The 144,179-nt window shown below is 41.9% G+C and overlaps 2 protein-coding genes and 1 long non-coding RNA gene across 6 annotated transcripts; 1 reads left to right on the top strand and 2 right to left on the bottom strand.

The window, feature by feature from the left end:
• Positions 1-27,533: 27,533 nt before the first annotated feature.
• On the bottom strand, positions 27,534-49,662 carry LOC131503108 (uncharacterized). Its single transcript, XR_009257321.1, has 2 exons — positions 49,538-49,662; positions 27,534-27,702 (listed from the first exon to the last, which is right to left on the bottom strand). It is a non-coding gene; the product is annotated as an uncharacterized LOC131503108 (long non-coding RNA).
• On the top strand, positions 31,010-83,426 carry FRMD7 (FERM domain containing 7). Of its 4 annotated transcripts, XM_058714519.1 has the most exons (13): positions 57,370-57,468; positions 57,865-57,969; positions 58,779-58,821; positions 60,294-60,338; positions 61,646-61,724; positions 64,675-64,772; positions 73,075-73,189; positions 73,626-73,773; positions 76,694-76,789; positions 78,184-78,347; positions 80,281-80,349; positions 80,460-80,535; positions 81,626-83,426. In XM_058714519.1, the coding sequence occupies exons 5-13, from the start codon at positions 61,672-61,674 to the stop codon at positions 82,688-82,690; spliced, it is 1,884 nt and encodes a 627-aa protein (XP_058570502.1). In that variant the 5' UTR covers positions 57,370-57,468; positions 57,865-57,969; positions 58,779-58,821; positions 60,294-60,338; positions 61,646-61,671; the 3' UTR covers positions 82,691-83,426. The 4 variants fall into 4 exon arrangements, with proteins under 4 accessions (XP_058570500.1, XP_058570502.1, XP_058570501.1 ...); XM_058714517.1 differs by lacking the exons at positions 57,370-57,468; positions 60,294-60,338 and adding an exon at positions 31,010-31,108; XM_058714518.1 differs by lacking the exon at positions 60,294-60,338.
• Positions 83,427-84,014: 588 nt separating this feature from the next.
• On the bottom strand, positions 84,015-141,015 carry STK26 (serine/threonine kinase 26). Its single transcript, XM_058714521.1, has 12 exons — positions 140,863-141,015; positions 140,603-140,754; positions 108,207-108,437; positions 99,603-99,659; positions 94,075-94,183; positions 93,833-93,990; positions 91,783-91,968; positions 90,493-90,641; positions 89,151-89,244; positions 88,642-88,704; positions 88,426-88,562; positions 84,015-86,736 (listed from the first exon to the last, which is right to left on the bottom strand). The coding sequence occupies exons 2-12, from the start codon at positions 140,642-140,644 to the stop codon at positions 86,712-86,714; spliced, it is 1,251 nt and encodes a 416-aa protein (XP_058570504.1). The 5' UTR covers positions 140,645-140,754; positions 140,863-141,015; the 3' UTR covers positions 84,015-86,711.
• Between the last annotated feature and the right edge of the window lie 3,164 nt (positions 141,016-144,179).

The following is a 144,179-nucleotide window of genomic DNA, read 5'->3' as shown; positions in this document are numbered from 1 at the left end:
AGCCAAGATATGGAAGCAATCCAAGTGCCCATTGTTAGATGAATGCATAAAAAGGTGTGGTATACGTGCATGCATACACACACACACACACACACACACACGCACGCACGAATATTACTCAGCTGTGAAAAAGAATGAGCTCTTGCTTTTTGCGACAGCATAGATGGACCTAGAGGGTATTGTGCTAAGTGAAATAAGTCAGACAGAGAAAGACAAATGCTGTATGATTTCACTTATATGTGGAATCTAAAAAACCAAATAAGTGAACAAATACACAAAAAACCAAAGAGATTATTAAATACAGAGAGCAAACTGGTAGTTGCCAGAAGGGAGGTGGTTGGCAGGATGGGTGAAACAGGTGAAGGGGATCAAGACGCACAAACTTCCAGTTATAAAATAAGTAAGTCAAGGAGACGAAAAGCACAACATAGGGAAGATAGTCAATGATACTGCAACACTTAGGGTGGTGACTACACCTCTGGAGAGCACTGAGTAATGTATAGAATTGTTGAATCACTATGCTGTACTAATATACTAATATAACTAATATTACATTATATGTAATGTAATGACTAATGTAACATTGTATGCCAATTATACTTCAATAATAATTTTTTAAATAAATCCCATACCCATTAGCTATCACCCTGCTATCCCCCCCCATTCCCCGCCCCCAGCCCTACGCAACCACTAATCTACCTGCTGTCTTTATAGATTTTCCTCTTCCTGTCTTTCATATGAAAGGAATCATATAATATTTGGACTTCTGTGACTGGCTCCTTGCACTGAGCAGCACGTTTTCACAGTTCAGCCGAATTGTAGCGTGTGTCTGTCCTTCATTCCGTTTTTTATTGCCGAATAATATTTCGCTGTATGAATATAGCAGTTTGTTTACCTCTTCATCCATCGATAGACATCTGGCTGGTTTCCACCTTTTGGCTATTATGAATAATACAGCTATAAACCGTTCATGTACAAGTGTTTGTGTGGATATATGTTTTCACTTCTCTTGCCTATGTGTCTAAGAGGGGAGTTGCTGTGTCATACGGTAACTCTGTGTTTGATCATTTAAGGACCTGCTAGACTATTTTACCTGGGGAGTTTTTAGAATACATTAATGCCCTGCCCACTCCACCCATCCCTCACCTTCTGACCAAATGAATCATACTCTCTGGGGTTGGGTCCTGGTTGGTTCCAATAATCCCCTCCCTCAGGAGGTTCCAGTGTGCACCCTGCATTGAGCCCCACTGTGCTACGCCACAATCTCAATGATATTTCATATATGGACTATTTAGGATTATCTGTTTTTGAAGAATTATCAACCACAAGGATTCAACAAGAAGCCAATGCTTCAACATTTATTCATTAGCCAAGCCAACCACCCTAGTGACTCACGATTCTGAGAAATGGTTCGACTAGAACTTTCAAAACTTGTAGCTCTGTTTTCTGTCACCAAGGCTGATCATCAGAGCAGGAAGACCGGCAAGCAAATATCGGGCTGGATTTTCAATGTGCGGAGAAAGTATTGCTTCCAATGCTTGTCGCAGTGCCTAGAACGACACCATGAAAAATTCCTTCACTGGGGTCTGAAAAAATTAGGGGTCTTCAAGAGTTCTTAAGAAACTGTAAACCTCCCTGGTAGAAGGGAAGTTGACAGGGAGGGAGAGAGCCAGGGGGAGACAGGACTTCTTTGGGGCAAGAGGCAAAGGGAGGGGAAATTAGCAGGAATGGTTAGTTGTCTTCTCTCGGCCCCTTTCTGCCCTCAGGCTGTTCCATGTTCCCACATTTCTGCAGAGCGAGATACTTTCTGACTGCCGGCAGGGGACCCTGGGGCAGGGATGGTGTGTGGGGGTGGAAATGGGTGATGGGGGCCAAGAAAGACATCCTGGATTTCATCATCCACCCAAGGAGAACCCCTCCCTATTTGGCTTAGCTCAGTGCCTAGAGATTTAGAGCTGCAGATTTTCAAAATATCTCCAGGAGCGTGTTCACAGCAAAACACACTGAATCAATTGCTAATTATGAATTCTCTGTCCACTTCATATTGCTTCCAGGCATTTGCCCTGGTGACCCTTCCTCTCAATTTGTTTCAAAGGAGGAAATGCCACACTTTTGAAAATTTAGCTATTTCTCATTTTCAACACGAGGTTTGTAGTTTAGATATGTGCAAAATGCATTTAAATATGTTGGTTACCATTTTGACCCTTAAAAAACTTTGAGAGGTATTATTATCTCTATTTACAGATGAGTAAACTGAGGCTTAGAGATGGTTAGGTGGTTTACCCAAATACACACTACTAGTTTTAGGCAGAGATGGAACTAGACCTTGGGCCTCCTGATTTCATGCTCTTTCTGTTCTACCCTGCCTAGATGAATATCTAATATGCCTTGAGGAGCATCTATAAATGAAAGAATCAACCCCAAATATCATTTTGTGAGTATTTTTTGCCCTCAAACTTCTCCTACCCCTGAACTTTTAATGGGAGTGAAGTGTGAAAAGCATCACTTAAGTGACATTAAGGAACCAGCTGAGCTCTCATAACATGAATTATTATTATCAGATTCATTATTGCTATTTGTTTTTCATATTTGTGAGTATCATTTAGTGCCATCATTCCCAAAGTCCTTTTTTTTTTAATTTTTAATGTTTCTTTATTTTTGAAAGAGAGAGAGAGACAGAGCATGAGCAGGGGAGGGGCAGAGAGAGAGGGAGACACAGATCTGAAGTAGGCTCCAGGCTCTGAGCTGTCAGCACAGAGCCCAATGTGGGGCTTGAACTCACGAACCACAAGATCATGACCTGAGCGGAAGTTGGATGCTTAACCGACTGAGCCACCTAGGCGCACCTCCTAAAGTTCTTTTTAAGTTTGTTTATTTATTTTGAGAGAGAGCCAGAGAGAGAGAGAGAGAGAGACAGAGAGAGAGTGCACACACGAGCAGGGGAAGGGCAGAAGGAGAGACAGAGAGAGAGAGACAGAGAGAGAGATTCCCATGCAGGCTCCGTGCTGTCAGCATGGAGCTTGACTCAGGCCTCAATCCCATGAACCGTGAGATCATGATGGGAGCCAAAACCAAGAGTCAGACATGTTTAACCAACTGAGCCACCCAGGTGCTACCCTAAACTTTTTTTTTTAAGGTGTCGAATTCTTTTGGAAGTGTAAACGCAATGGACTCTCTATCTAGATAAATGCACAGACATACATATATACATATATGGAAAATTTTGATACAGGCCAGAGGATTCTTGAAGCCCATCTTTGGAATGCAGGTTATGAACGCATGTAGGAAAGAGGAACAGAGAAAGAAAAACCACCTTCTGTATTCCCTCCAGAGCAGAAAGCAACCATCACTTCTCACCTCGATTACTGCAATAGACTCCCAACCAGTCTCCTTGCCTCCATCCACACACCCCCCGCCCCCACGTCCATGGTCTATTCTCGACACAGCTGCTCTTCCTGTTCTTGCAAAATAGAAGCCAGAGCTCGCCACTCTTCTCCAAACTCTCCAATGACTATTCAGAATGAACTAAAATCCAGAGACTTGTTGACCTACAAAGGCTTAAGGGTCCTGGCTTCCTATGAGTTGCTGCCCTATTCCCCCCTGCCTCTCCTTGCTCTGTTCCAACATGGTAGCCTTGTTCTTTCTCACTTCTGCCTCATGGCTTTTATGCTTGCTCTTCCCTCTGGTGGAAATGCCTGCCTCCCATATAAGCATGGCTTAGCCCTGCACTTACTTCAATAAAGGAAGCAAAATACCTTCTTATCAGTGAGGCCTATCCTGCTCGCCCTACTTAAGTTGTAACCACCTGCCACCTGCTCATTTCCCCGGCTCCACACTCACTGTCTATCTCCTTCCCTGCTTTATTTTTCTCCCTAGTGCTTAAAACCAAGTGATATCCTATACAATTCACTCGTTTCGTTTTGTTTCAGATAACTGGGTTCCCAGTGCCCAGAACCATGGCCGCACTTAAGAAATCCCAGGTCAGTGTATGTTGGATGAGTAGCTGAAAAGGCCCTATGTGATCGGACCTTGCCTACCTCTTCAGTCTTCACTTCTCTGCTCCCCCTTCATGCACCACAGACTGCATTTCTGTCATCAGAGTGCTTAGCATTTATTTCCCTTTCGCTTGCCTGGGTTCTTAACTACACCGTAAACTCCATGGCGTGGGGCTCTCACTAGCCAAAGTATCTTCCACGTCCAGCACAGTGCCTGGCACCAGAGTTGGGGCCCCATAAATGCTTTTTTGAATGAATGAAAGTGTTTGTGGGAGTTCAGAAGGTTCTAAGAGGAAGATCACATGTAGTTGGATGAATTGATAAGAAATGCCTCATGAAGAGGTGCCATCTAAGTGAACCCTTTAAAAAGGTGGAGGGTGAGAGGTGACAGTGCCTTTAGGCTCTGAGGATAACAGAGTGGGAAGAGTTAAGTGGGGAGAACTCTACTTCTCTTTCCTTCCTTTTGCCTCCCTTCCTGAGCAATTCAGTCCCCATGCCATTAAAACGGATGGAGCGAGGTGTGTCGAGGCGGCTTAGAGTGAGGAGGCAGAGCCAGAGAACGGCAATAAGACTGTTCCTGCGGAGCCCCAGCATCTGTGCAGTCAGACGCCAAGCAGAGGTAGAGTGTCAGTCTGTCTGAGCAGGGTGGGCGGGGTCCAGGCAGGGGAAGGATGCGGCGTGAGGCCCAGACGGAGGGCGTCCATCCGTGAGCTGGGCACCTGCCATGGGATGCTGGACGCAAATGGGTGCCAAGGAAATCTATGAAGGGGGAAAACCCAGTGTCAGGGCCAAAGCAGGGTAAGAACGGGCATCCACATGAGGGAAGGCTTGGCGTGGGGTGTCGGAGCCCAAACGGTGAGGACGTCATCCATTCCTGGTGTGGGGTGTTGGCATCCATGCAGGGTGAGGAAGGGGTCCACAAGATAGCAAGACAAAGGGGTAAGGAGTGACTTCATGGTGGAAAAGCCTTGGCAGAAACACCTTCACCAAGTGATCAAGGTGAACATGACCAATAAGAGAAGACATTGAAATCATGTGTCCCCTTGTGTGATAACTGTGACCCAAATGCATAAATGGAAGCTAATTATGAGGAAACATTAGACAAACTCAGATGGGGGGACATCCACACAACTGGCCTGTAATATTCAAGTGTATCAGGTTTTCAGATTTACTGAACTTGGAAAATGATTGTGACAAATATGATAGACAAGAGGTTCATAGCTTTAATGTATTCAGATCTCATACAAATAGAGAACACAAACTTAAAACTTAATTGCCTTAAAAGGCAATTGCTTTGTATCATTTGAGGAACTTCGTTTCTCCAACCTATCGGGCTGGCAAAGGTTCCTTCATGGAACCTGTGCTCTCCCTTCAGTGTACTCTTTCCTTCACTACTGGTAGTAAGGAAATCTTTGTATGTCTTTCTTTGTATTTAATATCTGTCTCCCACACTGACTGTAAGCTCAAAGGCAGTGATTGTGTGTGTGTGTGTGTGTGTGTGTGTGTTGTACATTCCTGTGTTCTTGGTATTTAGTAGAGTGCTTTGTGTATAGTTCTCAGACAGTAAATATTGGTTGCTGGAATCAATGCTGAGACAGAGAAAGAGAGAGAGAGAGAGAGAGAGGGAGGAAGGGAGAGGAAGAGGGACAAGAGAGAGGGGAGCCATCTTATAAGTTAGAGAAAGAAGCCCCTTGCAGATTAAATACCATGCGCCAGCCACAAGGCAGCCCAAAAGCCAAGGGGGATAACAGTCCCATTGGCCCATCTGCTTTTGAGTCGGGCCCTGAGACAAAGGTAGGTCTAGCTGTTGTGTGGAACTGGGGAAAACTGGAAGCCCGTGGCAGAAACCTTCACAGTGCTGGCACCCAGGGCGTGGAGAAACTGTCAGTCTGCCAACAGGAGATCCAGCCTGAGAAGTTGGCAGCCTCAAAGCCTCGCCCGGAACTGACACACATCCGGAAGGGTCCACCACAGACGTTGTCTTTGCCCTGCAGCCTCTGGCAGGGATCCAGGGTCACTGTGCTGTAGTGCTCCAGGGCCCAGATGCGAAGGGAGCGATTGCCCAACAGAGTGTCCGCTGGAACTTCCCGCAGGGCTCAGTTCTCACATAGGTCACCTTTCTGATCTCATCTTCAGACAGCGGATCTGGCCCTGAGCTTTTTCTAAGTAGTCAGGGATGGAGAAGGGGAAGACTTCCAGGCAGAGAGAGAGAGAAGTTTAGGTAAAGGCATAAAAAATAACACACGTTGGGGATTCTATAAGTAGTTTGAGATGACTGAAGCTTTGGGGAGGAGGTATAGAAATCAAAAGATGAGGTTCAGAGTGCAAAAGGCCACCTCTTGAATGCCTCGCTAAGGAAACAACAGCAGAGTTTCGTGCTGTGGCATTTTCACTCTGAATGTCAGGGGGAGAATGGTTCAGAGTGAGAGACAAACCACGCAAGAGGCTATTATAATAGTCCAGACAAAGCATAATAAAGGTATTATGAGTGAAGGTATTGAGTCCAAAGAGAGAAAGGGTCAAGTAAGAGAAGCAGAACTTGTAGATTTGCTGTAAGGAGTGTCAGAGGGGGCCAAATTGAGGCTGGTGGTACCTTCACTGAGGTGGGCAATACAAGCTGTGAGTGAGGTTTGGTCGGACATGTCAATCTGAGGGTGCCTGTAAATTATCCTAGTAGAGGTGTCCAGTCAGTGATTGGAAACACAGGTCTGAAGCTCAGAAAACAAGCTGGGGCAGGAGATATAGATTTGGTAATCATTAATGTAAAACTGGAACAGTGATAATAAATGGGATTAGCCACAGAGGGTGTAGCACAAGGACAAAGTCAAGGAGAGAGCCTGGTCTGAGGAAGAGGAGAGAGTCAAGGCGACTGTGAGGAGTGATCACTGAAGTTGGAGAAAACAGCAGCGATTACATCTCTTAAGTCAAGAGAGCAGATTTTTCAGAACTGGGAGTGGTCAATAGTGTCAAAAGGCACTGTGAATTCAAGAGGGGTGAAGGCTAAAAAAAATCAATTGAATGCAGTAATTAGGAGGCTATTGGCAATCTTTCTTGGGTTGTTCCAGGGCAGGTATGAGGGCAGAAGACTGCTTGTGAAGGACATGTCTATGTCTTAAGATATTCCTTCATAACTATGTAAAACCTTCAGAGTTCCGTGGGCTAATAAATCTTTATTTCAAAAATATACTTTCAGTTTTATTTTTTTAAGTTTATTTATTTTTGAGAGAGAGAGAGAGAGAGAGAGAGCGTATCAGCCAGGGATGGACAAAGAGAGAGGGAGACACAGAATCTGAAGCAGGCTCGAGGCTCTGAGCTGTCAGTTCAGAGCCCAACACAGGGCTCAAACTCACAAACCATGAGATCATGACCTGTGCCCAAGTCAGACACTTAACCGACTGAGCCACCCAGGTGCCCCATACATTCAGTTTTAAAAATAAGTGTACAAATGTGTTCCCAGTGGGAAAAAGGATGGTCCTGTCTGGGTCACAGAAGGTCAACTTTCTCATGGCAGCATGAGGGGTGGCCTAGAACCTTAGAGGTCATGGCTTGATGTTTGGCTCTGATTCATGAAGGTGTTATGGTCCATTGGGAGCACTGTCTGTGGATGACTGTGTCAGCGTATGGATGGACATTGTAGAGAATTGGCCCACCATGCGTGATGACAATATGGTCTTTGGTAAGTTCAAATTGGGACACCGGGGGAAAAATATTGGTCAAAGCCAGAGTAATGGTGACAAGTATCACCATAATCAGTGAGAGCCACCATGAGATCAGAAGCTGAAAGAACCAGAAACAAGTAGAGAAGAACGTCTAGGGTAGGAAGTTCAGAACAAAGGCTGTAAATAATTTAGAGAGTTAGAGGCCTATTTCGGATGGTGCTACCTATGTGGTGTGACCTGTCAGTCTCTATGGCCTGAAGGAGCTGTATAGTCCTGCCCAGTGAAGCTGAGAAGAAGAGCCTCTTCAGAGCTCCTGGCCTAGGCAGAATCTCTGAATGAATGTTCAGCCTCATGTCTGAGGAAACATGACTGGACATGATAGTGACAGTTGAGTTTTTGGTCTATCTAGAGTCTAGGGCTATTCTAAGTAAAAGGTGTCATTTCCGAAGGAGGCTTTGCTTCAGGCCAAAGGCCAAAACCTGTTCACAACTTGACCTCATGATTCTGTTAGTGTTATGAGTTAAACTGTGTTTCCCATAAAGATATATTGAAGTCCTACCCCCGGTATCTCAGAATGTGGCCCTATTTGGAAATAGGGTTGTTGCTCATGTAATCAACTTAAGATGAGGTCATAAGAGTAGGGTAGGCCCTTAGTCCAATATGACTAGTGTCCTTTTAACAGGAGAAGAGCCTGCCATGAGATGACAGAGGCAGAGTTCAGATGATGCAGCTTTATTTCAAGGACACCAAGGATTGGTGGCCACCACCAGAAGCTAGGAAGAGTCAAAGAAGGATTCTACCCAGAGACTCAGGGGAGGATAAGCCACGCTGACACATTGATTTCAGATTGCTGGCCTCCAGAACGAAGAGAGAATCAATTTCCGTTGTTTTATGCCACACAGTTTGTGGTAATTTGTCAGGGCAGCCCTCAGAAACAAATACAGTTAGCAAGTGTGAAAGAATCCCATTGCTCCAGGGACAAGCTTCCAGTCAAGACAATAAACCCTCATAAGAGGGGTTGCTATAAAGATCCCATTCAGACCCACACCTCTGACTACTTGATAGAAGAATTGACAAGCTGTGAAACAAGATGAAAGTCTGGGTGCCATTCCAAGAATTTTAGATGGTCTTTGCCCTTAGAGAGACTGAAGCTACCTCATAATTCCTAAAGGTTGAACTGAAAATCAAAATTTGTGTCCTTGTGGTAGGTAGTTTTTCACAAATCAAATCCAGACTTTTGGTCGAGGTAGTATCCTTGGAGAGATAATAAAGAGCAACAACCACAAAATATGTAAAGGGGAAGTAAATTTTTGGGAGGGGTGAATGGCCTTTTCATTTGCCTTTCTTTTTACATTAATAGACTTAGATTAATGTAAGTTAATTAATTAATGTAAATTAATTAATTTACATTAATAGATTGATACTTTTAGGTTTATAGAAAAATTGAACAGAAAGTACAGAGTTCCCATGTACTCACTCTCTCCAATACCCCCCCCCCACCCGCTTTCCCTATTATTAACGGCTTATGTTAGTATGTTGCATTTGTTACCAATGATGAACCAAGAGCACTATATTATTCACCGAAGTCTACAGTTTATATTAGGGCTCACTATGTGTTGCGCAATCTTCTAGGTTTTAAGAAATGGGTAATGTCATATGTCCACCATTACGGTATCATAAGAAATAATTTCACTGCCCTAAAAATCCCCTGTGCTCCACCTATTTATGCCTCTCTCCCCCAGAACCCTGGCAACAAATGCCATTTTTATTGTTTCTGTAGTCTTTCCTTTTCCAGAATATCATATGGCTGGAATCATACAGTATGTAGCCTTTCCAAATTGGCTTCTTTCATGTAGCAATGTGTTTAAGTTTCCTCCACACCTTTTTGTAGCTCAATCGCTCATTTCTAATTTGTGCTGAATAATACTCTATTGTTTGAATGTGCCACAGTGTGTTTATCCATTCACCTATCAAAGGATATCTTGGTTACTTCCCAGCTTGGATAGTTGTAAATAAAGCTGCTGTAAACATTTGTGTGTAGGCTTTTGTGTGGATGGAGCTTTTCGAGTCGCCGAGGTAAATACCATGGCGTGTAATTGCTGGACAGTATGGTAAAAGTATGTTTTGTTTGAGAAGAAAAATACAGACTATCTTCCAAAGTGGCTTGTACAATTCTGCATTCCTGTCAGCAGTGAACGAGGGTTCCTGTTGCTCCACATCCTCACCAGCATTTGGTGCTGTCAGTGTTTTGAATATTAGCCACTGTAATAGGTGCGTAGGGGTATCTCATTATTGTTTCAGGAAATCAACTTTTCAGGAAAACATAATTTAAGATCAAAGCTAGAGGGGCGCCTGAGTGGCTCAGTTGGTTAAGCATCCAACTCTCGATTTTGGTTCAGGTCATGATCTCAGGGTTGTGAGATCGAGCCCCAAGTTGGGCTCTGTGCTGGGCATGGGGAGCCGGCTTGTGATAATCTGTCTCTCTCCGCCCCTCTCCCTCACTCTCTGTCTCTCTCTCTCTCTCGAGACTAAATCTAGAAATTGACACCTCTAAGATTCTAGAACTTTTTAAATTATTTCTTGATCTATTTTCAAGAAAGAGAGAGAAATAGAGAGCCAGTGGGGTAGGGGCAGAGAGAGAGGGTGACAGACTCCCAAGCACGCTCCACACAGAGCCCAACGTGGGGCTCAAACCCACAAACCGGGAGATCATGACGTGAGCCGAAATCAAGAGTCAGTCGCTCAACTTACCGAACCTCCCAGGCGCCCGAACACCTCTAAGATTCTAAAGGAGATTTCTACGGTCTGAGTCATTCTTACATAAATGTGTGAAACTTTCGGCATTCCATGGGTAAATGCAGCTTTATTTCAAATATAAACCTTCAGTTTGAGACTAAGTACAGTAATATGCTCCCAGTGGGAACAGGATGGTTCCTGAAATGTTGTGGAGCCTGTGGGTATTTCAGAGGTCAGGTGATTACTCTGACACATCTTTGCCAACTCTGGGACTAGCACTTACCTTGAGCCACCCACTCCGCAGATCCTCCCACAACTCCAAGATGGAATTCTCTCCAGTCTCCTCCTTGCCTGTCTTTGTTTAGTAAAATCTGTCTCCATCTCTCTCTTTTTATCAAAGGACACAAAGGTCTTGTGTGTCCTTTCTCTCACTCCGTGACCCCCTACTCCCATACCACATTTCACTTACTTCCCCTCATCTGAACCTTGAAAACATGATGGTGGATGAAATAACCTAGACACAAAAGGCCCCATAATATGTGATGCCATTTATATGAAATATCTAGCATGGGCGAATTTACAGAGATGGAAAGTAGATTAGAGGTTAACAGGGCTGACGTGAGGGGCCAACAGGATGTTATTGTTTAATGGGCACAGAGGTTCTGTTTGGGGTCACTTAAGGTATGCTTTTTGTTGTTTTTTAACTTATTGGATAGAAGTTTTATGTTTACCCTTCTAAATTATAAAAGAAAATCAGGTGAGTGGAAATCTTCTGAATTAAAAAGAGAATTGCATTGCTCTTTGTGTGTGGCCCTTATTTCACCCTGTAAGAGCACACATGGCCTTTTATCAGGGTCTGCTGGGCCTTGAGGTCTGATTCTTTCTTTGCAATTTCTCTTTTATATGTACACATAATTTATTGTCAAGTTAGCTAACACACAGCATGTACAGTATGTTCTTGGTTTTGGGGGTAGATTCCCATGGTTCATCGCTTACATACGACACCCAGTGCTCATCCCAACAAGTGCTCTCCTCAATGCCCATCACCCATTTCACCCCTCCCCCACTCCCCCATCAACCCTCAGTCTGCTCTCTACAAGAAACATAAGTAAAGAACAAAGCTCTTGCCTGTTGTCTAGGTCCTTCACCATGAACTAGATGGAAGTGTTTTCTGGAAACCCACAGACGTTTCCATCCTTGACTGCCTCACTGATACCTGAGGATGGATCTGAGTAAGCCTTGTGGTAAGTTGTAGTGAGTGAGCTGGGCCCACTTTCTAGTTTTCAAGGATGCTAGGGCTCCAAAAATTCTGTCTGACTATAATGTTTTCTGGGCCCAAATTAGTAATTGGAACATGTTTCTCTATAGGTGTCCCCACAGGGGATATTGTATCACCACGGAGAAGACTGACAATTCGTTCCCTGATATGAGACTTTGAATCTTTGGAAATATTTCCTACATTGTTAAATGAGATTGAGGATAGTTTTTCAAGTCTTGTTCACATGGGTTCCTAGGGAGTCAAGGAAAGGCTATCCCCTTGGTTAGTAAAAGCCCAGGGCAGAAGCAGTTAGGTTTTCCTCTGTGGACGTAGATTTTGTTCTTTTTGTTTTTAAAGTTTATTTATTAATTTTTTTTAAGACAGAGAGTGAGGGGCGCCTGGGTGGCGCAGTCGGTTAAGCGTCCGACTTCAGCCAGGTCACGATCTTGCGGTCCGTGAGTTCGAGCCCCGCGTCAGGCTCTGGGCTGATGGCTCGGAGCCTGGAGCCTGTTTCCGATTCTGTGTCTCCCTCTCTCTCTGCCCCTCCCCCGTTCATGCTCTGTCTCTCTCTGTCCCAAAAATAATTAAAAAAAAAAAAAAACGTTGAAAAAAAAAAGAGAGTGAGAGAGCATGCAATTGTGAGTGGGGGGTGGCGGAGTGAGAGAGGGATGGAGAGAATCCCAAGCAGTCTCCACACTCAGTGTGCAGCCCAATGCAGGGCTCAATCTCACGAACTGTGAGATCACGGCCTGAGCCAAAATCAAGAGTTGGACGCTTATCCGACTGAACCGCCCAGGTGCCCCCAGATTTTGTTCTTAATACCACTCAGTTGGGGATTAGATGAAGTTTCTAAGGGTGCTTCCGGTTCTGACAGCCCATGCTTTTCTTAAAAGTGAGCCTATCTGCTGCCCACCTTCACTCACACATCAAAGACTTAATGCATGGTCTACAGCCTGCACATTATCTACAGCCCCTGACATTATCCATCTTCCTTCTCCTTCTCCAAACTCGCTCTTATTTTGGCAACCTCATGGCATTGGCCTAGTTTCTTCTCTCTTCATACTTTCAAATTCTGAAATCTTATCCTTCCAAGGGCTTCTGTTAATTGCTTCCATGACGAAGACTTTCGAATCTGTAGCTGAAGTCCAGCCCTCTCTCCCGGGCTGTAGGTGCTTGTCACTTACTTCCTGATACACATGTTCATATAGGTATCCCAAAGGTGCCTCAAACTCAACATGCTTCAAACGGACCTCACCATCTTCCTTTTGTGCCCCACCCCCCAACCTCTTCTTTTTGTGTGTGCTCTACTCGATGAATGGTTCTATTTTCTTCCACCCAATTTTATTTGAAATCTCAGCATTATCTTTCACTCACATCTTCCATTCCACAATCAATAGTAAATTTCAGGAGATTCCCTCTCTCCATTGCCCGTGTACGTGTTTCCTTCTCTGCACCCCCACGATTCCTGCTTGATTCAGGCTCATGTTACCATTTGCTTTGACTATTACAATAGCCTCACTGTATTTCTGCTTCCTCTATTCCAAATTCCATATTTTTGCTGCTCTAGTCTTCAGATCCCATCCCTCCTCTGCTCAAAAGTTGCAACACTATTGCTGTAGTGGCATTCAGAATACATTACTGCTCTGCACAAAAGCCTTTAGTTATTCCCCTTTGGCCAGCAAATTAAACACAGACTCTTTGCTCCAACTGGTCTAAAGCCTTCCCCAAAGTATCCCATCTTTCCATGACAGCCTCACCTTCCACTGCTCCCCAACTTGGACCTTAAGCGACAAACAAAACAACTGATTCTGCTCGTTTCAGTCTCCATGCCTTTGCCCTTACTCTTCTCTCTATCCAAAATTCCTTTCCTACAACACATCTACCCCAACAAAATTCGTCCCATGTTTTAAACCCATTTCAATCATCTACTTGTCCATCGAGTTTTTCCTGATCCCTTCACCATATGTGTCCTTTGCTCCTTTAGACTCCTTGGGTCTCTCTTTGTATAGAAAGTATTGTATTTGTGGTTGAGACCATGACTTATTGCATGATATCAGGCATCCTCTCATTCCTTAACAGTAAAACTGCAGTTTTAAGCTGGGCACATGGCCATCTGAAATAAAGGCTACATTTCCTAGCATCCCTTGCAGATAGATTTGGCCCATTTGGTCAATGAGATACAAGCAAAAGTGACCACGAAACTTCTGGGAGGTGTGGTTAAAGGTAAAAAGATTAAAGGGCATGCCATTCTTCTTTTCTTCTCTTTCTTACTGCTCAGAGCAGGAAATGGTGGCTGGAGCTCTGTCATCTTGGACCATAAGATAACTCTGAGAAGTTGAGGATAGTTTGTCTTTGTGACAAGAAGGAACTTGGACTCCGGCTTCTAGGATTTTGGTTACCATCTCTATGATGATGACTTTCCATTCGGTATAACTAGCCCAGACATCTGCCTTGCATGCCAGTCTTTTTGTTCTTGCTTCCTGATTTACATTTCCATCCACAGCCCCTGTCTCCATGAAACACCATGCCCCAGTCCTGGACTGATGACCTTGGGATTTATTGAACAAGAAAGAGAAATAAGTTTCTGTTACTTGAGGATTTTTCTCTTGCTCACAACTAAATTTAATCCCAATAAATACAGTTATTCAGCCTTTCTCTGTCTCGTCTTAAAGATAAGGCCTTCCTACATCTCTGTTGGATTTTCAGAAATGTAGTTTTCAATGTGTGGTATAAAGTGCACTGAGCCCAAAGGGTTCTCTTGCAAGCCTGGCAGAGGACAATTCTACTTGGATGGACTCCTCTAAACAGAGATTGGAACAAACGTGTGCTTACTTCCATATGGCTTCCAGTTTCAAATGCAAAAGGCCATTTCTGAGGTCTGCGAAGAGCAGTGCTTTTTGATCATAACTTGGGAGTATGTTAAGGTGGAGCATTTCATTTCACTCATTTCCATTCATGTATTAGTCTCAGGGACAGACACTAGAGTGTAACAGTAAAGAATGTGGACTCTGCAGCCTTATTATTTGAGTTTAAATGCCAGCTCTATAACATCCCAGCCACCGGGCCTTAGGCAAGCTATTTAACTTCTGAATGCTGCAATTTCCTCACCTCTCAAATAGTGGTAATAACAGGGAGCACCTTATAAGGTTGTTGCGAGGAATAATTGAATCAATATACGCACAGCACACACATGAGCACATAGAACGGTGTCTGCAGCATGTAAGTGCTTGTTATCAGCAAATGTTATGATTATAAACTTTAGTACCTAGTAGGGGTATAACGGTGAACAAAACACACACTTCCCCTGTCCTCAAGGATCATACGGTCCAGTATGGAAGACAGACATTACACCGTATTTAAATAATTTTTAATTGAGAGTTGTGGTTATTGCTACAGAGGGTCTTATGAGCATTTAGGAGGGAAATCTACTGTGGTCCAGCTAATCAGGCAAGACATCCCTGCCGCAGCAGTGACATTTAAGCAGTGGCATGGAGAATGGGTGAACTGGCCTGGGAAGAGAACTAAGAGAAAGAGGAGGAGTGTGGGAGGACCCAGGATGCTGCGGTGGTCTCTGGTAGATCTAGAGTGCTCAGCCTGGACAACATTCCTAGCGGGAATCGAGGCGGCCTACAGGGAAAGTGTAGGAAAGAACACTGCATGTGTTCCACAACTGAGAGAGAACGGTCTGGAGGGCCAGGGGAAACAGTACTGGTCGCTTGCGATTTGGAAACGAATTCTCTAATCCTTGAGGGAAACTGCAAGGCAGAGGGGCACAGGCCGAGGGCCAGGGGAGAGGTGACTGTGGGGTGCTACGTTCTGTCAAGGTAGATTAAAGCATCCGAGATGAGGTTCTGCAAGGAAAAGTCAAGGCAGGGAATAGTACAAAAGTGGCCAAAAGGCCTTTGCAGCCGAAGTTTAAAAGAAGGTCCTCGAACACTTGAGAAATCATATTTACTGTACATATGTGAAGGGTTGAGTCAAGAGACCTCAAATGCTCGAATGTATTCCTGGCATGCACAACCTTAAATTAGAGGGGCTAAATAAAGCTGTGGCCTGCCCTTTCTGAAAGTTTGCCAACCACTGATATAGATCGTGTGGGACATGGGGCCTCGTCTGGGCTGATCTTAGGACAGTATGTTGGAACTTGCTTTCTTGCCGAAATGTCTGACATCAGCCTTGATTTTTAGTCATGTATCTCTTTCTCCAAGACATAAAGTCCTGGGGGCCTTGGAGTGGGGGCGGGGGCAAGCTTATTCCCCGGTAAGCTAAAGAGTTCCTTGTCTGTCTAGAGGAGGAATGATTGATTTCTGGCCCCAAGCAGCCTGCCCTAAGTTGTTTTTTCCCTCTGCATAGACCCATCATCTTCATAGTTTTTAGAGATGCCCTTTGACTTTGGAGCAACATGTGAAGCGTTCTTTTAGTTTGGCCTTGGTAAACACTTCAGACCTCCCAGGCTGCTCCAAGTCACGCTCCACATCACCTTGTTTGGAAACATCACCATCTGGTGGATTTCACTGTATCTGCTCTCAAAGACCTGGCTGTGTTCTGCCAGTTGAGGGCATCCATTTCGTGCTGAATATTTCAGCTGTACACTGACTCTGGGATTGGTGTTTGAGGAAGCCAGAGTTGAGGGGCAAATAAGGAAGAATGTAGTATGCTTCATGCTTCTAAGCTGAAACCTTGGCACACAGTCAGTGGGATACATACTGCTTGCTTGGCTTTTCTCAGCAACACAATATGCCCCCATGTCCCTTCTCTTGAAGAGTTTCATTGCGCTTCCATGAACCTGGATTGCCTTTGCAGGGATCACAGGAAATTTTCAAGGCGTGGAAGGGAACTAATTAATGGCTGTCCTTTCCTCCATAGCTGATTGAAATTCAATCCCTGGAACCTGACAGGAGGCAAGATGACCTTCCTTCAAACACAGGCATGGTCAATCCTAGGGACCTCGGGCCAAATGACCCCCAGCGACGTGCAGCTGAGACACATGCTGTGGCATCAACACCGCTCTTCCTGTTTCTTAGCCAAAGCTTTAGTGAAGTCTCTTCAACACCGTCTTTCATTAGCGTCAGTGTTGGGAGCAGAAACACAGGAGCATTCGGTCTTAAAGGAGAGTGTCTACTCAAGTGAAACATGTCTGGGATTTGCAGTTAAACACTGAGAATCAAATCCCAGCTCTTCCACATCTGGGCTGTGTAGATGAAACACAGACACATCTCTAAGCACACGCTGTTACCGCTGCTTCCTGGCAGCAAGTAACTCAATCTCTCCGAGCTTTAGTTTCCTTATCTGCTAAATGCGGTAATCATAGCAGCTACTTTACTCAGTTGCAATGAAAATGAAATGACAGAGCAATGTTGCTGTAATTACCCCTCACTTGGTAATTTTAAAATACAACATGATAATTTATTTGAGGTTTTGTTGCAGTTCTGACAATAAAAGTGTTCAAATCTTTTACTTGCTGAGACAAAAGCCTTTACTCAGAACTGATTCAGACTTGGAATGACGTTCTCTGAAAAACAAGCACCCATTTTGCTTCCAAAAAAAGGAGTTTCTAAAGATCTAAAGGACTGTGTTTAAATGATAGATCTACTTTAGCTTCAATTATCTGACTTGTTTAGAGTGGTCTTTCTCAAACTTCACTTTTGTCTAGGCAGCAAGGTCCTTTTTTCAATTGAACTCTCACTCGGAACCCCTATGTATTAAATAAATAAAAGCAAAGATGCAGGGGTTCGAGCTGGGGCTGGAGGCAGGGGATAGGAAAGCAAGATTCTGTTTGGTTCCCACTGGAATATACGCTCTACAATCGCAGATGTTTTGCCTAGCTTGTTCAATGATGCATCTCCAATATCTACAACAATCCCTTACATTAACAAGGCTCAACAGGTATTCTTGAATGAATGATGGGTGGATAGCATATGAAGAAGGCTGGCACATAATAGACACCTGACAAAAATCTTAGTGCCTCTTACCTAACTAACACCTGCAAGAAATTGAGTGACATGTTGGTGTGAGAATAAGAACTTCCAGCTGGGGTAAGAAACATGTCCTCCTTTGTCACCCACCTACCTTGTCATCCCTCTTGCTATTTTTCTCCAGGACGGTTAGGTGTATAATGGGAGCAAAAAGACACAAGATGGCATGACTTTGGCCTCCTCACTCCCTTCCTCCCTTCTCGAAACCCTATAGGCAAATGACAGCCTGAAAAAATCAGACGGAGCACCTGGTGAAACACAAGTATGTACCCCAAGTGTGTGCCACCCTCCTCAATGATAGCACATCAGTAAGAGGTGAGGTCACATGCTCAGCTCTGGAGCCAACAAGTTAAATTTGAGATTAGGACAAATAAAGTTAACAGGCAACCTGATGGAAAAAAAACAAATTCAAACTTTTTCATTTGCAAAACAATCTTTATTCCTTATCTGATAAAAATAGTACCCACATGATAGGTTTGTGTGGAAATTAAATGAGCTGATTAGCTGATTAGCAAAGTACCTAACTCATAATGAACACTCGAGAAAAGCTCATTTTCCCAGAAGTCTCAAAACAATCATTCAAAGATAGACTGTTTTAGGTGTGCCTGGGTGGCTCGGTCTGTTAAGCATCCAACTTCGGCTCAGGTCGTGATCCATAGTTCGTCAGTTCGAGCCCTACATCGGGCTCTCTGCTGTCAGCTCAAAGCCTGCTTCGGACACTCTGTGTCCCTCTGTCTCTGTCCCTCCCCCGCTTGTTCTCTCTCTCTCTCTCTCTCTCTCAAAAGAAAAAAAAAACAGATAAACTATTTTATACAGAAATCTCAAAGCAAAGATCAAGGATGGACATTACAGAAATTCAGAGACTTGATCAGGGGAGAATGTCAGGATCTAATGGAAGCATATTTTAAGTGATGAGATTCTGATGGGCACATGGGGAGAAAAACCAGGAGTCCTGAGTTCCCTGAGAGAAAGGTAGGTGAAAAACGAGAGACTGTATGTGTAGCGATCAAGAGTTGGGCACTGAAGTCATGAATGTATGACCTGAGTTAACATCCCAGTATTGGTATTTGCTGACATTTCTTTTTTCTGAACCTCCATTTTCTCATCTATAAAATGGAAATAAAAAGAATTCCTATTTCAGAGGCTGCTGTGAGGATAAAATGTGATAACATATTCAAACCTTCTGAATACGGTAAGAGCTCAGTATGTGGTAGCTCTAACCATTAGTATTCTTGGGATTAAAATGCCTGGAAAGAAAGAATGGGCTGGAAACAGTGGCAGTTTCTTCAATTCTAAGCAGGGGCAGAGACTCACTTCTAGAGAGGTGGTTCTGCATGGGTACTGAGAGTCGTATGTAGAATTCATCCATGAAGAGGAAAGCAGAAAGGATAGCCATGGGTGCATCTATGACCTAGCAAGGGTGGTCACTTTCACTTTCTTGAGTTCTGTTGACAACAACCTCTGAGATAAGCAACTGGAGGGTTTGAGGCTGATTTTGCCACAAGCAGACACTGAGATGAAGTTTCACATGCACGTAGTTTATTAAGCAATTGCTCCTATAAGAACCAGAAAGGATGGAGGAAATGGGATACAGAAGAAGCCAAAAATGGTGCAAGTTTGCATTAACCCCAGCCTTAGTTTTGTCCTTCAGGGGACCTCTGGCATGTAAATTACACATCAGAGCTGGACTTTGATATTTCTGCATTAGTCTTTGGATAAGGGCTGCCCCGGGGGGATGTAACCTCCCAGGCTTTTCTCATTTTCTGCACTTTTAGGGAAAGTGGTTCTAGTCACTGAAGGGTCATCCTCTTAAAAAGAGTTGGAAGTGCTGGCCTTTAAAGGCAAAGTACATAGAAGCTAGGAAGATGGGTACACAAAAGTAGTAAAAGCTATCTGAGGGGATCTGTGCAAAGGACTGACACACTGACAACGTTTGCTACCAAATGTGTGTTATTCCTGTTTTATAGGTGAGGGAACAGGTTCAGAGAATATCAAAAGTTACCCACTTGGCAAATCATAGTACCAGTACCATAATTTTTTTAAAGATGGTTACTAATATGTCAATGGTGATTATCTGAGGTTTGTTTAATTAAATTCAGGTGACTCAAATTCCTTCCTTGTTTATGTTGCTTAACTTTGAAACAAATTAACATTTATTTTTTTATATGTTCATAAAAAACTATTTCCATGGGAGATATAGGAAATGAATAAATCAATACACTTAAGAAAGTTCCTTTCAGCTCTGAAATTCTATTAAATCCATTGTAATAACGTGGATTAACATCAAAGACTACTGGCATTTTTATAAGGGACTCCTGAACAGGGAAATACAAAACAGCTGTAAAACAACTAACAAGATGGCATTAGTAAGTCCTTACCTATAAATCATTACCCTAAATGTAAATGGATTAAGTTCTCCATTAAAAAGCTATAGAGTGACTGAATGGATTAAAAAAAAAAAAAAAAAAAAAGACCCAACAATATGCTGCCTACAAGAAACTCACTTCAGCTATAAGGACACACATTGGCTCAAAGTGAAGGGATGGAAAAAGATATTCCATGCAAATGGAAATCAAAAGAGAACAGGGATGGCTATATTTATTTACACCAGATAAAATAGACTTCTAGCAAAAATCTATAACGAGACAAAGAAGGTCACTATATAACAGTGATATCACTATATAATTGATAAAAGGGTCAATTCATGAAGAGGATATAACAATTATAAATACATATGCACTCAACCTCAGAGCACCTAAATATATTAAGCAAATACTAACCAATCTGAAGGGAGAAATAGACAGAAATGCAACAATGATGGAGGATTTCAGTACTCCACTTTCAACAATAGATTACCCAGATAGAAAACCAGTAAGGAAATGTTGGACTTAAACTGTACTCTAGACCAAATGGACCTAAAAGACATACAGAACATTCCATCCAACAGCACCAGTACATTCTTCTCCAGTTCATGTGGAATAATCTCCAGAATAGATCATATGATAGGGCACAAAATAAGTCTTAGCAAATTTACAAAGATTGAAATCATACCAACTATATTTCCCAACCATGTGGAAATTAAACAACGCACTCCTGACCCAATCAATGGGTCAAAGAAGAAATCAAAAGAAATTTTAAAATATTTTGAAACAAACAAAAATGCAATCATTACATACCAAAATTTATCAGATGCCACAAAAACGCTTCTAAGAGAGAGTTTATAGCAATAAATACCTACATTAAAAAAAAGAAAGATCTCAAACAACCTAACTTTACACCTCAAAAAATTAGGAAAAGAACAAACTAAGCCCAGATTTAGTACCATGAAGGAAATTAAAGACCATAGCAGAAAAAAATGAAAGAGACCAGAAAAAGAATAGAAAAGATGAAACTTAAAAGCTCTTTTAAAAAATATAAACAAAATTGACAAACCTTAGCTAGACTAAATAAGAAAAGAGAGAAGACTCAAAAAATAAAATCAGAAGTAAAAGTGGAGACATTGCACAGAAATACAAAGGATCACAGAAGACTACTGAATAATTATACAACAACGAATAGGATAACCTTGAAGGAATGGTTAATTCTTAGAAACATCCAACCTCCTGAGACGAAATCATGAAGAAATAGAAAATATGAACAGACCGATAACAAGATTCAATCAGTAATCAAAAATCTCCCAACAAAAACCCAGGAGCAGTGGGTTTCCCAGGAAATTTACCAAATGTAAAAAATATATAATAAAACTTCATCCTCCTAAACATTTATCCAAAATTGAAGAGGAGAGAACACTCCCAAACTCATTTTACAAAGCTAGCATTACTCTGATACCAAACTACAGGCTAATATCCCTGATGAATATAGCTGCAAAAAGTCTCAGTAAAGTGTTAGCAAAATGAATTCAACAGCACAATATAAGGATCATACACCATGAACAAGCGGAATTTATCTCTGGAATGCAAGGATGATTCAACATATACAAATCAATAAATGTGATACACACTGATTAATAGAAGGAAAGGTAATTATCTGATCATCTCAATCGATGCAGAAAAAGCATTTGACAAAATAGATCATCCTTTCATGGTAAGAACTCTCAACAAATTATGTATAGAAGGACCATAAGAACATATTAAAGGCCATATATGACAAGCCCACAGCTAGCATCATACTCAATGGTGAACGTTTGAAAGCTTTTCCTTTAAAATCAGGAACAGGACAAGGGGCCCACTCTCATCAGTCCTAGTCAGCACAGTACTAGAAGTCCCAACCAGAGCAATCAGGTAAGAAAAAGGAATAAAACATCCAAATCACAATGGATAAAGTAAAATTGTCACTGTTTGCAGATGATAGAATCTTATATAAAGAAATCCTAAAGACTCCACCAAAAATCTATTAGAACTAATCAACAAATTCAGTGAAGTTGCAGAATACAAAATCAACATACAGAAACCAGTTACATTTTGATACACTGACAATAAAATACCTAAAAAAGAAGTAAAGAAAACAGTCACATTCACAATAGCATCAAAACCAATACAATACATATGAATAAATTTAACAGAGGTGAATGCTCTGTAAACTTAAAACCATAAGACATTGAATAAAAAAATTGAAGAGGACACAAACAAATAGAAACTTATCCCACGTCCATGGATTAGAAGAATTAATATTGTTAAAGTGTCCATATTACCCAAAGCCATCTATAGATTCTATGCAATCCCTATTAAAATTCCAATGATATTTTTTCCCAGGAAGAGAAAAAAATATCCAAAAATTTATATGGAACTACAAAAGACCCTGAGTAACCAAAGTAATCCTGAGAAAGCCCAAAGCAGGAAACATCCCAATTCTTGACTTTAAACTATACTACAAAGCTATAGTAATCAAAACAGGATGATACTGCCCTAAAAACAGATACATAAACCACTAAAACAGAATCAAAAGCCCAGAAATAATTCCTTGTCTACACAGTCAACTGATATTTGACAAGGGAGTTAAGAATACTAAATAGGGGGATGCCTGGGTGGCTCAATCAGTTGAGCATCTGACTTTGGCTCAGGTCATGATCTCACAGTGCATGAGTTTAAACCCATATCAGGCTCTGTGCTGACAGCTCAGAGCCTGTAGCCTGCTTTGGATTCTGTGTCTCCTTCTCTCTCTGACTCTCCCTCACACTCTGTCTCTCTCAGTCTCTCAAAAAATAAACATTAAAAAAAGTTAAAAAAAAAAAAAAGAATACTCAATAGGACAGGATACCCTCTCCAATGGTGTTGAGAAAATAGCATAATCACATGCACAAGAATGAAATAGATCTTTATCTCACACCACTTATGAAAATTAACTTTAAATGGATTCAGGAATTAAAGATAAAACTGAAACCATAAAACTCCTAGAAGAAAGCGTAGGGAAAAAGCTATTTGACAATAGTCTTAAGAATATATTTTTGCATATGACACCAAAAGCACAAACAACGAACGCAAAAATAAATAAGTGAGACTACATCAAGCTAAAAAGTTTTCACACAGCAAAAGAAATAATTAACAAAACAAACAAGCAACCTATGGAATGGAAGAAAATATTTACAAATCATGTATCTGATAAGGGGTTAATATACAAAGTATGTAAGGAATTCATACAACTCAATAGCAAAACCTCTCCTACACACACACACACACACACACACACACACACACCAACAAAACAATTTAATTAAAAAGTGGGCAGAGAGGGCCGCCTGGGTGGCTCAGTCGGTTGAGCGTCCGACTTCAGCTCGGGTCATGATCTCACAGTCTGTGAGTTCGAGCCCCGCGTCGGGCTCTGTGCTGACAGCTCAGAGCCTGGAGCCTGCTTCAGATTCTGTGTCTCCCTCTCTCTCTGACCCTCCCCCGTTCATGCTCTGTCTCTCTCTGTCTCAAAAATAAATAAACGTTAAAAAAAATTTTTTTTAAATGGGCAGAGTAATTGAATAGACATATTTCCAAATCAGATATACAAAGGGTCAACAGGTACATGAAAATATGCTTAATATCATTCATCATCAGGGAAATGTACATCAAAACCACAATGAGATATTATCTCACACTTTTAGAATGGCTATTATCAAAAAGACAAGAGATAACGAGTGTTGGCAAAAATGTGGAGAAAAGAGAATCGTGGTGCACTGCTGGTGGCAATGTAAATTGGTGCAACCACTATGGAAAACAGTATGGTATGTCCTCAAGAACTTAAAAGTATAACTACTGTATTGTCCAGCAACTCTACCTCTGGGTATGTATCAAAGGAAATGAAAGTAAGATCTCAAAGAGACACTGTATCCCCACATTCGTTGCAGCATTACTCACAATGGCCACGATATGGCTGTGCCAGTCTACAGATGGATGGGTAAAGAAGATGTGGCATATATACACAATGGAATATTATTTAGCTGTGAGAAAGAAGGAAATCTTGCCATTTGCAACAACTGGGATAGACCTTGAGGGCATTATGCTCAGTGAGATAAGCCAGAAAGACAAGTACTGTATGATATTGCTTATATGTAGAATCTAAAAGAGCCAAATCACAGAAACAGAATAGAATGGTAGTTGCAAGGGGCTGGGAGGTGGGTGAAATGGAGAAATGTTGGTCAAAGCATACAAACTTTCAATTAGAAAATGAGTTAAGTTCTAGGGGCACCTGGGTGGCTCAGTTGATTAAGTGTTGAGCTGACATTGTGGAATCTGCTTGGGATTCTCTCTCTCCCTGTCTCTCTCTGTTCCTCCCCCCTCAAAATAAATAAATAAATTTAAACATAAAATAAAATAAAATCCTTAAGAAAAAAGAAAATGAATAAGTTCTAGAAGGCCAATGTACAGCATGATGATTATAGTTAACAATACTATGTTGTATACTTGAAAGTTACTAGTAGAGTAGATCTTAAATGTTCTCGTTACAAAAATTAAATGGTTATTAGATGAGGTAATGAATGTGTTAATAACCCTACTGAGGTCATCATTTCACAATATATAAGTATATCAAATCAACACGTTGTACACCTTAAACTTACACAATATTATATGTCAATTGTATTTCGATAAAGCTGGTAAAAAATAAGGGACTCCTGGAAGAGAATAACTTTAACCCCTCCAAAATAAGGCATGAATGATGAAATGACAGGAACTGGGGTCATAATTTTGGTCAGAATTCTTTACTTCTATCCCTTAAGTCATGCCACAGATCACTGTTTGGATCTCAGGAAAAAACAATGTGCTTGTTATTTTTGGTTTAGGTTGATTCTATTTATTTCTAAATGATAATGGTAAAAGCTACATTCTATAGTCCTCTATTTCCATCGTAGCTCACAAACTCTGGAATTCACTCCCCATTCGCTCCTACTCTGGCCTCCTGCCCAGCTCTCCCTCTCCGCCTCCCTGTGTGTGGAGGAACTAAGTGAAGACAGACCAGCCAGCCTAAGTTTTCCAAGGGTGAGCTCAACTTTGGATTTTTACTTTAAAGTAGAATATGAAAATTTCCTTTAGGACAGTTTCCTGTTTTGGATCACAGTCTATTAGTAACACATTGCCAGTAATAACTGAAGGAATAAAGTCTAGGTGGAAAAAGAGAGGAAAAGAGAGAACTCCTTCTTCTTTTACTCTAAACTTCAGCAAAGAGCGACTTATTCATATTTATTTCCTTAATATTCACCCATCCAGCAAACATTTGTTGAGTGCCAACTGTGTGCACTTGCACAAGACCTTATGGATTAGAACTGTCACCTTGCTTTGTAGGTTAGGAAACTGAGGCACGGGAGTTTGATGTGACCTGCCTCAGGTCACATTGCTGGTAAGATTTAAAATAGATTCTTTGGTCACCAGAGCTACTGCTTTTTCCACCAGCCTTGCAGCTGCCTCCCCACTTGGAGTTGTTGTGGAGACTGTACCGCGAACTGTCAAAATATTAGCAAAGGTATGCACGCTTGTCCATCAGATGCCGGCATTTGATTGGTCTAATTTTACCAGCCTATTTACTTAGTGACATAGAATAAGTTAATTCAATATAGACAAAGGGTGGTGTTTTGGGCTTCTTGCCCAATCAGGCTTACATGTACTTTTGTTTCAGTTTAAAAGAGAGAGAGAGAGAAACGCCCCCATGTGTGAATGAAGGAGGGGCAGAAAGAGAGAGGGAGAGAGAATCCCAACAGGCTCCTCTCTGTCAGTGCAGACCCCGTCTCCGGGCTCAATCTCACAAACCAAGAGATCATGACCTGAGCGGAGATCAAGAGTCAGACGCTTAACTGACTCAGCCACCAAGGAACCCCATAAATGTGTTTTTTTAAATGTCTCTTTCAAAAACCAATGTTTTACTGAATGGAGAGACACCGGGATCATTCTCACTAAACTCAGGAGAAAGAAAAGGATGTCCACAATTGCCACTAGGATTTCACCTTTCATTGGAGCTATTAGCCAATCCAATTAGACAAAGGAAAGAAATTACCATTGTACGAGAAGAGATAAACCATTTCTATTCACATGTAATGTAATGGTCTTATACCCGAAAACTCAAGAATCAAATGAAAAACTACCACAAACATTTAAGAAAGTTCAGTATGGGGGCGCCTGGGTGGCTCAGTCGGTTAAGCGGCCGACTTCGGCTCAGGTCACGATCTCGCGGTCCGTGAGTTCGAGCCCCGCGTCGGGCTCTGTGCTGACAGCTCAGAGCCTGGAGCCTGCTTCAGATTCTGTGTCTCCCTCTCTCTCTGCCCCTCCTCTGTTCATGCTCTGTCTCTCTCTGTCTCAAAAATAAATAAACGTTAAAAAAATTAAAAAAAAAAAGAAAGTTCAGTATGTTAGCAAGATAGAACACTAATATATATGAATATCCTTCATATATGCAAACAGTTTCTACTTAGAAGATTTAATGGAAGAGAAGAACCCCGTCCCATTGAAAAAAGCAGCCACACAGTGTAAATACCTAGGAGTGCATGTGTAAGAAACGCACAAAGCCCATATGAGGAATACTTTCAAATACTTTGATGTGCATAACCTAAACCCATTAATCAATCCTCGTCTCACTAGACACGACCAGACATAAGCCTCTTGATGTGATGGAATATGAAGCACAAAGCATCAACTATGAAGTCTCCTTACCAAAAAAGTTGAATGTGAATCTCATCAAGCATTTATAGCTATCTTCCATTTACGAGAAATATGAGGAGCAGGATAACAAATACAATGACAACGCAATGAGGCAGGCAGACAAATCCAGAATGTGGAACGCTCTGTAGGACAATTGGCCAAGTTGCTTTAATCAAAGGCATTACATCAAAGGCATGGGAGGAAGGGTACTGCTATAGGTTAAAAGAAAATTAATAGATGTAACAAGTAAATGCAACATATGGAACTTGTTTGGATCCTGATTCAAACAACCAACTGTTAAAAAAAAAACAATCAGGGAAATTTGAATATGGACTGTGTATAATACGATAACAAGAATTTTTTTAGTTGTGATTATGGTCTTGGGGTTATACAAAAAAAATGCCCATGTATTTTTTGAACGTGTATTTATTTTTGAGAAAGGGCATGAGTGGAGAAGGTGCAGAGAGAGAGGGGCACAGAGGATCCAGAGCGGGCTCTGCACTGACAGCACAGAGCCTGAAGCAGGGCTCGAACTCACCAACCGTGAGATCATGCCCTGAGCCGAAGTTGGACTCTCAACCGACTGAGCCACCCAGGCGCCCCAAAATGCCCATATCTTTAAGAGATGAATAGTAAGTGTATGAAGGGAGTGAAATGACATGATGTCTGGGATTTGCTTTAGAATAATTCCTGGGAGGTAGAGAGAAAAAGAAAGAGAGAAAGAGAGAAAAAATGGCAAAATCTTAATACTATTTGTAGTAGTTTTCTAGGACTGCCACAACAAAATACCGCAAACTATGTGCATAAACAACAGAAATTTATTTCTTATAGTTCTTGAGGCTAGAAATCCAAGATCAAGATTTCGGGAAGTTTGATTTCTTCTGAGGCCTGTCTCTTTGGCTTGCAGATGGCTGCCCTCTCCATATGTCCTCAAGTGCTCTTTCTTCAGTGCATGGACATCTCTGGTATCTGTATGGACAAATTTCCTTTACTTATAAGGACACCAGTCTGATCGGATTAGGGCCCACCCATAGACCCCACTTAACTTCACTATCTCTTTAAAGGCCCTATCTCCAAATATAGACACATTCTGAGGGCCCAGGGGTTGGGGCTTTAAAATATAAATTATGAGAGAATATAATTCAGCTCATAACACTATTTAATCTGTACGATGAGTGTATGGGAGTTTATTGTACTAAACTCTTTGGTTTTGTGTATGGTTGAAAATGTTTTTAAGTACAACTTTCCAGAAGAGGACATAAAAGTATATCTGAGCAAACTGACATACATGCCTCATGAAAAAGAAGAATCACCATCGGAGACATAGCAACTTTCCACAAGTAAATTTATCATTTTAACATATTTTTCACAAGCTTGTCTAGAAAAATAAGTAAACAAGAAAAGCCAGGAAAACTCTAAATGAAAAGCAATGTGGTATGGAGCAGCCATACCCTAGGGGGGTGCCTGGCTGGTTCAGTCAGTAGTGTGCTTGAGTCTTGATCTTGGGGTCATGAGTTTGAGCCCCACATTGGGTGTAGAGATTACTTTAAAAAATAAATGAATTTAGGGGAAAAAAAAAACATACTCTAGAGCCTCAAAAATTAAAACAGTGTGAAAAAAATTAAAACAGTGTGGAATTGGAACATGAATAGAAGAGCATAAAAATCACCAAACAGACGATGGCAATTTTATATATATGATAAAGGCAGCTTCTCAAATCGATGGGAGTAGAAAGGAACTTTCTTTTTTTTTTTTTTTTTTTTAAATTTTTTTTTTCAACGTTTTTTTTAAATTTATTTTTGGGACAGAGAGAGACAGAGCATGAACGGGGGAGGGGCAGAGAGAGAGGGAGACACAGAACCGGAAGCAGGCTCCAGGCTCCGAGCCATCAGCCCAGAGCCTGACGCTGGGCTCGAACTCACGGATCGTGAGATCGTGACCTGGCTGAAGTCGGACGCTTAACCGACTGCGCCACCCAGGCGCCCCAGAAAGGAACTTTCTAATCAATGACATAGGGACCATTAGGTATCCATTTGGAAACAGATGAAATTTGATCCACACTTCACATCATAGATGAAGATAAAATCCAAATAGATAAAGATTTAAATTTAAAAAAACAATACCATAAAAGTACTAAAAGAAAACTTTGAAGTGAAGAAGACGTTTCTAACTATGACTCAAATTTCACAACGCCAGAATCAAAAACTTCCCATGGTAAACAACAACACACAGACACCATAAGCAAAGTCGAAAGGCAAAGGACAAATGGGAGGAAATATTTGTACCTCATATCACAGACAAAGCTAACGTTGAACTAGTTCCTCCAGATTGAAGAGAAAAGGGCAATAGCCGATACTTTAAAGAGGGGCTGTGGAACTACATGAACAGATAGTTCACAGAAAAACAACTCTAAATGGCCCTTAAGCATCTGAAAAGATGCTCAACTTCCCTCATAAAATGAACAATAAAATTCAGATTTACAACTGCACGGACGGGGTGCCTGGGTGGCCCAGTCGGCTGAGCCACCAACTCTCGATTTGGGCTCAGGTCGTGATCCTAGGGTCGTGAGATGGAGCCCCACGTTGGGCTCTGCCCTGAGGATCGTCTCTCTCTCTCTCTTCCTCTGCCCTTCTCCCCTGCGCACGCATGGTCTCTCTCTCTGTCTCTCTCTAAATAAAAATAAATAAAACAATAAAAAAAAAACTGCACTGAGATTCTTTTTCTCACGTGTCAATTTGGCAGGAACCCCAAAGTTTGACAACATGCTCTGTCAGTGAGCCTGGAGAAAACGGGCACTCTCACACTTTGTCAGTGGGACTGCACACTGGGACAACCCTTGTACTAGTTTGGCAGGTCTCCCGTAACAAAGTGCCGGAGACAGGGTGGCTTGTAAGAACAGAAATTGATTTTTTCACAATTTCCGGGAGGCCTCAAGTCTGAGATCAAGGCACTGGCAGGGTCGTTTCCTTCTGAGGCCTCTTTCCTTGGCTCGTAGGTGGCCGTCTTCTCTTCCCTGTGCCTTTACATGGTCTTTCCCTTGAGCGTGTCTGTGCCTTCATCTTCTTTACTTATAGGGACATCCATCATACTGAACTAGGGCCCACACCAATGGCCTCATTTCAATTTAATTCTCTCTTTATAGACCCTGTCTCCAAATACAGCCACATTCCAGGAAACTGGGGGCTGTGACTTAAACACACGAATGTTGGGGGGACACAATTCAACCCGTGACAAACTTCATGGAGGAAAATTTTGAAATAGCTATCAAAATTACCAATCTGTAATCCTTGACCGGCAATCCTACTTCTGGAAACCTATCCTGCAGCTATACCTGCACACATATAAAATGACATACATATGAAGATATTCAGCTCAGCCTTGTTTACGATAGCCAAAGGTTGGAAACAACCCATGTCCACCAATAGGGAACCGTTTGAGTAAGCTGTTTTACCTACGGCATGCAAAATCATATGGCTGTCAAAAGAAGCGAGGAAGCGCTCCAGGCACAGCTAAAGGGAGAACACAATGATATGCGAAGTAAGAAAAGGAAGGCAGGGACCAGTGCAACAGCACGCTACCTACATATAAGAAATACTTTCGTACTTGCTTGTACGGTATTTGCTTAAAGACACACTGCAAGCTAAATAACAACAGCAAAACCCTAATACAGTTGGTTACTGCTAGACGTGTACTATCAGCAACCCGTGACACTATTCGCCGGGCACTATTCTGCCCAGAAGAGAGGGGGCAGGAGTGGGAGTGCAAGCCTTTCTGTATATTCCTTTTAACACAGTTTTCATTTTTCAGTCATGGAAATTCAAGCAATTAAAATCGTTATGTATAAAGCCTCCTAGTTCGGCCATGAAATTTCTAGTACAACCTGAGACCAACTCTAATCCCTTTACTTTGGAGACAGGGCTGTTCTCCGGTTTATCGAAGCTTCACCTAGGGTTTTCACATTGTGCTTTTGTGAAATAAAGAAAATCCCCAGGGCTTGCGAGTGCTTTCCCTCTTTCTCTTTTCCCTTGAAGAAAGGAACTAGTTTAAGAGGGCTAGAGAGAGTCCACTTGGATTTGACGTTGACCAAATTGATCGCCAGCGCCGTGCAGCACAAACGCCCTTGGGTGTGCATCACTTGGAGCAAACCGAAGTATGCCCTGCTGAGCGGGGGGGGGGGGGGGGGGGGGGCGCCTGGGTGGGGGTGCACTCCCCCCACCCCACTCCCAGCGCACCGCATGCAGCTGGAGAAAACCCCTCTTCCTGTCTACAGCTCCCACAGCACTCGGAGCCTGCTCGCAGCCCAACGGCCTCTCCAAGAATGCTACATTTAAAAGTGCAGTTTTTGGATGATTCCCAGAAGATTTTTGTGGTTGATGTAAGTGGAAATCACATTGCTATTATTCCTTTATTATTCATTCAATAGTGGTCATTTGTGGGCAGCCCATTAGCCGGCGATGTTAGGTCTTCTGTAGGACCGAATGAAGGAGGACTGTGGTTTTTAGCTTTGGAAAAAGAAGTCTGTATTGAACATCACAGTGTAGCTCGTGTTTTCCCATTAACCTTTCTTCTAGAACAGGTTCTCTTTTCTCAAGGGACAACAAAAGCGAGTTTGGAAGAGACGCTAAATATTTGTAAAAAGACAAAGCAGCAAGAACTGATTCATCGAACCCAGAAAGGTATTAGTGTGCATTGAAATAATCTGTGAGTCTCACCTCAGGAACATTTGTGCGGAGAAAACCGTGGTTCTGAGGGAAAGGAGAAGGGGGAAGGTTACCCTCCTTTTCTGAAGGAAACCTACGGAAGGGGGTAGAATTTATGCAGCGGTAATGAGAACTTCAGGAAGTAATGACAAGTATGAAGAGAAAAATAGGATAAGAGACTATTTAGTTTGATTTAGTACTTATAGTTCAGGGTTCTTAATATAATTCCTAGCTACGAGATGATTGCGTACAATTATACCTCATCTCTTGAAGGAAGAACAAATGTATTAAGCACATCATTTGGGGCTCATCTTCCAGAATCTTAAGATATGTACATTTTGATGTAAGGATTTATGTAGGAGCATTTTGAAATGTTCTATGATTTTATTTGAACAAAAGATGCTATTTGCTCTGATATTTATATTAGCCACTAACAAGGAACAAGTTGTTCATTTTCTTTGAGATCCGTACAAAATGCTGGTTGTTTTCTTTTACACATAAACTAACAACTGCTGTTGGGTGTGTGGGTAACCCGCTTTTCAAATGAGTATTTCATTTTTATTTGAATCATGTGCTTTGTGGGTGATGACTTCATGGCTTCAGTGGCTGTTTTGCTCTCTCTTCCTTTCGCTTTTATTTGCAAAAGGCATTTCTAGGTCCACAGACCCGAATGACTTGTTTTTGCAGCAAATAGCCTCCATTAGAGGCATGAGGCATTTCCTATTCTTTCTTGGAACGCTATTTGAATGGCGGAAAATGTCTTTTTGGTAGTTTATCCATTCGCAGGCCGGTGGTGTTTGCTCACAGTGTTCCAGGACCCGAATTAGCGAGCTGGGTATTCAAAAGACACTGCTTTAGGCTACATTTTTTATAGATATTCCAAGCAACTCAAAGAGAATTCTTTGACAAAAAGTGACAGAAGAGCTTTCTCAATGTGTAGCTTAAATTCAGATCCAATTAAATGGGGCGGGGGTGGGGTGGGGAGGGCAGAGTACCGTAGCTTTGTAACATTCACCTTCTGAGGAGCTGACTCCAGCAACTTGGAGGCAGCATGATTTCGCTTCAGATCGGTTTGTCTCTTTCCAGCTGCAACACATTGTGTTCCTTTGGAAGACAATGGGAGAGATTTGATACCCAGCAATTCGGGTGTCACAGCATCTGATCCCTTTTGCCCTGGGAAGGCTGCTCTGTAAGTAGCAATCGTGGTGTCACCAAGAGTGGCAAGCGCACTGACTGCAGTCCCATGAGCAGCTGTGTCCCGAGGGGAGTGGAACCTTAGGCTAGCATCCATTCATCCAACAGGATCTTTTCTCCTGAACAACAGTAGGCTGATGAGGAGGAGGAGGGGTGATGATGATGATGATGGTGATAGTAGTGAGTCACCAATGGACCGCACCTTAAAATTTACAAAGCAATCTTACGTCCATTCATTCGTTTGATCCTGCATTCCGCCCTGTGAGTGAAGGTAGGGGAAAGGCTCATCTTTCCCCGTTTTGCCAATTAAGAGGTAGGGGTTCAGGGTGCTTAAGTGATTCGTGCAAGATTATGCAGCAGGTAAATGCAGAGTTGGGACTTCCAATGCAGAAGTCTCTCCACTACTCCATGTACAATCGAATCCAGAAGACTCATCTGTCAGTAGCCTTCCAGTCCTGTCATATGGCTCATGCACATTATTTATTTTCTGTTGCCATCAAAGGCCATAGAATTTGGTATACAGTGAGCCTTCGACGACTATTGTAAGCCAATTAGTAGATCCTTCCTTCCTTACCTGTAGATGAGGAGCTACGTGAGAAAGTGGTTTCTAGAGGTCAAGGACACCATGGTCTGAATTTTTTCATTAATTCGAAAGCTTTAAAAGGTCCCTCAGGGGGCACCTGGCTGGCTCAGTCGGTGGAGCATGTGACTTGGGGTTGTGAGTTTGAGCCCCATGCTGGGTGTAGAGATTACTTAAAAATAAATATTTAAAAAAGGTCCCTCAGCCCTGTTAATAATTCCTTAAAATGCACCCCAGCACCATACCCTCAGGGACTTTGGTTGGGGATAGGAAAAAAAGCAACCTAAACATATTCTCTTCCATTAGTGCTAATTTCTTAAACAGGATGAAGAAATACTTGGAACCATAGTGGAAAGAACCATTAGCAGCTAAAGAGAGTCGCACAGAGGGGCTTTGGATACCAAAATTGACTGAAGTCTCAAGAGGCATGGATCAGTCCCAGGGAGAATTGTTCTTTAAGATAAAATTTAAGAAAATAATTGGCTGCATGGGGAAAAATAATGGAGTCTTGGGCATTGGTGTTGATTTTACAGAAAGTGAAGTAGTAGAAATACAAAAAGGACCCATGATCAGATAGAATAATGTCTCCTGGGTAAGACTAATTGACATCCAGAACCCTTTGTGTTTACTCCACCCCCGGTAACATTATCTTGATGAATTTGCTGGTGTCCGAGATCTGGCTTAGGGCTCCAGACTCAGAAGCGTGATTTGTCAGCACTGCACAAGAACAGAAGTCAGAGATGATATCTACAATGGGGATGCCAGTGGCACCATTTACGGTGGGACTTGGGACACTAGGGTCCTCTCAATCAGTTACATTGGATACCATGTGTCAGAAGAGTCAGATTTAAAGGAATCAGACCCACGATGCTAATATTCGATGGGCTGCTAATGCAGACATTTCCACAAATGCCCTGTCACTGAGACCTTTAAGGCACCCACTCATTCATTTGAGTAATTTCATTAACAAATTATTCCTGAGGTCTTAATGTCTTACAGTCTCTGTTCTGGATACAGTAGACCGTACCATATGGGTAGGTAAAGTTCTTGAACAAGGTCACACTCTCCCCTGGACAGTGCTACCAGTTTTGGCTTCAGAGATTCCTTTCACTCCCCTTGCAAGATTGACAAACTTCCTGGGTTATTGACCTGTCTTTGACTTGTTAATGCCGTCAGTTAGCTTGCTGGGAAAAGTGGTTGGCCCCGGAGACATCTTGGATCTTTGAGGTTTCTTTGCATATCTCTACTCAGAGGCCCTATGCCTTGATTTTATAGATGGACTTTCTGAGGCTGTTAGCCAGCCTTTTCCTTTACGCATTCCCAAGAGTATTTGGGGGATGCAGGATAGATATGGGACTGCAGACTTGCTGGAATGTGCCTACTGAAATGTAATCCAATGAGGAAAATGTGTTTTAGTGAAAACCTCATCGTACTTTTCAAGCTGTCATATTTATTTAATAAAATTGATCATGGTCAAATATCAACACCACTCTTAGTGTTGCACTGATCATGGGCTGCGTCCTTCAGCAATAAAGAAGGACTCTACAGAATGATGATGAGACTGGACAGGCAGGAGGAGAAAGGAAATGAGGCAATTACTTTTTTAAATAACGGCAGATTTTAGAATAAATTCAGTTGTGCCTCTTCAACCTGAGGATGAGGACATTTAAAAAAAATTTAAGTTTATTTATTTATTTTGAGAGAGGGAGAGAGAGCATGTGGGGGAGGGAGAGAGAGAGAGAGAGAGGGGGAGAGAGAATCCCAAGCAGGCTCTGAGCTGACACAGCACAGAGTCCCATGCTGGGCTCGAACTCACCAACCATGAGATCATGAGCTGAGCCGAAACAAGGAGTGGACGTTTAACCGACTGAGCCACCCAGGTGCCCCAGGACCAGGACTTTTCTTAACAGAAAAAGGTAGGATGAGACCAAAGCTGGAGGCTTCTGAGCTCTCAAAAAGAGTAGGGGACGTCAGGCGTCCAGCTTGAGGATGAATCCTCCCAACACCTACAGGTACCAGGAGCAGTAGTGTCATTGTAGGGTGACCTTCTTTTAAGCCTGAACTGTTTATCTCCTGGTTAGATGGAGAATTTCAAGGCTAATAATAATCTCAGCACCATATCTGACACAGTCCTGTCTGATATCCTCCCCGCCTGATGCAATTCTGTCTTTATAGAAGCATATGATGGAAGGGAAGAAAATCTGCTGTTTGTGAATTTCCAAAAGCACACTTCTTTTCGATGGTTTCTAGAGCCTAAAGTCAAATGAAGAGGTTTAAATCATTTATTTTTTTTTTAATTTTTTAATGTTTATTTATTTGAGAGAGAGAAAGAGAGAGAGAGAAAGAGAGAGAGACAAAGTGCAAGCACGGGAGGGGCAGAGACAGAGAAGGAGACAAAGAATCTGAAGCAGGCTCCAGGCTCTGAGCTGTCAGCACAGAGCCCACGCAGGGCTTGAACCCATGAACTGTGAGATCATGACCTGAGCCGAAGTTGGATGCTTAACTGACTGAGCCACCCAGGCACCCCTAGAGGTTTGAGTCGTTTCAAGTCTTACACTTACCTAATTGCTAAGTGAAGGTATTGGCCACTGCAGTGGGTACCCAGTGGCTTACCCAGTGAGAGAATGTAGTGAGTCAGCTTACTTCATTCCCTTGGGAACCCATCATAAAGGCCGCCGTGCCTCATTTTCTGACAGACGCAGAGAGGGGACAGTGCCAAGATGGAGCACTATTCAAGCTAAACAAGAAAGCAAAGAACTGTCCAGGGATTTTTCTATTGGTAGCGGTATGTACCCTTGGGATGACAAACCTAGGGGCTGGTTTGTCAATTTATAATGATGAGGGATCTTTTGTACCTCTGTCAGTAGTGAAATCGATACACTACCCCTTCATAACGCAAAGTTTTTTCAACTCCAATGAGATGGAATTGATCTGGTATACCAGAATGCAGCTGGATTTAGGGCTACAAAATTGCATCTCTTTAGGTGTGTAATCTTGGGCCAGTCACTTAACCCCTTAGCCCCCTGAGTTGCTGAGGAGTAATGCAAATGATATAACGTGCATTTGGAATCTCATAAAGCAGGGAAAATTGGACCCTGACGCTTACAAGCTGTGTGGCCTTGGGCAAGTCACTTGGCCAATCTGAGACTGAGTTGTGGCAACTCCAAAAACTTGGATTTGGGGTGTCGGGAAAAACTTTCCAAAGAATAAACCATTTATGTTGCTGAGCATGAGCTAAGGAGGTGAAGAGTGGGAGCTAGTGTGGGGAGGATGTGCGGTGGTCCACACAAATGAAAGATTGAAGGCCAAAATGCAAAAGAGAATGTGGCTCTTTTATGGGAAAGAAAAAAAAATTAATCTGAGAATTAAGCTGAAGCAGAGGGAGTCGGCAGCTAGATCGTTGAAGCCAACTAGTCTATATGTAAATTTGGGGCTCTATCCTGAAGGTGGTGGACAATCACTGAGAAGTTTAAGAAGCTCAAAGTGGGGGGCATATGGGTGGCTCATTCGGTTAAGTGGCTGACTCTTGATTTTGGCTCAGGTCAGTATCTCACGGTTCATGAGTTTGAGCCCTGTGTTCAAACCCCGCGAGTTGGGCTCTGTGCTGACAGCAATGAGCCTGCTTGGGATTCTCTCTCTCCCTCTCTCTCTGCGCCTCCCCCACTCGTGCCTTTTCTTTCTCTCTCTCAAATTACGTGAACTTTACAACAATTATTAAAACAAAGAATCTCAAAGTTGGAATATTAGCATCTGCTTACTCATTAATTTATGCATCCATCCACTCAGTCAGCCAATATTTCATGAAATATGTGTTTTAAGTGCTGGAGATGCCAGGCAGAATCTGGATGATATCTTCAAGTTCAGTGGTTCCAGTGTTAGATAGGCAGCCTATGTCCTAACATACCTTCCCCAGTATCAATATTCCAGCCCAATAGGGAATGGTGGAGGCAGACAGGAAGGGTGGATACAAGAGATGTTAATGAGGTAGAGTTTCTAGAAGCAATTGATGCTGGTCTGGATATGGGAATGAGCTTCAAATTTCTGTCTTGGGTGACTGCTTGGATGGTGGCCCCCATTCACCAAGACAGAGAATAGAATAAAAGGAGCATGTTTAGGGAGGGCAATAATGAGTTCTGTTTGGATTTATAAAATGGGGTTGTGGAAAGAGTTCTAGTCCCAGCTCTAGCAGTCTTGAGCCATGGGATGTCAGGTGGGTCACTTCACTTCTCTGAGTCTGTGCCCTTATCACTAAAATCGGGGTAATCATAGTACCTAGCTCATGAAGTCGCTATGAAGATAAATGAATTACCCGATTCCTGACCCAAAGAAGGTAGTCAAGGTATGTTAATTCCCCTCTCCCTTGCTTGCAGACCTCTTTACTTCTACACTTTGCAAACCGACACAGAATGTCTTTCACCCTCGACTTGGAGTTTCTTTGGATAAGTCTTGATTTTGCCGCCAACCGCCAGGCAACAGAGCTGTTTGCCTTGGTCTGTGCTTCCTCCTTCAGGGCTTCTCAGGGTTAATTCATCGTGGCTTTCTAGCGGTTTGCCCTTTGCTTAGTCAGTAGCCCCAGGGGATTTGCTCTTTCCCCCTGGAGCCATTAATCCTGGGAGGGTCCATTATAACTGTCTAGAGTTACCTAAAATAATGTTGGGCTTCCTTTAAGGAAGCAGATGGGAATAGCCAAACCCTTTGTGTTTACCTACATTTTAATTTAGTCCACGGTAACCACTCATAGTTATGCTAACATAGTTAATAGTAATGATAACAGTACTACTGACTAATAATCACAGATCGTATTTATGGACGGCCTATGTTACAGGTGTCACATTCACACAAATCGAAGAAGTATCACTGCCTAGGGGAGTTACAGAAGCTCTCTGTGCGGTGGGTTTTCTCATCTGTTAAATGGGGATAACATTAGCACCCACTCCATAGGATTGCTACAAAGGTTAAATGAATAGGTAAATGAACATGTAATAAGCAAATATGAACATGTAAATGAATATGTAAAACACTTAGAACGGGAGCCAGTGTTTGCCACACCAATGCCTTATGGAACCTGGCTTCAAATGTAGTTGGTGAACACACGTACTGATACTTGTGTCCAAGCGGCAATAAGGCCTGGAATAAGGATGAGGCCCGGTATATTATTTTTCTATTTCACCAGCATGGAAACTGAGGTGCAGAGAGGTCCACGTACCCCAGGTCAGGTTGCTATTTAAATTAATGAGTTGGCCGGGGTTCGAGCCCTAGTCTGTGTAGCTTTAAAACCTTGGCTGGTAACTGGTTACTTGGTAGGTTTATGGCTCAAGTGGGGTCTCTGTGCGGGTGGCGAAGCTTCCTGGTTTTCGGAGACCTCGTGATGTACCCTCCCTCTAGTTCCAAGCAGCCTGCCCCACACTAGATGCTCCGTTAGCGTTGGCTGACACACTGCCCCTATCACCTCATCACCACCCCTTGCCTGTACAAAGAAGTCCAAGAGAAGGAGCTTCGAAACCACGTCAGAAAAATCATCCTGGAATCCTAGGGTCCCAGCCCAGCAGAGGTTGGCTGGTTCTTGGCCGGGGTGGGGGTGGGGGGGGGGGGGTGGGAATTGATCTGTCATTGCAGGGGGCCCCAGCTGCCTGATGAATGCCTTTGTTTAAACTACTGAGTTTGCTTTGCCCTTCATAGCCTAAGGTTTGTTGATTCAGAGAATAAATTGAACTGAAAAAGAAAGGAAGTGCTTGTGCTTTGTCTGGCCCGGGGCCAGGCTGAGCTGCAGGCCAAGTGTGCTAGTCCCGCCCCTTTAGGGGCCCCGCACCTTCTGCTGTCACCCGGCTGCCAGGCCGCCCTCCGGATACTCCATCTCAGAGGAGAGGCCCAGACTCAAGCCTTCCCACCCTCTCCCCTACCCCCGCCCCTGCTCCTCCTCTGCCTCTTCTCTCCCCACCCCTGCAGCTGCGAGGAGGAGGGAACCTGCACTCCAGAGCATTGGGGATGCTGGGGGCGGGGACTGGGAACCGTCTTCGGAGCGGGGTGGGTGGTGGTTGGGTGTTTGTTCAAGTCTGCACTCGTGGGAATCTCTGCAAAGGGTTTCAGTGGGTTGGGGCTTTGCCACCCCTTCACCTTTCATCATGGTGCGCGGCCCGCCATCAGCCCAGGCCTGGGGAGGACTAGCTGAGGCTTTGCAGTGGAGCTACAGCCCTCTGTAGGGCTTCTCCCCATGAAACCGGCCAAAGGGCAAGATTCCTCTGAATTCTATAGGATTTTCTCTCTTTCTTTCAAATGCCCTTTACCCCGTATTTGCATCATTGTCCCGTCACAAGTACAAACATATTACACAAATAAGAGCTTGGTTTTCGCTTGTGCTTTAAGACAATGCCGTTGTCAACCGCAACTTGGAGACTGAGAAATTCATCAAACTGACTGAGCTGAATGTCGTCTGGGGACCAAAAGGGGGTGGCCTGAGGGGCAGAACCACCTGGGAGGCGGCGACTGAGCCAGCAATTTCCTAAAAGGACCTGGAGTTTGCCATCCCAGCAGTTGAGGGCAAGACCAGCCTTTGTGATACGAGGTGCCACTAAGCAGTTTCGTGCCAGACTGTCAGAACTGCAAGACCAGTTCTTCTGCTGAGAGATCCACCCTCAGTACTCAATAGATCATTTGCACCTCAGGAGGTAACGGGGAGTTGGCCAATGGAATGCCTCCGCAAGGCACCACAGGGAAGATCTGCAGAAGAAGGCTGCAAAGCTGAGGAAGAATGGAAGGTGACAGGCATTTCGGGGGGTGGGGGGCACTTCTCTGGGGGCCGTGGAACTCCCTGAGGTATAACTTGTCTTTTCGAAACACAGCTGCTCTGCAAAAGCTGCAATTACTGACCCCCACAGGGTCTTATTCCAGCCCCCTTTTCTTCATTCCCTCTCTTCTTTACCCACTTCCTCCTTCTCTGCTGTGTCCGAGGTGTGGGGCCAGAGAGGGGAGGTCTGTCTGGGTGAGTTGACCCCAGGCCCTGGAAGCATTTAGGCATGGCGCCTCACCACTAATCGCTGGGCTTAGCTGTCTTAAACAAAAGGTCCTTTGTCTATGATGACGAAATTCACCTTTCAACAGACTCAAACAAAGACAGAGGTTCTCCAGAATTTCACATTCAGAACATTTTAAGTGATTGCAAGAGATCTGTCACAAAGTTACTGTCCATTGCCTTTAGTGCCCCGAGATGCCATTTCCGGGGATTTCCACTGACATTATTTCATTCATTCGTTAGCTAACACAGTTTGGTAAACAGGGGTGGTTATACTACTTCATTCATTCATCAGTCAGTTGACAAGTTCTGAGGAGTCTTCACTGCTTGCATGCACCGGGTTAGCTCCTGAGGATACGTAGATAAATAAGAACTATTGCCTGACCTCAAAGACCTCTCTGTGTCGTGGAAGAACCAGAAGTGCAAACAGGTCCGCACCTAACAGTGTGATGTGTACAAATGACGGTGGCAAGGATAGTTTTTTAATGGCACAAAAGAAGAGGGCAACTCACCCAGACCGAAGCGTACATGTTGAGGGGATGGTCACAAAGGTTTCTTTGAGGGAGGTGATGAATAACTGAAGCCCTAACGATCAGTACTAATTCCCGAGATACAAGGAGGGAGTTGGACTAGAGGAAAAGGGAGAAACAGGGAGAGGCCTGGGGAGTAGCTCAGTCGGACCGGATCTTACCGTTGTGGGCAGAGGGTTCTATGGGAGCCTTGAGAGACAGAGGTGAGATAGGAGAGACAAGCATGGGCCAAGTCATAAAAAGGGATGTTTCATATGAAGAAATTAAGGTTCGGCAAGGTTAAAAATGAGCCCAAGGTCATACAATTGCAAGTTAGTACTTGAGCCGGGAATTGAAGGAGTGTGTAGACTCCAGAACTGCCGCCCCCCATTTCTTCCCACAGCCTGCGGCCTCCAGACTCCCGGTACCCAGCAGGAAGTAAAGTGCTCTCCCAGCTTTACCGAGCAATGGCAATGATGGTCATGAAGCTTTCCCACAACTTATATTTATATTTCAGTGTCTAATTAAGATTTTATAAAAAAAATTAAGCTTTTCAGTGTTTCATTAAAATTCTCAGACAAAAAGCAGGCAAACAACCAACAATGCAACCTAAATAAGCTAAGGATTTCACCTTCTGGAGAAAAGTATCCTAAGGTAACGATTAAGGTTGTGTGCCAAGATGGATATACATCTAAGAAGATGTCTATCTTAGTGTTGTTTGCAATAACTAAAAGGAGAAAACAATTTACAGCAACTAATGATGATATTTATTTTTTTAAGATTTTATTTATTTTTTCTTTTTTTTCAACTTTTTTTTTTTTTATTTTATTTTTGGGACAGAGAGAGACAGAGCATGAACAGGGGAGGGGCAGAGAGAGAGGGAGACACAGAATCGGAAACAGGCTCCAGGCTCCGAGCTATCAGCCCAGAGCCTGACGCGGGGCTCGAACTCACGGGCCACGAGATCGTGACCTGGCTGAAGTCGGACGCTTAACCGACTGCGCCACCCAGGCGCCCCTAAGATTTTATTTTTAAATAATCTCTACACCCAATGAGGGGCCCTGAACTTAAAACCCCGAGAGTCACATACTCCATGGAGTGAGCCAACCAGGTGCCCCTACGAATGATGATATATACGTTTTTAAAATTTTTTAAATGTTTATTTTATTTTTTAGAGAGAGAAAGAGAGAGAGCACCTCAGTGGGGGAGGAGCAGAGAGAGGGGGACAGAGAATCTGAAGCAGGCTCCGTGCTGATAGCAGAGGGCCTGAGCCAGGGCCTGAACTCATGATCTGAGCCAAAATCAAGAGTTGACGTTTAACCAACTGAGCCACCCAGGCGCCCCTAATGATGATATTTAGAATATAATGCTAAGTTTCTTAAAAGATGGTCACCAAAAAGTCTTACCGTATCACATGCCTTGAGAATGATCTGGAAAGTTTTACGCTAAGGTCCTAATACTGTCTGTCTTTTGAGGGATATGCTCATAAGCACTTTATATCTTCCTCTTGTTTTTCTGTTTATTTTTTACCCTGATGTTTTAGTGAGCATATTTTGCTTTCTGAATGAGAGGGGGAAAAAACTCAAAAACAACGAAAGAAACTTCATTTGGAAAAATGGTTGCTATATAAGTTCCATGTCCCACATACTTAATCAAATTAGGGGACTCCTCTCAAAATGGCGGGGCCTCATGTTCCCAGCTGCGTGCAGCCACATCATCTGATATGTGGAGGTTCCAGGTACCTGCCTCAAAAATATCAACTCCATTGCCACTAGCCCACAATTACTACTCAGTTTCTTTCCAATCTAAAGAGTAATGATAATAGCTAAGATATATCACAAGAATGTTTATTTATTATGTACTAGGCACTAGTATAGGTATTTTACATGTACTAGCTCATCAAAATCCTCGGTGAAATAGGTGCTATTAATATCTCCATTTGACAGATGAGTAATCTGGGCAGAGAAGTATAGTAAGTGGTAGAAAGAGGATTTAAATGGGGCCCTCTGGGTTAAGAACTCATGCAGTTGACCACTGTATCCAGTCTTTACGGCTTGTCTTTCAAGAGTCACCGTGTTGGAGTTATCTTGGTATTTACATCTTAAGCAGTTAGTTCTTGTGTGTGATTGAAGTAATGATGCAGAAAACCAGGTCAACAGTTTCAGGGGAAAACTGACTTGGGGTAAGCAGGACCTGAAATAGCCGTCAGCGGGCTTTCGTGGGGGCAGATGGACAATGGAAATGGTTCAGATAAATGGACAGAGTTAGAAAGATAAGGTATAGGGTGGCTGAGAATTACATGAAGCCAAAAAGGATAGGTCATTCTTTGGGACTCAGTGGTGTGTGTGTGGGAGGGGACAGTTATACATCCAAAAGGACACAGGGAGCTCTCCTAATTTGGTGAAGTCACAGATTGCCTGTAGTATAGTCAGCACTTACCTGGAACATAGTAGGTGCTCAATAGCCATCTGTTGAAGCAATGAAAGAATGAATTATCTTCTTGTCCTCAGCTGCCAGGCAGCTAATCCCTGCTCCAACGAGCTCGCTGATAAAATGTCACTTAGCTAATAAAACATTCTAGGAAGTCAAGTCTTAGGGGGGATGTGGCACAAATATTTCATGTATTACAGTAACAAAATATCTCTGGGCCAAACCTGCACCCATGTCAAACTGTGTGACCACAAGTAAACCCTCACTGACTGTTTGTCAGAGATGAGAGATGTTGTGACTCAGGCTCCCCCAAAGTTCAACGAAGGAGAGGTCATCTCTTCTCCTAGTAGCCTACATAGGCTCCCCAAGTCAAGTCGGTTTGGAGATGCCACCATGAACATGTTTGTTCGTTTCTGCATTTGTAGGAATGTGGACTAGAACCTCGTAAGCTGGGACAAGCAAATATCAAATTCAACATTCATAAGGGAGGAATATGTTTGGTTTTGATTTATAAATGACGATGAGTCCGTTTAACCAGATCCTTCTGCACAAATAATTCCACGTAAGAAATTAAGGGAGTAAGATATTGGAAAAGCTTGCTTTGGGAGAATGCAACTAATTTTAAAACCCAAAGGTTAGTATATCTTGGGACCCCAATTTCCCACCAAAGACTGAGGATAAGTAATCGTTCCTGCCACCGCTCCCTTCTCGGATTCCCCCAACTGAACACTGTGCAGGTTAAAGCATACTTTGTCTTTCTTTCTTGTATGCTAGAGTTTTAGAGGTACAGTACTTTAAAAAATATATGACTACAAAGTTTTCTGAGCTTGGCTGTACTTGTCTCTGAGTACACTAAGAGAATCCCAGACAACTGTTTTGAGTTATGTTACACATCCTAACAATAGATCTGCCATATTGAAATAACCTGGAGGAGGAAGGATGGCAGAGGTCTGCGAACCTGGCATCAGCCCCAGACTAAGCCAGACTAAGAAAAATGGGCAACCGCTAGGGTTTGGGTGATACAGCCCAGGTCACCCCACGGCCCACACGCGTGAGTCAGCACTCAGGGCTTGGATGGCTATATGCATGGCAGACTAGGAGGAAAGGGGTAGATTGCCACAATCAGGCCTAAGAGTTCAGTTTTGGTGCTAAGCCATGGGTTCAGCAAATCACTGTGTGCAGGACACGGGTGAAAATCAGTCCAGAGGAGAGCAGAGCTTATGGAATCTAGCCGGCTGCCATTGTGGGAAGCAGCACCAAACAGCAGAAGCCGAAATAAAAGACGAGGTGAATAAGGGTCAGGAACACAGACAGATGTCTACGTGGGGGAAGAGGAATGAAATACCAGGTCCTAAGTGACTTCTTCAAGGGTGGAGCTTGGCAAGAGGCCAAGTTAGGACTGAGTCAAGCACCCCTTATAGGCTTCTAGCTTCAGGGCAGATCTGGTCCCTCAGTGTAGTCCACAGGTGTCGACAAGCAAGCACACCTGGCTAATGTGGGGGTGTTGACAGGGTGCGCGAATGAGACGTCTTGTGACGGGGCAATTAGCCTGAGTGATAGCTCACATGACCTTGCGTCTTGCTAACCAGTTAGAAGCCTTTAGAAGTTCGTGATTCTTTTTCATTTTTGAATCCGGCTTTAACTAACACATGATGGGACAAATTCATTACAGAAAGATTAGAAAATTCTGGCAACAACCAAAAAATGCAAATAAAATCCCATCACTTAGGTTTCAACATTTGGGTGAATATTTTATACATTGATATACTACTTTCTTATGGATCCCCAAACTTGACACATGCCTCCCCCAATCCATTTAATTTGGAATAGTTTCCTGAATATAATTTTAAAAGATTTTCTGTTCGGTCAACACAGTTTCTCCACAGTAACCCTAATACGTTGCATTTCATGGCCTCTTATTAAGTAGATGTTTTAAAAGGCATTATTCTTAAAGGCTTCTTTATAGAGTTTCCGTGAAATTCACAACCTGTCAGAACAGGGTGGCTTCCAACCGGCTCAGAGCCCTGCTGGGCGACATACTGAGCTCTCCTTCTAAATGCAGTCAAACTGATTCTAGGAAGGAAGAGACAGGAATGGAGAGACCTTGGAGTTGTAAGCAGGAGGGAAGTGTGAGTCAACAGTATAGTCAAAAGGTGAGAAAAAGTAAAGTTAGGAAAAAACAGCGTGACCATGAAAGGAAAGAGTGAATCAAAGGAATGAGTTTTAGGTGTTTATCTTTCTTGTCCTTCATACACCTAGACATCAGTTTTTTCTTTACATTTAAGGACAGCCTGGTGTAATGAAATGAGCTCAGTTCCAGCTCTGCTTTTCAGAAAGCCCTTGGGCAAGTCTCTTCCTTGCTCTGGATCCAAATCTCCTCACTTATAAAATGAAGGGGCCAGACTATATGACATCTCATGGTCTCTCTTGTGTCCTGAGTGTCTCCTATTGCTAGATATATAATTGCTAGATATATACAGAAGGTCTGTTTCATTGACTTCAAGTTTAAAAGAAAACTCCAGTTACCACTTAGAATCTGGTTGTGCATCATGTACACCACAGGGATTTAGTGCTAAAGCATTACATGGAAACAAACAATTATAATTGTTTTAATTACCCAGACTACCTAGCAATTTCGACAAGACTTGGGAGCACTGTCTTGAGAATGCTATTATTACACTGTCACTTTTCAACAGCCTTTCCAACATAGGCATGGTAATTTCAGTGTCCTAGGAGTGGGGGCAAGATTGCTATTAGGGAGGTACCCTAGGATTTTTTTTTCTTTTTTTTCCTTTAGTGTGAAGGGTAATTCTGAGCAATGAGACACCATCCAGCAAAGAGTATGAATCAGATGCAACCTGTCTAGATCATCGCCAGGCCTGCATAAGGCCTCAGGCAATGACATCATCATTCCCTTGTAGCTTCAAAAAGGTGTCTGCCAGAAAGTATCAGGTACCAAACTAGCTCTCTGATTCCAGAGTTCTCTTCCAGACATTAGTTTGGTCAGTATCAATATGGCTGTGGGTAAGGAGGGTGGAAGTTGGGCAGCTGCTCCGTTTGATTCTCCCGGACCCCTCCCCACCCCAGGACAGCCACGTGGGCTGGAAATCTTTCTGAGCAGTTTAATCCTAAGCAACTTCAAGCCTTCCATCTATCACACACGCAGTACTTTGAACTGCTTTGTGTTTTCAGAAATAAAATAAAAACCACTTGTAACTTGGTGTGAATTTCACACATGCACAGGCAAATACAAGGATTAGGTTCTCTCTGCTTACCCCCACCAGGAAATCTTAAATACCCAGTTAAAACTGGGCTTCCCTCCAGGGTTTATTGCTGAGCCTATGGGCTCCTTGGAAAGGGCCTTGGTTGACTTCCTACTTATTCTTTGTTCTCTGATGTGTCTAACTACACCTTGCTCTACACCAGATGCTAAAAGACCGGACTGCCTGCAGAGAGGGCTCCATTTTAGAATGAACTGCTCCTACCTGGTAATTAGCCTCTTACCACTTTTAGTGGTTCTTTTTACTGGGAGTTCAACACCCAAGAAGGGTCACAGCTTGGCCAATAATTTCTTCTGCTCTGTCCTGAAGGAGCTCCATTTCCTAGTTTCCTGGGTGGTCCCCAGTGCAAACTTTGAAATCGTGCTCAACTTCTTTCTTAGAAAACTGGTTGCATCTGACTCTGTTGGTAAACGTGTGAGACATGGGCCTTATTTATTTATTTTATTGCAATGTCATGATATTTGCATTTTTTAATGTTTATTTTTGAGGTAGAAAGAGAGAGAGAGAGAGAGAGCGAGCGCGCGCGCACACACACACACACACACACACACACACACACACGAGTGGGGGAGGGGCAGAGAGACAGAGACACAGAATCTGAAGCAGGCTCCAGGCTCTGAGCTATCAGCACAGAGCCCGACACAGGGCTCAAACTCACAAACCACGAGACCATGACCTGAGCTGAAGTCAGATGCTCAACCAACTGAGCCACCCAGGAGCCCCAAGATATTTGCATTTTTAAGGAAAAGTAAAACAGCATTTTGGAAGGAGCAGTCTCAAGGTTTAGTCCCTAAGGTGTTCTGAGATTTTTGGATGTAGTCTGTGGAAGACAGGGAAGGAAAAAGACTTACTTTTGGAGGGGTCCAAACTCTCTGTAAATGAGGTGTATGCCTGTTGCTGTTTATAAACAGTTAGACTGAGGTGAAGGAGTGTAGACCAAGATGCAGAACAAGATTTTCCCACATGGCTGAAATTAAATCAGCATCACTGAAAACATTCTAATCCTGGAACTGTATCAAATGGTACCAAAATACAGAAATATCTCTGGACTCTATTCTACTCAGTACAAATCAGATACTCTCACTAGAAGCGCTCTGCATGGTTCTGTGTTCCAAAATGGCATTCAGAGTTCAGTATGTAACGAGGAAAAGGAGAGATGGAAATCAGCCATATGGTTGGCCAGAAGGGTCTAGTTCACAATTGTCTACATAAAGATGCTGAGTGGCGATGTGCTTATGCTATCCTTGACACAACTGATCCTCAGCCAGTTCGAGAGTGGGTGATTGGGGGAAGTTGCAAATGGGATAATACACAGGAAAGCTCTCAAGATGCACCATAAAAACCCAAAAGAACATTCCAACTGGGTGACTTTAGGAGGAATCAGAGAACACATCAGAGACGAGTGTCAAAAACGTATTTTGTTACTGTACGTCAGCAGAAAGCTTTTGATAATGACAAGCTGTGATTTTCCTTCCAGACTGGTGCAAAGGGTAGGGAGTGTCAAAGGAGGGGCTCAAGTATGTGCAGACATTGGTGAGGAATGTTCCAAGCATCCCCACTCTCAGATAGGTGGGTATGGGAAGAATTCAGTAGCAAGGAGTGGTGGGAGGTGAGGGCAGCAAGCTGGCAGGAGAGCCCCTTCTTGTACACGTGGTCGGTGGGCCAACTGGCAAAGGAACAAATGTCGGGGACGAGAAGGGTGATGCAGAAGGTGTATAAAAGGCAGCAAAATGTAGCCTAAGCTCAGCCGTGGTGTAAGCAAACCTGACCCTGGCAGAAGGCAAATGGGGGGCCAGGCAAAGAGAACATTGGGACCTCCAGGCCCATCATGCTCCCTCACGTCCCCAAGCCCTATGGCACCGGCCATGGAGATACGTCTCACACCCCACCTCCTTGTCCGCCAAAGTCCACGCTGCCATCCATCGTTTCTCACTCAAACTGCTGCAGCAGCCCCACCTGCTCCACCTGTTCCTTCCTCCCTTGTCCCTCAAAGTGTATCAACAGACCGACAGCCAGACCGGTCTCCCCTGGGAGCTTGTGAGAAATAAATACAGATTCTTAGGCCCCACCTCACACCTGTTGAATCTGAATCTGTATTTTTTTTTAAGTTTATTTATTTATCTTGGGAGAGAGAGAGAAAGTATAAGTGGGGAAGGGGCAGACAGAAGGAGAGACAGAATCTGAAGCAGGCTCCATGCTGTTAGCCGGACGTGGGGCTCGAGCCTACTGCAAGATCATGACCTGAGCTGAGATCAAGAGCGGATGCTCAAAAAAGGGGGGTGGGGCTCCTGGGTGGCTCAGTCTGTTAAGCACCTGACTCGGTTTCAGCTGAGATCATGGTCTCATGGTTCGTGGGTTCGAATCCCGCATTGGGCTCCACACTGTCAGTGGGATCCTCTCTCCCTGTCTCTCAATGCCCCTCCCCTGCTCACTCTCCCTGTCAAAATAAATAAACTTTAAAAAAATTAAAGCAAAAAAAGTCGGCTGCTCCACCAACTGAGCCACCCACGTGCCCCCCCCCTTTTCTTTAAAGTTTATTTATTTTGAGGGAGAGAGGGAAAGTGTACCTGGGGAAGGGGCAGAGAGAAGGACAGACAGCCGAATCTGTATTTTAGCAAGATCCCCAGTTGATTCATATGCACTTGACAGTTTGGGAGCCTCTGCCCTAACCTCTGCCAGGATGGCATTCCTGAAACCCAGGTCTGACCATGTCAACTTCCACTTAACACCAGCGGTCCCCACCTCAAACCCTGCCTGCAGGAGTATTGCCTCTCCTGGCAGCCCATCTTGGTAAGGCTCCCGCCCACTTTTCCAGTCACTGCATCTCACTTGCTCCGTTAGGAACACCTCACTGCTGGCAGTTTCGTTCACACCAGGCTTTCTAATCTCCTCTGCCTCTGACGTCCTTCTTCTATCCTTGTCTTCACCTGGCTAACCCCAACTCTTGTTTCCTCCCTTGGAATAGGCGTCTCCTCCAGTAGGAATCCATTGCGCTATGCCCTTTCCATCTTTCTGAGTCAGGTGCCCAGTGGATGTGATTTCTTATTACCCCCTGCTTACATGCTTCCACAAGGGCACTTAGCCCTAACTACTGCAGTTACCTGTTGATGTGCCTGCCTTGACTGCCAGCCTGTTATGTATTCCTTCGTGGTAACACCTGCACCCATTTCGCCGCAGTATCCCTGGAGCCGAGGAAAGTCACTGGCACAGAATAGGTGCTCAATAATGTGTGTTGCATCAAAGAGAGAAGGGAAAGGTCACAAAAGAGTAAAGGCAACATAGAAGGACAAAGGCAAGGGCATCAAAAGTAAGCCTGGAGTGTGGGTGGGGGTGGGGGTGGGGGGATTACAATAGAAAAACAAAAAGAGTTGGGTACAGAGAACACAAAATGGAGAAAAAACATGCTAAAGGGGAGGTGAGGGAAAGCTTTTAATAGCTTATTAAGGAGAAAGCTAAAATTGATGAAATTCTCTTCCTGTTTTTTTTCATGTGGCTGTTACGGTTGGGTCTTACCTATGGAAATGTGGAATCAGACTGTTAACATGCCTGGAAGGCAATTCCATTCACTTGCCAATGAAGGAATGATCAACAGGCACTGGTTTCTCTGAGGGGATACTTATAGTTACGTGTGCAATCGTTAATACTCCCTGATCTTGAATATTCAAATAAATGTTGCCCTTATCAAAACAGACCCCTTGGGTGACCCATATGCCGATAGCTAGATGTCCATACATTAGGGTTCGTCCAAGACAGTCCTGGTTTTATAGTCACCTGTTGTGACAATATAATAATTACTAGTACCACTGGGGTGCCTGGGTGGCTCAGTCAGTTGAGCGATTGAGTGTCAGACTCTTGATTTTGGCTTAGGTCGTGATCTCACGGTTTGTGAGATCGAGCCCCACATCAGGCTCTGCACTGACAGCATGGAGCCTGCTTGAGTTTCTCTCTCTCTCCTCTCTGCCACCCCCCCCCCCCACACTCATGTGCATGCTCTCTCTCTCTCTCTCTCTCTCTCTCAAAATAAATAAATAAATATTAAAAAAAAATAATTACTACTACCCCTGTCAACCTTCAAAAGTGTGCCAGTTTGGATGATAAAATAATCCTCATCCTACAGGCAACACTTCTTGAGCTCTTCCTACAGACCAGGTGTTATGTAAAGTACTCAACCTCAATATCCTCATTTGATGCTCTCTATGAATTTTTAAAAATTGAGATGCAATTTACATACCACAAGATTCATCCTTTTAAACTGTACAGTCCAATGGTTTTTAGTATACTCACTGTGTTGTGCAAACATCACAATTATCGAATTCCAGAATATTTCCATCCTTCCAAAAAGAAGCCCCATACTAATTGGCAGTCATTCCCCATTCCACCCAGTCCCCAATCCCTATGGATTTGTCTGTTCTGGACATTCATATAAATGGAATCATAGAATATATGGCCTTTGGTGTTTGGCTTCTGACAGTCCTGTTTTAGAATTAAGGAAACTGAAACTCAGAGAGATTAAATAGCCTGCCCAAGATCACCCCTCTAGCAGACAGAGGGCAGAACTAGACCCAGGTGTGTCTGGTTCCAGGACCCACATTCTTAGCCACCATGATGTGGTGCCTCCTAATATTTATTGTAGGTACTCAGCACATTCTTGGAACTCTTTTTTGGCCTTCTGTAACTGGGCACATTCTTTCCAAAATGCCTCACAAATCTTCATTATTTCAGAGTGGATTTAATGTTTGGAAAGAGCCAAAGTCATAAAGACCAGATATGGTAACTAAAGTGGGCCATCAAGCTGGGTCACTGCTATGGACTGAATCGTGTCCCACCCAAGTTTATATGTTGAGCCTCTAACCCCCAGTGTGACTAACGTGATTGTATTTGGAGATAGGGCTTTTAGGAAGTAATTAAGGTTAAATCAGATCATAAGAGTGGAGTCCTGATCCAATAGGTTTGGTGCCCTTATAAGAAGAAGAGACGGGGCGCCTGGCTGGCTCAGTTAGTTGTGCTTTCTTGAGCTCAGGGTCATGAGTTCAAGCTCCAGGTTGGGTGTGGAGGTTACTTAAAAGTAAAATCGAAGAAGAAGAAGAAGAAGAAGAAGAAGAAGAAGAAGAAGAAGAAGACGACGACGGAGGAGGAGGAGGAAGAGGAGGAGAAGGAGAAGAAGGAGGAGGAGGAGGAGGAGGAGGAGGAGGAAGAGGAGGAGGAGGAGGAAGAGGAGAAGGAGAAGGAGAAGAAGAAGAAGAAGAAGAAGAGAGTTATCTTTCTGATATGTGAGGACACAGTGAGAAGGCAGCCATCTGCAAGCCAAGAAGATAGGTCTCACAGAACCTGACCTTGCTGGTGGTACCCGGATTTCAAACTCCCAGCCTTTAAAACTAAATGAGAAATAAATTTTTGTTGTTTAAGTCACCCAGTCTATGGCATTTTGTCATGGCAGCCAAAGCTAATACAGTCATATTTGGGGATAAAAAGAGAGACAGAACCATAACGTCAAAAGAATGAGTGATTATCATCTGTGACTTCAAGAACAATTTCCTCGGGGGAACATGAGAAATAGTTTGAATGTGGAAGTCAGCACTGGAAACAGGAAAAATATAACAACTATAAGAAAAAATTAAAAATACTGATTATGCTACTGTTAATAATATGCTGTATTTTGTTTCAGTTTATCCTTTTCTGAAACCTTAGTTGTACAGTCTATATTTTTTAAAGTCCACACAAAATATATAAATACATTAGAATCTCCTTATCTATGTGGTCAAAGGTGGTTGTTAATTGATAAAGTTTGTCAAAGCAGAAAATCAAAGTACACACACAGACACCTCAAGCTTCTAATTTTTTAAAAAAAATTTAATGTTTATTTTTGAGAGAGAGAGAGAGAGCACTCGAGCAAGAGACAGCCAGATAGGGGGAAACAGAGAATCCCAAGCAGGGTTCTTGCTGTCAGCACAGAGCCTGACACAGGGCTCAAACCCAAGAACTGTGAGACCATGACCTGAGCTGAATTCAAGAGTCAGACGCTTAACCGACTGAGCCACCCATTCGCCCCAAGCTTCTAATTTTGTTTAAGATTTTGTTTTTTTAAGTAAACTCTATACCCAACGTGGGGCTCAAACTCACAACCCCGAGATCAGAGTTGCATGCTCCACCCACTGAGCTAGCCAGATTCCCCTGAAACTTCTAATTTTGACATAAAACATATACATTGTTATTCATATGCCAGTCTTTTGCTGTAGGGTGAGAGCTTTTTTGAGTATGGACTTCTGGTTCTCTTTGTCTTTCTTCCATAAACCACACCAATAACTCATCATCTATGATTTTCAGCATTCACTTATTTAATGTGGAAAAACAACATAGATGCTTGCAAAGCAATTTGAGTACAGAATCCTTCCGGATTTTTCTCCTGCAATATTTTACTGCTGTCATGTGCAAAACTAATATGACAGCACATTTTTGGGGATTCCCCCTTTACTGAGTTTTTGCAAAGTGATGAACTTAGTTTTCACAGAAACAATTCTTGCTTTCAGTGTTCATAATTCCTTGGTGTACATACCATTTAATTTGTGTAATTATAACGAGTAGAATGATCAAAAATATGCTCAAGAAAATAATTATTACGCATGGAACTCAATTGATGGGTGTAGAAGTACACAACCATTAGAGCAGTCTACTAGTCATGAACGTTCATCATGACACAGGCATCTGCCAATGTGTTAAAGAGGGAATGTAAAGCATTCTCTGTGCATCAAGTGGAATTTCATTAAGAGAGTTTCTACTGTCCTTGCTCATTTAAAAAAAAAAATCCAGGGGTGCCTGGTTAAACGTCTGACTTTGGCTCAGGTTATGATCTCATGGTTCGTGACTCCAAGCCTCGAATGGGGATCTCTTCAGTTGGCGGCAGAGACAGAATTAATTAATTAATTAATTAATTAAATCCACTGCTTAATCATTAATCGCTTAAATCATATGACATACCAGGCACCGTACTAAGCCTTTGGCGTGAATTATCTTGTTTAATTCTCACAACTCCATGAGATAAATCTATATTTTAAGCTTATTTATTTATTTTGAGAAAGAGAGAGCGAGCATGCACACGCATGTGCGCACATGAGCAGAAAAGGGCCAGAGAGAAAGGGAGAGAGAGAATCCCAAGCAGGCTCGTGCTGTCAGCGCAGAGCCAGAAGCGGGGCTTACTCCCACGAACCATGAGATCATGACCTGAGCCGAAATCAAGTCTGACGTTCAACCGGCTGAACCACCCACGCCCCCCGAGATAAGAGTACCATTATCTCCATTTCACAGCTGAGTCAACTGAGGCTCTGGAAGATTCAGTAACTTGCCCTAGGCCACACAGTGACTAATTTGTTCTTCCTCCTGAAAGAACTGTCTTACTAATGTATAGGAATCAAGTTAATTGTTCGGATCCATTCATCTACTTATTCAGCAAACATATATACATACTTCCAGGTAGTCAAACACGTGGTTTCTGTTTTCAGGTACCTGGAAAAGGCAGGTAAATCTGCGAGGTAAAAGATTTTCCCCAATTCATTCAGCTAATAAGTGAGTAGAGCACGATTACAATTCAGGTTTGTTGTAGCAAATTGTCACCTGACAGCTCTGGGGGCCTAGAAGCTTTGGCAGGTTGTTGGGTACAGATAACTACCTTGAACATTTGTTGTTCCCATGAGAAGAGGAGTTTGGAGCTCCCCAGAAATCAATGCCCAATGATTAAAACACAGTTTGTAAATTGGAGACTGTAAACAGAAGTTCTAAAACAAGTTTTCAATTGTGTATGTATCTATCTAATCCTTGAACAACACAAGAGTTAGGGATACTGACCCTTTTACACAGTCAAAAATCCATCTCTATCTTTTCACTCCTCCAAAACTTAACTACTAACAGTCTGCTTACTGTTGACTGGAAGCCTTACCAATAACACAATCAATTAATACATGTTTTGTATGTTCTCTGTATTCTATACTGTATTCTTACAATAAAGTAAGCTAGAAAAAAGAAAATGTTATTAAGAAAATCGTAAGAAAGATAAAATACATTTGTAGTGCTACACTGCGGTATTGTACTGTATTTAACAAAACAAATCCATATACAAGTGTACCCATGCACTTCAAACCTGTGTTGCCCGAGGGTCAACTGTATACACATATATATGCTTTCAAGTATTTATTTTTGAGAGAGAGAGAGAGAGAGAGTTTGCACACATGCATGCATGTCAGGGAGGGGCACAGATAGAGGGGGGAGAGAGAGAATCCCAAGCAGGCTCCACGCTCGGCATGGAGCCCAATGTGGGATTTGATCTCACAACCGTGAGATCGTAACCTGGGCCAAAATCAAGAGTCAGACGCTTAACCTACTAAGCCACCCACGAGCCCCTATAGAAAAAGTTTTCTTTTTAAGATAAACGCTGTTCTACTGTAATCCAAGGGGGAGGGTAAAACAGGATTCAGGATTGTAGTTCCAATTCCTTGAGGGGGGACCGGTAGTAAAGAATTTAGATCCACTCAAGAGCTTGATCAGAACGTTGAAGTGTCAGTTTAAACACAAACATGGAATGCAAAAGAGAATCAAAAGTCCAGAAAAGAAACAGAGAAGTCCAGAAAAGAGAAAATAGAAAAGTTGCATAGAAAGAGATATTATGAGAAAAATAATCGTAACCTAAAAATTGAGGAATTGGATTATCATGGTTGAAAAACATTAAAGCCTGCATGTTGAGACAGAACCAAGCCCTTACCTCTTATGCAACACGTTCCACAAGGCTGGCCAATTTCGAGGTACATTATGGAGGGCTGAAGGGGAAATGCCTCTCCGGAAATGGGGGTGGAGAGCCCGAGCCACGTGAGCGCCTGACCTCCAAAGGCATAAATGCCAAAGGCTTTTAGAGCCAATTGGCAACATGTGTGGGGATGGAAGACTCAGTCGATTACTCTTATAAACATGGTATGGGATCTTACGGAAGAAAGCAAAAAGGAAGCCTTGATCGGAATCCTTACAAGAATGGCTATATATTTATTCTTTGTGACTGCAGAAACATTTAAATACACAAACACGTGGGATGTGGCAGCCTTGATGGGGAGGGTTAAATACTCTGGTGGAAAAAAAGAATCAAAAATGAGGAGGAGAAAGGAAAATCTTGAGTTTCCTAAGTTGTTTGCGAAGAAACCAGAGCCTATGACAGAATTTGGTCCTCATGACTGAAATGTTTCTTTGGTGTCGGAAAAAGTATTGCTGTCATATCTCTCTTTAGAAATTCTTCTTTTTTCTTTCTCATAATAAAAATCCCGTGGCAGCTCCTTGTCTGGAGGGCTTTAAAAATAGGAGCGATCTCATCTGTCTGGAATGGTCTGTGTCAGCACTTGCCCTAGGCAAGGTTGCCACATAGGCAAAAACTCCCCCTTCCCTCCTCCCTTCCAGACGTCCCCCTCCTCCACTGCGCCCCAATGCCCTTCATGCCCTTGCACCCCCCACTGTGTGTGGGCTGACCCCCTCTTCCCAGACCGCAGCTCCAATGTGACCTCCCACATAAAATCAAACCCCCTCTCCCTCAAGCTTTCTCCAGGTGCTGGGGATGCAGTAGGTTTTACCCCTGGCGGCCTATTTGCATTTTAAAATAGGACCCTGGCTGACCCACATGAATCTCGAGCTGGTGGTGGAGCTTTGGACAGTGTAACTAAGTAGAGAGAAGTCCAGGGGAGAGGGGAGCATTTGGGGTCGCTGGGGGGAGGGGGTGGGGTAGGTCGCCTTCCTGGAAGCTATTAAATCCCAGATGTGGGCCCCTGCTCCGCGTGGCACTGCCTTGAGGGAGAGGGAAGGGGGTGGGAGGAGGGTGGCTGGGCTCTCTGACCTCTCAAGGTTGCCGTAAATTCTACGGGTCGGTGATTTCCAACTACATTTCCCCTCACCCGGCTTCCTTTGCAGCGGCATAGGCACCACGTGACTTGGCTTTAACTAGAGGTTTTCAGCAGCATTTCTTTGCACCTATCATCCAGGGCCCAATTTTCCCATCACGGCCCTCCCTGCAACGGCTCCGGGACATTTTCAGAGAGATCTTCAAAGCTCCTGTTCTCAGAGAAGCCCAGGAAAGGGGCTGTTTTGTGTTCACCGTGGACGTGGGCTTTATGAAGAAAAACAAAAACAAAAACGTGTGGCCCTATGTGAACGAGTTATGCTGGACCCTGATTTGGTGGGAAAAGCAACAAAGTGAAGTCTACTCAAGGAGCTCCTATGAGTAATTTGGCCAATTTCATGTCAGAGCGACAAACATTCAAGAGCCCCTACTAGGTGCCAGGCTTTGAGTTAGACGTGGTGGGTAACAAGAAAAATGAAGCAAGGTCCCTGCTATGAAGGTATTCGGTCTAATGGGAAAGACAGACATCCGGGTTCAAAGTGCACGCTGGAGGTAAGAGAGGGTGTTTGGGAGCACCGAGGTTGCCCTTGGCTCACCCTGTGGCTGATAGGTATCCGGGAAAGCTCTCCAGGGAAGATGGCATCTGAGCTGAGTAGGAGTGAGCCAAACCAAAGAAGGGTGGGAAGGGCGGTCTGTGGAGAAGGAATGACAGGGGAGCAGAAGCCGGAGCCATGAAACTACTTGATGTGAGCGGGGAACTGCGAGCAGGCTGCGATTATTAGAAAGGAAAGGGGCGCCTGGGTGGCGCAGTCGGTTAAGCGTCCGACTTCACCCAGGTCACGATCTCGCGGTCCGTGAGTTCGAGCCCCGCATCAGGCTCTGGGCTGATGGCTCGGAGCCTGGACCCTGTTTCCGATTCTGTGTCTCCCTCTCTCTCTGCCCCTCCCCCGTTCATGCTCTGTCTCTCTCTGTCCCAAAAATAAATAAAAAACGTTGAAAAAAAAATTAAAAAAAAAAAAAAGAAAGGAAAATGCCAGCGAGGGGGAGGGGCAAGAGAAGAGGCCGGAGGGGCAGGCGGGGCCACGTGAGCTTGAGCCAAAGTGGGCCCGGCCTCCTGAGCGAAGACTAGAGACTTTATCCTGAGGGGAGCCACAGAAGGATTTTAAGCAGGTCAGATTTGCATCTTGATTAAACTATCTGTCAATTTGGGGGGGGAAATCATTCAAATTGCCTGTGGGATGAATTGATTAAAGAATTCCATTGAAGGGGTAGATTTGCAGATCTCGCCATAGTTAAGTGCAAGGCTCTCTTTTTCTAAGAGGATTTGTCATTAGTCTGAGGCTTTTTAAGAAGGGGGGGGGGAGGAGGCCCTAAAACAATCTACAGGTAGAGGCATGTATTTATCTGTGAAACATCGTCTTTTGAGAGGATGCAAGCAAGATCTCTAAACCGTACTTACCCGAAAGTGCTTTAAGAGTTGGGCTGCCCCCACCCTTTCTCCCACACTGCAGTAACACTATCAGGTCAGGAATGCAAACTGTGCTATGATCTCTCTGTTTTGTTTAGCAAAAGTCATCCGGGAAGGCGCTGTTTAACCTGAGTTGCAGCCACCTAAATCTTGCTGAAAAGGAATATTTTGGATTAGAATTCTGTAGCCATTCTGGAAATAATGTAAGTTGCTTTCATTATAGGGTTCTTTGTGTCTAGGATTGCTTCTAAAATGCAGTTTGCAGCCAGGTATGGAGCGCTCAAACCTGACTGAAAAATGAAAAAGCATTTTAAACCCTTGCAAAATGACCAGATTTAACAACCACTGTCCCTCCTCCCTCTTTGTCTATTTAAAGTCGCCTCAGTTTACCAAACAGACTTTTCTACCCTATGCTCCTCTTTTGTCATCCTGGGAACAGCAATCTGTGCTTTATCTGTTCTGATTTTCCCTGAGGCTGGACATCGGCCTCCAGAATGAAGGCTCCTAACCTTACCAATGACTAGGGGACTCTTCTTTCCCCTCTCTCAGGCCCCAACATTCTGGATGTTCTTCCTGACGTGTCCTGCCTTGGCTATTCCGTTATCCAGCACCAGCACCTTCCCAGAAAGGCTCATTATATCTACTAAGCTGGCATTTGGAGGCTTTAGGATTCAAATGCAGAGCCAAATGCCTTCATTAGTCTTTGTAGCCACTAACGAGCCTTGTATGTGACACCTTTGTCATCCTACTTAGGCAGGGGAGCAGTGATTCAAATGTCAACAACGAAGAGTTTATAGATCAACAGTGTTCACTGTCATTGGGTAAATACGAGGTGGCTGATTGAATATGGTCGAGGTATGTCATCTCTGACACCACTGTTTCTAACTGTCGTTAGAAGGGATCTCAGTAGTCTTGGTATTTGTTTATTTCGTGTTGACTTTTGTCCATTACCAAAAAAAAAAGCTGCACTCAATGCCATGTTCTACCAACTTTTTCATTAATGTTATCACAGGTCTGGTTGGAGATACTGAAGCCCATTACAAAGCAAGTAAAAAGTAAGTATGGAAAATCACTTAAGGGATGTAATTCCCAGTGACAGCTTGAAAATATTTCAGCAACACCACACTATTCCTCACCAAATATAAGGGAGAAAAGGGCTTCGATGTATTATTTTAATCCTTTGTATATCCAGTGAATTTAGCAATTAAAAAAATCGTTTTAATTTTGCCCAAGAGGAAAAAACTCATGCTCCTGGATCTATGCTGGTAATTACAGCACTCTGTGGACTGGCTCGGACTCCAGCACTGCAAATCTTTGAGCATCCTTCATGTTCTCGGGGAAGGAAAAATTTCCTCTGCCCTTCAAGGTCCTTCTAGCCAGAATAAGAATCAAATGGACAGGAGACAGATGAAAAAGAGAAATTCAAATTTAATCTCATAGGTATGGGGAATCCACACAGGCATGGAAATTCCAAAGACAGGTAAAATGAGGTAAATGTGTCATCCAGAACTAAGGAGAAGGGGGCAGGGTGTGGGACCTCAGAGGGAAGGAATGCACTTCACAGGAGGAAGAAAAAGTAAATGTTTGGTAAACAAATGTTTGCTGGGCCACTCAGACACAATGGGACATAGAGGACTTTGATCAAAAGGCCTAGCGAAGTTCCTCCCTGTCTGCCACACCTAGTTCATGTTATAACGGAGTTATCTCAGGTAATAGCTCTCTTCCTGGTACAGGCTCTTCCTTTCCAGTGTAAATTTAGCCAGTTGAGGGGGAGGTAAAAAGCATTTCCTGAATTGACTGGGTTTTGATTGCTTTTAAGTCAAAATAATCCTAATGCCTAAGTGCCCATTTTAGGGCAGGCTGACCTTGGTCGTTATGTCAGTCTGCACTGCCATTTACCTTCTACCCGAAGATGTTTTAGTTTTATCCAATGTCACAGACACTGTCCATTTGTTTCATTTCGTATTTGAGTGCCTAGTATGTATGGAATTTTCCCTCCACCCGGATGTCACCACCTAGTGTGGTGCTTAAATTTCAGTGTGTGTCAGGATCACTTGTTCAAATGCAGATTCCTGGGCCTCATTCCCGGGTTGCGGGGGGGGGGGGTGGGGGGGGTGGGCAGCAGCCTGCATTTTAAACAAATTCCACAGGTGGTTCTGATGCAGGCAGATTTCAGTCGACACTCTGAGAAATGCTTTTATTTTTAAGTGTGTTAAATAAAACAGAGAGAGAGAGCTCGCGCACAAGAGCCGGGGGAGGGGCAGAGACAGAGGGAGAGAGAGAGAATCCCAAACAGGCTCCACACTGTCAGTCAGCACAGAGCCCGATGCAGGGCTCACTCCCACCAACCATGAGATCATGACCTGAGCCGAAATCAAGAATTGGATACTTAACCGACTGAGCCACCCAGGCACCCAAGACACGCTCTTTTACAGCGTCTCTTCCCTCGCATGCTCTCTGGGTTGGGGCTTCCGCAGTTCCATCTGTTCCCACCACATTATAATCCCGTGTCACCTTATTCCAACAGCTTCCTAACTGATTCCCCTGATCCATCATGTACACTACTCCAAAGGTAACTATTGAAAATACAAAGCTGACCACATCACGCCCCGGCTGAAAATGCTTCCACGGCTCCTCATTGCCCTTAGAATAAAGCCCAAACTCGTTAGCAGGATCCGCAAAGCACAGACTCTGCCTGCCTTTCTAGCTTTACCTCTGCCATCGACCCCCTTCATACTCCTACCTTTCCTGCCTGTGACAAAATTCACTTCAGGCGTAGGGTTCTCAGATAAAAGATGTCCACCTAAATTGGAACTTCAGGTAAACAAAGAATAATTTCTTTGTATAAGTATTTCCCGTGTGATCATGGTTTATCTAAAATTCAAATTGAACTGGGAGCCCTCTTTTCTCCCTCTTCTGCTTCCCCAGTACTCAACACTGACATTAGTCTGTGCTGCTGCCCATCCTCCCAGACTATGAGTACTTCATTGTCTTTTCATTCCCGGCACCTGCCTGGTGCAACGCTTGGCCTATAATAGGCACTCCATAAATATTTGCTTTTGATGCAAAGAGTTTCTTTTTTTTTTCAAATGCAAGTAGGGGTGAAGACAAGTAATGTGTTTTCTCTTTTTTAAGTTTATTTATTTTGAGAGAGAGAAAGAGAGAGGGCACATGCACATGAGTTGGGGAGGGGCAGAGAGAAAGGGAGAGAGCGAATCCTCAGCACAGAGCCCGATGCCGGGCTCGAACCCATGAATCATGAGACCATGACCTGAGCCGAAGTTGGACACTTAACTGACTGAGTCACTCAGGCACCCCTAGATGTGTTTTCTTAATGTCGATTTTAAGCAACAAAGAGGCACCACTCCACACATACTCTCACCTCTAGTTCCTTTTATGAGAACCTTGAGTCAGATGATAAATACCTGCTTCTAAAGCTGGGCCTTTCTCTCAGCCAGGAGCGCAGAATCCCCAAGAGGCAAGTGGTATATATATTTTCTAACTGCGACACATCATAGAGGGCACAGTAGGGCCCAGAAAGAGACACATGTTTACAAAAAGAAACTCAAAGGGAGAGAGGGTAGAAAGAGGGACAGGGAAACTTTCCCGATTGCTATCCACATAAAGACACGATCCAGAAATAGCACCATCCTAGAAATGTGGAAAATTGAAATTTAAAAGAAAAGTCTGAGGGAAGCAGTGATGGGGAGAAGAGGGGAGAGGAGAGAGGGAAGTGTGTATGTGTGTGTGTGTGTGTGTGTGTGCGTGTGCGCACACTGTGTGTGTATGTGTGTGTGTGTGTGTGTGTGTGTGTGTAAATACCTGTAACTGTTGTGATGGACATTTAAATAAAACTTATGGAGATAATTGTGTTTTAAGATCCTAAGGAGGTTGTTTTCAAATTTATGGTGAAATTTTTCCCAGTGGACCCCGGACATCTTCGAGAAGAGCTTACAAGGTAGAGTACTTTCCTGTGGGTCGGCTGCATGATGTTACCTAAGACTCATTATTCTCCATTTATCAGGGGATGGGCTTCTAGCCTTCTTTGGCAAGCTTGGCTCTCAGTCACTCTCTGGGAGATGGTGAGGAGCTGAGGAGGAGGGCCTGGCTGGTCCCCAAAGTGTTAGTCTTCCAAAGGGTGGGGATTTCAGGGAGGAGGGGTGCCCTTCTAGCACGGCAGCCAGCCTGGGTGCCCATGTGGGGGTTCTGCCTTTAGCTGCTACAACAACAGGACTGCTTGCCTTCATCGCATCTGTGTTCCAGCTGGAAGGCAGCTTGACGGCCCGAATATACCAGCTATGAAAACCTGCGGGTGTGTGTATGCATCCTATGGGTAGAAAGTGATGACGACACATACTTATAAAACATTGAAAGCGTAAAAAAATAAAAAGTCTAAAAAATGACTTTAATAAATTATAATATATAATGGAAATCATTGATAATTATTATAATTCTTTAATAATTATAAATTATTCATAATTTTATGTAATTTTAACAGTCATTTATAATTACACATTATTCATAATTTGAGACAAAATCTTTTATGTGTATAAAAATAAAATTTACAAGTATAAAACGTTTAAAAAATCTATTTAAAAAAATTTTTTATTTAAGTTATTTTTTAAGTTTATATCCAAGTTAGTTAGCATCTAGTGCAACAATGATTTCAGGAGTAGATTCCTTAGTGCCCCTTATCCATTTAGCCCAACCCCCTCCCACAACCCCTCCAGTAACCCTCTGTTTGTTCTCCATATTTAACTCTCTTATGTTTTTGTCCCCCTCCCTGTTTTTATATTATTTTTGCTTCCCTTCCCTTAAGTTCATCTGTTTCATATCTTAAAGTCCTCATCTGAGTGAAGTCATATATTTGTCTTTCTCTGACTGACTGATTTCGCTTAAAAAGTCTATTTATACTTAGATACAATACCCTTCAAAATGACAATGTAAACCTACTTCAAAAATGCATTGTCAACATCGCTCCCCCAAACCCTACTGTGCTTGCCAGGCTCTAGAATCTTACCCTAGCATGGATATTTGAGATAATCTGCCCCAGCTCTCCTAGTTTACAGAGGAGAAAACAGGTCCTGGGAGCTTTGAGTGATTTGGCCGAGTTTTCCCCCACCTCCCACACCTCCCAACACAGCTCAAGGCCAGTTCTTCTTCACCCCTTTTGTACAGGAGGACTTGTATGCTGCGGGGTCTCTGCAGACGTCACTTTTCACAAGTCTGTCACTCCCTCACACCTTTTCTCTTCCATATTTGTGAGTTGTAGCCCACTTTCCCAGATAACCTGATATCTTGGTATCTATATCAGTTTGCATTTGCTAACCCATTTCACTTGAGTCTCACACTGTGACCAATTTTAATGGAGATAAACTCCTCCACCCTCCAAAAGGGAAAGAATGAGAAAATCAATGTGATGATAAATGATTCATCAGCTGTTCAGAGCGAGGATTTGGTATTTGTAGCAGGCAGCTGCCCTCTTAGTAGCAAGGAACGTGTCAAATGACAAGAAGTTTCCTTTTCCTTCTTGCTAGGAGCAAAAAGAAATTCACTTTCCCTTCAGCGATTGAGGCTTATTAATTCTCATTTACATCTATATTTGAGAGCAGGCAATGGCAAATGTTAGACTTCCTTTATTTTTTCTGGTGGGCCATTTAAGATACTTAACTATAGTTAAATTCACAAGGATGCCTCGTTTGGGGCCAATCCATGAGTTTCTGAGAGTGGTATGCAAATATAAATTTTCTAATTGAATCATTTCTAGCCCATTAGGGAAGCTCATAATTTGAAGTATTACAATGATGAATGCGTTTATAAATTGAATAATCACCTACTAATTTTACCTGCTTGTTCTAATCTAGATTTTTATCTATCCCCTGCAATTAATTTTGATTTACCACATTGCCTTCAAGGCTTAATTGATTTAAATAAAGAAGTCCAGATAAAACTTTATTTAGAAAGTTACATCTTACATTGGGAAATGCCCACAGTACATACTCAATATGTTTTTCAGTGTGTAAAATCAAATACTGGAACCAAATTTGGACCATGGAAGAAAGCAGTCAATGATAGAATCTTCTTTTTACACATCTTTTCAAAACTTGATTCTCCTTTGGTAACAGCTTAAAAGCGTGGGACCAAATGCTATCTCTTTGGCAGAACTCTGGACACCAATCTGTACTTTATGGGTCCCTGATGAGCATGTCGGTGGGAAAAAAAGAGCACACTGGGTTCATTCCTTTCAGAACATAGGAATTTCCTACGTGCTCTGTGCAAAGTGCTGGGCTGGTCTCTGATGATACAGAGAAGGTAGTCCGAGTAAAGCATGACCTCAAGTCCTTGATTTCTGAAACACAATATTTTGGATAGGAGGAGGCATAAATTCTGTGGGTGACCTGACTTCTGGCCAGTTTCACTATCTTTGGGCAAAATGACCTTGCCCAAATCACCTAACCTCTGCCTTTCTGTAATTGTAAAATGGGGTGATCATTCCTGCTCTCCCAATCTAAGTTGTTTTGATAGTGAGTGCTCTGATAGCATTTAGTAAACAGAGCCTCCCCAGTGGGCTTGTTCTTGCTGAATCTCCCTTTGTCTCTGGCTGGCTATGTGGCTTTGCTACGTGGCAGAAACCACTGGAGGATGATTGGCCAACTCCCTCAAGTTGGCGGGAGGATTTAGCTGGGGTGATTCCTAATGGCTGTGAGGCCTGCCAAAATGCTGGATCAGCCGAGTTGTGGTCTGGTACTGGTTTGGGGCTGAAGCAAAGCCTATGCATTACTCACCATCCCCAAAAGGCATCTTGCTGACTGGGGGCGCCGTCTCTTTCTTGAAACATCTGAGATCTGGGAGAAGGGAAATGCTTGTTTCTTAAGAGATTTTCTACCCCCCCCCCCAACTTCTTCCAGGTATCTTTTTACTCTTCAAATAAAGAAGGATTTGGCTCTAGGAAGGCTTCCATGCAGTGACAACTCTACAGCATTGATGGTATCTCACATCCTACAATGTAAGTAGCAAATGTCGGTTTCGGCGCCTATCGACCGGATAGGGAACCGAGCAAAGGAGCCGAGCACGCCCAGCGTGTCCATCCTGTGTTAGGACTTACAGAGGAGAGGAAGGCTGGATAAGATATATGTAGAATCAGCATGGTCCAGGAGAAAGAGGCTAGTCATTGTAGTCATTCAGCTTTGGATTCCAATCCAGTCTCTACTACGACCTAGCTGTTGTCGTCCCCTCACTTGTCTGTGCCTGAGTTTCCGAGTCTTTATAATAGTGACAAGAATACATTCTCACAAGATGGCTATATAGATTAAGGGTAAATGCTGATTTTTTTTCTATCATGGCGTAACCTCCAGCCCCCCTACCCTCCCCACCCCCCTACCCCCGCCTGGGGCTTGCTGTCCAGGAGCGGGTTTGGACTAATCTGTCCAGACATGGGTTTTGCCAGGCAGGCTCCACTCTCTGTGCTTGCCCCAGGATACATTTCTGGTACGTGCTTTCTGCAGCACATTGTCATGTTTGATGGGATTTTTGTGTTGCTCTTTATCATGAATCTGGAGAACAAAGCACAGAGTACAGCAGGTGGAAAGAGGCTAAAAGGGAAAAAGGCCCCAGGCATCTATTAGAGCTCCCATTTGCTAGCAGCCAAGTAGTTGGACTAGGCTGAATAATGAAGGCAGGGAAAAGGAGACCAGGGGAACAGCGGGAGCCAGCTTGGGAGGGGGGAAAGCTGGGCAGGCCAGGCTTCTCCTGCAGCCCTGAGGGTGGGTGGGGTCGAGGCAACTGGAGACTGTATTTCTTCTTATATGGCCAGTGGACTTTCTTTCCCTTCTAGAGAGGCCTTCCAAGAATAGGCTGTTCTTTACCACTTTTGCAGAATCATAACATTGTATTCTGTCTTGTTTCTCGACTTCATTTTTGACCTGTATCCCTTGACCTTCCTGACAGTCCCGAGCTGGTAGATTTCTGATTTCACTGGGAACTCCAGAATGAAGTGTTTCGATACGGGCAGTGTCTAAATCAGTGTTTACCAAGGGACTGCTGACTGGGGCAGGTGACCACAGCCCCAGGATATCAGGAAAGCACTGGGCAGTGAGAGCAGTAGTAATCAGGAAGGGCTTCTGGAGGAGGTGGCTTTTGTGCTGGTCTTTAAATTTTTTTTTTTTTCAACGTTTATTTATTTTTGGGACAGAGAGAGACAGAGCATGAACGGGGGAGGGACAGAGAGAGAGGGAGACACAGAATCAGAAACAGGCTCCAGGCTCTGAGCCATCAGCCCAGAGCCTGACGCGGGGCTCGAACTCACGGACCGTGAGATCGTGACCTGGCTGAAGTCGGACGCTTAACCGACTGCACCACCCAGGCGCCCCTGTGCTGGTCTTTAAAAGGACACATAGGAATCGGATAGGCAGTGATAGGCAGAGAAGACAGCATAAAAAAGAAAATTGTGCTGGGCCAAGAAGTCATATATACAGAGATGTAGCTCAAGTACAGCTCACACATAGGGTGTGTCGAGGAGGGGTGGCTGAAAACTACATGTCATATTGATGGGCTTTGAATGTTTGGCTTGGTGGGCACCAGGTAAGGCGGATAGATGAACCAATGTTGGAAGACTTCTCCTTTTTCGTTATCAGCCTGTGAATGACTGGGGCCCCCACATGACTGTTGGGGAGCCCAATTGCATCCTGGATACTTTAGCATTATGGATTTGGGCATTCCCTAGTGGCCATTTCAGGCATAGCACAGAGGACTTCAGCTTTTCCAGAGGATTATTTTGTCAATACAAGTTCTTTCCATAGAGAAAAAGCTAAAGTTTCGATGAGTCAGCTCCGCACAATCCATAGGTTGGACCATTTCACTGGATGCTAAGGCAGCGTGTAGAACATCACAAGACTGCTCGTTCATTTGCTCATTTATCCATTTATTCATTCGTTCCATATTTATGTTCTAGGCATTCAACAATCTGCACATTCTGACGTCTCATCTGCTTAAGTCTCTCCTACACATCCCTTTTGTGAACGCTTTTAGTAACTCTTCTTTGTCATTCATTCCAGAAACACTTACTGAGTACCTGCCACATGCCAGGTACTATTATAGGCATGGGGAACACAGCAGTGAACTAAACAGACACAAACCCTTGCTCTTGTGGAGCTCACATTTTGTCAGTGGAGGGCAATCGGACAATAACCAAAATAAGGAAATATATAATGTATTCGAAGGAGATAAGTGCATTGGAGAAAATAAAGTATGGAAGGCAGCTGGGAAATTCTGGGGGTGGGTACTGAATTTTTCAGTAAGGTAGTCAAGTTAGGCTTCACTGTGAACATGACAGTTGAACAAAGACATGGAGGAGGTAAGAGAGCAAGCCTTGCAGAAATCTGGTGGAAGGGTGTTCCAGGCAGAGAGAACATCCTGTGCAAAGGGCCTGAGGGGGGAGTGTGCCAGGGGTGTTGAAGAAATGTTAAGCAGGCTTTGTGGCTGGATGGAACTGAGGGAGAAGGGGAGAGAGTAATCGTGGAGGGCCTTAAAAGCATATTAAAGACATAGAAGATTACTCTAAATGAGACGGCAAGCCATTGAAGCGTTTTAAGCAGAGGAGTGAAATGATCTGAATTAGGATTTAACAGGACCATGTTGGCTTCCGGGGTGAAAAGAGACCCTGTGAGGGAATGGCAGAAGTGGGGAGACCAGAGAAGAGGCTATTGCAGTAGAGAGAGATGGTGGTACTTTGGGCCAGGCTGGTAACAGGGGGGTTCTCATAACATTTGCTACCTTCTTTTACTGATGATATTTACTCATTTGTATGTTGTAGGTCTCTTCCTAGATTTTCATAGTCTTGTGTGGAATGAAAAACCAGCACAGTCTTTGTGTTCTTGTGTTTGCCTAGGGTCAACATAGGCTCTTGTGCTTAATAGACGGAAAGATTGGTATGTGTGTGTGTGTGTGTGTGTGTGTGTTTAAAAACAGCTCTATTGAGGTATAATTTCCTTATCATAAAATGCATCCTTTTTCAGACTACAACTCAACAATATTTAGTAAATTTTACAAAGTTATGCAACCATTACCTCAATCCAGTTTTAGAACATTCCCATCATGCAAGAGACCTCTCGTGCCCATTTGCAGTCACTCCCTGTCCCCATGCTCAGCCCCAGCAACTACTAACTTACTTTCTGTTTCTATAGATTTGCCCTTTCTAGACATTTCAGTCAGAATGATAAAATATGTGGTCATTTACATCTGGCTTTGTTTCACTCGACATAATATTTTTGAAATTTGTGCAAGTTCTAGCATGAATCACAGCAGTTTGTTCTTTTCTTTTGCTGAGTAGTATTCCATTTTGTGGACATACCACATTTTGTTTAATTTCTGAGAGAGCAGGGAGGAAGAGAATCCCAAGCAGGCTCCACACTCAGCACAGAGCCCAACGCAGGGTTCCGTCTCACAACCCTGGGATCATGACCTGAGCCAAAATCAAGAGTCAGGGGCGCCTGGGTGGCTCAGTCGGTTAAGTGGCCAACTTCGGCTCAGGTCATGATCTCGCAGTTCGTGAGTTCGAGCCCCGCGTCGGGCTCTGTGCTGACAGCTCAGAGCCTGGAGCCTGTATCAGATTCTGTGTCTCCCTCTCTCTGACCCTCCCCTGTTTATGCTCTGTCTCTCCCTGTCTCAAAAATAAATAAAACGTTAAAAAAAAATTAAAAAAACAAAACAAAAAGCAAAATCAAGAGTCAGATGCTTAACTGACTGAGCCACCCAGGCACCCCAACATTTTGTTTATCTATGTACTTGATTGTGGACATTTGGATTGTTTCCAGTTTAGCTCATATAAATAATGTTATGAACATTCATGTACAATTTTTGTTTGGACATATTCTCATATCTCTTGAATAGATTTCTAGAAGGGTAATTACCTCATCTTAAGGTAAATACATGTTTAAAATTTTATGAAGCTGCTGAACTGTTTTCCATTTTATTTATTCTTATTATTCTTGTGGCCATTCTAGTGGGTATGAAGAGCTATCTTGTTGCAATTATAATTAGCATGTTCCTAGTGACTAATGATGTGGAACACCTTCTCCTTTGCTTATTAACAATTCCTATGTTTTTGTTGGTAAAATGCCTTTCAAATCTTTGGCCCATTTTAAAATGGATTGTTGTCTTCCTACTGAATGAATATATGTATATATTTATATATATATAAATATATATAAATATATATATATATATATATATATATATATATATAAAAAATATATATATATTGGTTTTTTTTAGTAATGTCTAAATGGGGCTCAAACTCAGACCCCAAGATCAAGAGTCACACACTGATCTGACTCAGCCAGCCAGGTGCCCCAGATTTCTATATATTCTGATTAAAAATCATTTATGAGATATGTAACTGAAAAATTTCCCCCCAACTTGGTGCATTGACTCTTTTTTTCTTCTGGTTTTTGTAGTGGAACAGTTTTTAATTTTGGCAGAATTCCCTTTCTCAGTATGTTTTAGCGAATCATGCTTTTGATGTTGTATCTAAAAACTCTTTGTGTAACCTAAGGTCACAGACATTTTCTCCTACGTTTTCTTCTAGAACTTTTAGAGGTTTGCCTCTTAGATTTAGTTATATGACCCATTTTGAGTTGTTGTTTTGTATGCTTGTATGGTGTATGTTGTGAAGTAGGGATCTGACTTCATTTTTTTTTTTTCGTGTAGATGTCCATTTTCCCTATTTGTTGAAAAAAACTATCATTTCCCTATTGAATTGTCTTATCTTTTAAAAATCCTATTGACCATTAATGTAAGGGTTTACTTCTAGATTCTTAACTATGTTCCATTGATCTATATGTCCTTATGCCATTATTACACTATCTTATTTATTGTAGCTTTGTATTAAGTTTTGAAATAGAGAAATGTATATCCTCCAACTTTGTTCTTTTTCAAAATAGTTTTGCTTATTTTACATCCTGTGCATTTCCATGTAAATTTGAAGATCATCTATCAATTTCTACAAAAAATTGTGGTGGGAATTTAATTGAATTTATAAATCAATTTTGGCAGAATTACCATCTTAACAAATTGAGTTTTATAATGCATGAACACGAAATGTCTCTCCATTTATATAGATCTGTTAAAAATTTCTCTTAGCAATGTTTTATAATCTTCAGTATACAAGCCTTCTACATCTTTGGGTAAAATTTATTCCTAAGCATTTTGGGTTTTTAGATGCTATAAATGGAATTTTCTTGGTTTCATTTTTGGATTGTTCATCACTAGTATATGCGAATACAAGTGTATTTTGTATATTGATCCATTTTTCTACGTTGATGAACTCCTATATTACTTCTAGAGTTTTTTGTGGATTCCCTAGGATTTTCTACACACCTGACCACATTGACTACAAGTAAAGACAAATTTTTTAATGTTTATTTATTTAAGAGAGAGAGCGCGCACATGAGTGGAGGAGGGGCAGAGAGAGAGGGAGAGAGAGAATCGCAAGAAGGCTCTGCACTGTCAGCACAGAGTCCAATGCAGGGCTTGAACTCATGACCCAGAGGTCATGACCCGAGCCGAAATCAAGAGTCAGACACCTAACTGACTGAGCCACCAGGCGCCCTAGTAAAGACAATTTTATCTCTTATTTTTCAGTGCAAATTGTTTATATTTTTTCTTGTTGCTTCATTGCACTGACTAGAACCACCAGTACAATGTTGGATATATAACTGGCAAGAACAGATGTCCTTGTCTTGTTTCTGGTCATAGGGAAAAACATTCAGTTTCTCATCATTTAGTATGATTATGATGCTAGCTATTGGGTTTTCATAGATAACTTTTATCAGGTCGAAGAAGCTGCCTTCTATTCCTTGTTTGTTGAACTTTTTAAAATCATGAAATGGTGTTGGGTTTTGCCCAGAGCTTTTCTGGATCTTCTGAAATGATAAATGTTTTTTTGTCCTTTATTCTATTGACATAGTATATTATATTAATTAATCTTCATATGTTGAACTGATCTTGCAATCCTGGGATACATCCCACTGGGTCATGATGAGTAATCATTTTTATATGTTGCCAGATTCAGTTTACTAGTATTTGGTTGAGGATTTTTGCCTCTGTATTCATGAGGTATATTGGTCTGTAGTTTTCTTATGATGGCTTTGTCCATCACAGTTTTGGTATCAGAGTAATACTGGCCTCATAGAATGGGTTGGTAAGTATTATATCTTCTATTTTCTGGAAAAGTTTGTGAAGAATTGGTCTTTATATCTTCTTTGAATATTTGATAGAATTAATCAGTGAAATCATATGGGCCTGATTCTGTTTTAAAGAGATTTGTACAGTTATCAATTTTGGCAAAAAATAAATAAAAGAGCCATTTATTTGGTCTTTTTTTTTTCTTAAGAAAGCTTGTTATATGAGGATTTTCACTATAATGTGACTTTTAAAAAACATACACCTATATCTCAATGAGCATGTCACCTGTCTAAAATGTAATAGAAAGTCAAGAGACACCTGGGTGGCTCAATTGGTTAAACATAAAACTCTTAATTTCGGCTCACGTCATGATCTCATGGTTGGTGGGTTCGAGCCCCGTGTCTGGCTCCTTGACAATGCGGAGCCTGCTTGGGATTCTCCCTCTCCCTCTGCCTCTGACCCTCCCCCTCAAAATAAATAAATAAACTTTAAAAATTAAGAAACAAAAGAAAATCAAGAGAAAAGGCAAAATAAGTTTCCAGCACTCAAAATCAGTGTCCCGTGTCCATGTATTTTAGTCAATAGGCAAGCACCACAGGATTCCATGGAGAATCCATTTACTCTTCCAATTCATAAAACGCTAACAGGTTTGGATATCTAGGTTCCCACTTAGAAGTCATAATTACAACCAAGTGGAGACCTCTTCAAGGGAAGTCAGTGACCAGGAAGTGATTCATATCAATCTGACAGAGAGGGAAAGGTGTAAAAATGATAAAGAAGACACGGTAATTCAAAAATCAAAACATTTCCAATCCATTAACTGTAGGGGCAGATAATCCTGTACACCTCAACGACCTTTGTAGGCATTGTGCTGACAGATGTTTAAAACAATAAACTGGAGACATCTAGAAAAGAGTAGATTATGATCAGGGGTAAACTGCCAGTAATTTGGAAAAGCCAGAATAATTTCCAGAATGATTCATTTCCTAGGGATTCCAGATAGCTAGGGTTTTACTCACTTCCCAGTGTACAGAGTGATGAATAGCTGTGACTGGCTGGCATTGTACTTGGCATTTATATGCTACTTTTTGGATAATGTACGATCAAGGTGGAGCGAGGTTAGGGGCCTGTATTACTTTGCTAGGGTTGCCAAAGCAAAATACCAGAGTCTAGGTGGTTTAAATGACAGAAATGTATTTTCTCACACTTCTGGAGACTAGGAATCCAAGGCTGAAGTGTGGACAGCTTTGGTTTCTTCTGAGCCTTCTCTGCTTGGATTGCAGATTGTTGTCCTCTGGATGTATCCTCACCTGGTCTTTCTTCCGTGCACTTGCATTCCTGGTATCTGTGTGTTCGAATTTCCTCTTCTTATAAGGACACTAGTCAGATTGGATGAGTGCCCACCCTGCTGACTCATTTTATTTTTTTATTTTATTTTATTTTTAAATGTTTTTATTTATTTTTGAGACAGAGAGGGACAGAGCATGAGCAGGGGAGGGGCAGAGAGAGAGGGAGACACAGAATCCGAAGCAGGCTCCAGGCTCTGAGCCGTCAGCACAGAGCCTGACGCGGGGCTTGAACTCACGGACTGTGAGATCATGACCTGAGCTGAAGTCAGACGCTCAACCAACTGAGCCACCCAGGTGCCCCCTTGCTGACTCATTTTAATTTAATCCCCTCTTTTTAGGTCCTATCTCTAAATACAGTCACAGTGTGAGGTACTGGTGTTTAGAACTTCCACATATGAATTTGAGAGTGTTTCTGGGGCACACACAACTCAAACCGTAACAGGAACTGATGAGAAGAAGAAGAGATCACAAACAGAATGTGGAAGAAGAAACTAATGAAATACTCACCTGTGATCCTGGAGCCTTTAAGACCTACACCGTGTCTGTGATTTACTATACTGAGACCTCATAGCAAGCCACTGCTTCTGATTTGAGAAAGACCCAGTTCATTCCACCGTGAACTAAAATATAAAGATACATAAATCATGGGGTGGGGGGCCTAGGGCTATACTGGCTGCAAAGAAGGGGCTGTTTGGGGCAGGTCAGAGAATCTGCCAGGTGCTCCACTGCTTAACTCCTCAATGCTAATGTGAAAAATGTCACTTTTCTGTCGTGCAGCAGAACTGGGAGACTTTCATGAAGAAACAGATAAGAAACATCTGGCACAAACCCGATACTTACCAAACCAAGACTGTTTAGAGAGCAAGATCATGCATTTTCATCAGAAGCACGTGTAAGTACTTCATCTGGCACCTGTTTCTGCTAGTGGGCATGCTAATGCTGGGGACAGGCTCTTAAAAGCAAGTCCTAGGGCGCCTGTGGGGCTCAGTCGGTTAAGCATCCAACTTTGGCTCAGGTCCTGATCTCACGGTTTGTGGGTTTGAGCCCCGCGTCAAGCTCTGTGCTGACAGCTCGGAGCCTGAAGCCTGTTTCGGGTTCTGTGTCTCCCCGTCTCCCTGCCCCTCCCCTGCTTGTGCTCTCTCTCTCTCTCTCTCTCTCTCTCTCTCTCTCTCTCAAAAGTAAATAAACATGAAAAAAAAAAAAAAAGCAAGTCCTTAAGTCAGAGAAGCTTCGAGCTCGAGAAAACACTGAGCTCCTCTTGGAGCCCTTAGGGTGGAGGTGTCATTCTTGCCGCATTTATTAGGCTCGTAAATTCTTTCCCTTTGCAGCGGCAGGAGCCCGGCTGAATCGGACATTCTGCTACTGGATATAGCAAGGAAGCTGGATATGTACGGCATCAGGCCTCACCCCGCCAGTGATGGCGAAGGGATGCAGATCCACCTGGCTGTTGCTCACATGGGAGTAGTGGTGTTACGGGTACCAACTCTTTCCTTTAAAGTCCTGAGGCTTTGGGGGTTACGTTGGCACAAGCGTGGGTGTCCATTCCTGAGGTGACCTCACCTCTCAGTATTACCACCCGTCAGAAAGGGAGGGGACACTTGCCAGTGTCTTGGGTAAGTCTTCTCCCCTTGATGTGCTTTGCCTCCATTTATGGTCTGTAACTGACTGTTTTGACTCACAGGAACTCACACATTATGGATTGGGCATCTTAAAAGCTTAGGCTGTGATGCGGAGTGCACTCACCTTATCCGGATGCACCAGAAACAACCCAAAGGGTCCAGAATGTGGTGTTCTCATTCAGTTATTGGTTTCACTGGAGATGCCCGCCGTCGGCTGCTAGGGAGTTAGAGCCCAGTGTGCCAGCAGTTGCTTCTGTTTACTGGTTCATTATTTTCCCAGGACGTTGTTTTTCAGGTTAGAAACCAACTCAGGCCTCTCTGGTCCTCTATCATCATGAATCCTCACTCCAAGGAACCTGACCAGTCCATTAAGTCTCCTCACATGTGTGAACATTCAATGAATTTAGATACAGGTTAAGGTTCAAGAGCACTTGCCTCACCTTCCAAAATGATAGGCAGAAGGGTGGCTGGGTAGCTCAGTCAATTAAGCATCTGACTATTGATTTCATCTCGTGGTTTATGAGTTTGAGCCCCGCGTCCGGCTCTGCGCTGACAGCACAGAGCCTGCTTGGGATTTTCTCTCTCCTTCTCTCTCTGCTTCTTCCTTGCTCATGCTCTCTCTCTGTGTCTTCTTTCAAAAATAAATAGACATTAAAAAGATGATAGGCAGATAGCTGGGCAGGTTTGGGAATAAATCACTTGTGAGAGAGGAAGGGATGAGCTCAGGCCCAGTGATCTCCAGGACCAAATTAGAGTACTGAAGTAAGTCACAAAGAGTCAGGTACAGACTCAGCTAAAAGAATCTTGGCCTTCTCATGTTTCTGGTTGTAAACTTTGTGGCACGAGAATCACACTCGTGGGCAAAAGACCCAATGGGTCACAGGCATGCCTGTTTACCCACTCCACTCTAAGCCCCGATCCTCGCCATTTCCTCCTGCATGGGAAAAAATGGGGGAGGGCAGAGGAGCAAAGCCATCGTGTTAGTTGTGACCTCCTCCAGTGTGAATACTTCTGTGGACAGTGTGAAACGATGTGGCTGGTCTATTTTGTCCTACCCCAAATCCAGTCAAAGAATACTTATGTACTGAGTACTTCCTATGTGTTCTTCATTCATTATATTATTATTTTCTTTTTTAAACAAAACCGGCTTTACTGAGATATAATTTGCATGCCATAAAATTCATCTGTTTTAATTGTTCAATTCAATGGGTTTGAGTATTTTTACCGAGTTGGGCAGCAATCTATTCATTCAGTCTTCTGTCAGTATAGTTATCGTACATCCACCCTATGCCAGACACTAGAGGTACAGAGGTGAGCAGGAATTATCCTGACTTCATGGACCTTGCATTCTAATAGGGGGAAGACCGACAATGAAACAAGTAATTTTATTTGTTATTATTTTTTAAGTTTATTTGTTTTTGACATGAGCATGAGCATGAGCAGGGGAGGAGCAGAGAGAGAGGGAGAGAGAGAGAATCCTAAGTGAGGGGATTGATTCATGAATCGTCAGATCATGACCCAAGCCAAAACCAAGAGTCAGCTGCTTAACTGGCTGAGCCACCCAAACACCCCTACACAAATAATTTTAAACAGATACAGTGTACTTGTGCTTGAAGAAGTGTGGGATGCTATGGTAACACATGTGAAAGGACTTGAACATTTAAGCTAAGACCTGAGGAAGTTGTCCAGATGGAAGTGAGGGCTGGCAGGTGAGGGATGGGGGTTCCAGACAAAGGGCACACAGACAAAGGCCCCGAGAAGGGTAAAGGATGACATAATCAAGAAACTAACATTAAGCGTGACCTGTGGCTCCTATAATTAAGATACTCACAATTTATTTTGAGAGACCAGAGCAATAGTGATCAATAGCAGCCAGTAAGTAATCAAAACCTAATTTATCATATTTATTTGAAGTTGTACAAGTATACACAACAAACTAATAAATGTGGTTATCTATAGAGAATGGATAGATAGGTACAGAGGGACAGAGATAGGAGTGATGGTGATAGGAGCAAGGTTTCTCAATGTCTATATTTCTGTATACCTTTGATTTTTGGAGCATGTGGACAAACAAACATCAGCTAACCAACAGATCAGCCAACCAACCAACCAACCAACTAACCAACTAAAAGACCTAAATGGTTTGGGAAGTCCACTATAGCCAAGGGAGTTAAGAGGAGTTAGAAATGGATGTAGGCTGTCATAGTTATACAGAACGCTTTAGCGGGGCAAGAAAGCTTGGCTATGGGGAAAGCAATTCTAGGTAAGGAGAATGAGGAGCCCTCTCTCTGGGAGGGAAGGTACAGAGTTGGATGGAAGACTGTTTTCTAGGATCAGTGGGATAGAAGGCTGAATATTCAATATAGTGGAGGCAGGAAAACCCAGCCAAAAGTGTTTCGACTTGATGATGCATGTAGTGAGGAGCTATCGAAGGTGTTTGAGTAAATGGAGTGGCAGTTGAATGTGAAAACGTAGGAAGGGGTGAGATTAGAGAAGCTATTGCAGTAATCCTTTTCTACTGTGATCTCCCCATCCTGGCTGGAAAACCTTTCCCAGGTGTACCCCTTCTTGCTGGCATTTCGGAACGGCCCTGTGTCCCACCTGGAACGCCTTCTGCGGCCCATAGCCTCTGCCTAGTACAGGAGGATCAGTACGTGCAAGAGATAGATCAAGGGTGGTCCCATGCACAGAAGCACATTTTCTAGCAGGTTCTCATTGTCTTCCCAACCAGCTTTTGCTGACATTCACCTTGAAGTCTGCCATGTGTTTCATTATAGGGAAATACAAAGATCAATACTTTCAACTGGGCTAAAATCCGCAAGCTGAGTTTTAAGAGAAAGCATTTTCTCATCAAACTTCATTCCAACATTTTGGTAAGTAGCTTTATAATAAATTCTTCTACTTTTGGTTCACGTGGGATTTCTTGGTTGTTTCAGCAAATTGTTTGAATGTGGGTGGTGAAAGCTGGCTGGCCCTGAGGGGTGATGTACTCCCTCTTTTGCCTCTACATAAATAAACCAGAGCGTTAGTCATATTTCTACTCAAGGCAGAACACCAAGAAATCCTATTGACAGTTCAGAACGAATAAAGTAGTAGGAAAATGGGGTGGCTGTAATGAAAGACAAGTCTCCTTAAAAAAACATTTTTTTCCCAGGGATTTGAGAAGTCAAATGGAAGTGAACAGATCTAGGACTATGGACATGTTTATTTGATGTTATCTGCCCCATTTTACAAAGTATTTTCATGCCTCTTCATTAAACAAAAAATAACTGAACACCTACTACATGCCAAATAATTGAACACCTATTTGCCAAAGCAAGACGTAGGGAGCTTTGGGTGTAGATTAAGCAAAAGAAGGAATTGCCGGTCAAGGCCGCATTGTTCAGGGTGAGACAACGATGCTACAAAGGATGTCCTTTTGTGACCATAAAGGAAATGAAAAATGTGTATCAACTCGTGTTTTGACCTACAGAAGATTCAGTAGCTTGGGCTGCATCCTCTGGACCTTAGCCTTACGTGAAAGCGTTTGTTTGAGCACTTCAGGAGACTATCCAGTGTGAGGCTTGTGGAGTGTCCCAGGGCTGCATGCAGGAACCTGAGAATGAACAAAAGGAGGTGGGGGGGGTCAGCAGAAAATAGGGCTGCATGCATGCTTGGGCAAAGGTGGGTATACAGTGGGTCGGGGGATGGAGGAAACTTGAACTTTAGGTCTGGAAGGCTAAGCTCCCCTAAAGCAGATTAGAATATGCTAAGTGAGCAATACAGAGAATTGTCGAACAAGGCAGCATAGAGAGGACAAAGTGTTTCTAGCTGATATGTTAAAAAAGACTCCCACACGTGTAATCATCCTATAAAGCCTACCATCCGTAAGGAAATCCCCTCCCCCCCACCCCGTTTCCTGTTGGTCATTTATAACTTCTTGTCACCTTGAAAGGATGTCCTTTGATGTTCATTTTAACCTAATTTACAACTTCATAAAAAGGTTCCTGGCAGAGAAGTGGGGTGGGCGGGTAAACAAGCGTTTGAGGTGAGGGGGCTGCAAAGCGAGATGGGCTTCTTAGAGAAGTCTGTTTTTGAGCAGTGGCCCTGTCCGTTCCTCGGAAGGTGGCCAATCATTTGCTTTTAGTAGGTGTGAAGCCTGTAGGGAGCCGAGTGGAAAATCGGAAGCTGCACGGGCCCTCGGGCCAATGGTTTGGATAGCATTGGGATTTGAAGTTCTTTGATAGTCATGAAGGGTGTTTCGCTTAATGGAAATTGGTTTATACAGGTGTTGTGCAAGGACACCTTGGAGTTCACCATGGCCAGCCGAGATGCCTGCAAGGCTTTCTGGAAGACTTGTGTGGAGTACCATGCTTTTTTCAGACTTTCTGAAGAGCCCAAATCAAAGCCCAGAACCCTACTCTGCAGCAAGGGCTCCAGTTTCCGCTACAGGTAATGAAATATTATTGCACGCGGGCATACTGTACCGGCAACTTTTTTTCAGTGACAGGGAAGGCAGTAGGAGGAGTTGAATTCTAGAAGCAATACAGAATCCGTTTAAGTCACTTAAAGGGTGACACCCTTTACGGCTCATTCTCTGTGTGACACATTAGGTCAATATTTCCTAACCGGGAAGGAGGAGGAGGGAAGCATCCTAGCAAGGGGTTAGATCAGAATATTGGCAAGCATGAGGAGCAGGGAGCAGACACTGTTTGAGAAGACGTATTTAATGAACCTATTGTTTTCTTTATATGAACATGTATGCAAGCCATGGAAAGGGCAGCTCAACAACATCCGTTTGGTGGTGGTTAGGCAAGAGATAGCGTGAGAAAACACTGGAAGAATGGAAGCCAGGTCAAAATAAGATCTTGTTTTTACTTGAACGCACCAGCCTAGTCACTCTTTGGAAGAGGCTTTCAGAACTCTTAGCTAAGGTAAAAAAAAAAAAAAAAAAATCCGAATTGAATATTTCCCATAGGGGATTTTCAAATAGTGGAGGCCTGCCTCAGTAAGAACTGAGGAGATTTTAAAAACATACATATTTTTGATGGAATCTTTCCAAAATGTATTTTACAAATCCCTGCCTCCTTAAACAGATGATACTGAGCATATTTTGCCCTTGTCTTAATGACCTGAGTTATTATAAACATCACTTATTGACCTGCACAGGCAGCTGTAGTGCAGTGATGGCCTCAGGGCGGGAGAGGAATGTCAGTCCCTGCACCCCAGTGATAAATGGCTCAGAGTTTTGGGGCTTTATTATTTTTGTGATTTCCTTTTTGGCTTTTGTGTTTCTCCCAGCTGGCTTTCTTTGTTGGTGTGTGTCTGGCTGGAGCAAACCTCTTCTACTGTTTTAGTTAGCTGTTTTTCCTCTGTCATGAATTGGGAAACCAGATAAATAGCCTTATTAGAAATTGTGTATGGGGGCGCCTGGTGGCTCAGTGGGTTAAGCGGCCGACTCTTGGTTTTGGCTCAGGTCATGATCTCGTGGTTTCCTGAGTTTGAGCCCTGCATCGAGCTCTGCACTGATAGTGTGGAACGTGCTTGGGGTTCTCTGCCCTTCCCTGCCATTCTCTCTCTCTCTCTCTCTGTCAGTAAATAAATAAACTTTAAAAAATATTAAGAAAAAAAGAAATTGTATCTAAATTTGTAGGTAGGGAAAAGGCCTTCATAGGGAAGTATATTAGTTTCCAAGGCCAGATTTTTTAACTGTTATATAGTCCTGTTCAGAAGCTTTTAAAAATTTCCTGGGCTCTGCATAGATGAGGTTGATATATGCCTGATATTTGGATAAGTGGGTATTATTCTTAATTACTGTGACGGTCAACGATTCATGGCATATGTCATTCATGTGGACTGGACTTCAGCAGTAAACGAAGCTTTCAAGTTTTAGTAGCCTACTGGCTTATGGCTAGTGTTAATAAAATGTCTATCTCGGGGCACCTGGGTGGCTTAGTCAGTTAAGTGTGCAACTTCCGCTTGGGTCATGATCTCACAGTTCGTGACTTCAAGCCCCTCATTGGACTCTGTGCTGTCAGCAGAGAGCCCACTTCAGATCCTCTGTCCCCCTCTCTCCCTGCCCCTCCCCCACTCACACTCTCTCAAAAATAAACATTAAAAAAATTTTTTAAGGGTTTATTTTTGAGAGAGAGAGAGAGAGAGAGAGAGAGAGAGCAAGCAGGGGAGGAGCAGAGAGAGGAAGACACAGAATCTAAAGCAGGCTCCAGGCTCCAAGCTGCCAACATGGAGCCCGACGTGGGGCTCGAACCCACGAACCGCGAGAACATGACCCAAGCCGAAGTTGGACGCTTAACCGACTGAGCCACCCAGGCTCCCCCCATCAAATCTTTTTTAAAATAAAATGTCTGTCTCATTCTTAAAATAGCGGAAGAACCCAACGGCAGCTTTTGGAATATGGAAAGAAAGGGAGGTTGAGGAGCTTACCATTCGAGAGGTACATGGTTTTCTCTCTCTCGTGTTGATTTTAAGTTGAATTAGAGAATTATATATGTTCTGTAGGTGCATGAAGACCATTTCAATTCCTTCTCTGTTTGGGGATTTCAGGAAACATTACCCATCTCAGTACCATGAACGGCAGTGCAGGTCATCACCAGACCTCCTCTCTGATGTATCAAAACAAGTAAGGTTTCTGAAAATTCTTTCTGCTTTAGATAAATGTAATGCATCTACATTTCAAATGCTTTTAAGATTTGATTCTGCCAGAATCTCCCAGTGTGTAAAAAGGTGACTGTTTGAATAGGCTGGCCTCCTAGGGAGATCTGTCAGCTCAGTCTTTCCAGCCAATAGAAGACCATTTAATAAATGACCACTGGTGTGTACCTCATAGACTGGAAGGATATGGCACATTTTTAAATTGCACCTTGTATTGCTAACATCTTGCAAAATGCAGATCCAAATGAATTTCTGTGGCTTTGCATGTTTAAAAGTAAAAGCTCTTCCTTTTTACCTAATGAAAATCTTAAGGCTTAGAGGAAGCTGTAAGGTCTTGGGTTAACGTTTTAAAGTACTCTTGCTGTGTAATTTTGTCACTTAATTTAACAACAGTGCTGTTCTCCTGGAACAGTGAGATGATGGCTTCGTTTGGGTTTTACAGCATTAGCCACGTTAATTATTTTTCTTTGGCTCTCCCTAAAAAAAAAATAATAATAATAATTATAGGTCTCACAAACGCTCATGTCTTCATTCAGGTCATAGGCAGCTTTTATCTCAAAAGCTTCACAAAGGTATAATGCTGGAAGGTACCATCTAATCTATGACCCTCTCATGCCATTCATAGCCCTCCTTCCCACCATTTTACAGAAAATAGGGAGGAGGCTGGAGCAGGGAGGTTAGGGGACTTGCCCAAGGTCACACGGCAAGTCGAAGGCAGAACCAGAACCAGAAAGCAGAACCCCTGGCTCATTTGTAGAGCTTCTAAACCGCACTGCTTAAAGTCCCGCGCTGGCTGGAGCACATGAAGAACTCAGAGGCTGGGCTTGGGGTGGCAGTGAGAAAGGAGAGCGTCCTGTGTACTTTTTAGCGCAGGGATTGGGCCATGGCACAAGTTATGGTCCTGCCTGTATAGATTTATCAACCTGGGACTAGAACATGGGTTGAAACGACCGTGTGAGAAATACCTTTGTGAAATTGGAGGCTACTTTGGATCCCTGCCCCCACCCCCACCCCCACCAAACGACTCTTCTCTTCTTCACCATGTCCTCCCTCTCAAGGTGGAAGATTTGAGACTAGCGTATGGCGGCGGATGCTACCGAACCGCGAATGGGGTGCGAGCCTCGGAGCCCGTGCTGGACGGTAGGAGGAGGAGCTCCGCGGCCGAGGTGACGTTTGCCGCCGCGCCAGAGCGGTCCAAACCAGAGGCGGACCCCGCATTGTTACATCAGTCCCAGAGCAGTTCCTCTTTCCCTTTTCTTTACACAGACCCCGATCCCAGAGACTACTTTGAGGGAAGGAGTCCTCTGAGCTCCTTTCAGCCAAGCTGTAAGCTTGCTGACAATCACATGAGCACACCTGCCGGCCTCACAAGTGAAGTGAGCCCAGCGAGGCGGCTGACTTACACAGATGTGCCCTATATACCTTGTACTGGCCAGCAGGTCAGTATTATGCCTCCCCAAGTCTTTTTTTACGTGGACAGACCACCCCAGGTGCCCAGACGGTCTCCCACCTTGGCAGGGGAAAGGGAAAGGCCAGACAGCTCTCCAGGGCCCACTGCAACGAAGCCAGCCAAAAGGAGCCCAAGGAATGTCAGAATGAAGAGCTTTCAGCAAGACTTTGAAGAACTCCAAGAAGCTATGGCCAGGACCAGTGGTAGGAGCAACATCAACATAGATCTGGAAGCGGAAGACCCAAATTTAGAAGATGCGTTTGCATGTAACATTCAAGAGCAAGCTCCCAAACGATCCCAGAGCCAATCAGATATGAAAACAATCCGTTTTCCTTTTGGGTCTGAATTTAGACCTTTGGGGCCTTGTCCTACTCTGAGTCGTAAAGCTGACTTTTTCCCATATATGTTTGCAGAGCAGGAGCTTCCAACAGTTTTAATGGATCAGGGAGCATCAGAAAGATACATAGCTAGTGAATCCAGTGATTCAGAATCAGAAATTCTTAAATCGGACTACTACTCTTTGTATGGCAAAGGGATAAGGTCACCCATGGCCAGAATCCGCTTATCTTCTGGTAGTCTACAGCTAGATGAAGAGGATGAAGACGTTTCTTTCAGTACACCGACTGCTGAAGACAGGACTTTGCTAAAACCGTGTAATTACTTTTTAGCTTAGAAGTGTGAACGCCAGGAACATTCCTGGGCCAGTTCCATGTTGCCAATGTAGATTAAAAAAAAAAAAAAAGGAACCTTCTGCACAAACCGTTTTCTTAGTTACTACTCATTGGCATTAAGGGAATCTCCTGAGTTTGGGCACCTAGCTTATGAAAGATCCAGCTGCTGCCTCGTTCCTCAATCTCCTCTCTTCAAGTTTCCTTTGAAGTGACTCTGGAACATACCTTCTCGTCACCAGCACTGTTGTAGGGTGAGGTGGCCATTTATCATCTCCATGATACATTTCTCCAGAGACGTTATCAGTGAAGTTCGCGCTCTTCCACATTGAAGAATGGGGACAGTATGGGTTGGCATATAGACTTGTGTCCTTTAGTGATTTAGTAGATTGTGACTATGTTGGTCATTTTGTTCTTAAACCATACTGCGACTAAAGGTTCCAGTGAAAATGTTTCTGTGACGTGTTAAAGATTTTGATTTTTATAACATATATTAGGGGGAGCATGGCCCTCTGATGTCTCAGGAACAAGATGGTGGCATACATCCTCTCGGCAGAATACAAGTTTGTGATGCATCTGGGACTGGGAAAAATTCTCAACCTCGGAAATTCATGAATTAATTTCTAAAGCCAGATATATGCCTGATGAAGATATGATGTTTGACTTATTTCTCTATTCTTAACTATTACATGTAGTGAAAGATAAAAGTCAACATGTTGGTTTATCTACTTTCTCCTGCAAGACTTAGTTCTTTTTTTTTTTTTGCATGTATGTAGGCAAAGAAATGAGATGAACAGAATTTTAATAAAGAGTGATGAACATCCATTTATTAAAAAAAATAAGTTGCAAGTATGATCTTCATTTTGCTTGTTATTATTCTTTTTAAAAGTTTATTTGTCTAGAGAGAGTGAGAGAGAGCAGGCAGGGGAGGAACAGAGAGGGGAGAGAGAGAATCCCAAGCAGGCTCTGTGCTGTCGGTCCAGAGCCTGAATGTGAGGCTCCATCTCACAAACTGTGAGATCATGACTTGAACTGAAATCAAGAGTTGGATGCGTAACCAGCTGAGCCACCCAGGCACCCCTGGGTCTTCATTTTGTTTTAATCAATTTCAGAAATGATTGGTTCTGGTGTATTACTAAAGGAAGGGACAGTTAGAAAATAAGAAAAAGGAAGGAGGGAGGTGAAAATGTATATTCAGGGATGAAGTGGTTGAACTGCGATTGCTGAAAAGAAAAAGGATCGTGCTAAAACCAGACTGAGTTCATGAACCAAGATTCTATTCCTGACCCATTCAGAATTTCCCTACTATTCCTCCTGGAAGGTACAGCATTCCATCTGAGAACTTCATTTATTGATTTTAATGTTAAGTACAACATATTTACAGGACAATGTTGGGTACTAACTTCAAACAAATGATGCAATTACATAAGCAAGCTATTTTTATACATGACTTAATGGAGAAAAGATGCATGGAATCGTTTTCTTACTTTCCTCATCCTTATATCAGAAAATATCCTTTTAACATACCTTTCTCTAGTCCTTTCCCTCATTTTAGCACTTTTTTCCCTGCTCCTTGAATCCTACCCAGTAACTCACAAATCTATCTATATTTGAGAGAGAGAGAGAGCACGAGCATGGGAGGGGCAGAGACAGAGAGGGAGAGAGAGAATCCTAAGCAGCCTTCGTGCTGTCAGCGTGGACCCTGATGTGGTGCTTTATCTCATGAACCATGAGATCATGACCTGAGCCAAAATCAAGATTCGGACGCTTAACTGACTCCCAGGCTCCCCAAGATAAAGCTATTTAATAGTAAGAATATATTGAAGTCCAGTTATGTATGTGTTAATCCTATAGATCCTCAAAGCTATATTAAGCTCATCTTCGACTTTTTCTCTAGGAAAAACTCAAATTCCTTTAGGCTTATATGCTATTTCTCATCTCAGCTCTGGAAGTCTTTGTGAAATCTGTTTTCCCCAAAGAGCTATATGGTTCAAGTCTGTATATGATTTCCTAATAAAACTATTGTTAGGGTGACCAGACAACTTATTGTCCAACCTAGGACATTTCTGACTGAAAGAGGACTCTCGATAATTTCGTCATGACAGGGGGGCATATCTTCACTGTAGCTATAATCAATGTTTGAATATGAAGAATACCTTCTAGTTTCCAATGGAGACGTTGGTGTTAAATTTCCAACAGCAAATTAAAGGGCAAAAGAGAAAAAATTTGAAATAATTAAAATATGACACCATAACCCCCCTGGAGAAAACATACACTGAGGACCATGAAATTTAAATATTTATTTTTAACCCCCCCCCACAACACTGGAGTATGCTTCACCTAGAAACAGTTTATAGGACTAGTAACTATAATGAATAAGCAATATAATTCCTACTCATGATGTGGCTGTGTTGTCAAGTTTCAAATAATCAATTTATAAATTTATTACCTTTGCTTTTACAAAAATATTCATTTAACCCATGACATGAGTTGCAAAATTATTCCTAGACCTCTATAGATTATAAACTGTAATTGACTTTCAGTTCCATAGCAGGTGAACATTTCAACTGAACCATTACTTCAAAATACAATGTGTTAAAAGTAATTGTTACAGTATAGGCACCAATGAAAAGATTTTTCTTGGCATATGACATGACCACAACTTATTCAAGTGTCTGTATTATTACAGAAAAAGAGGAGGTAATGGCCACTTTGACTAAAACCTGTATTCTTGAAGAACGTCTTTCTTCTAATATTTGGCAATTATTCAGATTTTTAGAAATGATTTCTGTGCAAAAACCAAATTGTGCAGATCTAAACCAGACGTTAACTATCAAAACTAATTAATACCAATAATTCTACAACTACTGAAAATATAGCCCCAGTTCAAAACTTAGGCAGGCATAATATATATATTGGGCTTAAAAGAAAAAAGGTATTACCCCATGTAACAGTACCATAAATATAACAGCTAATTAACTGTACAGTCTAACTTAACATTGTACGGACACAGATCATTCTGTACTATGGTTATTTTCATATGAACTAAAAAATGCTTATTTAAATACCCTTTCAAAAATGAACAAACGATGCTTATGTACTAGATAATTATGAAGAACAAAAAAAGTATAAATAGTTTATAGGACATTTTACTACCATGACAAAAATATGCTGGTGTAAATTATATTCCTACCTGTTGATCAGGTATTTAATCACATGATTATCAGCTTTTTTTTAAGCTCCCCAAATCCAAGCATAAAATATGCAATATGAATTGAAGATTTTAAAAACGAAGCCTAATTCCTCCAGTATTGCCAAAAACCCATCCTTGGCTAATTAGTATTGCTTTAAATTTTCAACCATGTTAAATGAGGGTTAATAGCCTCTTCTAAAAGAAAAGGTAAATACTGTTGCTACATGTTGCCTATAAATGCTTCAAACACAGGGCTCTCAAATGTGATCGTCATTGAGCTGCCTGGGATATCATACCAATTTTGTATAAGAGTCAATACTTTTCCAGGTTTCATTGCCAAGAGCTTATTAAAAACTTCTGTCTTAAGAAGATATGACCTGTTTCCATCTCCCCACCAGTAGTCATTTTTAGAAAATGCTTGGTTTAAAAGATAAAGTGTTTTGAGTCTTGATGATTTACAAAAGTTGAATATTTAGGATGACTTTGAAAGACCTGTATGTTTCTTGGGTGCACAGTTAACTAAAGATCAAAACATGAAAGGTATTCATCCCAGTAACTTAATAATGATACCTAAAAGCAAAACTGTATCACAACATTTAGTAGAATGCAGGTGAAACTATAGTATTAAAAGTTATTCCTTACAAAATAATCTCTTTAAGATATAAAATGATAAACACCATCACAAAATAGTTGAAGAGCTTCTTCCAAATCTTCAATGTTGCAAAGATCCAAAAGGCACATGGAGCTCATGAGTTAAGCATTGTTAAGCTTTAAGTAGCTTTGGTGGGTTTCTCTGAGTCCGTATGAAACAGAAGCCAATAATAAGAAGTTCCTTAGGGGGATTCATCTGCTGAACACCTATAAAATGAAGAAAAATGTAAACGGATATGTAACTATGTATGTTTATATTTCTCAGCTGTGTGAACTCTGCAATGGAGGAACTGATTCAGCAAACCAAATTCTCTTACTGAATCTCATGTAGAGGTTAAAATATAAAGCAGTTCAAAAATCCCTTCTGTATCTGGTTTTACAACCTCCAACTGATTTGTCTGCAAATTGGAAAAGAGTGGGAAGTTGTCCGTGAAAATCTATTGGATTTTTAAAAATATTTATTTATTTGAGAGAGAGAGAAAGAGAGAGAGAGAGAGAGAATCTCAAGCAGGCTTCACACTGTCAGCGCAGAGCCTGATGCGGGGCTCGAACTCACAAACTGTGAGATCACAACTTGAACTGAAACCAAGAGTCAGACGCTCACCCACCTGAGCCACCCAGGTGCCCCAAATCTATGGGATTTTTAAGAGGAGCTTCAGTTTATCTGTACAAGTAGGCTTCATCCGAGAGAAGATCCATCAGAGTATATGGTTTATAGGCCGTATAGTTTGTTCCAGCTTGATCCCAGTGGCATCACAAATACAAAAACAAGTAGAAAGATGTACTGAGGGGCACCTGGGTGGTTCAGTTGGTTACACATCCGACTTCAGCTCAGGTCATAATCTCACGGTTCGTGAGTTCAAGCCCCTCATTGGGCTCTCTGCTGTCAGCACAGAGCCCACTTCAGATCCTCTGCACCCCGCCCTCTCTTTCTGCCCCCTCCCCGCTCATTCTCTCAAAAACTATAACTAAAAAAAAATTTTAAAAAGAAAAGAAAAATGCACTGAGAAGTGATATAATGGGATTGAGGCTAGAGTTAGTATTGCTTTATAACTTGTCTGAGCTAAGAAGCTGTGTGTTTGTGCATGCATATAAAGTCTTGTTTAAAAAGAGAATCTGTTGGGGTGCCTGGGTGGCTCCGTTGGTTAAGCACCAACTTCAGCTCAGGTCATGATCTCGTGGTTTGTGAGTTTAAGCCCCACGTCAGGCTCTTTGCTGACAGCTCAGAGCCTGGAGCCTGCTTCGGATGCTGTGTCTCCCTCTCTCTGCTCCTTCCCCACTTATGCTGTCTCTCTCTATCTCTGAAAAATAAACATTAAAAAATTTAAAAAAGTAAAAAGAGAATTTGCAAATGAAATGTGCGAACTGTATTGAATGGGAACGAAGTTAAACCAACAGCTCAAGAGACAGTGTGGAAACTGAAGTCAATCATAAGGACGTTTTATACTCTTCAGTGACCTCCTCTACCTAAAATCCTTCCTTTAACTTTTCTTACAGGGGTTAAACTTTAGCACTGGAAACTATGCGAATAGTGTGATGAGGGTAGCGGCAAGAATGAAAGCATTCCTAAATGGTATTTACAAGGGCCCAAATGAAAATATGCTCCATATCGACCTTTTGTTTATATTCCTGCTAGCAGGCAGAGGAGAAAAACAACAAAACAGGCCATTTCATTCAGTGGAAAACGACCTTGTAATGCCCAAAGATAATAATTCCAAAAGCTAATGTTTAAGATGGGCAACAAACAAAACAGTTTTAAGCATACCACTATTTAAGAAGTGACTTAATAATGAGGAATGATTGCAATGACTGAATCAAGGTAATTCTATTGCATCACGAACTAACACCCAACAGAAAACGTTAAAATAAACATTTTAAATGACATTTCAAGCTTACTTTTGGAATTTCTCAATTAATTTCTTCACCATTTTATCTGTGATGCCAGGACAGGCAGCTTCAGCCACAGCAATACTTTTCTCGAGTTCTTCAATTGCCTGATTCCTGCTAGCGTTGTTCTCATCCTGCTGTTTAAGCTGAGAATCAATAGCAATAACATTTAAAATTACTATACTTCTTGGCGTAGATATCCAAACCTGATGAATCCATACTTACTTCAGCAAATGCAGGTGTGATTATCATAGACAAACAGCTCAGGGTCTGCACAAGATCTTGCTCCTTTGAACAAATAATTTAGATTATACACATGAAATTAAAATAATCATTCATGTTTTTCTTATTCCATAACAAGGGAGCACTAATTTGAATTCTCCCTCCCAAAAGACCCAATATAAGGCACGTCTCCATGCTTCCTTCCTAATTCCCATCCATCATCCAGAAGGCTTCTAACTTCTGGGATTACAATAGATATCCATAATTCCACTGGGTTTATGCACCTCTAAGTAAAATGCATTTAAAAACATACCAATGGCCACTTAAATGACTTCCATGACCTTTACTTAATTAGCTCAAAACTAATGGCAAATGAAGCATACTATGGACACTGGGAGGTAGACAGGAATTTAGGGGTATTAAATTCTAGTAATTTTTGGCTATCGTAATCTCACTATGTAGTTCAACAGAGTCTATCAAGAGGAAGTAAGTGATTATCTCCATGCACATACTGCCCCATTCTGTAGTTTCTTTGGATCAGGCTTCTTTCGCACGGTGGTAAAGCTCCATTCAGGATGAGTATTATTTTCTCTGCTGGTGGATTCCCTAAAGAGATTGCCCAAAATACTAATATAAGTTCCTAAATAATTCAGCTTGGAGAAAATATCAAATCAATGCAGCCACACTCTGAAGAGTTGTCCCGATATAGACACAAGTCATAGTATAAAAAAGGATGTGATCTCAGTTTCAGGTAGATACAATTTACTTGAAGAAGAGCAGTAGTTCTCAACTCTGAAGTGTGCATCAGGATCACATGTGGAGACCTCTTATTGTATAGAAAGGCCTGCCCACACCCCTCCCCACTGACTGGATCAGGATCTCCTGTAGTGTGGCTTTTGATTCTTTAAAAAATTTTTTTTCATGTTTGTTTGTTTGTTTGTTTATTTTAAGAGTGAGAGAATCCCAAGCAGGCTCCACGCTGTCTGTGCAGAGCCCGATGTGGGACTTGAACTCACAAACCGTGAGATCATGACCTGAGCCCAAACCAAGAGATGGACGCTTAACCGACTGAGCCACCCAGGCGCCCCTTTGGATTCTTTTTTAACATTCCGTGTGCTACTTTCATGGGCCGCTAAGGCCAACAAACCATTACAACAAGGCACAAAAATCATCCTGGTATTTTTTATTGTTTTCAAAAGTAGGGCAATTTCTCATAAAGGCAGGACTCTGAGAGTATTGTCTAAAGAAATTTGGTGTTGTCTTTGTGCCAATTCATCAAGTGGAAGAGTAAATTCTGGTATAACCCACAGACTTTCCTAGTCTAAATTAAGTTATGGACTTAGAAGATAAGATGTCAATGTAAATGCTGCAGTTAAAAACTGGTGTAGCTTTTTTAGGAGGGTCCAAATCACACATAAATACTTAAATATATCAGTCTGATCACAGTTCAGGACATGGCCAAGAGGTGGGAAAGGCCTGGCAGTCAGTGCTCCAGAGGGATTTTGCAGGTTTCCCCCAAAGTATGAGAAGACATAGCCTTTATCACTTTGGGCAAACTGATGTAACACTTTTAATAGAATCTTGTTCCAAAATTTTGTAATATACTCAAGTATCCACTAGGGGTTAGACCGAGACCATTTAAAACTAGAGCAATTCACTTCTAAGAAAAAACATGTTTCCAAATTCATTGTACTGCACAGACTGTGTGATTTTAAAAGCTTTTCACAGTTTCTACTATAAAACTTGAAAATACAGCTTCCATTTTATGCTAGAGAAAGCATAGTGGATACTGGTTAGAAGATACGCAGTATTCGAACGGGCTACCTACATAACAATGAAATGATTTGTACATACGAATCAGAGCCCTCAGAATCAGATTCATCATCACTGTGCCCTTCTGCCTTCCATCTCTTAAATCGATCTATCAGTTCGGTCAGATAAGAAGTCTTCTTTGAATTTTTTACAATGAATTTGTGTTTCAGAAGTTCTTTAGCTGTAGGACGCTAGGGAAAGATATGAAGGTCACATGAATATTTCGAGGCCCTTTATGATTGCAAGGTGTGGTAAAAAAAAAAAAACTTCCATTATTAAGCTGAAAAGGTATGTCTGAAAAGTATGTCTACAGACACAAGGACAGCTAAAATGCTGTAGGGCAATGGCTAATTCTACTCTTTGAAGTGGCTCAAGGCAACCAAATTAAATTTACTACTCTGATACCAATTTGTTCAAGCCCAATGGACAAAAAGGTGGCCTGTCCACCAGCAAACTGGCAAGTGGGGCCTTCTCCACAGCAGAGAGACACGTGGCAAGGTTTTGAAAATGGAGTAAAAATTTACAACCATTTCACAATAGTGCTTTCAAAATACTTTTATTATATTTACTGTAAGTTGAAAAAACTGGATGAAAACTAGCAAGGCTAAAACTTTTATTATCATCTGCACCTATCATGTGATCCCCAGATTAATCCTCTCCCCGTCACACGTGAATTCATACTGCACCTAAATACAAATGCCACATCCTGTGAGGGATATTTCGCTCCTAGTATTTTGTCAATATCAGAATGTTCATTCTCAATTTTAAAACAGTTACGTCACAACTTAGTTCTTGTACACTTCTAGCTTCTAGAAGTCACCAGGCAGCTTTATTTTTGAAATAGTAAAGCAACTGTGATCAAATCTGCCAGGTAAACGAGTGGAGTTCACTAGACATCAGTAAAAACATGCAACTTCATGTTGGAATTTCTCAACGTTAAATTTTGAAACGAGTGAAAGGCACACATAACTTTTCATGAAAAGTGAATAAACATCACTGTGAATAGTTACACGTGTGCTTTAATAGTGGCATCCTATAACAGAAACCTTATTTCTCAAATTTCCTTCCTGCTGAAATAGGAAATGATCAATAGAATAAGGAGGAAGCTAGGGGCCATGAGCAAGAGAAAAAGATACAGGGCAAGGAGAAAAGGAAGTAAGGACCTTGTTAAGAACTGAACAGAATTAGCAAGATAGGGGGAAGAACCAGGTTCCTAGAAGGATCTTAGATAATTTTCCCATGCACTGTATTCCCCACCGTAGAAAAACTACATTTGCTTTAAATAGCTTTAATAATAGAAAACAAATGGTAGTAAGAGCAATATATACTCACAAATGATGGATCTTTGTTCAGGCAAGCATCAATAAACTCCTTGAAGGACTTAGTAAAGTCTCCAACAAGAGTTGGAGGGTTGTTTTTTGGAATAAGAAACAGAACTCTCATTGGATGCATATCAGAGTTGGGTGGCTCTCCTTTGGCTAGCTCAATAGCAGTAATTCCCAATGACCAAATGTCAGCCTGAGGTAAGAGAAAGAAAAAAATATTACCTCGAAATTCCATTCCAACAGACTGCCACAAAATAGCCTATGGGTCATATGATATTAAAGTGTCCTGGGGCACCTGGGTGGCTCAGTGGGTTGAGCGTGTGACTCTTGGTTTTGGCTCAGGTCATGATCTCAATCTCATGATTCATGAGGTCGAGCCCGGTGTCAGGCTTCTTGCTGACAGTGTGGAGCCTGCTTCTCTTTCTGCCCCTCCCCTGCTCACTCTCTCTCTCTCTCTCTCAAAATAAATAAATAAACTTTAAAAAAGGTGTCTTAAAAGGAGTGCCTGGCTGGCTCACTTGGAAGAGCATGCAATTCTTGACCTTGGGGTAGTAGATTCAAGCCCCAAGTTGAGGGCAGAGAGGACAGACATACATACATAAACAAACTCAAAAAAAAATGAAGTGTCTCAAGATATGTAATGGCAATAAATTTTTATTAATATAATTCATTTATTTAAAAAAATTAACAAATTCCTGGGGTGACTGGATGGCTCAGTCAGTTCCGTGTCTAACTCTTGATCTCAGCTCAGGTCTTGATCTTAAGGGTGGTGAGGTCAAGTCCCACATTGGGCTTAGCACTGGGTGTGAAGCCTACTTAAAAAAAGAATTATCGGGGCGCCTGGGTGGCTCAGTCAGTTAAGCATCTGACTCCGGCTCAGGTCATGATCTCGCGGTCCGTGAGTTCGAGCCCCGCGTCGGGCTCTGTGCTGACAGCTCAGAGCCTGGAGCCTGTTTCAGATTCTGTGTCTCCCTCTCTCTCTGACCCTCCCCCATTCATGCTGTCTCTCCCTGTCTCAAAAATAAATAAACGTTAAAAAAAAAAAAAAGAATTATCGGATGAGCACCGGGTGTTGTATGGAAACTAATTTGACAATAAATTTCATAAAAAAAAAAAAAGAATTATCAAATTCCCTAACTTTTTGCCTGGCACCATATTCTAGATACTGAGGATTCCAGTGGTGAATAAAACAGACAAAAATCTCTGCTCTGAAGGGGCTTGTGTTCTTTTTTTTTTTTTTTTTTTTTTCAACGTTTTTTATTTATTTTTGGGACAGAGAGAGACAGAGCATGAACGGGGGAGGGGCAGAGAGAGAGGGAGACACAGAATCGGAAACAGGCTCCAGGCTCCGAGCCATCAGCCCAGAGCCTGACGCGGGGCTCGAACTCACGGACTGCGGGATCGTGACCTGGCTGAAGTCGGACGCTTAACCGACTGCGCCACCCAGGCGCCCCAAGGGGCTTGTGTTCTAACAGAAGAGACAAATATGTAAATTATACAATGTCAGATGGTGCTAGGTTCAATGAAGAAAATAAGAAATCAGGATCACGGAATAATGGATGATTGCAAGGGGTTGCAAATTTACATGGGATGGCTAGGGAAGACTATTCTGTGAGGTAATGTTTAAGCAGAGACCTGACTGGGGGGAAAGTTACTCCAGATAGAAGGAATGGTGAGTGCAAAGGTCCTGAGGCCAGAGTGTACTTGCTATGTTTGTGGGACATAGCACTCACTGTGGCCAAAGCAGATAGAATATAGAGGGAGAGTAATAGGAGATGAGGTTGAGGAGGCAGACAAGGGCCAGATCATCAAGAGCCATGTATGTGATAGTAAGGACTTTGGATTTTATTCTAAGTGGAATGGAAGGCCATTGAAGGGAATAAGGTCCAAATATGATCAGCATCCAGGGAACTAATGGTTTAGCAGTAACACTTGACATAACTCTAGCTTTAGAAATACTTGTAAAAGAAGGAAAACTGGGACGGTTTATTATATAGAATAGCACGCTCTATAAAACCTATTATTAAAAACTAAAGTTTGTACAGGTAACACTTTACTTTTGAGTCATAAGCCGACTGTTGAATAACTTCAGGAGCCATCCAAAATGGTGTTCCCACAAAGGTATTTCTTTTAATTTGTGTATCTGTCAGCTGGCCAGCAACTCCAAAGTCAGCAAGTTTAACATCTCCCTGTTCTGACAGCAAGACGTTGGCAGCTAGGAGGAAAAAAGAAACAAAAAATGCTCAGTTTCCTCAGAATGCAGCTACTTTTCTCAGGTTCATGTAAGATTTTTGTATACCTTTTATGTCTCGGTGAATTTTCTTTTCTGAATGCAGATAGTCCAGACCTTTCAAAATTTCCTTTAGCATGGTAGCAATCTGGAACTCATCAAATGGACCAGCTCGAAGCTTAGGGGGAAAACACACACACTTTTACAAACGTATAAGTTCCAAACAATGAAGTACTAACTTGATACGATCTTTGAAATAAGGGAATCACTTAGATATATGAAGCAATTCTGCTTATTAAGCCAATATTTAAACAAAGGAGAAAAAGATTAAAAAGGTAAGGGAAGATAGTAAACAAGTTAAGTCTGAAATGGTTAAGGCTGAAATGGTTTTTAAATGGATTAGATTTAATCTCAAAAGATAATACAAGCAGTGTTACCTCTGTGAGGTTCTTAAATATTTCCATCAAAGATTTAAGAAATACTCTTAAATAATGACAGAACTAGCTTTCTTTTCTTTTCTTTCTTTCTTTGGCTAGGAAAAAAGAAATCAGCTACTTAAAATTTGACATTTGCTATTTAAATGATTAACTATTTACACTAAACTGATTTTGAGATCAAAAAGTCTGTAAGATTTCCGCAGCAACTCAGCTCAACGGTACAGGTCAGCCACACCACAGTTCTTAGCATTTATGTATCTCAATAACACTGGAAACCAGGCAGCCTTTCCGAGGCTGAGATTTTAAAAGTTAGTCAGGAATACAACAATTAATCTGTTCAGACTTCATTGTAAAAAAAAAAAAAAAAAAAAAAAAAAAAAAAAAAGATCGAATCATGAAGGGGAATGGTTTTTTAACTAAATGTAACACATTTCCCCTTTCTTTCCCCATCCCCGTCCTAAAGCCAATAGTTCCAACTGGAATACAAGGAAAGCAATGATTAGGTTTCGGGAGAACTTGTAATGGAGTATCTGAAAATCTCCCTTTAAAATAAATGGCTATTTTAAAATTCTGGTACCTCATAAAGCACAAACAGTGGACTGTACAATATTATTACAGGAAGGGTGGGAATCTGAAGTCAGGGCTGAGGTTGAGCTGTTTGCTGGAAGGAGGGAGGAGGTGGTGAAAATCAAACATCGCCCACTCTGCCTCACACTGGGAGGGATTCACAGCTCTTTGGCACCTTGTGTATTTCATCTTTCATGAATGCCGTATTTATTCTGAATAAAGGGCACTTTCATGTTGCAATTTAACAGCTTAAAATAGAACCCATACTTCAGTTTCACCACTAAAATATTAGCTGTGGTCTGGATATACAGTATACTCCAGGGATGCCCGTAGTTCAATAGGTGCCTTTCCTAGGTAACATTATCTATTTACTTATAAGTCTATTAACTTCCACTCCAAAAGTTTCTATTTAAACAGTAGTGATTAAAGTTGTTCTCAAAGGTGAAAATGGCATTTTATTGATTGCCGGCAATGAAATTCTGAGGTACTACCAAATAATTTAGAGACAAATGTTGGTATCACTGATCAGAAAATGTTGACAGGGCCAGAGGAGGTATGCCCTCACTCACTTAAGAAACTGGGCAAGGTCTGGGATGCCCGGGTGGTTCAGTCGGTTGAGCCTCCGACTTCAGCTCAGGTCATGATCTCACAGCTTGCGGGTTCGAGCCCCGCGTCGGACTCCGTGCTGATAGCTCGGAGCCAGGAGCCTGCTTCGGATTCTGTGTCTCCCTCTCTCTCTGCCCCTCCCCCGCTCATGCTCTGTCTCTCTCTCTCTCAAAAATAAAATAAACATTAAAAAAAAGAAATTGGGCAAGGTATATATAAGGGACACTACTTATCATTCTGAAGGGCTTCTGAAAGTGGCCTGGATAAGCCAGTGCATTACCTAATACAGAATTTTAAAAAATATATTTAAGTAAAAACAAACAAAGAAGAGGTCCTCAAGAGCCACTGGCTCATCTGGTATATTTAGGTCCAGCTTAGGTCCTTAAAATTCAGGAAACATAAAATCTCAATTAACTGGGTACTGGAGGGAGATGGTGGAGTCGGGCAATGGGAACTGGGTAGTACAGCTGGGTTTTTCTGGTGCGTCATCAGACAGAAAACTCTTCCAAGCCTTGTGGTTAAAATGTATCATTAGCCATGTCGACAATGATGATAGAAGGAGAAAAAAGGGAGCTGGAGTGATAGAGGAGGTAAAGTAGATGGAACAGAGATTGCTATTCCCTGGGAGAGAGAGAATGCTGAGATCTTGGTCCACTGTCCCTGGAGTGCATAACTGAACTTGTCTTCAGTGGCCAAAGACAGTGCCATGTCTCTAATAGCTAATATCTCTGCCTCCAGGGCCAGTGTACTGGCCTTATTGTCAAGTGAGGACATGCAAGAGCGGGTCACCTGCTCTTTCACAGACTGTGTACTTGTGGGCCTGGGGATCTGCCCCACTCCTGTGACTTTCAGCTGGTCCTAATGCAGCAGGTTATGTCAGTGCCTTCTCTTACGGTTAGCATATTGTTTCCAACTTTTGTCTTTGGTGCTCATATTTTATCCTCTTAACCTTATCATATGTGTTTTTGTCGTAAGCCACTGCAATTCCTACTGGAAAGAAGTGAGGTATGATTTAAAAAAATACTCTCAGAGTCTGTTCATGTATAACTAATTTTTTTCAAGAATGGGAGAGAATCGGGGCGCCTGGGTGGCTCCGTCGGTTAAGTGTCCAACTTCAGCTCAGGTCACGATCTCGTGGTTCATGAGTTTGAGCCCCGCGTCGGGCTCTGTGCTGGCGGCTCCGAGCCTGGAGCCTGCTTCGGATTCTGTGTCTCCCTCTCTCTCTGCCCCTCCCCCACTCATGCTCTGTCTCTGTCTCTCTCTTAAAAATAAATAAACATTAAAAAAATTAAAAAAAAAGGAATGGGAGAGAATCTTCAAGTATACACTATAAAATGTTGATGTCAATTACAAGTCATAATCGCATTCCATTATCTGGGCACCAATTTAAAGTGAGAAATATTGGGGCACCTGGCTGGCTCAGTCAGCATGTGACTCTCGGGGTTTTGAGTTCGAGCCCCACGATGGGTGTAGAGATTACTTAAAAATAAAATCTTAAAGTGACAAATATTCTCTTCTCAGCATCCCTGTCGTTTTTTCTTGTCCCTGGTAGCAGTGCCTTCCCTCAAACCCAATCCTTCTTAGATTCCCCAAATGATAGCATTTGTTTGTACGGCACTATACATGGAGAAAAAACAGCACATTTTCTCATCATTTGCCCTCCTTACAAAGGCCAGTTAAATGTTTATAATTCAATCACAGTATTATTGAATTCTTGAGCTAGGGACACAAACCTCGAGAGATCATTCATCTAATTTCTTCATTCAACATGTGAGGAAATTAAGGCACAGAGGTTCAATGACTTGTCCATTATTAGCCAGCTAGTCAACGGCAGAACCAGGTCTAGGACATAGGTCTCTTGATTTTTATTTATTTATTTATTTATTTATTTATTTATTTTAAACGTTTTTTATTTATTTTTGGGACAGAGAGAGACAGAGCATGAACGGGGGAGGGGGAGAGAGAGAGGGAGACGCAGAATCGGAAACAGGCTCCAGGCTCCGAGCCGTCAGCCCAGAGCCTGACGCGGGGCTCGAACTCACGGACCGCGAGATCGTGACCTGGCTGAAGTCGGACGCTTAACCGACTGCGCCACCCAGGCGCCCCATAGGTCTCTTGATTTTTAGCTATGACAGGGCTAAAAACATCTTAAGTTTGTTGAATTTATGCAACTTGGCAATTTGTTCTATTAGGCAGAGATCAGAACGGCAGGATGAAATTAAGAGACTTCACTCAGAGATTACATAAAACTGACCAAACTACTACTACAGCTCACATTATTGGTTAGGGTTGGGCCAGCAACCACAGACATATGGTTAGCACCTTGGGGGACCAGAGAAGGTAACTATGATAAATTTGGAAAGAGCTCTGAATATTTAAAGGGTAGGAGGAGGATCATGGAGCAGTTGAGACGCTTCTTGTGGAGCTAATGAAAAAACTATTGTGTAATAAAACTATGTGACAAGACAAATGGAAATGGGGCCATTTAACTTCAGGAGAAGAAAGAGATCTGACTCCATAAGCGTGAAGGATTATTCTACAAAGAAATACCAGTTGTGTTCTATCACTAGAGAGGAGAAAGACAAAATGAACTCAAGCTTTGGGATGTACGAATTAGATGAGACACAAGGAAGGATTACCTAACTCAGCAACAGATTAAAATGAAATGAATTCCTAGAAGGAGATGAGACTCTCCATCAAATTTAATTACCACTTCTTTAGAATGCTTTAAATATGGTTCTGTTTAAAGGAAAGAAAATCTTAGAGTCATTTCTGTTCACAGGATTATTTGAAACTTTGGAGCCATTGGCAGGGAGGATTAAACCCCTTTAGAAATATTTAATCACTTATAGTTAGGGAAACTCATCTCCACTTAAAAATAAGAGTTAAAATGTTACTTGATGATCTTAGTCATCAAAACACTTTATTTTTAGGGACGGCATACTCTTATCATTTCTAAATCCAGGAGCATGCTAAGACAATGTAAGTCACAGAATATTCAAGATGGAGGGGTGCCTGGGTGGATCAGCCAGTTTAATGCCCGACTCTGGAATTTGGCTCAGATCATGATCCCAGGGTGGTGGGATTGAGTCCTGTGTCAGGGTCCGTATACATTTTCAAGATGGAAGAGAACTTAAAAATAACTTAGTGCAACTTCTTTGTTTTATAGGATATCCAAATGTAAGAAATTTGTGTGCCTGGTTCACAGTCACAGATTCGGTTACGAAGACCGCTCGCCCCATCACCTCACACTCCCATAGGCCAGCCCAGTGGCCATCTCTACTACACCAAGTTGCCTCTAGTAATCCGTATTGAATTTTAAATACAACGCCATATTAGTAAAGATTGAAAAGGGAGAAGAAAACAGCAATGACAGAATCACACTAACTCGGGGAAAACAACCAGTGCTTCTCAAAGGAATTTGTGTGTGTTCCCATCTTCACTGGGTGGAACTTTTCCTGTTCACTGCAGGATTTTAGCATCCTGATCTTTGCCCACTAAAATGGCTGTAACACTTCCAAGTCATTATGACAACCAAAAGTACCATCACATTTCCAAATGACCTATAGAGGGGCAGAGAGAATTCTGCAGAGAATTGGGTCTGCAGGCGCACTTGGTGAGAACCCAAGAACTAGTTTTAGTGATACTTATCTGAATTACATATTTCAAAAATCCAAGAACGTTCAGTCTTTTCAGGGAAACGCCTGCAAAGTAAAACTCTAAACTGATGGCAATGGTCACACACAGTCCTAATTTGGGGAGCTTTATTTCATGAAGCTATTTGCGTTTCATATATACTCTAAAAACGTCAGCAATATGCCCGATCTTGCAATACGGCTCAATCTATAGTCCTGAATAGAGACCTTAATTTGAATGTATTATCTAAAGCAACCACTCAGCTTGCCCAAAAGCCATTGCTTCCTCCAATTAAAATAAAAAAAGTTAAAGTACAGACAGGTATGTGTGTAATTATTTTAAAATACTTACAAGATCCAGTGCTGAACCACCACCCAGGTATTCCATTATTATCCATAATTTTGAACCCTGTAAAGTTATGAAACAATTTAATCATTACAAGCCTGAGCCAAATAACATACTAGCATAAAACATTAAATCTGACAGACTAATGTACTGGTTCTAAAATACAAGTTTAAGATTAGTTGTTTGAAACGCAGAATATATTTTCCCACAGAACATTACAGATAAAAGTTCTGAGTCTTGACCTTCCTCCCTACGTATTTAGCTTGTGATATAGCTAAATAAATACTGTTTTTAAAATTGTTGAACTGTTAAAAATTTTTATAAAACCCAGAAAAAATAAACCATAGCCTTAAATTATTATTTTGAATGATACTGAAAGGAAAAGATAGTTACATTAAAGAATGAGGAGGTATGTGGAGACTTGTAGAAATTTTAAAGTGTATTCATTTTGAGAGGAGAGAGCAGAAGTGGGAGAGGGGCAGAGAGTGAGAGGGAGAGAGAGAGAATCCCAAGCAGGCTCTGCACTGTCAGCACAGAGCCTCACATGGGGCTCAAACCTATGAACTGCGAGATCATGACCTGAGCCGAGGTCAGATGCTTAACTGACTGAGCTATCCAGGCGCCCTGAGGTGTGTAGAAATTTTAAATGGGGCTTCTGGGTTTTTCGCATACGATTTTAGAGTTTGAGGACACTAGACAGTTTGCCTTGTTTCAGTTTTTGGCTTTTGTTTTCATGTACTTTCCCACTTTCATCAGCTATGATTAATGGGCATTTTTGGTACACAGGTGGAGCTTAGAAAGAATTAGTGTCCCTCTCCCTCCGCACCCCACTGTGTCCCACTGCCGAGGTAAATGGATACGAGAAAGGAGTGCGTAGCTTAAAGAGCATATGACGACTCCAGGTGGAATTTATGTCACTGTAAATTGTCCAAGAAGAAATGGGGCTCATCGGCAGAGTATATATAAATTCCAAATCAGGTGTATGTACACAGACACCCTTCAGCGCTATCAGATACAAATCAGAATAAACCATCGAATCTGTTCTTCTTTCAGCTCTAGCTTGAAATACTATGGACGCTTCTCTCCCCATGTCATCAGTAGTATTCTCTGAATTTTTGTGGGACCACAGAATTGACTGTAAGTAGAACGGTTGAGTTTACTATACTGGCAAGTATCCAAGTTGTGAGTGGCTTGTTTTAAAAGTCCATTTTAAGTAAGGCGTTTAGAATTTGGAAAGCAAGCATTTTCCCCTAGAAATAATGTCTAGGTTCCTGGGGTAACCCCCCACAAAAAGACAATTTAACACAAAGGTATCCAGAGTACAGCATGCTATAACATGTAACAATGTTTCTGGGGGGAAAAACACACTCAGTGTTGTGCTTCACCTTGGGATGTCAGGAACACATTTCTTACCTTTACAGCCCCAGCTGTAGGAGGAGGATTCTCGAGCCAAACTCTAAAACTCTAAAATCCCTGGGAAGTACTCAGGAGTTCCATTCAAAACGTCCACATGTGTCCATGAGGCTGGGACTTTATCATGGCAGAGAATGGCCCCCAGTAACCTCATGGTGGGTGACACTGCAGTGTGAGTACTGGAATGTGGCCTAATGTCAGGGGCCGGGGAGGAAGGGCTCAGGTAAACTGAGATTTAGGGATTCCTCCTTTCCGGATGCTGACACCATGTAAGATGCGCGCGCGAGAGAGGGTAACGATGTATCTCCCTCCCCCCAGTTTTGATGTCCACTCTCCTATCACAGCCTGAACTGAAGGAAGAACTGAGAGTCTTTGCTAGCGGCCCTGTCTCCGGCACAAAAAGAGAGCAAATACGTCCCCATAACAGCAGGGAGGGGAATGGAGTTCTAGGAGTGGTTCACATAACTTGTCTTTATGTATAGAAATTAGGCACCCGGAACCTGAGAATTGTACACCTGACGTGTCTTTATATTTTTGTCAAGAGAAGAAAAAAGTGACTCTCACAGCAGTGCATAGCTGGGGAAATTTTTCTTTTGCCACAAGATTGTTCCTAATAAGTACTACATTCTACCTTATGAATTCAGAATGCTTCCCATTCACCTGACATTTAAAAGGAAAATGAAAAGATCTTATTATTGGATGGTTATCTGATTTGTAGTTCCACATGACCGAAAACATCTGGTTTCCAGGTTTAAAATGATGTGTGTCCTTTCTGGGGATACCGATTCCAAAATGGAAACTTACCAACTGTCTGTTCCTCACTGAAGAGTATTCATAGAAAGCGTAAAATGTTATTAGAGGTATGACTAAGCAACTGCCAGATCTGAAAAGAAGCATTCCTCCTAGCAAGCGAGCTGTTTGGTGGTACCAGGGCAGGGAAGGAACCAGAGCCGTCAGACGGATTTTCTGCCTGCTTCCTTCTGATTACCGCTTCTGGAGACAAGCCTCACTGGAGGATGGCCATAGATCTGGACCTTCAGAAGACTGTTACACAGTCTGAGTGCCTGAGTGAGCACAGGCAGGAATGGTGAGCTGGTGGAGGCTCTTCCCAGCTCAAGGAAGCTTTGCCCACAGAGGCTCTTTTTACAGGTTTCTGGTCAACAGCAGGGCTCAATGACAACGCCAATCACAAACCAAACCAAACCAAACCAAAAAAAGCCCAGACTCTATGTTTGTATTCTTTTGGAGGACTACAACTTCTAACCTTTGATTTCTGGGAAAAGATGTTTGTGCTGGAGAATGCAAACAAGTATGTTTGGCTTGCTTTTCAATAATTTACAAAGCTGAGATGATATCTACATACCAGTTTAAAATTCCCAAAGAGCCAGGGACTGTAAACCATAACTGCACATCCGGCACATTGAAGTAGAGGAAGTCCCTGAAGGGAAGAGTCCACTTCTCCACTTACAAAATGATCCACACATATTAACAGCGGGTTGGAGGAGTACGTTTAAAGTTCTGCATCAACATGGGTGGCCAGGTGTTAGGAAATGGCTCTCTGTTCCGAAATTCCGAACGCCTAAAGAGTAACTGCTCCAGAGTTGTACTGTTTGCTGGGGAGATCTTGGAGCCTAATGTTAACAAATTACTGGTGTCTGCAGTATCAACTCTGTTACCCCATGAGGCCAACTGAACCCCACCCACTGTTTGGTGCTAAACAGACACTTGCCCAAAGCGGGCAGAAAGGCGACAGAGCAATTTGGAATTCATTTGTTCATAGGAAAAAACCATTTAAAACATTCACTGTATGTATTTGAGAGATGATTATGGTACTAGATATTAACTATATGTTGAATTAAATGGGCTGGTCGGTGAATCTCATAGCAATCATAGCACTGACCACATAATCCAACCTGTATGACTAAAGTCAGCCACTCACCAAAAGACAAATGCTGTCTGATTCTGCTTATATATATGAGGAACCTGTAGTAGTCAAATTCATAGAGACAGAAAGTAGACTGGTGGTTACCAAGGACTGTGGTGAGGACACAATGGAGAGTTACAGTTTATTTTTATTAAAAAAATTTTTTTTACATTCATTTATTGTTAAGAAACAGAGTGTGAGAAAGCTTGAGCAGGGGAGGGGCAGAGAGAGAAGGAGACACGGAATCCGAAGCAGGCTCCAGGCTCTGAGCAAGCGGTCAGCACAGAGCCTGATGTGGGGCTCGAACCCACGAACTATGAGATCATGACCTGAGCCGAAGTCGGACGCTCAACCGACTGAGCCACCCAGGTGCCCCTGGAGAGTTATAGTTTAATGTGTAGAGAGTTTCATTCTTTTTTTTCTTCAAAGTTTATTTATTCATTTTGAGAGAGAGAGAGAGAGCAAGCGCGAGTGTGCAAGGAGGGGAGGGCAGAGAGAGGGACAGAGGATCCAAAGCAGGCTCTGTGCTGACAGCTGAGAGCCCCATGTGGGGCTTGAACTCACGAACCGTGAGATCATGACCTGAGCCAAAGTTAGATGCTTAATCGACTGAGCCACCCAGGCACCCCAAATGTGTACAGAGTTTTGACTGATGAAGATGAGAAAGTTCTGAAGACGGATGGTGGTGATAGTTGCACAGCAATATGAATATACTCACTGCTACTCACGGTAGGCTTAAAATGATTACAATGGTAAATTTTATGATACATATTTTACCACAATAAAAAGGAAACAGCATGTCAAATTTTATAGAACTGCAAGGGACAGGAGAGATCATCTTGCCAGATGCTTTACTACCCCTGAATCATTTTCTTCCAAACTAGAATGCCTTGTCTATACTCCACCCTCATCCAAACCATGTTCAAGTTCTTGTTCAAATGCTACTCGCCATCATTCAGGTTATGGTACTTGATGTACCCACAGATAAGTGGGTAATATGAAGCAAGTTAGATATATCCATCTGGGGCTAAGGAGACAGGCTAGAACCAGAGACATGAATTCAGAAATTGTCAAGATAAAGTAAATGAGACTGACCAGGGCAAGTATGCAGACTGAAAGGAATGCACATAGTAGGGCACTCAATAAATGAATAAAGGCCTGCTAAACTGAATCTAATATGGGGCTCCTTAGAGGTGTGTTCTGTGAAGTGTAAAGCTATATTTATTTTGAGGGAAAAACACTGTAAGAAGGAGAAAATTTTTTCCTCTGCAATTTCCTTCAAGTTTTATAAAAAAATTCTCCCCAAAACATTTTTTTTTTTTAACTAAAGAAGATTCCAGAAACATTCACCATACACTGAGAATAAACACACACAGAAGTCTCAGGAAAAACAGTGAGAAGGTCACAAAATTTTGCAGACTCTATTCTGGAATATTTTACTTCAATCACTCAATTCCTTTTTCTTTTTTGATAAATATCAGTGGCGGTGGTATGTGGAGGGGGGCATATTTCCTTAACATAAACAGAAATCTAAAGGCGATTTTCAGCAGCAAATAAAGGCATGATTCAAATTCTATTCAATGCCTGAGTGAGCTTCACTTTAAGATTTACATCGAACTAGAAAAATATTTAAAGATTATAAAAGATTTTTCCAATATTATGAGATCAGAAGGGAAGGGTTTGCTTATGTTAGCACTCTTCATAAAGACTAACTTTGTCTCTCAAGAAAATCTGCAGTGAACTAAAATTAAAGCAAAATACTGTGGTCATACTGATGTTTGTCTGGTTTTTACTCTTGTTTTTAAAAATGAAGTTATACAGTGAGCTCAGTCAAAATGAATACCTTGTACATTTTTGTATGTTTCAAGGAAATCACTACAACTGAATACAGTTTCAGAGAGCATATAATTTTCTCTCAAATGCAAGAACTTTTCCTCCAGCCTACAGTGAGGTCTCGGCTATGTATGATATCGTGAGTAAAGACAACCTGAGAAAAACCCATATCCTACTCTACTCAATTAACTTGACTCACAAAATCCCCTATGTCATCTGAAATGGAAGGATGTGCCACAACGATTGATAATGCAGTTCCGTGATGATACTTAGATGATGTAGCCTTGAGTTATATTGCCTGCATTAAACAGAACCTTGTTATATTTGATGTGATTTTAGTTTAAAAAAAAAAAAAAAAGCAAGCCCACAAAAGTCCCATGTTGTAATATAAACTGAAAACAAACAAGGTGGTCAATTTAAATAAATGATATTAAAAGGTTATAAAATCATAAGCTATTTCTTTTCCTTTGTCTGTATATATGAACATGTGTACAGAGATAATACACACATTTACTTACTTTAATGTAAATAGATTCAGGATATAAATAACTAATATCAGCCATATGTAAATTTCTACAATTTTATCAAGAAGTGCTATTTTCTTCAAAGTAGTCCTTCACATTGTGGACTTTAATTAATGATGGGTAAAGGAGATAAAAATAATTTCAATTTAATCCTTTATGAAGACATCATGGATAATGGCTGTGTATCACTGACCAGTCTAAGAACATTCTATAATCAAGATTTGGACAAAACAATCAGATTTATTTAAACATTAAGTACTTATTGGATGACTGGTACATGTACACTATGAGGGGAATTTTTTAAAAATGTGAACTCATACAAATAAATAATACAAACAGAACTATAATTCATTTGCCACGAGAGTACTGAACATTAATTAAAAATGCTATAAGCAACCAATAAAACAGTCAGTTGCATTTCGGTACCCAGTTTCAATATAATATAGAAAACTCCATTTGAAATAGGGCTTATTTAATATGTTAAGTCAGTTCCAAGAATAGCTTATCTGTTACAGGTGCCTAAGAATAGCAAAGGTTTAAATTTGCTCTAGAGTAGGTCTTGAATTACCAGTATTCAATCCAGAAGGTGTAAACCAGAATGAGCAAACACACAACAACCACAACCACAACAACAGCAAATTCCTGAGGCTGTCTTAAACCAAGCCTGCTATGGGATCAGGAGGGAGACCTAAACATATTGAGACTCAGCGATCTCTCAGGATTCCTAAAAAGAATCTGACCCACTAAATAAGTTTTGTAGGAAAGACTGCAAAAGCAAAATATGCCACAAAGAATCAAATAATTGTGTGAGAGTAATGGCTAACACTTAGAAGTAAATTGGGGGGCGGGGCGCCTGGGTGGCTCAGTCAGGTGAGCATCAGACTTCGGCTCAGGTCATGATCTTGCAGTTTGTAATTTCGAGCCCCCTATCTGGCTCAATGCTGACAGCTCAGAGCTTAGAGCCTGCTTCAGATTCTGTGTCTTCCTCTCTCTGTTCCTCCCTTGCTCCCTCTCTCTCTCCAAAAGAAATAAACATTAAAAAAATTTAAAAAAGTAAATTGTATAGGAATTACTGGCATTATCATCTCCTCCTGGAAGCCTTTCCTTCACACCATTAGCCTCTCTTCAAAGTGACAGAAGTGACTACTTGTTTATCTGTGCCCCATCTGTACCTTGTACGTACTTAATCACAAAACCTGCACCCTTTTAGTACAATATGGGATTGTGAACTCCTTAATGACAGGAGTCACTCATTTTTATATCTCCAGCACCTAATACAGTGTGTGACACAGAGCGCCTGGCTGTTTAATGATTTACTCTACTGTGCATTCACACCACATTCATCTAATTCATGTAATATGAGAATAAACAGGCTTAGTAAAAAGAAAGTGAAATTCATGATTTCTGAGTCGGTAGTAACTAATATGGATAGATAGATTACCCTAGGGTTTATTTGGTCATTAGAATATAAAAAATAGCATTCATTCTTATGGAGGCCAATAGCTAATGAGTTATAAACACACCCCTTTTGGCCCAGAGATAGATGAACAAAAAAACCAACGAACCAAACAAACAAAAAACCTCTTCCTCCCCTTGTAAACCCTGAAAAGCAAAAATCTAACTAGTATTGCCTTCCTTTGAAAAACTTTAACATGATAAAAATTTTTAATTTTAAAATAATTTTAACTCTAACCTAGATTTTTCTAAGTTTATTTATTTATTTGAGAGAGAGAGAGAGAGAGAGAGAGAGAGAGAGAGAGAGAGAGAGAGAGAGAAAGTCCCAAGCAGGCTCCGCACTGTCAGCGCTCTGCAGGATGTGGGGCTCGAACTCACAAACCATGAGATCATGACCTCAGCCGAAATCAAGAGCTGGATGCTTAACCGACTGAGCCACCCAGGAGTCCCTTAAGCTAGATTTTTCTAACTATTTATTCTTCAAATTTCAATAGACACGCATCCTGACTTCTAACTCTGGAACCCAAGAACTCTTGTGTGTGTGTGTGTGTGTGTGTGTGTGTGTGTGTGTTTTAAGTTTATTCAATTTGAGAGAGTGAGAGAGCACAAGCAGGAGAGGGGCAGAGAGAGACGGAGAGAGAGAGAATCTGAAGCAGGCTCCAAGCTGTCAGCTCAGAGCCCAATGTGGGGCTCAAACTTACAAAATGTGAGATCATGACCTTAGCCGAAATCAAGAATTGGATGCTTAACCAACTGAGCCATCCAGGCGCCCCTAACTCTTGGGTTTTACTAACCAGAGAGTATTCTGTTATGCAGTCACATCTCCATCTGCTGCAACTTAAGGTGTCTACTAATTCCATGATCCTGGAAACTAAAATTCCAACTTTTGGGAAAGGTGGGGGGGCAGATAGTGTTCCATTTGACTCCACTTCCACAAGTATTTATCATGTGCTTGAGATGTTCCATGTCTTATGCTAAATGTGAAAACCAAGACTGGTTGAACTAAACTCCCTGCCATCAAGGAGCTCATAATCTGGAAGGAGAGAAAGATGTGTAAATAACCACAACTCAATGGAATAAATGACATACTTACATATTCCATCAATTCTGAGGTTGAGACAGACTGGACCATTGAGAATAATGTGTGAAAGCCCAGGGGGAAAGCTCTTTCCTGACAAAGGATGTGTCTCAAGGACCAGCTGTATTACTGCTCCTCCATTGACCCAAAGTTCAGGTGTGGAATAACGGTGCAGCTGAGCACTGGGATGCATTCAGGACACAGCTGCTAAATCTAAAAACGGTCTATTTGGCACTATAAATGGAGCTGGATTCTGCCTGGAGCCCAAAGACTGCCAAATCCTAATTTAAGACACTGCCTTTCAAAAAACAGAATTAAAAAAAAGAAAGAAAAACTTATAATGAAAATACCTTATGACTTAAATAATACAACACACACATTACCTTTAAATATGATCCATAGTATTTTGTTACATATGAGCTGTCACACTGACTCAAAACAGTTATTTCTTGCTGAATGTCTTCAATTTCATCTTCGGCTTCCTCGAGGTCTATGATTTTAATAGCAACCACTTGCTGGGTACGGTTATCAATTCCTTTGAAAACTTCTCCAAAGGAGCCTTTCCCAATGCGTTCTAACTTTGTGAACAGTTCTTCTGGATCAGCTATGTTATTCTAAGGGGGTGGGGGCAGGAAAGAGAAAGAAAGAAAACACAAATGTTTTGCATCAAATTTTTTGAAATGAAGGAAAATAAATCACATAAGACAATAACACATTTTTAAAAGCATATAAACTCCCTTGACTCTCCACATGTGCTTTGTTAGGGCAATTATAATCCCAAACAGCCAAATAGTCCATATTCTACTAGATCACCCACACTAACCGGGCTTAGCTGATCCTGTTACCACAAAACAAGCCCATGCAGCAAAATGTTATCTCTGATGCCTGTCAAAGGGCCAGGTACTCTTTACTTTGACATTGGCCTTAGCAACATTTTTTTTCTAGATAGATTTCCTCAGGCAAGGGAAACAAAAGCAAAAATAAACTATTGGGACTACGCAAAAATAAAAAGCTTTTGCACGGCAAAGGAAACCATCAACGAAACAAAAAGGCGACCTACTGAATAGAAGATATTTGCAAACGATACACCCAATAAGAGGTTAATATCTAAAATATATTTAAAAACTTATACAACTCAACAACAAATAAACAAATAATCTGATTTTTAAATGGGCAAAAGACCTGAACAGACATTTTTCTAAAGGCATACAGATGGGCAACAGACACATGAAAAGATGCTCAACATCACTAATCACCAAGGAAATGTGAATGAAAAACAAAATGAGATATCACCTTACACCTGTCAGAATGTCTGACAAAAATAACAAGTGTTGGCAAGGATGTGGAGAAAAAGGAACCTGCATGCACTGTTGGTGGGAATGTAAATTAGTGCAGCTACTGTGGAAAACGGTATGGAGGTTCCTCAAAAAAATTAAAAATAGAAATATCATATGATCCAGTGATACCACTACTAGGTATTTAGCCAAAGAAAATGAAAGCACTAATTCAAAAAGATAGATGTACCCCTATGTTTATTGCAGCATTATTTACAATAGCCAAAATATGGAAGCAACCCAAGTGTTCATTGATAGATGAATGGATAAAGAAGATATGGTACACACACACACACACACACACACACACACACACACACACACGCTGGAATATTACTCAGCCATCAAAAAGACCAAGATCTTGCCATTTGTGACAATATGGATGAAACTAGAGGGTATTATGCTAAGTGGAATAATCCAGACAGAGAAAGACAAATACCATGTGACTTCACTTGTATGTGTAATCTAAAAAACCAAAACAAACAAAAAAACAGACTCTTAAATACAGAGAACAAACTGATGGTTGCCAAAGAAAGGGTGGGGGGCAGATTGAAATAGATAAAGGGGATTAAAAGGTACAAACTTCCAATTATAAAATAAATAAGTCACAGAGGTAAAAAGTATAGCATAGGGAAAATAGTCAACAATATTACAATAACATTGTTTGGTGACAGATGTTTACATTTATTGTGGCGAGCACTAATGTATGAATCATTACCTTGTATGCTTGAAACTAACATGACACTGTATGTTAATTATACTTCAGAAATATGGGGCCAGGCACTTTTTAGGATGAAGCAGTGGACTAGGCAGGGTCTGCACATTAATGCAAGGGTAGCGATGGTGACAGAGCACTTAACCTGAGCTATAAAGTAGGTAAATTGTTTAAAATTCTAACATTCTGGCAGCAAAATATTACCTCTTAACTCTTCTTCTCTCTGATATTCCAATTATTCCACCTGTACTCCTAAACCACCATGTAAACAACACAGAATGCAAAAGGCTCAAGAATCTACAAGTTTTTTTTTTTTTCTTTGCTTGGGATCCTATCTGTATGTAATATTTTCATTGATGGTTGAAATAAGCTTCTTCTCTGCCTTGATCATAAATGCTGGTGCTCGTTTGGAAATGGTAATACATTGAACTTTTGCAACTCATCCTACAGTAGGAATCTAGAAATCAACATTAAAATCACAATAAAATCTGGAATCAAGCATAGGTGTTTTAGGTTACAAATGCCTCGGTATGACTTGTGCTCATAAATTCACTGTCCTTTCCTGATTCAGAAATATCCTTCACCTTATACAATTTTTAATCCAAATTTTCCTCCAATAAGACAATATTTGTATCATTATTTAAACTCACATCGCCGAATATATACTCCTGATCCAGTAGAAACACAGTATTTCCAAACCTCCCCCAAATAGGCATGTTATTAATTTATACCTAAATGCGTCAAAATATAAAAGGATGCTATCTAGTTCTGGTGAGCTACATGTATTTAATCTGTCAATTGGACTTAGATTATCTCTTCATTTACTACAATTTTACCTATTCAACAATTTCAGGAGACAATTTCAGAGTTAGCATGATCCCTTAGTTCTTCTTTTATTAGACAACAAGATCATCAAAGCTTATTTTTGTTTCTCATCCAGTTCTTTGTGGCACTGTCATCAAACAGACCCACTATGATCCCATTAAACTGCCTGCCTTTGAGTAACCTAAAAGCTTATGCCTACTTTTACAGAATGTCACCAACTTTTCTTTTTTCAACCTGTCCAAAATTCAGTTTGTACATGACCTGCTTAATTTATAAGCTTCCCCATTCTCCTCGATTGGATTTTTTCCATTCCTCAGAGATGCACTTTCCATGTAGTAGTCTCTTTGATATTTGCAAGCTACTTGTTATCCCCTCCCATCTCTATACCCACACAGAACAAATATATCTGGAGCTTCCATATGGGCTTGTAAAAATAACTTAGATTTCCAGGAGGCTGCAAATGGGTCTTAATGCTTACATTTTGTTATATACCTTCTCTAAAACTTGAGTATCACCATCATTATTGACTTCCCTGGTGTTCCCTTAGCAAGACATTGTACTTCGTTGTGATTAATATTATTTAGCAGCTAACCCACAAGTTACCTCTTTCTACTTGTGGTGATGGTTCTGGTCTTTCCAGTACTTTGTGGCAGAAATATTCACCAAAGCTTTGTGATAGGTTTACCTCTCAGTAAGTTCCTAAATTCAGTGGATTTGGAAAAAGAAAAGTAATAAATCTTTCCATTTTTCTGATATAGCTACAATACAAATCTGAAGTTGTAAGTATACCACTGACTAAAAAAATACATAGTGTGCACTCCCTGATAATACATTCTGGACTAGCAAGTGTATTCCTTTAACTTTATAACAAGATTTTGTTGTAAGCAACAAAGATTAAATCCTAATCTCCTTAATTCACGTTTTAAAAGGATTTGACTGAAACAATCAACTCCAGGGAGAACATGGCTGCCCTATAATAAAATGAGTTTCTGAAAGTATGTAAACAAAGATTTAAAAATCAAGTCACGTTTTGAATTTTAAAAAAGCTCTGAAGTGAATCCTAGCTCATGAATAGCTTCCCATCATAAATCCAGGAATACCATGTTGGAGAAACAAAAAGAGAAAGTTCCATCATTTACAATGTTTGTACAACTCTTCACGAGTATAATAATCTCACCTCCCTGTCTACCTGAAGGATAAAGATCCCTGCCCTGTTTACCAATTCCTGAATCTTGGATAGATAATACCCAAGTACTCTCTTTCCCTTCCCCATCTCACCAGCTTCTTAAACCAAAGTATACCAAATCTTTATTAAGATAGGTTTCCTTTCTGTTTTTCGTGCAAGGGCAGAGTCAAGCAAATAAATGGTAAACATCGCAAGTAATGCAATAGAAAACGATCTGTATGTATACACAATGGAGTACTACGTGGCAATGAGAAAGAATGAAATATGGCCCTTTGTAGCAACGTGGATGGAACTGGAGAGCGTTATGCTAAGTGAAATAAGCCATACAGAGAAAGACAGATACAATATGTGTTCACTCTTATGTGGATCCTGAGAAACTTAACAGGAACCCATGGGGGAGGGGAAGAAAAAAAAAAGAGGTTACAGTGGGAGAGAACCAAAGCATAAGAGACTCTTAAAAACTGAGAACAAACTGAGGGCTGATGGGGGGTGGGAGGTAGGGGAGGGTGGGTGATGGGTATTGAGGAGGGCACCTGTTGGGATGAGCACTGGGTGTTGTATGGAAACCAATTTGACAATAAATTTCATATATTTAAAAAAAGAAAAGATCTATATGAAGAAGCTGATTGGCCTGCTCATTCACACCACTCTTCTTCAGAGTCTCTAAGAAAGTCACGTCAACTCCCTCTGCATCCAAATCAAATCTTAAGAATATTAAAATATTAAAGAAAAAGAAAATTAATATTATATTAAGAATTTCCAAAGAATATTAAAATCTCCTACTCTTCCTACCTCTACTGCAAAATCTCAGTTTACTACTATGTCTGTATTTGCATTGCCTTCTCAAAGCTGTATTGCAGGATGGAGTTCTAAGTTATGTAGCAGCAAATGGGAGGAATGGCTACATTAACTTCACATTGATTTAAAACTAATGGTAGTTGATTTCTACATGTCCCACAAAAACAGGTCCATGCAAATGGGAACTTCACAGGTGCACCTCAGGACACTTACATTATTCCTTGACGTTCTGTACTTGTCCTTTGCTTGGATTTGAACTCTTCAGCTGTAGTTACACTATTACAAACTTAAGTCTTAGACAGAAGTTATCATTACTAATAAAACAACAACTGGCAACAACCTTTCACTACGGGAATACTCTTAGGATGTCTAAAAGGGATATCTTACTGTGGCAAGTCAGGGGCAGAGGGAAGAAGGCTTCCTGCATACTTAAGTCACAGAATCAGGGGGCTGGAAGGACTCATAAGGGTTCTCTAAGGAGTCTTCACTCCTGGCTAAACATTATTATTTTGTTTATTTATTTTGAGAGAGAGAGAAAGAAGGAGCGCAAGGAGGGGAGGGGCAGAGAGAGAGTGAGACAAGAATCCCAAGCAGCCTCCACACTGTCAGCTGGAAGCCTGACATGGGGCTCAAACTCACAAACCGTGAGATCATGACCTGAGCCGGAACCAAGAGTCAGACGCCTAAGTGACTAAGCCACCCAGTTACACCAGTACAACTTTTAAAATGCAGATACCTAGGCCTCATCCCCAAACTACTGATTCAGGATCTCTGAAATTAGGGCCCAGCAATAAGTTCTTGTTTTAAAGTACTACAAACTACTTCCTATGTAGTCATTTTGGCACCAGACTTGACATCAGCATTGGGAACCACTGAGCAGACATCTGAAATTTGTATCCTTGATTATAGGGAACTTGTCACCCCTATTTTTCCTCGGCAAGACTGTGGCTATCTTCTAACTGTGCACACTGAAAGTGGACAACTTAGGAGATTAAAATAAAACCAAAGGGACTTTGGTATTTATATATACATAGCTATATTTAAAAAATTAAGTCTGCAATACTTCTAAGGACACATCTCTAAAATTAGTGCCTACCCTCAAATAAGACCAGAAAAGTAATATTTAGAAAAACACACACAATGTAACCCATACCCCCCCCTTTTTTTTTTGTAATTACTTCAGTTTATTCCTTCACTACTCAAGAGGCCAGGACCCCAGGAGACGCCACAAAACAGAGGTAGGATAGCCCAGAGTGCAATGGCTCATACTCTTTGTATAAATATCCTTGAACATTTTTTAACACAATAGTCTATGTGTTAATAGGGCACATAATAGGTTCAGATCTAATTGATGATGGTTTTGAGTTACCAGTCAACATTGGCAAAGAGTAAAAGTTTAGCTACTAGAAAATGGGTACAAATTGTGGGAAGGTGGTGGTGGAGAGGGAAAAAGGTTTCCCTCGAACATCTTAGGGTCCCTGGCTGGGTCTGAAAATTAAACTCACAAAGACTAACAGAAGAAAAGCATATACATTTACTTAATGTCAGTTTTACATGACACCAGAGCCTCCATAAGGAAATGAAGACTCAAAGAAATGGTTAAACTAATGTATTTTGATGCTAGGTTGGACAAAGAGTGAGAAATTGTGGAAAGATGTGACAGGACAAAGAAATGTGGTGAACGGGGGAGACTTAGCAAGGCCAGTTTGTTCAGATTCTTCTTGGCATCCTGTTGTCTTTAAAGATAAGGATGCTCCTTTCCTTCTGGTACCACGAGAACACCTCTCACATGAGGATCTTATGACCTGCTTCAGGGAAGGAGGGCAAGGAGGACGGGAAGGGGCAGAGTCAGTCAGAGCGACCTTCCTGCTTCTGCTACTTTCTCAAACTCCTTTACCTTAACATATTCAACATGCCAAGGTGCTATATTTTGGGATAGCATATCCTGAACCCCATCAGGGGCATTGGGACTAGGCAAAATCAGGAGGAACAAGAAAACTGTAGACACAATTAGAATTGGCTTTGAGGTGGGGACCTGGAAAGCCAAAAGTAGTAAAGAACCAAAGGTACAAAATCTAGTTTCTTTGAATCTGAGGTAAAGTAAAACTTCTAGTCTGGAGCTGAGAGTAAAAACAATAGAGTTAGGGAAGAAGAGGAGGTAGATTTCTCAGAGAATTTGACCAGGAAGGGCCGGCTGCAAGTGAAAGAACCCTCAAGAAGCAAGAACCCAGCTGAGCAAAGCTGACCTCACACTAGGTTTTGCACTTGCCTCCCTACCTTAATAAAATCCATACTGTGAATGCTCTTGGCTACATACTTTTTGCACTTCACAAAGCCTACCAGTGACTCACTGATGAAGAGGGGTAAACAGGAAATGATGAGCAAAGAATGTGCTAATGATATCAGGCTTAGAAAGGAAGGCCTCTTACTCTTTTCATAGTCTCAAGTGGTAACACCAGGAGTGACCTGCTGTGAACTGAGGATGCCTAGACAGTTACAGAGAATAACTGAAAACTGTAACCCAACAATATACTCAGGACTAGAGATGCACCCACTTCTCCCAAGCTAGAGAGGAATGCTTTTCTGGATTACGTCCATGTCTATATTAGTACCTGTCATCTAACAAATAGAATGCATAGAAGTCATTTTCTAGGGGCTCCACCAGCCTCACCTGTAATTAGTTCTATTATGACTGCCTATGTTAAGATTGTTTCAATTGCCCTATAACCACTTCTTCAAAAGTTTGTTGAGTGTTTCCTAATCGACATACTGCCAGAAAAAAAATAAAGATTTAAAGTCAACAGCCATCTATCTCTCAGCACTGGTTGTGTTCAAGACGACCGGACACTATCTTTTTATTTTTAAGTTTATGTATTTATTTTGAGAGAGACAGAGGTAGCGCGAGTGGGGGAGGGGCAGAGAGAGGGAGAGAAAGAGAATCCCCAACAGGTTCTGTACTGTCAGCACAGAGCTGGATAAGGGGCTCCAAACCACTAAAATGCGAGATCATGACCTGAGCCAAAACAAGAGTTGGATGCTTAACCAACTGAGCCACCCAGGCGCCCAGACACTATCCACCTTTTTAAAGTGCTATATATGATCCAAGCACAGCTGACTTCTCCCTTGATAGAACTGTCACAGGCTTTTACAGATGGAAGGAAATGTATAGGTCATTTAGACCAACTCCTTATCACCACCATCAGTAACAAGCATTTATTGTATGCCCACTGGGTCCCAGGCTAATACCATCATATGGAAGCTATGAAATTTAAGGCCATTTATGTCAAAATGATGGCAGAGGTAGGGAGAGGTTAAGAAGGGAAACAGAAATCCTGAAATTAAAAGAATGATACGATCTTTGAGATGGATGGGAACTTAGCAAATATCTGATCCAAAATCAATTTTTATAGAGGAAAAAATCCTGTAGCCTACAGAGATTATAAATTGTTCAAGGATATAAGGTAGTTAACTGGTGGCAAGGCTCAAACTTGAACCCAGGTCTTCTCTTAAGTCTAAGAAGCTTTCACTACAGCTCGGATTAATTTGTAACTTAAATTTTATCCTTTGGCTATAAAACCAAAATTATTTTCCATCGTGAACAGATCACGGAACTGTCCAATGTGTACTTAGTAATATCCTTACGCTTAAAGAGTCTGAAAAGTTTTAAAAGAATTTGAAAAACTTAAAATAGAATGTTCCTCTTCTCCAAATGATAGGATTTCTTCCAATTTTGGAATCACTATGCTATTGATTGATCCCTGTAGATATGCATGATTACCAAATGTTTTATACTACAATTCTACAGAGGAGTGACCTGTATGTAATTTTGACTTTCTGGCAAGGTTACTATATTTGGCCCATTGTTTTTTCATGCCAATAACTAAACTGGAATGCACTGCCCTCTGGAGTGTGGGAGGCAAGGTAGCGATGGTGTTCCAAACCATGATACCCATCAGATCCAACGTCCGGAAGTCAAGCGCTCCAATTCCAGCTTTCTCACACTTCCGTAACCCTTAATACTAATGTTTTCCATTCTGTTCATTTGAAAAGATCCTCAAATTGATGAAATTGTCCAAGAATAAAAATAATACTTTTGTTCTAGATTTTATATGGGCATAGAATTGTTCACATGACCATGTGAAAACTCAGATTATTTTAATAATAAGAATAAAACAAACTCATATTTTTTTCTAAACTTTTGGAGAACATGATGTTGGCAGAGTATTCTTCCACTTTGTACAACCTCAGGTTCATATTACAAGTATCTGATAAAAATTTATGGAGTTCTTAAGAGACCTCTGAGATTTCTATTTCTGAAGTAAAATATTGAGCTGCACTATATTTTGTCTGTGACAGAATAAGAACTAAGGTAAAAACTGGTATGTCTGTACATGTTTCAAATTAAACATGGAGAGTTGGGCTTGAGGTCAATCTTCTTTAGGTGGTCAGTCATCTGAGTTTGTATTTCCATGCTTGAGAGCTCAAAATATTTATCTAGGTGCATAAAGAAAATGTTCCTAGTTTGCCTACTTTTATGGCACACTCCCATTTTTGTATCTCTCTCAGAAGTTATTAGAATTTGCTTTTGCAACATACAGCAGGTGTCAAATTGCCAGGTTTTACGTACATGCAATGAAATAAATGAACTGTAGTCAAAAGTATGGTTACAACAACCCTGGTCTTCCTCGTGGTCATCAGACAGCATTCTATCAACTCACAGTGGAGCCCCCGTCTTTGCTCACCACTTAAAAGGCACTTTTGAGATGGATGAGGCAGCCCTGATCTTACTGGCAAAGGATAAAGTCAAAGGTCTCATACAGTATTATTTTGTGCTCTTAAGCAACAATTTAAGCTTCTAGCAATTCTGTGCATAGCAACAAGAAAAATGTGTTCATAAGGCAGAAATAAAATTAAGTCTATAAGCACTTTTTCATTTTTCCTTTAGTTTATTATTCCTATTTTTAAATGTACCTCATTAGCAAAAATACTTAGAAAATATTCTAGCAAAGGATAACTTCATTAGAATTATTACGAAAGGTTTTTCTTTTTAAGTTTATTTATTTATTTGAGATAGAGAGAGAGCAGGGGAGGGGGAGAGAGAGAGGGAAAAAGAGAATCCCAAGCAGGCTCCACACCGACAGTGCAAAGCCTGATACAGGGCTTGAACCCATGAACCATGAGATCATGACCTAAGCTGAAGTTGGACGCTTAACTGACTGAGCCACCTGGGCACCCAGTACGAAAGGTTTTGACGTCGCAGCGTGAATAACATAGCAGTTTAAGGAGTTTCTCCTGCTGAACAATTTTGAGTCTACTTCACCTTTAAGAACAAAAGAATAATTGAAAATATTCCTTCATCGGAATTCCTCCTACTCAAGAGAGGATAAAAGAGCTTCCTCTGCCCCCCTAATGTGCTTTCTCCTCTGTACCCAAGCTCAGGGCTGAGGGAAAGAACAATGACGTAAGCAGGACACATTCTGGGACATGAAGAATGTGGTTCTTTACACATGTTGGTAAGACAGTTCAATTTACAGTTGAGTAAAGAAGAAAGAGACATCTCTTTGATTCTATTGTCACTTTACCACATATCACAGTTTTTTCTAAAGAAAAATGAAATGCAGAAAGAACGAGATGAAATTCAACCATAACCTCCCCCCACTCTTGGAAATCCTTCAGAAACAGACTCCTAACAGGCAGTGCTTTTATTAGCTCTATTTCCTATAGAGATCTTTAAATTCCTGTTATTTTAATTGAAATTAGAAACGTCACACTATTCTGTTCAGCCAGGTAAATCATCTTTGGATTGCAGACCTCTTAAATTAAAGGAAATAACTAATTGTGTCGTTTTGACTAACTTTCTGGGATTTGAAGTTCCCTGAAACCTTTAATTATAGCCATGGGGCAGGGGAAGGAAACATCCTGCAAACAATCACATTCTTCTCTCAATAAACCAAAAGTCAAGGCTATCATCACAATAAATGCTGGATGCAAATTCCATTGCATCATTTAGCTCACTTCTTTCTGACCTTCCAGCCACTCCAAAGGAAGAAGGAGGTCTGGTTTCTTAGAAGTAGTACAGAGGTAAAGAAAGCAGAGAGGTCAGGCAAAATTGCCTTAATTTTGCTTATCCCGGAAATGACAAGAACTCAACGATTAACTGTCGGCTTCACCATCTGTAAAATGAGGGAAAGAGGTGGGCTCAATGATCTCTCGATCCCTTACTGGTTTGACACTGTGAATGTGTGAGGTATTAGAAGCCAAGTCACTTTGTTCTCCTCCTCCTCGTATCAATAGCAGTTGCCAAACTCTAGTTTTGAAGGAGTCATTAAGTCAGGGGATGAATTGGCACCAGCCACATGGCTGATTTTATAGTGGTAATGGCACAGTGGCTCAAATGAAAAGTTCCTACTATTCTACTGTTGCCGTAAGGAATTCAGAACCACTAGCAAACTGCATTCAAGTCCCAACTCTGATACTATAATGAAGCAGGCTTAAGAACTAAGGATGGGTAAAGAGCGACAGAGTGAGTTACTGTCCAGACTGACCTCTCACCCCTCACAGGGGACCATGTCTCAGGACATATGAGTGACTGCTCCAGGAAGTGAAGGGGGACCAGAAGTTCAACTTGCATAGGACCTGAGGTTCTGTTAGTGTTCCTCTAATTGTAAATTCAGAAAGTAACATAATGATATTTGCCCATATACAGAACTAGCACAACCACCAAAACTAAGTGCCCAGAGGGAAAATTTCATGGGTATCTTATCATGTACCAAACACAATTGCTTCAGTGAATAGTACCTTAGACATACAAACTTAAATGCAATGCTCCATTGGGGAACAGTTTTACTTTCTTATTTTTGAGCCTTTGAGTCATGCCATTTTCTCTGTCAACACCCGAAGTCTTCCCCATCTCTGGAAATACCACATCTCTTAAACAAACAAACAAACAAACAAACAAACAAACAAACAAAAAACAGACCTTTCCAACTCCCCAGGGTAACCTGATCACCTAACAGAATCAATTGCTTCACCCCCTGCCCTCCCACAGCTTTTTGCTTGAACCTCCATTACAGCACACATTTTATTATCTTTGTATTCTCTTTCATTGCCATGATCTTTCCATTTTCTAATGAATAAGCTCATTAAGGATGGGGCTCCATTTGCAGCCCTTGGATATTTGCAGGGTGTTTACCTGGGGCCCATCTTTGGATGCAATCTTTGGCGTGAGGTTATCCTTTCCTTTTTTAATTTATTTTGAGAGGGGGCGGGGAGGGAGAGAGGGAGGGAGAGAGAGAGAGGGAGGGAGAGAGAGAGAGGGAGGGAGGGAGGGAGAGCAGGAGCCCAATGTGGGGCTCAATCCCACAACCTCGGGATGACCTGAGCCAAAATCAAGAGTCGGAGCCCAACTGAATGAGCCATCCAGGTGCCCCTTGAGGTTATCCTCTCATTTGTAGTTTGATTTCTGACTTTTGGTGCAAAAGAGATGACATTCAATAAACTGAAGGATATTAAACTAGGTATGAAATTCTAAGTCAATCCCTATTCTCACATGTGATTAACATAATAGCAACTTTCCAAAGTGACACCTTTGAGATTTTTTTGTTTCCACTGGAGAGTTTTTTAGGTGGTAAAACAGCAGTTCTTCAAGTAATATGGAGCTATACCCAAAAGCGAGTTGGTAGTAGCCATATATACAAGGATGCATATCAGCAATACATGCAATTATGATTCTGGAAGCACATCTGCAATCACTATTAACCAGAGCCACATGACTGCTTTGTGTCCTGGAGAGTCTAGGGCAATTTCATACTCTAATGCAGAGATTAAAGGTCTCGAAGGGCAACAGTCTGTGTATCAGTCTGCCGTACATTTCTTTTAATTTACTTGGGCTAAACACATATAGAAATACACAATTCAATCAGGGATCAGGTTTAACCATAAGCATTAATGGGAAAATAAAGGGATTATTACTGACTAGACAGGATGTTATATAAATATGGCCTGGGATTGATAACAAGCTCTAACTATAAAATATTCATTTGGAAAGGGTGATGAGGCCATACAATGAAAGGAAGACAACGACTCTGCTAATACAGAAATGACAGAACAGGTATCCTAATTTATTCAGGCCATTATTTAATCAAACCCACATACAGGACATTTTAATGTGATGGACCCTGAGAGCCTTATTTTATGCTATCCATACAGGAGGTAAAATAAAAGGATGCCATTCTAGTACTTTCAGAAATAAACACCTTTGGATAGAATCTAAGGCAGAGACACCTCATATCAGATATCGAACTATCACAGATAATGTTACGGTGAATCTTTAGCACACTTATTAAAATGCACGGGATTAACACAAAATTGATTTGCTTGCTGCCTATCTTCCTTCTAGATGGGGAACTCCAATTAAAATCAATAGGTTTGAAGCTTGTAAGCACAGCACTAAATTATTAACACCATGAGTTCTTTCAGAAAATTAACACTGATTGAAAAAGTGGAATTTTACATAGACTTACCTTTTCATTCTTAATGAGAAAGTGGCTGCGGTATAATTTCCCTCCAACATTTTTCTCTTTAATCAAATCTATACTTTGAACGGATTTAATCAAATTGTATTTGCAAGGAGTTACCCAATAGAATCTTAGGACTGAGGAAAATTACCTCTTAGGTCCTGCTGGCTTTAACATTCTATGATCCCAAGAAAATGATACTGATGGCACAATGGTGTCAACAGCAAAGAATTTTAATCTTGGCAAATACAAAGAATAGGGAGGAGATTCTAGAATACTCTAAAAGAATGGTCACTGATATTTTCAACAATCCACTCTGGGTTTCCCCAGAGTGAAAAATACCACCAGAGTGTCTGTTTATGTGTGTGTATGTGTACAGGGCTAAAACAATAATGCTTATTGTTAATTTTTATGCCCTATCTACTTCTTTAAATCATTTGAAGCAGTGCATTCATAAACAAGAATACACCCAGAAATCAAGTTAAAAAAAAAAAAAAAAAAAAAAAAAAAAAGGGATGTCTGTGTCAGTAACAGTTGTACCTGAAAACCTAAAGTAAGAACTACTACAAGGAACATAAAAGTTGGCTCTGTAATCAGCACCATGATGCACCCAACATATAGCAGAAATTAGCGGACATGAACAAATCTGCTACACTAACAAAACAGGGGTGCATTTCAACATCCTCCCTGAACTTTCTCACACCCATCTGCATCCCACCCTACACTCCACTGTCAACAGCACGTGTGAATATCCTAACCCCTATCTCTAAAGGTACAGATTCGGCAGTGTTTTTTTTTTTTTTAACATTTATTTATTATTAAGAGACAGAGAGACACAGAGTGTGAGCAGGGGAGGGGCAGAAAGAGGGAGACACAGAATCTGAAGCAGGCTCCAGGCTCTGAGCTGTCAGCACAGAGCCCGATGCGGGGCTTGAACTCACAAACTGCAAGATCATGACCTGAGCCGAAGTCGGTCGCCTATCCAACTGAGCCATCCAGGCGCCCCATATTCAGCAGTTTTAACCACCATTGATTTGTGCTGACATTGCTGAAATCTGTTCATGTTATCAAAGCACAACACTTGACAAATTAAATATTCAAATAATGGTGGGGAAATGCTACTGAAATTATGAAATATCTACTAATAGGGGTTGAATCTTTTTTTACTTAAGTTTATTTGTTTTTTGAGAAAGAGCGTGTGTGTACATGTGCATGCACGCATGAGAGCAGGGGAGGGACAGAGAGAGAGAGAGGGAGAGAGAGAATCCCAAGCAGGGTCCACACTGTCAGCACAGAGCCTGATGCAGGGTTTGAACTCACGAACCATTAGATCATGACCTGAGCCGAAATCAAGAGTTGGACGCTCAACTGACTGAGCCACGAAAGTGCCCCTGAATCTTTTAATTTTTAACAAATACCAACATAAACAAAAGGCTGTTTATATGTTCTCTGCACAACTGTGGCTAGGATATCTTATTAGTCAAAATTTATAGTCTTTGTTCATCTAGCAATCAACAAAACTGCAATTCTCCGATAAGTATAATCAATATCTGGTAACAAATTTTAGTACATGTACAAAATCTGACTTTTTCCTCCAAAAAAATATGCTATATGGTTTCTTTGGGAACTTTAAAGGGTCATTTTACTTTAAAACTGGAAGTAACCCTTATAAAATACTTGGCTTTTTTGATTTTATAACAAGTGATTTCTAGCTGGGGGTGGGGTAGGGAGGGGCAATGACAAACACATAACCTCAGGATGGAGACAAAATGACAAAGTTCCCTAATTAGTTCTTGAACTGCCAGAGCCAAAATAAGCTTGATGAGCAATTCAAAGTAATTAAAATGCTTTGAACAGTGTGCTACCCAAAAAGATCTGTGATCTACAACTTGAGCTGACTTGTACCCTATCATTTTACAGCCCTAACCAGAGAGAAAGTACCACTCACCAAACAAATCCTCACTGCCCACCCCGAAAGGACCCATAAAACATTTCTGAAAAACACAACCTTAGAACTCCCTTTGTCCTTTCTTGCCTTGGCGAATTTCATTCCGTTCCTTCCTTTCCCTTCTTCCCACCCAGTCTTAAAGCCAGGCCTGTTCAGCTACCCAGTGATGCCTTTCCTGACCATCTCAGCAGCCTGGTTTGACTCATCTTTCCCAGGAATTTCTGGACAGGCTAGTAGGGAGCCACTGCAAGTTTTCAGCAGATGAGTGGAAAAATCATGTGTTTCAGGTAGTTCCATCATGTCTGCACCTAGCCCCGAGTCTACTTAGTGACAAAGGCCAGAATGCCACGATAAAAGAAGAGATGAGGTCTGACACTTTCTGGAAACAAAAAAAACCCTCACAGATCTTCATGGTTAACTGAATATGGAGATAAAAGAAATCAGCAGCAAATTACAAATAATGCCTGCTAGTCTTTTTTTCTCTCTCGATAATTTTGTGATCTACCAATATAATGTTTTATGGCTGATAGCACCTCCCCCCACTAAATCAAGTAGTTAGGCGGCATTTGATAGAGCCTGATTATTTCATATGCTATGATCTAATAATTTTAATGCATTTTGATTAAGTACTATTCTCCGAGCTGCTGACAAGGTACCTGAGATGTTAATTGTAGGGTGAAGACACTCATTCAGTACAAGGAGGAAACAAACGTGATTATGTCTGACACTTAACACTCTATTCACTTTCCTTCTCTAATAGATATCAGTCTTTAAAAGAGTGATAAAAGCAATCAGTGCCCTCCATTGTGTTCCTCTATAAAATTCACTCACTTTTATTTTCTTGTTCTAGAAACTAAGAAAAATATTAAAATGTACCTGTGTGCAGACACACACACAGTTTATCACATTATCATTACCAATGCAATTTTCCATATAATTCAACCACTAAAGTTTATGTCTAGAGAACAAAAATGTCTATCTATTTAGCATTACAGTAATGGGACCAGTATGCAAGTCACTTTAATAAAGAGAAACTTTTCTATTATCTTCCTGTATCGCTAACCTCAGAGCAAATATTATCAAACGTTTCCTTTATTTCCTTTATTTGGATTAGCAATTCTCAATGTAATGTGGTTCCATACCCGAAGACAGTGGTCAGCAAACTGTTCTGTAAAGGGCCACATGGTTAAATGTCTTAGGCTTTGTGGGCCAGGTACGGTTTGTGGTCTCTGTCACATATACTTCTTCCTTTTTAATGACTCCTTAAAAACGTAAAAACTATTTTTAGCATGCAGGCTCCATACAAACAGGCTGCAGGCGGGAATTGGCCCTTGGCTATAGTTCGCTGACTGCTGGTTGAAGGAATCCACTGTATGCAATAAATAAACTCCACTCTCCTAGATCTAGAATGGTCTTAGTTTGAGGAAACATGAACTTAAATCATTTTTCTCCGTTTTGTGGTTCAGATGACAACTGTGGTTGAGAAAGGCTGCATTCGATTCACAAAGGTCCAAAATTACTGCTGGAAAAAGGGCATCATTATTATTTTCAAAAAACACAGGCATTCAAAACTATTTAACTATGGAGAAGTTAAAATCCAAAATTTCCAGAAGCTTTTGTTCAAGGCATAGGCCAAACATTACAGCCTTACTACCTCCTGGTGGAAACTTCATTACACATAGTAGAAAAGTTGCTACACATGAATTGCCTCAGAAAATTAATTACATCTAATTCAAAATCGGTTTGGAATAGGTACCTGATCCCTTCCATATATACATAGGTACGTACGCCTCATCTTCTGTAAATAATGGCCTAGTCCAGACCCCTGAGCAGAATCCCCAAAATTCAGTTTCAGAGCTTAAGGGTTACCCGCTATAATCTCATCACCTCACATTTGAGGAGATGCACGCAGGCATTATTCCATAGCATAGAGGAACAGAATATGCCACATTCTTCATTCTAATAGCTAGGAAGAAATGATTTAGTGTCCTACCAGGAAAAAAATAATTAAATCCTCAAGCTCTGGCACCACTCGTCTGTATGAAATAAAAATATTCTTTCACAATATACAGATCATCTTTCCAGTTAGGGTTTTTGAAAGATCATCTCAAACTGTGCTTCGTCTTTCAATCAGGATCGTACTTACACTATAACTGCCTGACATACTGCCATCCAAACATACACATGCCAGGGCACGTGGGTGAAAGACTCAGTGTAGGCAGGGGCCTGCAAGCCGCGGGCTGAAAACGATCTTCATTTTTCAGGTATGAAGACCTTTATACCTTTTACACTACTGAAAAGTTAAAAGCCAACAATAGAGTAATACAGTATTCAGTACCCATCAGTGTTCTTAGAAAAAAGCAACTGGATTACATGCTACTTAGAACTCTTCTCTCAGCCAAGACATAAATCAAGTGGTGCTAAAAAGTCATTAAGCAAACTTATTTTCAAGTAAATGTGAGATGCTACTCAGCCTTGCAATGCTCCAAAGAACTGTTTTAATCATTCCCTGAAAGAGACTTTTATGGCCAGAATGTACTGGAAAAGTAACAATAATATTAAGTCCAGTCATTTGAAATAAAGATAACTTCTCTTTAGCTTCTCCCCTTCCCCCGACCAAATAATAGTCCAAATTAGCCAAATATAATCCACTGATAATCTAGCGCTTTTCCTTGTTAATGAAAAGTATTCATTTTGCCTACAGAGGGAAAAAAAAAGGCCACTCAAAACGACTCCAAGTGTCTAGAAACAATTTATTGGCTCAGTACACACGCCATCAAAAAATTGCACATCTTAAACAGAAAAGCAGCTGAAATCACCATCCCTATGATGTCAGCTCTTCCCCCAGATCTTCCACAAGCTTTCTCCCGACCCGAAAGACTACTTATAGGCATTTTCTTGCCACAACAAATCAATTATGTAAATGTAACTTTTATCACAGAAGTCATAAACAACAAGAAAGAAATGAATTACTATTACCTCCCCAATTTCCTTTTCTGTTAGCTTTTTCTCCTCTCTGCAGAAAGTAGAGAAATTTCCCATTCTAAAAAAAAATACACAGAGAATTCTCAATCTTAAAAGCAAGAGGCTACTTTTTCCCCTTCCTTGGAAACACCGTCTTTCTCTTCTTCCAGAGTCCAATACCTTTTCCCTCACCTACATTTTCTGTTTGCTCATGAGGCAGCAGTAATCCTCTGGTATTATGAAATTCTACCTTCCCTAAACAGGGTTTACACTGCAGCCTCCAAAACGATGCCCGAACCTCAGCAGATAGAAGATCCATAGCAACAGCGGTAATAGTTTTTTTTTTTTTTTTCACTTGCTATTACCAGAAATCACAGTCCAAAAAGACGACCATGGAGGTGTCACCTATGCTAAAACCTCGAAATTGATTTATTATTTAACTAGTCAAATCCCACGTTTTCATTTTATGTGCCCTTTGGGAAGCCTGTGACAGAGTAAAAAAAAGATCTTTCAGTGACAGTCACCATTTTTCATGAAGAGATAAATAGTTTTTTTTTTTTTTTAAAAAGGCAGCTCTCTGGGTACAAGATTGTGTTTGTCACTGAAACAGAATCCAGTGCCCTGTCTCCTCCATTCCCCATCACCTCAGAATATACAGTGTAAAGTACTTATAGCAATTTTAGTTTCAAAGTAAGAGCTTAGACACAAATGATCACAAGTTTCTGTTAAGCAGAAATCATTTGTATACTACCCACATGCCTGTGATTTTACTCACAGGTAAACCAATTTATATTTATCCAAAGCAATTCCTTCAATGCAATGATGCTCTGTAAAACTATTCTATGGGAGAAATTAGGCAGAGAATTGAGAATCTTGATAAATATAATCCTTTGTAAAGTTCAATTCTAATTCACTAAAACAGCTTAACATTGGTACTGAATTTCATTAAAAGTCATTTCCCAGGATCTGTATCCTGTATGGAATGGACTGCTGTGAGCCCAATTTCTTCAGGAATAATAATAGTTTAAGTACTAAAGGCAGAAAGAGCTGGCCCTGATAAAAATACAACAGGTGTTAAATCTTGATAACCCTATTATGGTTTCACACATATATACATATGCATTTCCATATGTATTTACCTTAGAATAAATATTTTTAAAGGTGGTAAATAATTCTCTATATTTTCTATCTAATAAAAATATTTAGCAAATCAATAGATACCATAATGTTTACTGAGCACATAAGTTATACATATTTTACTCGTTCCTCTTATATACAGAGACTCTTTTTTTTCCTTCAAGATTTTAAGTAATCTCTACACCCAACGTGGGGCTCAAACTTTCAACCCTGAGATTAAGAGTCACACGCTCTACTGACTGAGCCAGCCAGGCACCCCATACACAGACCTTCTTAAATGATATTGCCAAATAATAATTTTCTGCTTCTTGAACTTAGTGATTACCCTATCATTTACCCATTTTTATTTCAAAAATGCACTTTGCTATGTTTTAAAAACAGTTATGTCTAAAATTGGTACCACTGATTAAAAACTGTGGCAAATGTTGAGCCTTATTTTCTTGAATAGAGTAAAAGTGTTTTCAAGCACAAAATAGACTTTCTGCACAATATACATTGCAAGTGCCTGTACACCCCGTATCAATTTTTTTCAACAAAAAGTTAATCTACCACCGAGAATTATGAAAAAATGGGTCACAAGAGTAATTTAGTATCCTGGAAAAGAGACAGCTACCACATAAAAGGTGTGAAATATAAGGTAAAAATATCAGGATTTTTACCCGAAACCAAATTCCCTAAAGGGGGAGCAAGTTACCTACGGACCCACGAAATTTATTCTCTGATAATCGCTTTAAATGTGTTTAGACGTATATTTCTGTACACCCTTTTGAACATCCTCATTGGGGGCAAATCTTGGATTCTGAAGGATAATTTTGTTTTTGTTGGTTGTGTTTTCATTTTAGAAATTGAAAGGTGATTTGGATCCAAGGCTGGTGAATGAGGTGAATAATCAAGTTTGCTCACATTGTTTGGTGTTGGCAAACTCATTAAGTAGGCCCTATTTGCTTCTTTAATTTTCAGTCCTTATCCTTTGACCCAACCTCCGAGCTTTCCTACATGGTACCTGTTGCCAAATGGTAGTATGTTAATCTGACAGGTACAGGGACTATTTTAGGGAGCAAAATCTGGAGCCAGAAAGGCCATTTAGGAAGTGATTTGATATTTCCTTAAAGATTCAGAAGTAACTTTCTCGGGGCGCCTGGGTGGCGCAGTCGGTTAAGCGTCCGACTTCAGCCAGGTCACGATCTCGCGGTCCGTGAGTTTGAGCCCCGCGTCAGGCTCTGGGCTGATGGCTCAGAGCCTGGAGCCTGTTTCCGATTCTGTGTCTCCCTCTCTCTCTGCCCCTCCCCCGTTCATGCTCTGTCTCTCTCTGTCCCAAAAATAAATAAAAAAAAAAAAAAAAAAAAGAAGTAACTTTCTCTCCCCTTCAGGAATTTACATATGTAAACACAAGTGGGCTTTGGACTATCATTACTGCGAATTTGCGATTTTTGACCTAACAGCAGCCCAGAGTTAAGTCCAGCAATTTTGGGGGGTGAGAGTTAACAGCAGGGTGGAAAAAAGGGATTCTGAACAATAAAAATTGATGAGATGCATCAAAATTCTGAAAAATGCCAAACTTTGGGGGGAAATATTGCCACTTGCTGACATTTGGTATACTGACATTTTATTCCAGTTCAGCCAAGTTGCATTTTCACAACTATAAGCATAAACAGATTTCACGTTGTTGATAAAAGTACTTGCATTTGAAGATAAGAGCATTTACTAAGTTGCCAAACCTACCTACCTGGATAAAGGAAAACGGAAGTGACGGGTGGCCGTGAGATTTTGGAAGCTGTAGAACTTAACACAAAGATGAATTCAGCTTTTCCCACGTTTCTCTCCTTTCCATATCCAACTAGACATGCAAATACATGGGCCCCAGAGCAGACCTACTGAATCAGAAATTCTGGAGATGGGGCCTGGCAGTCTGTGCTTTAACAAACCCTCCAGGTGGTTCTGATGCACGCGCAAGTTGGACCATCACTGCCCTAAATCAAACCCTTGTTAACTAAAGCCTGGGCTATTTCAGTGTCTGCTTATTATATCTAGTCTTCCCCTTCTCCAACCCAGCCTGTAGGGTTGGAAGCTTAATGCAATTTTCCCATCTCAAAAATCAAACAAACCACTGCTTTCATCAGTATACTTTCTTGCCGAAAAAGTCCTTGTTGTAGAGTTGAAAAAAAAAATAACTGTCAGTCTGGCATTCAAGGACTTTGTCATTTAGCCCTAAGAGTTCATGCCAGTGAACACCTACCCTGAATATCTGTTATACAGGGAACGTGGTGTGTATCCCTTATCCCTTTTCCCTTTTCCCTTGCGTGTCTCTCACTCTCCTTTAAAGGTATCCTATGGGGGCGCCTGGGTGGCGCAGTCGGTTAAGCGTCCGACTTCAGCCAGGTCACGATCTCGCGGTCCGTGAGTTCGAGCCCCGCGTCAGGCTCTGGGCTGATGGCTCGGAGCCTGGAGCCTGTTTCCGATTCTGTGTCTCTCTCTCTCTCTGCCCCTCCCCCGTTCATGCTCTGTCTCTCTCTGTCCCAAAAATAAATAAAAAATGTTAAAAAAAAAAATTTAAAAAAAAAAAAAAATAAAAAATAAAGCCTGGGCTATTTCAGTGTCTGCTTATTATATCTAGTCTTCCCCTTCTCCAACCCAGCCTGTAGGGTTGGAAGCTTAATGCAATTTTCCCATCTCAAAAATCAAACAAACCACTGCTTTCATCAGTATACTTTCTTGCCGAAAAAGTCCTTGTTGTAGAGTTGAAAAAAAAAATAACTGTCAGTCTGGCATTCAAGGACTTTGTCATTTAGCCCTAAGAGTTCATGCCAGTGAACACCTACCCTGAATATCTGTTATACAGGGAACGTGGTGTGTATCCCTTATCCCTTTTCCCTTGCGTGTCTCTCACTCTCCTTTAAAGGTATCCTATGGGGGCGCCTGGGTGGCGCAGTCGGTTAAGCGTCCGACTTCAGCCAGGTCACGATCTCGCGGTCCGTGAGTTCGAGCCCCGCGTCAGGCTCTGGGCTGATGGCTCGGAGCCTGGAGCCTGTTTCCGATTCTGTGTCTCCCTCTCTCTCTGCCCCTCCCCCGTTCATGCTCTGTCTCTCTCTGTCCCAAAAATAAATAAAAAACGTTGAAAAAAAAATTAAAAAAAAAAAAAAAAATAAAGGTATCCTATGAATGACTGTTCCCTTCCTCGATCTGGTCTTCCTCTGAATGCTCCTACGTCAGTTTCTATCTCATTTGGGATTCATCACAACTGCTCTGCGTTGTTAGATTTCTAAACGTATAAGTGCCCAGTTATCTCCAGGTACAGCATAAATTTCTTGAGGTCAGGGACTCCTTTTTATACTTTCTTGTACCTCGAAGATAGGCTTCAAGCACCATCTCCTACACAAAGTAAGCTTTCCAAACTTTGCTGCTGACAACTGTCGAGCTTCAGTCACACCCAGTCTTGTTTCACGAAGAAGTGTGTAAAAACATTAAACCTGGATCACCATTGTCCAACTTGGGAAAGTCCACTATACTATCTACCATTTACTGACTAGCACACAGGAAGGCTCCGGGTTAAGTTCAAACAAAGGATTTGAACTGAAACCACAGAAACAAACAGGAGCCTAATTAATGAGTTTTGCTAACTGTTCTTCCCATGGGGTCAGTAGCACTTTAAAAGCATACATTTGAAAAATGCTTCTTTCCCTGACTCTGCCAGACACACTGACTGTAGTCTCTTTAACCACAAGAGGTCAAAGTTCTATTTTCTGTCACCATACTTAGTAGCATGTGTGCATGCTTTGCTGATTGGTTTCTTTTGTGTTTCCGCTTCAAGTGAAGGCAGGCAGCAGGAAATTGAGACCAGGGGGTCTAGAAACCTTCCCAGGTCTAGTGGGCAGCAATACTGATGAGGCTAAGGCTTTGGGAGCTCAGTTCCCCCAAATTTTCTTGCATTTATAAGACCAATGTAGGCCCCACCTGAAGATCTATGTCGCCTATCTCTTCCCCATCACCCGCTGCTGTGTTATTTATACCGTACTGCATCAAGCAGTTAAGTCCTAGCTTAATATAACATACTGTAAAGTGATATGTCACAAAGCCAATGGTTTAATGGAAAGCTGGGGGAGGGGGATAAAAAGGCACTAACAGAGCAACTCAAAAATGCATTTTCAAAGAAAAATCTGGATGCGTCTAGATGTCCTGGAAGTATTTCCTCCACCTGCCAAAAAATTCACTCCTAGGATTGTGTTACCAGGCACTATTGAAACCTGGTAGAGTAATTCACTAGTATGCTTAGAAATTCCCTAACATATCTAGCGTGGTATGGATTTCAAATCCAGTACAACTTCATTAAGTTGATACTGGTAAGCTGTTTCTATAATTCAAAGCAACTGTTATTCTGCAGCTAGGCACTCTATTATTCCGTAATAAACAAACTGAAAAATCCAATGGTGTCTGATTTGAACCCTACTTTTCTCTGTCCTTTGCACTGTAAATTGATAGGGTTTTACAGATTTCTTTTCCCTACTTTTTTTTAAACAGGTGAAAGAGGGAGAGGGCAGAAAAATACCATAAAGAACATATAATCTGTTACCAGAAACACAAAGAAAGGTTGACAATTTTTTCTGTAAACGTTTTTCATGACAAAAAGACAACAAAAAAGTCTCATTTCTTTAGCAGCACTTTCCATTCAAAGTGACTGTACTGAAGAGGAGGAAAGTAGCCACTTAAAAAAAGAATATTTTTGACTCCTTTACCTAAGCTGTCTACAATTTTGCTTCCTCTACTTCTTAGGAAGTATGAACCACAATTCTGTTCTAATTTTGCTAGAATAGCCAAAGCTATGCCATACCAATGACTAACCTGATATTTTAGGACACAGATCATTCTAATCCATGATGGTATGATAAATGAAGGAAAAGAAAGGCCAGCAGGGTGCAGTCAGGGAAATGCTGGAACAAGTCCAGAACAGGCTGAGGGGGTGTGCGGCTCTATCCTGCTGGTGACAGGTGGCAGGGAGACAGGCAGGAATAGAGGAGAAGGATAGGATCAGTTCTGCACTAGGTTTCCCTGCTTTTCCGAATGGGCATGTCAGGTAAATTGCCTGAATTACATGGGATTTGGGGGAGTGACATCAAAGAGGATGATGGGCAGAGTTGGCCAGCAATGTGTTATGTTTTAAAATCCAAATGTAAAGGCGTTTTCCTATGGGATAACTTTTCCTGGTTCATAGAATTCTTGAATTAGTCAATATCTTTTTAAAAATGTCTGATTTGGGGGAGCCTGGGTTAAGCATCGGACTCTTGATACGAGCTCAAGTTGTGAGACTGAGCCTCATGCCGGGGCTCTGGGCTGACAGCTCAGAGTCTGCTTGGGATTCTGTCTCTCTTCCTCTTTCTCTGCCCCTCCCCTGCTTGCTCGCTCGTGTGTGTGTGTGTGTGTGTGTGTGTGTGTGTGTGTGCGCGCGCGCCCTCTCTCTCTCAAATACACAAACTTTTAAAAAAGTGTTTGATTTTCACAAGTATTAATTCAAAGATGTGGTTCCTTCCTACCATAGAATACCTTAGCCTAAAATGGCAGATGACAAAATGGGAAATGTACATAAGACAGGGTGAAAATTTTAGTTGTGCCTACTTTATTGATTTTTCTTCTTCTAAAAGTTACCTCATGGCGTTTTTCCAGAGACATTATTTTATTTCTTTGTTTTAAACATTTTTTTCAATGTTTATTCACTTTTGAGAGAGAAAGAGAGACAGAACATGACTGAGGGAAGGAGACAGTGAGAGAGACACAGAATCCAAAGCAGGCTCTAGGCTCTGAGCTGTCAGCACAGAGCCTGACTTGGGGACTGAACTCATGAACTGCGAGATCATGACCTGAGCTGAAGTCGGCCACGAAACCGACTGAGCCACCCAGGTGCCCCTTATTTCTTTTTCTTTTTTAAAAGTTTATTTATTTTGAAAGAGAGAGAGCAGAGGAGGGGCAGAGAGAGAGGGAGACAGAGAATCCCAAGCAGGCTCTGAAGTGACAGCACGGAGCCCCAAGCGGAGCTTGAATTCACAAACCATGAGATCATGACCCGAGCTGAAATCAAGAGTCAGCTGCTTAAGCAACTGAGCTATCCAGGCGCCCCAAGAAACATTATTTTATATGTACCTGTGGTGGAAATTCTTTGGGTCTTGATTACAAGAAATGAAAAGGAGTTGGCTGCTGTGAATTTTGTTCTCCTAACTCCATTTTCTAGCAACAAATAAAACGAGTAAAACAACCACTCTTTCAGAAGACACAATTCAGTCAAAAATAATCATCTAGCTGTCAGAAATCCCATTACTAGATTTCCTTTTTAAAACTTTTTTGGACATTATTCCCTGTAAAATGTGAATATTCATGAGAGAGGTCACACACTGAGCAATTAATCAAAAACACTTTAATATGAAAATTTTATCAGATTTTTCCTAATGTGACAGCTGGGACAGAGAAGCCAAAAATTTCTTTTATTTACTTATTTGGACTTTTTTTGGATGGTGGGGATGGAAACAGAGGGAAGGAATAAGAAGTTATTTCTGACAAAGACACAAATTTGTCTGAAATCAGCTCTAGTTACCAGGAAAGCAATGAGTCTCCTTTTTCTCTCAAGGGTCCTGGTAAGTAAGAGAATGAGAGCTTCATGGGTGCCTGGGTGGCTGAGGTGGTTAAGCATCTGACTCCTGATTTTGACTCAGCTCATGATCTCACGGTTCGTGAGTTTGAGCCCTGTGTCGGGCTCTGGTCTGACAGCCCCAAGCCTGCTTGGGATTCTGTCTCTCTCTCTCAAAATAAATAAATAAATTTTAAAAAGAGAGAGAGAGAGAGAGAGAGAGAATGAGAGTTTCAGTGTGTGGACAGCTGATTTGTTACAAGTACATACTGTTAGACATGTTGCATATAATGCATTAAAATCATTTCAGTAAGTGTTAAAAGTCTACATTGTGCGCACACAAATCAGCCTTCATGACCTATAAGAATTCAAGCATTACACAATACAGGCAGAATGGGAAGAAAGTTAGAAGAGTCTAGTCTAGTCTATATGGCATTTATTAGCCAACACTTTTACATGTAATTCATACCTAATGGCATAAAGAAAAGTAAAATACATGGTCGCTGCCTTCAAAAAATATACAACCTAGTTTGGAAGATAAGTATATTAGAGAAAATCTAAGGCAGTGTAACTGGACTGCCTACCACTGACAACAGATATAATAGGTGCCTAGAAATACAAGAGATTTCTGTGGCCTGGAATACTCAGGGAAAGTTCACAGAGAAAGTAAGATTGCAGACCTTGAAGAAATCAGGTAGGACTTGGTCAGTCAGTGATTGCTAAATTGTAACTGGCATGGTAGAACAAAAGGGATTTCTTGCTGGGAAATAGTGATAACAAAAAGTTTACATCGGTAGACTGGAGCCAGATAACAGAAAAGTCTGGAAAGCTGAGCCTAGACTTTGGGTATGGTGCTGGTGTTGTGGGGAGGAGGAGAGGAAGACAGGATTTCAATAGAAAAATGTGGCTTATCAAGCAGGAGAGAGATGAGATAATGACAGTGTTTTTTCATGTGATTAGCCGAGCATTGTTTTGCAGGATGAACTGCCCATATACATCACAACACCTTTTACAAAGGGGCTCAAAATATACTCCACAGATGATGGTTAATTCATCCTAATAACATCTCATTGAAGCAAAGGAAATGCAGCTTTTATTATTCCCCATTTTGCTCAAGGTCACTGAATAATTGAAAGGCAGGATAAAAAAAAAAAACCCCACAGTATCATGATGTTCAATAATTCCTAAGTATCAGCTAAATTATGTTCTCTCATTTTCTATGACTCAAGCAAGGGAGGTACAAGATGGACCTTTGTCCTCAAATGCCGTTTCCAGACCTTCATTAGTGTTCAAGGCACATGTCTTACCATGCCCAATTCCTGTTTACTCTCCCTACAGGCCCTAGCCCTCTAACCCCATACCTTTCAACTACCTCCAACTCTCCTAGCTAACAGTTGTCTTTGATTATTTGGTTCCAGCTGGTCTTCCACCATTATCATTAGCATATCCAACACCTCTGTATCAACTACTCACCAATAAGGACAAGGGTTTGGGTTTATCAGTGCAAGGCAATGCTCTCAAACCTTTTGCCATCTCAAATTATGCCTTCTAAGGGTGTAAGGGAGGTAAGAACTCCACCAAACTAGATTCTGGCACTGAACTGAATTTCCTCTCCAATCTTGTCATGAACAGAGTTAGTTCAAAGATTCTCCCCAGGTTAACTCCTTCCTGGTGCGGACACATTTTCTCATCCTCCCATGCATCTTTTTTTTTAAGTTAATTTATTTATTTTGAGAGAGAGAGAGAGAGAGCACGCATATAAGCGGAGGAGGGGCAGAGAGAGGGAGAGAGAATCCCAAGCAGGGTCCACACTGTCAGCGCAGAGCCCGACACAGGGCTCGAACTTAGGAACTGTGAGATCATGACCTGAGCTGAACTCGAGTCCAAAGCTTAACTGACTGAGCCACCCAGGTGCCCCATCATCCTCCCATGCATCTTAAACTCACCCCTCCTTTTCTTACAAGCTAATCCTCCACTTATGCTTCCAGGCTCATGAGGGCCCGCACCTCCATATATTCTCTTGTGTATTAGAAACTTCTCCCTTCTTGGTGGTTCCTCTCCTTCAGTTTCAAGAGACTGGCATATAGTAAATGCTCAGTCAATGTCTGATGAATGACTAAAGCTCCAGATCTGTACCTTCACATTTTTTTGGACATTTAAAAAAAATTTTTTTTTTTAATGTTTATTTCTGAGACAGAGAGAGACAGAGCATGAGGTGGGGAGGGGCAGAGAGAGAGGGAGACAGAATCCGAAGCAGGCTCCAGGCTCTGAGCTGTCAGCACAGAGCCCGACGCGGGGCTCGAACTCACGGGCTGTGAGATCGTGACCTGAGCCGAAGTCGGACGCTTAACCGACCGAGCCACCCAGGCGCCCCCTTAATCATTTTTTTAAACAGCCTTATTGAGGCACATTGATATACAAAAAAATTGTACACATTTAATGTACATAATTTGATGAATTTGGACATACACAGACACCTGTGAAAACATCACCACCAACAAGGTGATAGACATTTTGTTTTACATTTTCACTTCATCATCCCATTGTTACTTCAAACCTCACAAGTCTAGAACAGAAATCATTAACTTCCTACCAGATCTGGCTCTTCCCCTTGATTTTCCAATTTCTTTCATATGTACCATAATTCTTCCAGTTTCTCATATTCAACACCATAAAACCTTTAATTTCTCCTTCTATAATTAGCTAAGTATTAAGTCTGGTAATCATATTTTTTTCTTCACAGTACTGGGCATGTGCAAAGCCATCAGTCAATGGAAGGTCCACTGCTTCTGTACAGATATGACCATCCCATTGAAATAGCCTCAGTAGATCCAACTGCCTCAAGACTCTCAATCCTCCAGGTCATCTATTCATCCAATCTTGAGATTTCTCTTCCTATATATAATTTCGTTGATTGAGCCTCCTTTACTCAGAAATGTTCAATGACTAGTCCAAAGTCCTTCCTTAGCATTCAATAACCACCATAATCTGGACCCAGTCACGTTTTCCACTCTTACCTCCTATTATTTCTCTAGAGGAATTCGTCATAATCCAACTGATTTTCTCTCACTCTCAAAGACTGTATGTGCATGCACACTCGTGCAGGTGTGCCTTTCCCTGTCTCCATGCTTTTGCTCAGGGTACATTCCTGCTTAGAAATGCTCCCCAATATGGACCCCAATAATCCTTAGTGGTCAGTTTACCTTCTGTAAGCCTTCAACTCCTCCAGTCAGAAACTTCTATTCTAGAAAAGGTCTTACAGATTTTTGCATTATTTTATATTTCATGTACTGGATTTAACTCCCCAACAACCTTTTAAGACCTTCAAGGGCTACAGATCATGCAGTGTACTTCTGTATCCCTCCCAGAACCCAGGCACTAGGTTCACCAATGCAAGGCACTGTTTTCCCTCTCTTTAGATAAAAGTCTTCAATAATGTGTTCATTACTTCTTATGTTTCATTTCCAGTTCACATCTCAAATAACAACCACCGAAAAACTGTACCACCTTGATGTACTTAAAGATACATGAAGGCCAGTTTGTAAAGTCTTTAATAGAAACTGAAAACATTTTTCACAAGAGGCATAACATAAAGCATAACATAACACCACTTAGTACTCCAATTCAGTATTTAACATCTCCCACCTACATTTTATGAAAGATTTAACAACCAATTTAGAATACTTGTCTGAAATGCTAATACAGGTTCTAAGGGAAAATATTTTAAACTTCAGCATAACTAATAACTGAAAACTTCAAAGAAAAAATGTTTTAAATCATTAAAGAGTAAATATTTGAGTGGAAAGAAACAGGTTTATTGGTTTATTGCCTTTTTTTTAAGTTGTGCCTTAAATATTTTTCAAGAGTTTAGCTCCTGGTATGGAAAATTCCTTTAGGTATACACTAACAAAGGTAAGCGCAAATTAAGTCCAAAACAAATTCATACCCTCAACATTTGGTGTAATGGGGCAAAAATGTTCGTTACCACAATATTGAGAAATATCAACAATATGAGTTTGAACAACTAATTCATAAGGAAGAGTTTGAACTGGACCAAATCCTGGGTTTTCTTTCGTCACTCCAAGTTTCTTTTCTATTTTAAACTAGTGGCAACAGAAATTTCTTTGTTCGAAAGTCAGGAATGCTGGAAGTCTTAAGTGATAGAACAGGTAGCCCGGCTTCTACTTCACGTCTCTCCTCAGGGAGAGAAAAACACTGTGGATAAAGTAATTTTGTTTTTATTTCTGGAAAAATCATTTTTTTCCATCAATCTTCATAATGCTCTAAAATAAACTGTTAAAAAGTTATGGGCCGGTCCACCACTTCACCCTGATTTGTGGAAATACTATACACTGATTTCCAGAACACATGGCTAACTCAAGTTTTCTTACCACTCGAAGGGTTTAAAAGTTGCTCCTAACTCTTGCACAAAAGTCTAGGAGAATCTTACAAGCTCATGATGTATTTCTGCATCTCATTTGCAAGATTTTTGAACAAAAGAATAGTAAAAGTAGTCTAGGCTCAAGAGTCGCACTGCCTGCCGTCAAATTTACTTTTAGGGTACTGTACAATTTTAACTGTGGAAAATTTTTATGTTGCATCAAATGCTTAAGAACCACATCTACATATAAAATGGAAACGAGCAGTTAAGAATGCACCATTTCATTAAGATGGAGAAAGTGACAAATAAATGTCCCTCTCTTCTTTGCTAATATTGAGGTGACCGCCCTCCCCAAATTATGCGGGACAAAGTAACCACAACCTGGGGAAGGCGTAACGTGAAAGGCAGAACTGGTAAGTTAAAAGATGTGATTCCCATTCTAAACCACCTTAATTAAGATTTAAAAATTCAAGAGATAAGGAACTCAGACAAGTAAACAAAGCAGGGAGCGGTAAGGAATACTGAACAGCAAGCAGGTCCAAAGCCATATAAATCAAATCAAGACAAATCAAATAAGGGCCAGAAACCACACAAATTAAATAAAGACGAACGGAATAAAGACCAGAAACCATTTTCTCCTCAGCACAGAGTTCCCCAGAATCACAAACTTGACGAGCGCGAGGCACTCGCTCTGCTGACGCACGCGCACACAATGGAGACAGAAGCATGGAGACCCTCAGAGGCAAACTTGCCAACCGTTCCGTACTACTCTCACACACTGGAAAGGAGAGCACGGTGGGAAAGTCTTCGCACTCCTTCCACATCAGACGGAGCAAAACTGGACTTAGTATTGCAAACTACTAATCTTTTGCTACAATCAAAGGCAGGCTGAATGAATGGGGTGCGGGGCAGGGCGGCTGGGGGAGAGGGGGGAGGCAGGCTGGGGGGTGGCCTGAGAAAAAAGTTTGAGGCTTTGTGTAAAGCCCGAATGGATTAACCTTTTAAAAAGCCCTAATATTTCTCATTTCCTGTTTTCTTCCTCTCTTATTTTTTTAAATTAAATACACACCGACTTCCTGGGACTCGACACAGACGTGCCCTATATTCAGCGAAGAAGCCTGGTGCTTAGTCCGCACAGGACTCCTAGGCTCGGTACGTGCCCCACACAAATGGTCCTTTTGTGGGAAAGTATTTTTAAAATTGTTTTGTGACCGTGCATAAAATGTGACCAATTGCTTTAAAAAAAAAATGAATTCCACGCATCAGTTAGTAAATTGAGGCCCCAATCCACAGCGCTTTGACTTTTACCAGAAACATAAAAGTCTTTTACTAGAAACCGTGTCTATTTACCACTCTAAACGTTTTTTCTGAACTTGAAAAACATCTGCTTTCACATTTTTGGAAGATAATGAGGGATTGAGGCTTTCGTGTTTCTAGGCTCTGATCTGTTGATAAATGCGTTGTTTAGGATATCTGGCAAAGGAAAAAAGCGAATGCTTAAAAGTTAGCAGACCTGGATAACACTGAGTACGTAGCTTGAAATGCATCGGTTTAAAAACTTAACCGCATAAAAAGTGTAGGGACACAGCTTATTCCTTCTTGAAGAAAATGAAAATATAATGGGGGGGAGGGGCCTGGGTAAATCTCTAGTAAGAAGTTGGGTCCCTTGCAGTAGTCCCCCGTCCAGGACAAAAAGCTTCCTTTAACCACATGCAACAGTCGTGCAGTGGGAAAGGCAGGGGGAGGGGGCTGCGGAGTCATCACCTCGGCCACTCCGACACCGGACCCTGCATTTCTCACGCCACACTAAGGGCTGCGCCAGGTGGGGGAACGAGACAGAACTTAGCCCTTAAGAAGCAACACCAAAAGGGGAAAAGAAGTCACCTCGCTCTTCGCTCTACGCACACAGGAAGAGGCCAATTCAATGCCGCCGCCACCGACACCCCCTTGTCTTGCTCCGCCCCGACTTGTGTGTGCGGGGGCGGGGGGCGCACGACTTGCGTTTTACCCCACAAATTCCGAGACACCTCCATCTCTCCGGAGTTAAGACCTCCCACCTCCCCCCCCCCCCTCCCCAGCCGGACCACGCTCTGCAGGCGCAGGTGTCTGGATCTGGCCTATTTTTATGCTCCCCGCCCTCCCCTCCGCACCTCGCCGCGCGCGCCGTGCCTCCCGGCCCTCCCCGCGCAGTGCACCAGGCTAGTCGAAACGCCGGGAAAGCTTCGAGCCCGACTCCCGGGTCACCTGGCCCCTGCGCCCGGCCCTGCCTTCAGGGGAGCCCCAGGGCCGCCCGTGGTCGCTGGGGACCGCGCACCGGGCTCCGGGGCAGTCACGTGGTCGGCGGAGGCGGCCTGGGCTTCCTCACCTGCATCCCGGGAACTTGCACAGCCACCGGTGAGTGGGCCATGAAGGCGACGGCTGCTCCGCACTGCTCCTGCGGCGGTGGCGCCCTGGGCTCGGACTGGCTCCTCCTCCGGGGGGTAGCTCGGCGGCCCTCCCAGGCTTTTCGACCCGGGCCTGGAAGGACACACACAAGTGGGGTGACCGGGCTGGTGGCTCGTAGCCCCGGGCTGGGGCGGGGGGGGGGGTGCGGTTCGCGGCGCGACTGCCCGGGACTCAGTCTACCTTTCTGGCGCCTGCCCGCCGCTGTTGCCGCCGCCGCTCCTTCTCCCGAACGCGGGGCGCAGCGTGTGGCGGTGGCCGGGACCTGGGCTCGAGTGATGCCGCTCTTCTGCGCCTCGCCGCTTTAGGAAGAGGAGGTGGAGGCGCCCCAGCAACCCGCCCGCCCGCCGGGCCGGGGAGGCGGTTGGGGGCGGTTCCGCCGTTGGCCCTGCCCCCGTCCTGCAGCCGGGCGGTGTCAGGAGCGCCGAGGCTCCTTGCGGTGCGGGGCTGTGGCTGGGCTGGCCGGAGCCGGCGAAGGGGCGGACTCCCCCGGCACGCGGAGAGGAGAAGCCGGGGGCTGGGGGACCCGGCACACGGCTCGGCCTGGGGAGGGAACGGAAGAGTTTGGGTGACCCTGGGGTAGAAAGGGCGTCCCAAACGCGGCCACGTTGCAGGCAAGCGTTCGAAGCTGGGGCGCACGCAGCCTCGGAGACGACTTGAGATGAAACTTGGGGCGTGTTGGAAGTCCCTCTTGGCTCCCCGATCTAGTCGACGGCGGGGGTACGGAGAGCCGCCCAGTCGGCTGACCCCTTACTCATTCCCGCGGCCGGGTCTCCCTAGGCTGGGGCCGCGCGTCCGGGCGGATCCGTAGGCGCTCGCCGGCTTTCCGGATTCCCCGCCCCCAGATATGCTTCAGGTGACTTGAACCTGAGGCTCCCCTGCCTTTTGGGCTGTCAGTTGGGGGAGGGCGGTCAGACTGGTGCTTCTCTTCCCAAGTTCTGCACGTGGAAGAGAGAGAGAAATTGGAAAACAGATAGTGCCTCAGCAGAAACATTAATGAGGATAATAGAGGCATAGAGCAGGAGACTGGATGATTAGCAGTACGCATTATGGAGCTCCACATAGGCAGCAGTGGTACCAGCAATTCCCTGTCTCCGCTCCTTCCACTCCAGCAGGGAAACCGGCCCTTTTGAGAACACCCTAATGATAACAGCAGTAATAGTGGTGATAATAACAATTACCGAACTCTCATCATGAAGGCACTTCTGGGGATCAACAAGGGTTAATTACATTTCAAAAATGCAGTATCTAAGTGCCAGCTTAAGATTGAAGTTCCTTACATTGCAGGTTGTTACAGTTCTGTACCCAACGCTCACTAAAACAGACACTCACTAAAAGTTTTTTTTGTTCCATCTGTTGCTTTCGAACCCTTCTCAATAGAGCATTTTTTAAATTGTTATCAATGTAATTGTTATTAATGGCTGCCACTTTCTTCCTGTCAGGGACTGCTAAGTGCTACATACATGTTACGTGATTGAATCTTTACAAGGGCCCTCCCCTGCTATTTTACAGATGATAAAAAGGCCCAGTGGGGTTAAATAATTTGACCCAAATATCACACAATTAAGAAGTGGTAGAGCTGGGGATCCAAACCCAAGTGCCTCTAACTTTTAAGATCTACTCTCTTAGCAACTGTGAAGTATGCAATACAGTATTGCTAACTGTAGTCACCTTGCTGTACATTACATCCCCAGAACGCATTCATCTTCTTTTTTTAAAAATTTTTTTAATGTTTATTTATTTTTGAGAGAGAGAGACAGAGTGTGAGTGGGGGAGGGGCAGAGAGAGAGAGGGAGACACAGAATCCGAAGCAGGCTCCAGGCTCTGAGCTTTCAGCACAGAGCCCAACGCGGGGCTCAAACTGAAAAGCCGTGAGATCATGACCTAAACCGAAGTCGGGCGCTCAACCGACTGAGCCAGCCAGGCGTCCCGAACTCATTCATCTTCTAACTGGAAGTTTGTACGCTTTGACCACCTTCACCTGTGTTCCCTCTCTCCTGCCCTTGGCAACCACCAGTCTACACTCTGTAAGTTTGGTATTTTTTTTTTTTTTTGATCTTACAGTATTTAGTCTCTCTCTGAATTCTTTTCTCTTAGCATAAAGTCCTCAAGGTCCATCCATTTTGTCACTAATGGCAGGATTCCCTTCTTTTTCATGGTTGAATAGTATTCTGTTGCATGTATATCCATCATATTTCTTTATCCATTCAGATGATAAAGGATATAATTACATTCTCCTTATTCCTAGTTCCCCAAGTCCAGGCCCTCACAACTTCTAACCTGGTGATCGGCCAATCCAGTCTCCATTCCCCACCAGCCCAACTCACTCAGTGGTCCAACCTGACCAGAAACCTGCAGTGCCAACTAAACTTTAATGTCCTTAGAAGTTCCCTAGGATTCTTTTTAAAGTGCAGATTTTGATTGAGCAAGTCTGGAATAGGTCCAAGATTCTGCATCGATAACAATTTCCCAGGGGGTGCCAATACTGGTGATTCTTAGGCAACACTTTGGGTAGCAAGGGTCTGAATCTCAAGTCCCACCCCCATGGAACATTCCTCATTGCTCCAAACCCTCCTTCAAACCCCTCCTTTTGCATGTTGGTAGAAGCAGTGCTCAACACTGTAGTTCTTTCTTCTTCTTTCATGGATTTCATTTGTTTGGTTCTGCCCAAAAAGATGATTTACTCCCTGAGACCAGAGATCCAACTTGTCTTACATAAGAATTATTCAGGTAGAATATCAGTTTTCTGAGGGCAAGGTGTTCATCTGGTTTGTTGATTGCTATATCCTCAGAGCTTAGAACAGTGTGTGGCACATAGTAAGCCCTCAGTAGGTATTTGTTGAATGAATGAATGAATGAATGAATGAGTTTTCTTTGAAGTCCTTACTGAGGTTGGTATAGTGCTGGGCAAGTAATGGGTACACTGTATGTCTTATTGATGCTTGGCTAAACTCCCAGGCACTGCTCTTGTTGAGTCTTTAAATTGTTCACTTTCCTGTAGGTTACACGGTTAATATTTGTGTGTCCTAAATTCTTTCCAGTTACTTTAATTTCGCAAGTACCTAAGAGTGAGTTGTGTAATTTTAATAAATAAGCAAATTAAGCCTATCTGAGAAGCCACTTTCCCTGACATCATTTTGAACCAGTTATGTAAGAATGTGGAAGACTGAATGCTAAATTTTGAGACCTGAACTATTGAGGCATTTCCTTAAAAACACTGCTTTTGAGATCGTAGTAAACGTTCTGGCCCCTATTTAGGTCTGCTGCTACTTAATAAACGATCTTTTGTTGTCATTATGCTTGATAGAGATCACTCGAGTTGTGACATAGAGTTCATTGTGGTTTGATTATGCTTTTTCATGAATATATATATAAATACACATATAAACATGTATAAATATATGTATATAAGTATATACATATATATATTTCTTAATTGAAATAAAGTGATGAGAAATTCATGTGTGCTTTTGTTACTCCCCACCAAGAAGGACACTTGA

Source organism: Neofelis nebulosa, chromosome X (assembly GCF_028018385.1).
Source record: "Neofelis nebulosa isolate mNeoNeb1 chromosome X, mNeoNeb1.pri, whole genome shotgun sequence".
Lineage (NCBI taxonomy): Eukaryota > Metazoa > Chordata > Mammalia > Carnivora > Felidae > Neofelis > Neofelis nebulosa.
Note: the sequence above shows the minus strand (reverse complement) of the source record. Positions and strands in the feature narration are given on the sequence as shown.

Excerpts from the sequence above, each read along its gene's own strand:
- FRMD7 (XM_058714517.1), top strand. The coding sequence starts at position 31,052 with ATGCTACATTTAAAAGTGCAGTTTTTGGATGATTCCCAGAAGATTTTT. Across the intron at positions 31,109-57,864 it reads AGAAGATTTTTGTGGTTGAT|CAAAAGTCATCCGGGAAGGC; the intron begins GTAAGTGGAAAT and ends TGTTTTGTTTAG. Across the intron at positions 80,350-80,459 it reads AGGAGCTTACCATTCGAGAG|GAAACATTACCCATCTCAGT; the intron begins GTACATGGTTTT and ends TGGGGATTTCAG.
- STK26 (XM_058714521.1), bottom strand. The coding sequence starts at position 140,644 with ATGGCCCACTCACCGGTGGCTGTGCAAGTTCCCGGGATGCAG. Across the intron at positions 91,969-93,832 it reads AGTCGGCTTATGACTCAAAA|GCTGACATTTGGTCATTGGG; the intron begins GTAAAGTGTTAC and ends CTCTTACCTCAG. Across the intron at positions 86,737-88,425 it reads TTAATTGAGAAATTCCAAAA|GTGTTCAGCAGATGAATCCC; the intron begins GTAAGCTTGAAA and ends TTCATTTTATAG.